This window comes from Neovison vison, chromosome 11, assembly GCF_020171115.1.
Source record: "Neovison vison isolate M4711 chromosome 11, ASM_NN_V1, whole genome shotgun sequence".
Taxonomy (NCBI): Eukaryota; Metazoa; Chordata; class Mammalia; order Carnivora; family Mustelidae; genus Neogale; species Neogale vison.
The window spans coordinates 1830321-1973305 of NC_058101.1; the positions used below are offsets into that span (position 1 = coordinate 1830321).

The 142985-nt window shown below is 48.8% G+C and overlaps 2 protein-coding genes across 2 annotated transcripts; both read left to right on the plus strand.

Moving 5' to 3' along the window:
- The first annotated feature begins 23330 nt into the window (after window positions 1-23330).
- LOC122889717 (basic proline-rich protein-like) lies at window positions 23331-75203 on the plus strand. The gene is made up of 7 exons (XM_044225084.1): window positions 23331-24339; window positions 24462-24685; window positions 24767-24951; window positions 52236-52350; window positions 73802-73943; window positions 74092-74281; window positions 74594-75203. The coding sequence occupies exons 1-7, from the start codon at window positions 23331-23333 to the stop codon at window positions 75201-75203; spliced, it is 2475 nt and encodes an 824-aa protein (XP_044081019.1).
- On the plus strand, window positions 74501-111308 carry RASGEF1B (RasGEF domain family member 1B). The gene is made up of 14 exons (XM_044224121.1): window positions 74501-74574; window positions 86276-86458; window positions 88157-88279; window positions 88840-88977; window positions 94573-94785; window positions 95413-95487; window positions 96826-96921; window positions 97041-97143; window positions 98775-98854; window positions 100143-100238; window positions 105088-105183; window positions 105541-105664; window positions 107014-107086; window positions 110002-111308. Exons 2-14 carry the CDS (start codon window positions 86282-86284, stop codon window positions 110024-110026), a joined length of 1419 nt encoding a protein of 472 aa, XP_044080056.1. The 5' UTR covers window positions 74501-74574; window positions 86276-86281; the 3' UTR covers window positions 110027-111308.
- Window positions 111309-142985: the final 31677 nt, after the last annotated feature.

The following is a 142985-nucleotide window of genomic DNA, read 5'->3' on the forward strand; positions in this document are numbered from 1 at the left end:
CGGCAGTAGACCCGAGGTATATCAGCACCGAGCTTGCCAGTTTGGGTTCCTGAACTATTAAGAGAAATGGGTCCTTTTGAGTTCACAGTATCAAATTTTAACTTCCACTATGGCCAATAAGTACTTTTTGTCCTGCTTCCTATCTTTCTGCAAATATTTAATTTTCATTAATGTTAAGCAATTCTACTGGCAGTACTTATTTTTGTTAAAGCGGAATGGCAAAACTTTTCTGGCAAGAAAAACCTTTTCTTCTCGCCAGGTTTGGTTTATCAGAAGAGGGAAAGCAAGACACACAGAACATGAAGGACAGAAAAGATAGGGGTCGGGAGCAGAAATGACTAACAGGAACAATGGAGAGAATTAGGATGAGGAAGGGAATGGGTGACCACGGGGGCAGGAAGGAGGCAAGGGGAAGTGGACCAGGGCAAAGACTAAAGGACAGTAGGGAAAGAGCCCAGGAGGGGAGAAGGCAGGACTGGTGTGTGGTCAGAGAGCGAGCAGGTCGGATTGGGGGGATGGCAGAGAAATACACAGAAATTAGGACCAAGGGAAGCCGCGTTGAAAACAAGAAATAGTCTGTTGGAGAGAAAGAGCAGCCTTAGCAAGCGACTGAGGCCCCGCTGAGCTTGGCTCAAGAGACATGGGCGTGGAAATCGCCAGACCTAAGTCCCGGGGAAACTGAGTGGATGCCACGCTGGGACGCACGGGGCAGACTTTCTTTTTTCGATGTAAGTTCTGAGTAGTTTCCAGGCACAAACGACAAGTCCCCAACTTTCTGTGTTCCGTCTGGACAACCGAAAGCACAGGGAAGGCAACGTTGAGCTGTGATGGGTGCGTAAAAGGCAGAGGCGGAGAAAGAAACTTCTGTGAGCCCCATCCTGCGAGGAGGGAGAGGGTCCTTTGCCCACTGCACGGCCGCACAGCTGGAGCCGAGCGCGTCTCGGCAGCGGAGCCTCGGCCCCGTCACCCTGACCCAGACGGTCCCTGACACACAGCGCTCCACCCGCCCGGCCCTGGGCTGGGGCCAGGGCTGTGGGAGGCGGGGGTGAGCACAGCCACCGCTAGACTACAATATTAGGGAAATGGAAATTTTGAGGAAAGGGGAAAAGGGGATTGCCATCAGCAAAAGTGAAACTTTCACAGCAGAAGAACTTGGGTACTTGCATTGGGGAACGAAGTGAGGAAGGGGAACCCCCAGTCCAGCCGCCCACCGCGCAGCGAATGCCCCCAGCGGAGCGACTCCTTTTAAGGCATATTTGCTCCGGGGAAGTAGGAGTTTGGGCTTCGGACTCAGCGGTCTGTCGTGTTGGTACCGTCTGGAGTCTAGGGCCCCCAGTGTTATCTTCTAAGGCTGAGCTCTGGCGCCCACCATGACCTGCTTTGTGCAAACAGCTGTTTGTACCCAAGCGAGTCACACAGCGAGTCACCAAACGTAGCTGCACGAGAGGAACTTACTGATTTGTTAGTGGAAGGCATTTGTTGGCTCACAAGGGCTGTGGGGTTGAACACCCACAAAATGCAAGCACGGCACAACTTAGCCACATTCTTTCTCTTTACATTATTTTTATTAACATCTAATGTATTATTTGCCCCAGGGGCACAGGTCTGTGACTCATCAGTCTGACACACTTCACGGCGCTCCCCGTAGCCCGTGCCCTCCCCAGTGTCCGTCACCAGCCGCCCTCTCCCTCGCGGCCCCCTCCCCCCAGCAACCCTCAGTTTGTTTCCTCAGATTAAGAGTCTCTCGGGTTTGTCTCCCTCCCGATCCCATCTTGTTTCATTTTTTCCTTCATTTCCCCCACCCCAACCCTCCAATCCTGACTCTCAAATTCCTCATGTCAGAGAGATCATATGATCATCGTCTTTCTCTGATTGACTTATTTCCCTCAGCACAATACCCTCTAGTTCCATCCACATCGTCAAAAATTTAGCCACATTCTTCTTTCCACCTCCGTCTGTACGGTGTCGGTCCACAGAGGTCTGGTAACGTCATGGTCCTTGCGTCGGGCTAACACTGACCAAGAGGCAAGTGTTCTCTAGTGATGAGAAAAGTGAGCAAAAGGTTAAAGGATTACAGCACAATTATCCTGAAACATCTGGGAATGAGTCATTCAATAGAGTTGGCGATTTATTCCCTGAAATACAAGAATATTTTTGTTGTAATGGTTTTCCATGGAAATCATATTAAACAGACAAAATTTATTCTTCTCTTTAAGAGTGTATTCTGGTTATAATTTTGCCTTTCCTTCATTACTCAGTGTTCATTAAGTTACTTTTCTCTGCAACTATATAAGGATGATCTGGGTCCTTTCTGTGTCACTTTGCTGTCAGCCGCGTCTGCACACCCCAGCCTCCTCCAGGCTCGCCTCTAATCCGCTAGGCTTGGAGTCCTCTAGCTCTGTGCGCAGAAGTCACGGATCCAGTGCCAGGAAGTCGGCTCGGAGTCGCACAGGCACAAAACGCCTGGACAGGGTGCCAGGCCCGTCAGTCTGTTGGGAACTCCGCGAACTCTGACCTGGTTGGGACGCCCACAGTTGTTTTTGTTTTGTTTTATATTCCCAGCCATGATCTTGTTTACAGAGAGTGCCAGCTGAATTCAGGAAAAATGAAGTGCTTTAATCTTAACTTGAGGAAATCCTAGGCAGTGGTGAAGGCTTTACTGAATATAAATTCAGTATTTGACCATGAAAATGATATTCGGGAGTGAGGGGACCGAGCCTCCCCGCCACAGCAAAACGCATTTATTTATGACTCTCAAAGCTCAAGTTCATGCTTATTTTATGAAATTTTAAAAAAAGAAAAGAAAAAGGAAACAAGTATCTCAAAAATATTACCAAAGATCCCTGCTATTAATATCAAAATCTTTCAGGGACACCTGGGGGCTCAGTCTTGTCTGCCTTCAGCTCAGCTCATGATCCCAGGGTCCTGGGATCGAGTCCCGCATCAGGCTCCTTGCTCGGCGGGGAGCTGCTTCTTCCTCTGCCGCTGCCTCTCCTCCTGCTTGCGATCTCTCTCTCTCTCTCTCTCTCTCTCTCTCTGGCAAATAAGTAAAATTAAAAAAAAAATTTTAATTAAAATCTTTCAGGAACGACATTTCAGTAACTGTTGTGTGTGTGTGTGTTTGCGTCCATAGAGTCCTGCGGTAGAGGAGATACATGAGTCCGGTCACTTTGCGTGTGCGAGTTTGTAGCCTCCCCTTCATAGATCACGAGCATGTTTTGCCGTACTATGTAATCTCCACCAGCAGTTCAATGACTACCTAACACGCCGAATGCACGTCCCTCAGTATCTATGGATCATTGTACATACTGGCATAGTCACAGTTTTCCACTTACTTTATGAATTTATCTGTTTTCAGGTGTGGGGTGTTTTTGGACACTTTGAACATAATTACTCATTTATCAGAGGGTTGTAAAAGTCTTCTTTAATATTTTGTCAGTTTTAACCATACTACTTATGTTCATTTTTCTAGCAAAAATGTATTTTACAAAAATAGGAACTAAAAGACAGAATTCATTTAGGTGGAAATTTTCCCAGCAGCGCACTCTGTGAAAACACACTAATCACAGACACGCGAGGCCGTTGGCTTACTCGGGTGCCGGAACGTTCTTCCTCTCATACTCATCATGATTGTTTTACACTCTGTCTTCTTTTTGTCATTCCAAATACAGTTGGCTCCTGACCAGCTCAGGAGTTAAGGGCGCTGACCCCCCACCCCCGGCGCTGACCCCCCTGCACAGTCAACCATTTGTATATAACTCGTGACTTCCCCAAAACTGCTGGCCTTTTTTTTGCTACCATTTGCTTCCTCCTGACCAGAAACCTTACTGATAATATAAATAGTCTAAGAACACACATTTGCATGTTGTATGTATTACAGATTATATTCTGACAATAAAGAAAAGCAAATATTATTAAGAAAATCATAAGGAAGAGGAAATACATTGACAGCTCTGTACTCTATCAGAAAAATCTGCATGTAAGTGGATCCCGCAGTTCAAACCTGTGTGGTTCAAGAGTCAGCGGTAGGAATCTATAAAAGGCGCCCGTTTTCTGGATCTTCTGTATTCTCATTTATAAATAAAATACTTTGGCTCCTTTGGAAGCAGTGGTGACTCAGTCCTTATATTTAAACCATGTTATCACTTTTGTATTCATTGGAAATCGGAGATGATATTGCTTCACAGCCTCCCAGTGGACAAAGAAAATCGCTCTGATAGGATGTACATGCGGCAGCAAGATCTGCTCACCATTGATCTTCCTCACACGTATCTTGAGAACGAAAACACGGCTTTTATTTTTCTGCTTCTGAAGTACATGAAAAAAATAGCAAAGGAATTTAAAATCAGATCATATGACTTACCAAATTGATTAGGATTATTAATTTTGACTGTCTAGCATGGATTTCTATAAGAGGAGAAACTTCCCTTGGGAGACTCGATAATAGATTTAAAATGCTCATGCCAAGTATTACGCTTCTCCCGGAGATTTAAGTTAACCTCGAGAAAGAGTCCGAACACAGTAAGTCAAAGCAACAGAACCGTCGCTGAGAGACAACTGGCCCATCTCAGATCGGCCAGGCACAGACTTCCTGACACGGGCCAGCCGCTGGCTTGTCTCAGCCTCAGTTTCCTTGTTTGCAAAATGAAGCGGTTGCAGGAGGGGATCTGAGATTCTCTCGGGGAGCCCTGGATGGACCGTTCAAGAGGCAGCGCTGGAACGTCCGTCCCTCTGCGAAGTTAAGCTCAGGGTATCCCTCGGGAAGATGCCGGTTCAGCTGCCGAGACAGACTGTAGGGGAAAAACCAGTCCTGTCCCACTGTCGTTCCCGCAGCTGCTGGTTTCACTTCCTGCCTCGTAGGCAGCCGCTGCTGTGACGTCCAGGAAGGAGGCCTGCGGGGGAAGCAAACACAGACACTCCTAGCACCGGAGGAAACACCGAGTCAATCCGCACGCCTGTAAGGGGGTCCTGGCTATTTATGGCTGCGAGTACTTTGGGAGGGAAGGTGGTCAACAGTATCCACTTCCTCAGATAACACCCTCCTCATGGGAAGGCGCAGCCTGAAGGATGGTAAACAGTAAGTCAATATTCCAAGGTAAAACCTCTTTCAGGTCATTTCTTTGCAAAAATTGTAACCAAATGTTAAATGTCAATTGGAGGGTTTTGTTCTGTTTTGTTTTTGTCATGAATGCCTATAATTTTACCAATCAGATAAGAAGCGGTTAGGGAGGCATCACGTGGAAAACCTCTGAACAAGGCTGGTCGTGGAGATGTGTGGTAAGGACGGTGCATTCATCAAGACTTACTCATGAGTGGCTGGTCCACGCCCACCCGAAGTGCTGCTGTATTTTGCCCAGTAGGTGACAGGCGGGGGTGCGGATGTGCTGCTCCCCAGGGCCAAGACCACTGCCCCCGCTTGGCGTCCCTCTGCGTGGCCACTCCCGCTGTTTGCCGTGGCCAGGACCCCCTCTGAGGCTGGGTTAGAACAGCCTTTTAGAGCTTCTCTAACCACAACCCACAGTAGAAATCCATTTTGAACTATGTACCAGGAGCCACATGTGTGAACTATGCCCGTATGAATACCAGTAGACACATCAGGAAACCATACGCTCCCCGTGTGGGGGGTGTGATGCGACTCTGGTTCAGTCTGTGCTGCTTTATTTACTACGATGCCATGGCAACCCACTGTGTGGACGGCATCATCCACAAGCCGGTCGTAGGCTACAGTTCGACAAACACCAGCCTAGACTGATAGTAAAGAAGATGATAAATATAATAATAACAATAATAATACAATAAAAATATCAACCAACAGAACCTTGAGCCCTATTTACAGTTATCAGAAGAGTGACCCAGGCCAGAAGATGTGGAGGAGCGGTCTTCAGTCCAGGAGGACTTTCCGAGATGAACTGACAGTCACTTTGCAGACTGTCTGTCCCCATTCCACCTGTGCTCCGGAGTCATCGAAATCATGTTGCAGTACATCTCTGAAAGATCTGTTTCTATATATATCCTGACCTTAACCGGATCTGAGAGTTAAAGGAAAATTCAGTTGTGTAACACACCACTGTTTTATAACTGCTAAGAGGGAGAATAGGCTGTCCGTTTTGATGGTATAATGCCACCGGTCATGCAACACATCTCTACATCAGAGATGTTAACGAATATGAAATAAAATGTAGATCAACACTGAACTAATCACTTGGAGAGTTCTCTTCAAGCCTCCTAGGTCCCCTGTTCGTCCCTCGGTAAAACCAGCCGGGGTTTTCTCATCGTGGGGAAAGTTACTGAAGATCGTGCTCCATTAATCTTCTGCAGTTTCATAGGATTCTAAATCTGAAAGGTATCCTCAGTGATGCTCTGGATTGTTGCCTGTTAACGGGTCAAGTATCCGAGAGCCAGGGAGATAATGTGGCTTGTCCCGGATAACATGAAAATGAAGATAACGAAAAGTTTAAAACAAACAAAGAGATCCAGGTTGTCAGATAGAGAGGAGAAACAAATAGTGCGTGGAAACGGAGACTGGAACCCCAGCCGTGGTCTCCTTAGTCTGTCTCCTCCGTTTGTAATAATGGAATCGGTCGCATGAGAACAACCTTCTGGAAAGGGACCCTCATTGCCTTGTGTGTTTTGGACCCGGAATCTCCATTCTGTGAAGACAGAGAGATTACTGCCCGACCTTGCTGCTCTCGATGTCTCCTTTGTCATAGTATCCCCCCCCTCAAGAATTCACAGCCGTCTTACCTGGGTTTCCCTCCCGGTCTTCATTTTCTGTCGGACCATCAGAATCTTGCACTATCAGCTCAATTTGGTTTTGTGTTCTTTACGTCCCGTCCATTGTCCCAAGGAGGAGCTGGGTCAGCCTTTCTGTCTAGCTAAGGTCATGTGCCACACCATCCTCTCCCTCTGACCCCTGAAGAAGTCCCCGTCCACCCGGCGTGGACGTCATGTGGTCGGAGCCTTCCCCCGTCCATTGCTTTACAGTTGACCCTCATACCGATTCCCGTTCATCCTTTCTTTCAGGTCTGATGCCCCCTTTTTAGTTATTCATAGAACATCCTTCTGTCGACGGCGTTTTGTGGCCCCTGTATACCTGGACCACGTCCTCCGTCCCTTTCCCTTGACTCAGCCGTGCACCTGAAAGATGCTTCCGAACTCATCCCGACTTGGTACTATTGAGTTCCTCTGAGGGTACGGCTTTTGCGCTGCCCATAACTTTGAGGATGATGCCGCGTCAGAAACTTTTTTGATTGCATATGGCCCCCGTCTTCAGAGCTGACCGCTTCATGGGAATGAACAGCCCAGGGCACGTGCACACGTCGCACACTGACACACAGGAAGGAGCACATGAACAGAGGAGCCAAGCTCTATCGATGTTTACTCAGGAGAGCCTAGTTCATCGCCCCGGGAGCAGCCAAGCAGAGAGTCCTTGACCAGCTAGGACGGGCCTACCAACCCAGCACTCACCCTCCGTACTGCACACGTAGCCCGTACTGTTTCTCGTTCCTCAGGTTTGCTGCGTCCTGCCTCTGCGCCTTTGTTTCTATACGTTCCCTGCCAGCAGCGTCCTGACCATTTCTCCACGGGGGCTGCACCGGTCCTATCTGAAATCTCTCAGAAGTGCTTTCTGACCGCTGCTGTGTCCACCTTCCCTCCCCGGTGCATGCGTGCAGCCCTGAGCAGGTGCGGCCCCGCGGAGCCCTTGTCGCAGTTGCTAACTGTCTGCTCGCAGGTCTCCGTCCTCAGCGTGCCGAGGGGTACCCGAGACGAGGTGCCGAAGAGCCTCTTGGAAATTGTGGCAATTACAGTGGTGCTGGCAACTATAATTTGTGGTCGATCCATATTTCCACCACCCCCCCCCCCAAAAAGGAAGAAAATAAATTTGAGAGAAATACTGTGTCCGTCACTGGACGGAATGACTCTTTCCGGAGGAGGTGAGCCAACAGAGCCCGTTAATCCTCCAGAGCTCAGAGGCTGTTCCCGGAGTCTGGACGCTCTTCAGGGTTCATCTCTGGTGTGGAATGAGTCACATAAGCTTGTGAGCAATATCTTAGAAAACACATCATCTAAAAGGTTAGAGCCGGTTGGACTTGTGCTGCGATGACTCACCCGACAGCTCTCAAAATGTTGCTTTTTCTTTAAGGCTAAAGGGGTTTTATCACTGCTGTGACGTTGTCTAGGTTGGATAATACATGTTCTATCAGTTTGCTCGTTTTCTCCTGAATTATGGTTTACTTTAAAAAAAATGAGTTTTATATACATATTTGCTTTAATACTGTTCTATTACTTCATTTTACTTCACTTGATATTTTACTATTGCTACTGCCCAATTGACCTTATTTTCAGAGCCAGAGAAGGGATCCTCCCTGAGGAAGGAGACGTCAGTGGGAGTCTAATTGCAAGTATCAGTGAGAGATCTGAATTTCAGTTAGTTTGCATCCTGGAACCCGTAATCTGGGAGGTATTTCTTTTACCTTAAAAAAGGACATCTCGGGACAGAGAAACTCACATGAGAGTTTCTGACTTTCCTGACTTGCTAGGGTCAGCAAGCTTAGCGTGGCAGCAACGGCAGGAAGCCCGTCGGCATGCTCCAGCACCTGCGGAATGCCGCGTGCATTTTAAGGATGATGCAGAGGGCATCTGAGTTGCTCAAAGCTTGATTGACTTCTGTCGTTTGCCACATCGGTGATGTAGGACAGTTTACTTTACCTCTGTCCCTGTTATCTGTAAAATGAGATTTGAAACATCCGCCTCATCGAGCTTTCTGAAACATGTACGTCGGAGAGTGAGTATATGTGAAGGTTCATGTGTTAATGACAGGTACATATCAAATCTTTAAAGTGTTTATTTTTAATAACATTATTGCTTCTTGGTGTGCCTGGGTGACTCAGTCAATTGAGCATCTGCCTTTGGCTGATTCTGGGATCATGACCTGAATCCTGGGATCGAGTCCCACGTCAGGCTCCCTGCTCCGTGGGGAGTCTACTTCTCTGCCCCTTCCCTGGCTGGTGTTTCTCTGTCTCCCTCTCTCTTACTCACTCACCCTCTCTCTCAAACATATAAATAAAATCCTTAAAAAATAATAATATTGTTACTTCTAGGCTATTTTATAAAATTATTACCTTACTAAATAGTTTTCATTTATATCTCACACTACTTAAATTTTAAAAAACACAATTGCCCTGGGGCTTTGGCACCACCACTGAAATTGCAGATTTAGAACAACTTTTTTTTTTTAACTTTTCATTTAAAAATTTTTTTATTATTATGTTCAATTAGCCAGCAAAGAGTACATCATTAGTTTTTGAAGTAGAGTTTAACAATTCATTAGTTACATAGAATTTCTTATGTGACTCGTTTTACTTTATTTCTTACTCGGGGTTTATTGCCGGCTTACCCTGTGCCAGGCACAAGCAGTATCCAAAGTCGAGTCACTGACAGACCCAGATACCATAATTGGTATTCGACAGAGTTCCTTGGTGTGAAGTCCTTCTTAAAGCTCTGTGGGGATTTCTTTTGGCTGAATCAATTACTTTGGAAAGTTTTATTGATCTAGTCCGAGTCTGAGTTTGGGAGACAGCATTAGAAAATGACTCATCAATTCAAAGAACAGCTTCAGAATTATTTTGTTCATGATATATAGGAAGACAGATCTTGATAATTCAGCAGGAAGCAAGAGAGACTTACTCCAGAAAAATATAGACACGCCTGCTTAGGCCATGAGGGGTTACCTCAGATTCTGCTTACGGAGTCCGGCTGGGGGAAGATCCTGTAGGCAGCAAATGCATGTAAATGAGCACTGCATTTTGGAAAGTTGTCCACAGTTTAAGTGGAAAGACAATTTTAAAATGCAGAAATCTAGATACATAAGCAATAAAATGTGGAGAGAGGGGTGAGATCGCAGGTGGATTTTTTTATTGCTGCGGCTCATTTTTAATGAATAAGCAAATACATCTTATGGAATAAGTCACATAGAAAGGAAAGTGAAGGCTGCTCAAAATTTGATCTGAATGAAGTTCAAGGACTTCTATAGCAGTTCGTACCGTCTGGTAACAGGTCGTTTTAGTTCTGACGTCACAGTGAAAGGAGGGGTGGGTTGTATTTAAAGCAGCCTACCCGAGAGACCCCTAGAACCCACGGGGCTTGCAGGAACACTCAGAAATACCAGGAACACATTTATTTCCTATTCATATGGGCAGAGCGTCTTCCACAAAATATTTCAAGTTACTTTTGCCAGGATCATTGAGACCAGTATGCACCCTACAACATTTCAGGAAAAAATGGTTGTTCTAGGGACCTGGGTGGCTCAGGTGGTTAAGCACCCAACTCTGGGTTTCGGCCCAGTTCATGATCTCAGGGTCCTGGGATCGAGTCCCGCACTGGGCTCCACGCAGAGCAAGGTGTCTCCTGGACACTCTCTCCCTCTCCCTCTGCTCCTTCCCCGCTCTCTCTCTCTCTCCCTAAAATAAATAAAGTCTTTAGAGACAGTTAAGATAAATACATGATTAGTGACTTAAAATGGTATTGCAGTCACTTAGAATAAGGAATGTTAAGAAAAATGAGAACTATCAATTAAATTTTGAAACTATTGAGAATAGTGGGGATGTACCCTAAAAGTTATGTCTTTAAAAAGAAGAGGTGGTGGTCTTCCAAGGAGAAAATTCTTGGAGAGACGACAGAGACTATAAAGAAATGGTGAAATAAATACAAGAAGAGCCATTGGGTCCTAGGCTTACTGTGAAATCTAGGTATTGTAATTAATTTCAATCTGATATATGTAACTGTCACAAGAGGTTTTTTTAAACTGTCCAGTAATTCCCTGAGTAAATCAGAATAGATTACATAATTACTTTAAAAAATTATTCGAATACAAATAATTTTTGTCATCTTTATATTCCATGTGAAAACTTGTGCGTTAGATTAGTTTTTCTTTTAATATAGAAATAGAATTATTCAAAAAAAGTTGTCATAAAGTGTGTTATTTGTTAAAATTACAATCCAGTCATAAAAAAAGAAGAGTGTGCAAGTCATTATAAGAGAGTGACACAGAAACTCTTGGTAAAGAACCAGTCTGTCCTACAGTAACCAGCTTGCAGAGCTTATTAAGAAGAACTAAACAAATAGAATTTTACCAAAAAACTGTTATGTTCATAAAAATGGCCATACGAAGCAGAAACTTTCTGGTTGTCTTGCCTTCCAAAGTTAAAATCTTAGTAATTAGAATTCAAAAACCAATACGGAGAATCACTGGGTAACTGCTTACCACAAAAGAGCAAAACACGCCAGTGTCAGACCACAAAATGTCACAGAACTCAACTTCTTCCTCAACCAGAAGCATAAAGGCAGTCAAACAATAAAGAATGCAGGTGGTGGGTGGGTATTATAGAGGGCACGGCTTGCATGGAGCACTGGGTGTGGTGAAAAAAATAATGAATACTGTTTTTTAAAAAATAAATAATTTGGGAAAAAAAAACAATAAAAAAAAAAGCTAAATAACTCAAAAAATGGTTACAGTCGTCATCATTAGCTCTCAGGGAGATTCAAATTAAAACCACATTGAGATATCACCTTACACCAGTTAGAATGGCCAAAATTAACAAAACAGGAAACAACATGTGTTGGAGAGGATGTGGAGAAAGGGGAACCCTCTTACATTGTTGGTGGGAATGCAAGTTGGTGCAGCCTCTTTGGAGAACAGTATGGAGATTCCTCAAGAAATTAAAAATAGAGCTTCCCTATGACCCTGCAATTGCACTCCTGGGTATTTACCCCAAAGATACAGATGTCGTGAAAAGAAGGGCCATCTGTACCCCAATGTTTATAGCAGCAATGGCCACAGTCGCCAAACTATGGAAAGAGCCAAGATGCCCTTCAACAGATGAATGGATAAGGAAGATGTGGTCCATATACACTATGGAGTATTATGCCTCCATCAGAAAGGATGAATACCCAACTTTTATAGCAACATGGACGGGACTGGAAGAGATTATGCTGAGTGAAATAAGTCAAGCAGAGAGAGTCAATTATCATATGGTTTCACTTATTGGTGGAGCATAACAAATAGCATGGAGGACAAGGGGCGTTAGAGAGGAGTAGGGAATTTGGATAAATTGGAAGGGGAGGTGAACCATGAGAGACTATGGACTCTGAAAAACAATCTGAGGGGTTTGAAGTGGCAGGGGGGTGAGAGGTTGGGGTACCAGGTGGTGGGTATTATAGAGGGCACGGCTTGCATGGAGCACTGGGTGTGGTGAAAAAATAATGAATAATGTTTTTCTGAAAATAAATAAATTGAAAAAAAAATAAAAAATAAAAAAAATAAAGAATGCTTTGTGTTGTAAATTTGGGTCTGGATTTGCAGAAGCCGGATTAAAAGAGTCTTTAGTAAAAGGAAGCCCAGCCATCTTGAAGGTGAACCCTCCTGGCAAGAAGCCATTAGACATTGAACTTTCAGTTAGACGCGGTTCAGGTAGAGCTCCACGTCAGAGAAGGAAAAGCCAGAGGCGGCCGCCTTGAAAGAGACCCCCCCACAACGCACACCTGCTAGTGAGTGAGCCTCACCCACCCTGCTGTCCATTACAAGCTGTCGTTGGTTGAGGGCAAGGGGATCGAAGGGGCAGGAAAGATGCTGGGTTGCCGGAGAAGTACGGTATGGGATTGGCTTGTTCATGTTTACATGGCTGTTCCCTTCAGATGTGACTCTCTCACCACTGAAGAAGTAGAGTGGAGGTTGATTACGTAACTCTTCGTTCTAATAATGCTGCTGATTAGCCTCTACCGTTTCCCCGCACTCTAAACACTGCTGTCTCAAATGGCAAATTGTATGTGCCGTGACTCATTGGTCTTTCTTAGTAATTAATTCTTATTTATCCAGAATTCCACGGATAAAGAGACTCTTCCAGTAGAGAGTTCAAGCAGAGGCAGGTAGTAATGTTTCTAGTCTTCCATTTGTGGACTTTTCAGGGGTGGGACATAGGAGAAATCTCAAATTGCTTAACACATAGTTAGTTAAACAACGAACGATTTCTATTATTGTAGCTTCCGCATTCTAAGACAGTTAGGGGAACAAAGTGAAACTGTCCATCAGGATTATCACATATCACATATTGCGATTGGTTTACTAGAGAAGGCCTGGTAGGGGCCGATGGTGGTACTCGGTGCAGACCTCTAGTCGATCTGTGCTTTTAATGTCAGGAGCTTTAAGTATAATGGAAAGTATCATTTCTCTCCACATATCTAATTTGTTTCTGCAATATCATAAACAGAACTTGTATTAGTAGAAATTATTTCCCAATAGTTTTAAACCAGTTCTATCCCATTTCCTGTCCAAAATATGGTAATTTGATGATAAAATCAAGGCTTTTAGAAAGAAAGGAATCTTAACATATATAAAACATTAAATTACATATATAAAAGAAATATTAACATGTGTTATCAATGTTGCTAAATATGTAGCTGTGTGATTTTTCTTTCAAGGATAGATTCTGGATTGTTCATTTGAAGAAATGTTTACTGAACATCTGTTATTTGCCAGGTAATAGGGAATTCTGATCTCCAGGCATTTCCAGTTTAGTGGATAGTAAATGCTATCGTAAATCTAGTAATTTATTGACTCATTTTTTTCTGAAATGTACTCGGCTCCACTAGACATAAGGCTAGCTAGATGGAGGGGCTCAAACAGTATTATCAGGACCAGGGTCTCGTTCTGTCCCTTCAGCTCTAGGCTTTGCCGTCCTGGTGACCGTGTCATCGCAGCCGACGGCTCCAACAGCCCCAGGCCTACTCCCACCACAGCGGAAACCTCATCCCACTAGTTCCTGCACAGTTTCCAGGGCTGATCGAGCCTTCCTGAGCCACACGCCCACTTCCGAGGCAAGTGATACACAGATCCAGTCTGGTCCTGTGATGCACGACTCTCATGAGCCCAAGGTCACAAGGACTGAGTTAGCTATGGGTGAATCCAAGGAAAAAGCCAGGTGCTGCTACCAGAAGAAACAAGAGATGTCCACCGTATGCGACCACTGGTCATATTAAATAGCACGAGATTTGATGACTCTACGCTGTATCGATTTCTCTGTTATAGCGAACGTATCTCTTCTCTCCGTGAATATGATCCGTAAGGAGAGTCTGGAACTACTCGAGAGGAACGTGAAGAATCACTTACTCCAGCTCAGGGAGCTGCGCGCCTTCCCGCGGACCACTGAGAAGCCGGAGGTGGGAGCCGGCAAAGTGCGAAACGAGAGATTGCTCTGGAGATGAGGTGGAATAGAGCAAAGGAAAGGAAAACACGGTAAAAATAGAGAAATGTTTCTATGGTGACTCAACAGACACCTACACCCTTCAATCCGCTGCCGCTTAGGAGCGACCTCTACGGACGGTTCTGGAAATGCCTCCCAGCCCGGAGAGACAGGAAGATCCAGTGAGTACAATGACTTCCCCGTAATTTTAAATTCCAAACTAAAAGAACTGTTTTTAAACGCTTTCATATTTTATCTCAGATAAACTGAACAAAAGCAAGAAACAAACAAACACAAAATTTAAACTTGAACTCAACCCCTTCTTTTTGGAGAAGGGTGTTTGTTTGATTTTCCAAAATATTGCTTCAGTGATGCTTTGACCTGTCAGGTCAGCCACATAAGCAGGAAGTTTATCAGTAATTTATCAGTAAACACATAACTGTGTTTTTCCACAGGACCAAGATGTTCCAATGGCTTCTCAGTAAATGTGTTTACTTCATTAAAGATCTATTTTCACAAGCCAGAGGTCATTACTAGTCATGGCTGCCATGAATGTGTCATAAATAAAACAAAAACTAAGCACGTTAAACCATTACCACGCAGAAATCCAGGCTTAGGAACAGTTGTGTACTAAACAATTAAGGTCCTTATCCTCGTTAATATGTTCTCAAATCTTTCTAACTTAGAGAATGCCTAATGGTATCTTAAAAATCATTTGCTCCCCACTCTCCACGCCACAGCACTTTGTGTCTGCTACTGTAGCATGTATCATGTTGCGTTTTTATAACATTTCTTGTGCCTGCCTTTTTGTGGAGGATTTAGGACAGTTGTCCTTTGCTTCTTTCCATGTCTGCCTTTACACCTAGACTGTGAGCTCCCAAAAGACAGGATTAAATCTGTCTTTTTATCCCCATCAACTGTGCTTGGTAAATACAGATATACCTCATAAATGCGGAGTAAAATAAAGGATAAATGTTTTAATGAACACTTCCATTTAAATGAATTCCTGAGCTCCTGTTTATTATCATCTTAATTAGTTTTCATGTTTTAATTGCTTCGGAACTCAAGTCTGCATACGTTAACCAGCTCCCAGGTACATACCTGCTTATAAAATTAGATTATGACGTATGCCGAGAGTCGGGAACGACAGATTAGTGCCGGGCCAGGTCCCCTGGTGGGGTGCAGGCGTGACTGGCCGTGTCTGGTTAACACACAGGACAGACCCCCAGTTGCCTTTTTGTGTTGAGTGAAGAAGAGATGCCCAGCGAAAAACCTCTTAACTATGTTTACTGCTGGGATTAGACGCGTGTGGGTATGTTTGGTGAATCCTTGAGTCTTCTCTGAAGCAGATTTTCAGGTTGGGGGACTGCGATTTCTTCTGGAAGAGAATGAGTTTTAAGAGAAAATAGCCAGGCATGATAGGCTAAGCCAATGGCACATCCTTCCTGACATTGGAAGGAAAGAGAATTCTGTGCCCAGCAGGTGTGTTGCTTGGATTCTCTCCTCTGCCCAACATTACACCCAGGGAAGGCAGCAAGGCAGAAAGCTATGTCAAAGCTGGAGAGATTCTCCCAAGAAGCTCTCTAACACTTGGGGTTCTGTTTTCCAGTACACTGGGGTCCTTCGAACGGAGTGTAACAGGAGGTGAGCGGCCGTTCTGTCTCTCCCCTTCCTCGCCAGCACTGCTTCACGTTCTGCATAAACTTCAGGGGAGACGTTTAATCTCCTACCTTCATGTTTTCACAGAGGAAGGAACCTTGTTCTCCCTCCTACCAGGACTGTGGTGTCTGAAGGAAACTTCTAGCTTCTTTCCCAGCCCTGCAAAGGAGGAGTGGGGGGCGGGGGGACGTCCCTGTATTGCAAGTGACTGTTCGTGCATAGATCTCTTGCTCTGCCGGACCCACATGGGAGCAGCGGACATTCAGACCGTCTGGCTCACTCCCACCCTTCCCTCTCCGTGCTCTGGTCTGCCAGTATAACAGGTTGACGAGGCAAGACTGTGACCTTCCGACCGTTGCCTGCGTGCCGAGCTCGCTCTAAAAGATCCATCTGGATCTGGGATCACCTTCCCAACCCACCCCGGGATCCAGACGCCCCCAGTGTCTGCATTTTGGTGGGAATAGGGTGAAACACTTCGGTTTTAGATCCAAATCACATTCTCCAGCCCAAAATTTACCAAAGTTTACGAGACACATTGGGCACTTGCCCAGTTCACTCATAATCCGGTTCATTAATAAATCCACCAGTGACCATCGATGAGCTATCAGTTCCTAGACTCTGCACTTTATCCTTTGGAATCTGGAAGGGAGTCAGGAGGGATCGTAACCTCCTCTAGCATCCACGTGAGGTACTGGTCTGCCACCGTCAAGGCCCAAGGAATCGGTGGGTTGTGCCCAACAGCGTCATGGCAGAGGATTGACACGTGCCCTCAGAGAGTCAGCACGGCAAAGCCTGACGGGCAGCGCTGGTGAATTACGCCGGGAGTGGCTGCCCCTGGTGGAGCTTCGGGAGAAGCTGGGCGCTGATGGAGGGCTGCGGTGCCCAGCAAGAGTCTGTCCATGAGGACCTGTGAGAAGTCAAGGCACCACCTGGTGGCTTCCAGAAACGTTCTGAGGATGGAGAAGGTTTCCGTGGAGACTGAGGACCTACACCACGTTGGTGAAGCCATCGACCTCGTTCGTACTCACAAACTGCTGGCTGCTGGGAAAGTCATGGTCACCTTTGTTCCACTCTCCAGCTGGGCACTCGGTCCTCAGGGCACCTTGTCTGAGACGCGTGAGCATCGCAGGGATAGGAACTGACTAACTCACTTGAAGTGTTGACCATTACGTTACTATTAGCAGGATGACCAGTTGAAACAAGGAAGCCACTGTGGTTCGGAGGTGTGAATGTGCTAGTTCAAGGACTCCAAGTAATTTTTCGGGCATTTCCGAGTGAGTTCGGAATATGAGTGAAAACGAAGCTCGCAAGCTAGAAATGAAGGCTCATTCTGTTAAACATGTTTTCAAAGCCGATGTCATTATCCAATGTATCTTGGGGATACAGAGGATTCTCTATATCCTCAAGAAATTCTCTTTCTTGGCACCTCAAAAACACACTGCAGATCAAAACTGTTTGTTCTCAAAGTGAATTTCTTTCAGCTAAGTTATTATTTCAAAGGATAATGCAAAATCTGTGCACCGTTTCCATCTGAAAGCTGATCCAACAATCAGATGCTGCTTAACGCATGTTTAAAATTTGACTTTTGACTTACCAACCAAATGTACACAAATACTCACATGCATACACAAAATTTTATTTTGCTATAAAATGCATCTTTTCAGTTATAAATATTATGGTTATAATTTTAGACATTTCCTTTTTGCTCAGAAGCAATTGCTTATTCTCTTCCAGATAGTGGTAATATTTGTTTCCTGTTTTCATTGAAATGAAAGCTCGGACAATTCTGAAATCTCGGAAACATTTTTATTTGCATATACTTTTATTTATTTATAATAAATCCTTCTATTTACTTATGATACTCATCTGGATTTTATTCTTTCTACTCCCAGGAATGTTTGTATCCGTTACTCTCTGTCTCCTGGATCCGTATCAGAATTTGAGGTTTTTTAAACAACAAATTCACATCTAAATTGAGTTTGATAAACTTTCATGTCATTAATCTATTCCGTGTATTTAAGGGTTTAGTTCCACAATTACATGTGTTCTCAATATTCTAAACAATTAGGCAGTCTTTAGAATATTTTTCCAGCTGTGTTGACAAGTTGGCAAATAGGTATTTTTTCTGCAATTCTGCCCCAGTAACTTTATCTCAAAATTAATAATCATATATTCCGGTCATGGAAGGGTGGTTTGGTGGGGCGGAGGACAGGAGTGCACTTTTGGAAAAGGAGACCTGGGGTCAAACTGCTTCCTAGCTGCGCGGTGTGGAGTAAGTGGCGCCCCCCCCCCCAAGCTCGGCGTCTGTGTGTGCGGACTAGGAATCGCGCGCACTGATGAGCAGATTAAAGAAGACCACGTTTGTGAGTACTTGTCACACAGGAGGCACCGAAAAACGCCAGTTTCATTATCTAATAGCATCTTTCTCCCCGGAAGCAGACTGTGTCCGGGGATGTGCTGTACCACTCATCTTAGGAATAGCTATGAAGCCACGGGACTGTGGGGCTCCACGTTCCCCCAGAGATCAGTTAATTATTGGAATTCCACAGATAAGAAGCCCGGGCGCCGGAAAGCAAAATGTCGCAGAGGGTCCTTTTCCCTATTTTGTATAATAAAGAAATTGGAGGCAGAATCACTACTGGCTCACGTTTCCATCTGAAAACTGCAGGCGAAACCAACCCTCAGAAAAGTGGCAACGGGCGTGAGCCAGACTTCCTGACAGCGTAAGGTTCATTCCTCGAGTAAGAAAAACACAGCCTCGTTTGAGATAGGGATTTCTTCACTTTGCTCTAATGATGCAACTGAATGCTTTGCAAAACCTGAAAATTATGAACTGAATGAGTATAATCTGTCGTCCAACTTGTAAAGACCCTCACTGTGACTGATAATCTACATGCTCAGCGGCGTTTCAGATGCACTCCAGGTATTTTCATCTGAGATTATCACTGTCACTGACAGCTGGAACCTGAACACTAACTCTGGGCCTAATCCCATGAACCTGCCACCTGCACAGGCCTTCCTACTCCTCAGCACGACAGAAGGCTTGGATTAGAGGCAGGTTTCTCGTGCCGCAGACCTTTACATTTCTGCATCGTAATTTTTATTGTATACGTATCTGTAATGTTACTCACTTGTCGAATGGCTTTCAGTTTAAACATAATCGCCTCCTAAATGATAGTACCTACCATATTTGCTATACTGACTTCAGTTTTCTAATATAAAGATCATTTCATGGCTATAAAAATGAAAGATGTGTAAATACCACGTAAAATCATCTCTGGCTTCCTCACAGCCTAGCAGAATCTCAGCCTTACTCCGGCTCATCCCCGAGGCTGGGCGGCATGAAGTGCAGTTTGCAACGACAAAGTCCTTTCTATTCCCAAGTGATTAGTCTCTGGGATTAAACAAGCCCCCGTTCTGGTTCGTGTGCTTTTTTGGGGTGTGGGGGGTGGGGGTTTGTAGTAGCATTCATTTACTTTTGGGTCAGCACTAAGTGAACACGGAGCCAACTCCGACAAAGTATCCTGTTTATAAAATTGTTTAAAGGATCTGATCACCACCATAGGAAAGCAGACTTTCAGATTACGTCCAGTAACATCAATTAAGTCCAAATCTTTCATATCAATTTGTACTTACCCAAGGAAAGTTCATCTGAAAACATTCTTTAACCACGTTCCTTAAAGACTATTAACAGCCCCCCAAATAGCATTCTTTCAAAAATAAAATATTTGAATAGTAATGAGAGGGACAAAGCATGTAAAAAATTAGCCCTCATTAGTGAAGAATGTATATTTTGGAAAAGATCTTGGAGAGTAAAAGAAAATCCCAGCCCCACATGAACGTTCCCCAGCAAACCTCTTGATTGAACTGGTTCATTTTCACAAAATTCCTTCTTTTCACCAAAAATTTAAAATTGCACTCCACCATTTCTCTCAAATCTAACAAGTCTATTTTCTTTTTGTTTTTACTAAATGCATAAATAATCATGACTTTTTTCTATTGATACATAAATGCATGGATGTAACTTAATATATGTGCCCACATGTACAGATACACGCATATGCATCTCTACACAATGAACACACACATAGGCTGCTTTACTTGGGGAGCTTTAGGATTCGTTGACGGTAGCATCACCCATACGGTGTTCTACAATCCCAAGCAATGTTAAATGGGTGTTCCCAGGATTTGACAAAAAGAAAACCATGATTAAATAAGCAAAACTTAACAACTTATAGCACTATATACATTTTGAATTTCCAAGAAAAGCATATAGCATATAAAAACTTTAATGCATAGAAAATTGCATGCTGAGTAGGTCTGGGATGGGATCTAAGATTCTGCATCTCTAGCAAGTTCCCAGCTGACGCTGCTGCTCTGGTCCGAGGACCAAACTCTGAGTAGCAAGGGAGGAAGGTTTCCTAAAGTCCCCTCACTAGTGAGACTAGTGAGCACTAGTGCCTTCCTCACACTAAATTGGGTGTTTGGATTTGGGGTTGGCTGACTGACGTCTTGGTTGGTGCTTGTTGGTTTTGAAAATAAACCTCAGTGTTTCATAACTTTTAAAACTGTTAATATTCTGAATCCTCTCACTTTATAGGCTGGTGAAGGTCATTTTTTAAAAATCACTGTAAATTTACCTAATTGACTTTTACCTTTCCATTGGCTTTGCCTTGTTTCACTTGAATTGTACTTGGGAAAACTTCAGGTCCTATACCATTGTGGGAAGGGATGAAGGGAAGAAAAGGGCCTGTCTTTTGAGTTCTCCTTCAGGCTGCAATGAAGAATGTGCACTTTATAAGTATAATAAAAATGTGCTTGACTCCTATAACCAGACTAAAATTTTACTAGCAAACAATTGTTTGAATTTATATTATCGACATTTCTCGGTCGGCTACGGAACACTGAATCATGGGACCACGCATTCCCAAGCGCTTCAGGTCGCCGGCGGGTCAGCCCCCCACCCCTTTCCACTCACTCGTCCAGCCCCCCATTCTCCTCTCCGTCCACCTGTGTCCGATCATAACTCCGCCACCGCACACCCAGGCTCCACCCACCCATGCAGCCATGCGACCCCCACTCGTCCCCCTGCCTGCACAACCACCCACCCATTCACCCAAAGACCGTCCCTTTACAGGAACGTGTTTGACAGTATTTATGTGACGTGGTTTCTTTGCAAACGTAGAGTTAAAGCAAAATGTATCTGTGCGTTTAGGGTACGTAAAAGAGTAAATTACATGGCATTTTACAGGCTCCTAATATCCTTCCCTATGCACTAAACTCTCTCTGTAAATAAGAGTCCTTTCGATGGTAGATGTTGAACAGCGGCTGGAGTGGGCTTGTGGGGGGGGCAGCAGCGTGTGGGAGCTGAGCTGTGAGCCGTCTAACATGCTTGCTTAACCTGACGCTCCTAATCCCTCATTCCATTAAGGATTCAGTCCATTAATGGTTCATTCAGTCTTTTCCTGCCGCATTTCCTGCCATTTCCCTTTATGCTACTCTCCGGCCAGCTAAACGAAGTTACTGGAAATTGCCCAAACAATGCCTGTGACTGAACCTTCCCTCCATCCGGTCGGCACTCCCTGTCCATCCGGTATGTCTGGTTCACGGTCTAGTACCTGTCTTTGCTCCCAAAAGTTTCCCCAAATGTGCCCTCTCTGGTTTGTCATCCCCATGTCTCCTGACCTTACGTGGGCCTTAATAATAATTTAAAAGTAACCCTATCCTGATTCTGAGTTAAAATCCAGATGAGGAAAAAAGGGGCCCCTGGGTGGCTCAGTCAGTTAAGCGTCTGCCTTCGTCTTGAATAAAATCTTTTAAAAGAAAAAATGATGTTATAGTCTTGATTGAATTAAATTATTGACCTTCTGGAGCATAAGCTATAAAAATTACATATCCTTACTTTCTGATGTATTAATTCTTACACTACTTTTTCCTCTAAAAGTTTCCTCTTATTAATAGTCCAGTCAATGTCAGACTTGTGAAGAATCCCAGAGCCATAGTTTGGGACTTACCAGTAGCCATTTCTGCTGCGACCTTTAGATTTTAGGACACGTTGGGGATGCAAAGCCTTTATACCGTCCGCAAAAATCTCCCCTACCCTTTTTCCATTTAAGAAAATGATTACAGCTTTTGTTGTTGTTAGTATTCACTCAAACACTATGTGAATTCTCCATGATTTTTATATGAAAGAGAAAGAAACAAAAAAACCCGACTCAGCTGGTAGCTCAAAATCGTATCTTACAGATTTGTCCTAAGGCTGGAGACAAGAGTGCATTGTGTTAAAATCCTTATTTTTAAATAAGGATTATTTAAAAATAATAACCCTTATTTTAAAATAAGGATTAAAATCCTTATTTTTAAAATCCTTATTTTTAAAAATGCGTTGCTCCAAGATAGAGCCCAGCAGCTCCAGGAGTTGGTTTTGGTATCTTTGCTAATTTGTGTTCATTGCATTCTGACAGACCTATATCATGTCTTTGGTATTTTCTCCCCTTTTAGCATCAAAATCTTCTAACCTTAAAACGACGGTGTGTGCCAGGGCTTGGGTCGTGGAGACGTGAGGTGAACCATCTGGCAGAGTGGACTTGCCCGGGTCCCTCTGCCTCGGGGCTGGAGGCCGCAGGGCTGGTCTGGGTGGGCGGTGGCCCCCCGAAGCCCCGTGACCCGTGCACAGGCCCCGCACATGCCTGCCGCCCCAGGGTCCACCTCCCCTGCGTGGGTCGAGGCCTGTCCTGGAGGCCACTTAACCATCCGCCTTGCCTGAGCGGCTGTGCCATGCGGCCGTTTGCCAGACTGGGGCAGCTCAGGGCAGGTGTCCGGGAGCAGCCGGGCTCCTAGGAGCCACTGCGCAACCGTGGTGGAGAGAAAACCATTGCTCTCAACCTGACGGGACCGGCACTGGGCTGGCTCTGGGGCGCACCACTCAGCACGTGGAGAAGCTTCTGGGTCTGTCTGGCTTTTCCCCGGTGCATCCCAGGATGATCCCAAACGCTGAGAGGCCATAAAGGAAACCGGAGCGTGAAGTCCTCTTAGCATCTCCGAACACAGGTCCAGCGGCTCCAGAGACAAGAACGAGCTTCAGGGGCGCGGGGGCAGAGGTCAAAGTCCGCAGAGCGCTCAGCTTCAGCCTTGGAGGTCAGTGAGGGGAGTTTTCTAAGGAAAAACAAACAAGTGAAATGCCAGTTCTTGAAAATTAGCTAACACACATATTTTTACTTTGGACAGGGAGAGGGTTTCAACGGCGTTGACACAGTCATTTATGCAAACCTGCCTGGGCCTTGGCGGACTCCAAGTGGACCTGGGGACAGGGGACTCTGGGGACAGAGCTGCTGCCGCAGCGGCGGGAGCCCCTGACCCTTCCTCGGTGACCAGACCCCGCGCGTGTCAAATGCTGCCGTGACCCGCAGGCCCGTCTCGCACGTCCCCGGCGGGATGACCGTCGCTCCTGCCGCTGCCGGAGTCCGCTCGGCCTCGCGCTGGCGGCGGCCCCGGGCTCTCGGACTCCGGGAACGGGCCGGGGTGGTTCCGGCGCCCGCCGCCGCCCTCGCGCGGAAGAGAAACAAGAGCGAGAAGCGCGAGAGGAGCGCGTCAGCCCCGCGGTTCCCCTCTGCGAGCCGGCCGTGTTCGGACGCGGACCCGGACCCGGACCCGGAGCCAGACCCGGACTCAGACCCGGACCCGGAGCCGGACCCGGAGCCGGACCCGGAGCCAGACCCGGAGCCAGACCCGGACTCGGACCCGGAGCCGGAGCCAGACCCGGACCCGGACTCGGACCCGGACCCGGACCCGGAGCCGGAGCCAGACCCGGAGCCAGACCCGGACTCGGACCCGGAGCCGGACCCAGAGCCAGACCCGGAGCCAGACCCGGACTCGGACCCGGACCCGGAGCCGGAGCCAGACCCGGACTCGGACCCGGACCCGGACCCGGACCCGGAGCCAGACCCGGACTCGGACCCGGAGGAGCCGGAGCCAGACCCGGACCCGGACTCGGACCCGGACTCGGACCCGGAGCCGGAGCCAGACCCGGACTCTGACCTGGACCCGGACCCGGACCCGGAGCCGGAGCCAGACCCAGACCCGGACTCGGACCCGGACTCGGACTCGGACCCGGACTCGGACCCGGACTCGGACCCGGACCCGGAGCCAGACCCGGACTCGGACCCGGAGCCGGAGCCGGAGCCAGACCCGGACTCGGACTCGGACCCGGACCCGGAGCCAGACCCGGACTCGGACCCGGAGCCGGAGCCAGACCCGGACCCGGACTCGGACCCGGACTCGGACCCGGAGCCAGACCCGGACTCTGACCTGGACCCGGACCCGGAGCCGGAGCCAGACCCAGACCTGGACTCGGACTCGGACCCGGACCCGGACGCGGACCCGGACCCGGACTGGGACTTGGACCCGGACTCGGGCCCGGACCCAGACGCGCTTCTGCGTCCGGGTCCCGGAGCCGCGTCTGTCCGGCGCGCAGAGCCCCGACGCGCACGGGGGTCCCGCGGGCCAGGGAGAGCTCCGCCCGGCCTCGGCCTCCTCCACGCAGAAGCCGCCCCCGCCTCCCCCCAGCCCCGCCGCCCGCTTCGGCCCGGCCCGCCCCGCCGTCCTCCCCGCGGGCCTTGGCCTTCCGGGGCCGTGGCGGCAGGAGCGACCCGCGGGCACTGACCGCGCTTTCCCCCCCAGAGACGCGGCCCGGGTCCCCTCATGTCTTCCGGAGGGACGGACGGCGCCAGCGGCTCTCGGTGACCGCGGACCGGAGGCGGGTCGGGGACGGCGCCCCGGGGGCTGAGCCAGTGCGCGCGCCGGACCACCGTCCGCTGGGCCGGCTCCGGCTCCGGTGACTGACCTCCGCGAAGGCCGGACCCCGCGGGCAGCGGCTCCGGCAGCCGCCCCTGCCCTTCGCCGCCGCAGAGCGGGGCCCGGGGGTCGGTGTCCGGCCGCTTCGAGAACCGTCTCGGGCGCGGCGGGCGCGGCGCGATCGGGAAAACCGCTTCGGGCGCCCGGGCGGCGGCTGCGAGGACCAGAGCGGACGGGACGGTGCAGTGACCGCGCTGGTTTCGTGCAGCGGGAGAAACTGAGGCGCGGACGGAGGAGCGTCACGCAGGCCGCGGGGCTGCACGTCGGGGCAGATGGGCTCGTCCCTCCGCCGTCGCGGCCGCTTCCAGGCGGGTCTTGTTCTCCGACGAGCGGAGCCGGCGGGGCGTCACCGGCCGCCCCATCCAGGGAGGGCTGCGTGTTTTCGGGTTCGGGGGAGTTACCTGACCTCTGCCAAATGCAGTGTTGGTAAAAAATATATTAAGTCGTGGAACGTAGCAGAACCGCCCCCCCAAGAGCGAAGATGCTGGCACCGTGGGAACGTCCTTCCGGCTCTCCCCCAGGACCCCACTGCGCCCCACCCCCCTCCGCCCAGAGGTCCGCAGGCTTCTGGAGTTTAGGCTTCTCCGTTCTGGGGCTTTATTTAACACTTTTATCACATAAGCATGTGTCATTAGCTAATACAAAATTAAGTTTGTTCTTGAGTTTTATAGAAATAGTGCATTGTATGTAGTTCTCTGCAACGTACTTAATCATTTCAATTTCACGTTTCTAAGGTTAGTCTATATTGTTGCTTAAGCTGTTCTTTACTCCTAGTCACCGCTGTATAATATTCATTATGAGACTTTATCAAAATTTAGTCACTCTGGATTTTTGGGTTTATGAGTGAAGGATTAACTCCACACTGGGCTGAGGTAGTTGTTCAACAATCTCTCCAAGTCAGTGGTTTCCACAACTTTTTTTGTACCCTTATCAAAAACAAATATTTTATATTGCACCCCAGTATAAATACACACATAAATAACCGACGCAAAGATTAATGGAATAATGTTATTTTTACCATGTTTGGTGTACTCTAATATGCCTAATCCCATCCATCTATTTCATTCTTATTTTGCAACACTTAACGCCTAACTTTTTTATTTTCACCAAATTGTTTTCATTACCCTCCCTGCGCAGAGCACAATTTGAAAAACTCTGCTCTAGGTCTTTCAGTGCAGAATGACTTAGGAGGTCGAGAAGTATAGCGGCTTCTTTTTAATAGTATGAAATTGATCGGGTTCCAGAAAAACAATGTAGCAAAATCCCTGTAAGGCCCAGTGTTCTTTATTGTGATCACTGTGATTATGAGAACTCGTCCGTCATATCCGTAAAGCTCCCCTAATGAGATAAAAAAATCTTCCACAAACTTAAATGTCTTTTTAATCTAAACTAGATTTTGAAAAATTCAGCACAATATGTATCAGAGGTTTTAATAGGATAATTTTTCATATCACTTTAGGAAATTTAACTTGTCATGAGACAAGACAAAGCACTCTTTCTTTTGCGTCGGAGATAGTAGGTGGCTTTCCAGATGAGGCATCAAAAAGCTAAGTCTTACACTTCAGCATCTCTGCTGTGGCTTCCATCGTTAGGCTGTAACAAGAGAAATGGGTGCCATGAGGTCTACACCTGACTCTCTCTACTGCATAAAGACACTAAGAAAAATTCTGTATTTTAGCCTTCTGAGGAGAACATCGGAAAAGAGTCTGTTGCACTCAGCCCCAAATGCAAAGAGCCCTAAAAGTTCCTTCATGTACTTTATCAGAGCTGATGGGGATTTATTATTTTCCATCCCAATCACAAACAGCTTCAAAGTTCAAGGGACAAAGTTCCTTTCTTGTTACAAGAGAATTCTGGAATGCGGAGTAGATCTGTGTGCCAGGTGTCCTCACCCCAAAGAAGACAGAGTTAGAAGAACAGATTCCTTTGCCACTTTCCCCTTTACGCCTCTCACACCCAATGTGGAGAAGGGGTTAAGGAGCCCGGGGCCCTCAGTGAGGTTCCCATGGTGTTAGAAAGTTCTGTTTGTCTCTAGACTCTCTCTCTTGCTTGGGAATGGAATTATTCTGTATTAGAACTACTGATGTCCTCTCCAAGTAAAGCAGGAAATATTTTTAGGAAGAACTAAACATGTATTTTTATAATTATGATAACATTGGGTTATTCTTGGATCTTAAATTAGTCTCTTCCTTCTTAACCTTCCTTTCTCTTTCTTTAGAGATAGCCAAAAAGTTAGAAATATTTCAATTTCTAATTCTTTAGGCAGATTTTTTATTTTTTGTGTTTGTTCTTCCTTTCTGTATTATTTTGAGGACTCCTGGTTCACATTCACCATACTAACCTTTTTCCCTTTATGTTTCGTTTGTAAATCGTTGGCCGTTTTACAATTTTTATTTAAGAAACTGTTTCTATAAGAGATAATTTACATTTTGGAGGAGTCCTTAGTGATTAAGAGGGAGTGCTCTGGAACCAGACTTCTTGAGTTCAAGGTCCAGCTCTTCTGCCTTCTAGTTTTGTGAACTTGACAAGTGACTTAAACACTTGTGCCTCAGTTTCTTCATCTGTAATACAGAAATAATGTCTTTTTCAAGGTTTTTTGTAGGATTAAACAAATTAATACATACAAATGAGTAGACCAGTATCCTACACAGAGCAAAGGCTCAATCATGTTATTCTTACAATAATCATCATTACTATATCATTAGACAATTGTTACAATTGTTATAACTATCAACATTACTCTATCATTAGACAATTGTTTTACTGTATGGCAGCCATGACCTCCCTCTTAATGACTGAGAAGCTAATACTGATTTTTTAATTTCTAAATTGGTTAAAACCACACATTTTTTTCCTCTCCAGAAAACAATTTGTCCAACATAACTTTCTGACAATACTTTAGCTTTGTTTAGTTATCATATAAGATAAAGTATATAAAGTGATCTACAAATCATAAGGTTCTATACAAATGCCAGTTATTAAAATGCTTCCTACTAGGAAAATTTCAATTTTCCAAATGCCATTATTTAAGAGAGGTCTTATCTTTTCTTCTGGAAAGAAATTTGAGGTGATTTTCCCATAAAGAGTAATCTTTACAGAGCCTCAAAGATCTCAGAGTCAGATTTGCTGATGACATTTTTCATTATTGGGATAAGGATTTAGATTGTATCAGATTTAAGCACATTCGCAATTTCAGCTTTCCTTCAACAAAGATATGAACAGATTGCTGTCCCCTGTCTCTAAAAAAACCCAACAAAACAAAACAAAAGCCTTCCGCTTGCAGGAATTACAACAACCAATGTTAAAAAAAATAGGTTTCCAGAAACTTCAACTCTCAGTCCATTTGATCCACACTTCACTTAGCTAACTATGATCAATTGTGTGTCTTATGAAATTTCCCGGGGAGTTAGCTGGCCTGCAGACCAGCACTCGGCTGCCAAAATATCTGAGACCATCGCCACACAGTATCTGCCCTTCAATTTCCTTTTGTGCACACGGTGCAAGTCTCCCCTGAATAAGACTTTAGCATGGTATATGGGCTCCTTTTCTCTGGCTGTGGGCCCCACGCAATTGGGCAGCTAATCAGCATCTAATATTACCATATGTCAAATTATTTCCGGAGGGTCTTTGCCTCCTTGACTAAATTTTAAGCCCTGGAAATCAAGGGTCGTACTTTATAGTATTCGTAATCTTTCTGTAATGGCCAGCCAAGTCCTAAGCCTATAATGATTGCCCAGGGAGTGCTGATTGATTGATGAATGGAAACTCATGGAAGCCTCCTCTAGAATCTAACGAGACAAAACCCACATTTTCCCCAATGAAACAGTTTTTTCACTTCTGCTCAGCCTGTTGTACAGCCTTCTCCGATGCCTGGGTGACCGGCAGTAAAGCAGGAGAGACGAGAAAAGCCCCAGCTGGGGTTTAAAGGGCCTGGATTCCAAGTGCTGAATGAGAGCGGAATATTGAACCCAGAGCCTCAGTCTTCTCATCAGTAAAATGGGAAAAATGATGTCCGCCTCCACATTTGAGGATTGGAGAAAACACTTTATATAAAAGGCCTTGCAGAATGTCTTGCGGGGGCACAGCAAGAGTCGGCCGGGAACCGTGCCAGAGAGGGGGCGCTGACTGACGTTGGCGGTGGTCGCCTCACAGACTCCGCAGGCCAGAACCCCGCGCGCGATCTTCCCCAAACCTGGTCGTCCGTTACAGAAGGGCGCCATTCCCCACCCACTTCTGCAAAGCCACGTCTGGAATTCCTCCCTAGCACCTGTCCTACCTCCCACGCCCAAGTCAAATACGTCTTGGGTCTTCCTGCGCCTCCGCACCGTGTACAACCGCCGACGGTAAAACTGCCCCGTCCCTGCCCGAGTCCGCCAGACCCTCCGCACGGGCTTCTGTGCTCCACGAGCGGCTCCGGTCTCCGCACAGCACATGAATGAGCTCCTCTATAAAGGCCCGGCAGAGCCCCGCTGTCCCTCGCCGTCTACCACTTGCAGAAAAGTAAAGACTCGGCCCGTAAGATCCCGGGTGATCCGGCCACGCTCTCCGGGTCGTTTTCGGCTCTCCCCGCCCCGTCTGCTCTGTCCTTCCCCACCCGTTCTGTGCCCAGGAGCTGACTTCTATATTTTGCATCAAGGGGCTCCCTCGCTGCCTGATTTACAGCTCACTTGACTCCAGAAAGACGGAGACGGGAGAGCAGCGCGGCTCGGCGTGCACGGCCCCGGGCCCCTCCGTGCCCGTAGCCTCGGACGGGCCGCTTCTCCTCGCAGCCAGGGCCGCAGGGACTCAGCCCTTCCCCGCAGCTCCTGTGCTCGGTGAACGCTCCCGCCGTCCGCCCTGCTGCCCAGGCCTCGTGGCGGCTTCTCATTCTTCTCGGCTTTGTGTTCATCGCGGGGGCCGCCCGGGCCTCATGGATTCCCCTTACCCCGTCAGACGCCACAGTAAAGGGTCCTTTGCTCAGCTGTCCTCAGCGGTCCGGTCTGAGTGTGCCCGGCCTTCCTTACACCCTCACTGAATCCCTCTCCCTCTCGGGCCCCTGGTCTCCGAGGGCGTCACACATGCCATGCTTCCTGCCACCGCTGTCTCGAGTCTCTTTCCTTCGTGAACCTTCATGCACTCCAGGTCTCAGCTCAAACCCTGCTTCCCGGTCGAAGCTTCTCCTGACTCCCAAAGCTGGTCAAGTAACTCACCACATACTTGCCTAGCTCTGTGGGATTTTCCACAGACTGATGAGGAGATAGCAAGCGCCTCATTTAAATAAACACGTCTTTGCCATGAATACGAGAACTGCGTCTGCTTCGGTCATCCCTGTGACCCCGTTCCTAACACAGCGTCGGGTGCGTGTGGTGCCCAGAGCGTGAATGATCCGACAGTGACTGTGTCCAGCTTGGTGGCTGCTGCCTAGAAAACGCGTTCATAGGTGTGTGTCAGCGGATTCCGTTTACATATTTATTTTGTAGATCCGCGTCCCATATGCTAATCAGGGACAATGATTATTTTTTATTATCTCTTCCAATCATTTCAAGGCCAAGCATTTCAAAGTTATGTTAGGAATCCCCCGACTGGGGCGCCTGAGTGGCTCAGTGGGTTAAGCCTCTGCTCTGGCTCAGACCATGATCTCAGGGTCCTGGGATCGAGGCCCACATCGGGTTCTCTGCTCAGCTCGAGGCTGCTTCCTCCTCTCTCTCTGCCTGCCTCTCTGCCTACTTGTGATCTCTCTCTGTCAAATAAATAAATAAAATCTTAAAAAAAAAAACAAAAGCGTCCCCGACGGCCTGTCCGCCTCAGACGACTGTAGCTCTTCTTCCCATGCTCCTCCCGCTCCGCATGGAAGTCCCCCTCCCGTTTTCCCATTTCGTCTTATTTGTAGCCTGGACACCCGCTCCTCTCCACCTGCCCATATCCATGCGACTAATTTCTTCACCTCCTTCAGGGCTGTACGAGAGTCTCGTCGTGGCGCCTACGCTCTCACAGTACTCACATCTCGGAAGCAGCCCCTCGGAATCTCCCGCTCTGCTCTGCTCTTTGATAACCTTTAGCATCATCTGGCACCAGGGATGTTTTTATGGCACTTATCATTTCTTGTCTTCTCTACTAACATTTTGTATCTCAAGGGCCTCCAACAGCACCTGGAGCGTAGTAGGTCTTCAAAAATGTTTGTTGATGAATTTAACTCGTGTCCTTCTCTCAGCCTTTTACTGGCCTGTGCCTTTGTTCACATCTGTTCTTTTCCCTACAATCCAAAGTGCAATTATAGATTTCAAGATTGTCTCTTTCCCTTTGCTCTACCTACACAAAACCCTACCTAGACAAAAGCAGGTGAGGGGAGCGGACGGCACCGGCTTCCAGCTAGAGGACGAGCGAGGCAGAGGAGTACTAAGGCAGCACAGGGGTCGTCACCGGTGGTACTGAAGTGACATTGCGTGGTGACAAATGCTAACTGCCCTCGTGGTGAGCACAGCGTAGCAGAGTGGGGCCGTGTGTTGTACTCCTGAAACCACCGTGACAGTGTGTGTCGAGGACGCTCACAAATTTTTAATTGAAAACTAAGGACGAAAAAAACCAACTTTACCTACACCAAACTTTTTTGGTGAAAAAATTTTAAAAGGAATCTCATGGGATTTAAAGGAAATGCCGTTACCGTAAATGCTTCTTAGATTATTAATTAAGCAATGTGAACACAGGAGTCCTGCTTCCTGGATTAAAGTGAATATTTTGTTCCGAGAGCCATAAAAATGAAAACAAGTGTTAACGGAAGCCCATGAAAGCATAGATAAAATGCCTAATTGCTACGTGCTGAGCAGTTGGTCCGTATCTCCGTTTTACCTTCAAGTCACTTTAGAAAGAAATTTGCCTAAGAAACAAATTTGTCGTATAATCCAGCCATAGGAACTTCTTACAAATTTGTGCTTCGCAGGTCTGAGTTGCAGTCATCACGTGGTTCAGAGTGATGAGTCGAGGCTCTGCAGCCTCCCGAGCGCCTTCTGGAGCGTCAGACATTGCATTTTCCATGGCATCTGAGGCCCCGTCTTATTTACCGAAGGTTGGTTATCTGTGCCCCGTGCACACGGTGACCTTCCCGTAACCGGCCCTTCAGCCCATCAGTCCAACAAGAAGTAGCTATTTAATGACTACTACGAGCTACTATTGTTTCACTAACCGGAGCAGTGTGCCTCCGAGGATGCTAAATGATGGGCATTTCCTGTACCACTAACAACGACAAATATCTGTTAGTCTGAAACGACGTTCATCCAGATGCCGCCTAATGGCTGAGGACATGGAGAGGTGACGTCTGGTTAACACGAGTCCCCGTGCCGTCACGATGTGGCCTCTTCTCTGAGGCATTTACCTCCTTTCCCCTCGTGATTAATCATGCTGAGACTCCGATTGGTTTTTTCCTCCTTTGACGGAAGCATGGTAGCACATTTTATCAGAAATGTTTTATGTGTCTTTTTTTCCCTCCCTTTTACATCACCTGTTAATAAATGAGTAATTAGGAGGTACAGAGGTGGAAACAAAGAAAAATTAATTCCCAGTTCTTCCACATATTTCTTCACTGAAGGTAACTGCTGTTCATGTTGGAATGCATTTGTTTTCGTGGTTTACACACACACACAGACACACACACGTGTGCGCACACGCATACAGCAGTCGTCTGAAACGTGTCGCTGGTGGTAAGCAGGAAAAAGAACAGCCCAACCTTATAAAAGTGACATCTATAAAAAACATACCTAAAAGAAAGAGAGAAAGAGACAAAGGATGAAAACCTCGCCTCTAGGGCAAAGGTTAACAACCGAACTGTCATTCGGACTTGGTGATTTGCTTTCCCCTAAGCTTAGGACTTTCAGGGAATGAGTTTATGATCCCAGGCAGCTTTCTTGGCAGGGGGAGGGTGCCCAGACTTAGCCCTAATTATTACATTTTGTTTCACATTCCCACTTAAACAGCTAACCTTTTTGCTAATGGGTCTGGACTCTGGCAGCTTGAACTGACGGGGCTGTTCTTTCTCTAAATGGCCTTTTGTGAGCGGATAATGACCCCACTCTCTTGAATAGGGTTTTTCTCTACTTGCTATAGCTAAATGCATCATTGCAAAAAACAAAGCAAAGAGAAATTGCAGTAAAATGGTACATAATGGCCCCCTGGGATGGTGAGTAGGCCCGGCTCTCACCGACTTCACACTCTCCTTTTTCCGAAGTTTCATCCAGAACAGTATTTTACCTGGGCTGGGTATGGGGTGGGGAGGGAGGGAGGGAGGTAGACTCTCACCCTGTGCTCTTTGGGCCTTGATCTGGGCTGTGCTTTGAGAGGACAAGCTGCCGCTGAGTTAAGGGTCTTGGCAGTAGAAACGGTGCTTCTCGACCCAGAGCATGGGTCAGAATAAGGGCTCAGAAATATGAATTTCTTCCTGGTCAACCTCGGGCCTCTGAGGGACATTGGTCATTTTTGTCTTCGTACTACAATTCTGGTGTGATACTGAATTTACCACATCTGCCGCACGGGGGTGGGGGCGGGGGGCTTGGGCCACAGATGAATGAAAACTCTCGGAAACCCACTTTTATGTGTTAAAAATCTAGGACAATATAAAAAAACTCCATACGAAGGAGTAATGGTACCAAAGTTCACAAAACTTTGCGGCAGATCCCGATGCACATATTTTCCGCTTAGAGTGAAGCAGGGGTGTGTGTCTCGACTCCTCTGCGGCCTCAGTACGGTCCATTACCTCGGTGTAACTTACAGTCACAACAGGACAATTTCAAGGTCTGGAGACTCCGTAGGTTCGTGAAGACTCCCCACCTGTACCAATCCACTGTCCTCTTCGGTTCATTCTCCCCCTGCGTGCAGAAGCACTTTGTACTGCTCTAGACATTGTCTAGGTACCAGCCGGCCTGATCTAAGCACTGCCCCGTCTCCTGCAGTGAGCTCCCTGCGCTGCTCCTTACTCACCGCGCTCCTGCCGATTACGGCCAATCCGCGCCGCCCACCTCATCTCCTGGGTATTTTAATAGTTTCATTTAATAAAGTAATGACCCATAATGGGTTAATGAAGGGCATTAAGGGTGCTGGGGTACAGCCCTTGGTAGCCCTGCAGGTGCTCCCGAGATGAGTCATTCTCCCCTACTTTCTGGGAGCCTTAGGAGCCCCCGCTCCGGGGGGTAATGACAGTCGTGTCTTTTCTCGAACACGATGCAGGTTCGATGCAGGTGGTACCCGTCCGTGTGTTTACTAGTTTTTACTTCTGGCCTCTGCTAAGGCAGGAGAGTGGGAACGAGGACCGAAACACCGACAGACAGGAGCTTCCGAGGACACCGCTTCCCCCCGACAACTAACTTAGCGGTGAGAGACAAATGCTAGAAATTACAGTACATATGAGTTGAACGTGATCATTTTTATGTCATCACAAGAGACTCTGAATAGGTCTTAAGCAAGTCACACCTTTGTCAAATAATATTAGTTTTAAAAATCCAGGGAGGCTTGGAGAAAAGCAATCAGACTCGTTCTCTGGAGAGGTGTGGCTCAGCCATTCCCGTTTGGAACATTCTAGGGCAAGTGCAGCTTTGCCCCGTCGTCCTGGGCCGCAGCAGCAGACGGGAAGCATGGCACTAACGAGACACACAGATTGGTTCAAAAACCCTGACTTTGCACATGGACTTCGGTGCCCTTTGACTCTCAAAGTTACACTTTCAATGTGACCTCGTCTTTATGACCCACGTGGGAGTCTGAAATGAAACGTCTTTAACACTAGGGAGGCTGGTATATCTTAAAGTAATTCTGTTTTTTTAAAGACTTTATTTATTTTATAGGGAGAGAGAGCAGGGGCAGGGGAAGAGGGAGGCTTAAGCAGACTCCGCGCTGAGCTCGGAGCCGGACCCGGGGCTCCATCTCACGACCCTGAGGTCAGGACCTGAGCCGGATCCAAGAGGATGACCTTTGACCGGCCTCACCACCCAAGAGCCCCGAGAGGAAGAGTCCTCTGAAGTGCTCCTCGTTGGGCGATACGTGCGTCCTCATGAATTAAACCTCTCACTAGTGACCCGGATCAGGGCGGCCAGGCCTGGAACACTTCCGGGGCGGATGTTAAACAGCGACGGCTAAAATGAAGACTGCAGACGGGGGATAAGACCATGACAACGAGGTCGTCACCGCGGAAGCAGCGACATTCTGTGTCACTTGACGCCACGATGGAATCACTCGTTCCTGGGTCGCCGGTCTTCACGGAGGGTGTCTCCTTCGCTAGTCGTCGTAGGCGGGTCCAACAGCATAAAAGACAAGTAAACGGGATTATCACTTCTCTCAGGAGGTCACTTCTGCGGGAGAAGACTGACCCTGAATAACGGAATGACGCCCCCCGGTGACCCCCGCTGCAGGTGTAAGCGATGCGCACACTCGCGCACGTAGTCTCCCAGCCGGGCGGGTAAGTATTACTGTCGCCCCTTCTGTTTGATGACGGAGCTGAGTCCTGGAGGTGCTCCCACTGGTACGAGGCCACACAGCAGTGAGCAGCGCGGCCGTTCCCCAAACCCAGACCTGATGCCCTTCACCGCTGCCACGTTATTCCAGAAGAAAGCTGGGAAACCGGGGTCAGGAATCCCTAGGAATGGATTAACACCGTTTTTACCACTTTGTTTTATTCCTGCGTCCCACGTGAAACTACTGTTAAGAGTCTGGTGCATTCCCTTCCACCTTTTTATGCAACTGGTTTTGGCACATTTTTTTTAGATACGGGTGTGATTGTGTGGTAGATGCAGTGTTTGAGAAGTTGCTCTGAGGTCTGGAGGCCCTGAATGTTATTAAGCAATGACAGGGGAAGTCCTTGAGAATCATTGTTTAAGGGCTTTCATGGCCCAAGAGATACTATTTTTAAGACTATATTTTAAAAACATAATTCACCGGGAGAATAGTCATTACTCAGAGGAGCTGTATCTTATGATAATCAGCAGTTTATGCTTAAGAATCATCATGAAGAGGGTGCCTGGGTGGCTCAGTGGTTAAGCGTCTGCCTTTGGCTCAGGTCATGCCCCAGGGTCCTGGGATCGAGCCCCATGTCAGGCTCTCTGCTCAGCAGGGAGCCTGCTTCCCCCCTCTCTCTGCCTGCCTCTCTGCCTACTTGTGATCTCTGTCTGTCAAATAAATAAATAAAATCTTAAAAAAAAAAATCATCATGAAGGCCCACCTACATGTTGACATAACTAGTGGTCTCAGGCGTCAAACTGATATTTAAATACTTTTCCATCCTCTTGTTATTTAACCTAAGCAAGTGGAATTGGTCCATCAGGCATAGAAGTTACAAACGCATTTGTGATTTTGGAAATTTCCAGAAATATTTGTCAAGAACTCAGTGAGAGTAATGTTTCTTTTATAGTGCTAAAAACTGGAGGTAGGGAAGGGATTTAAAAATCGTAATTATGGCCAGTCTTTCCATAAAGTACATGTCTGCTTAAATTTTAATGACGGCATAAACAGGAGTACACGGCTTGCCATAAATCCATGTCGATCAAGAAGGCACATGAAACTCTCGTTAGAAAAATGAGGAAGTGGTGGGGGAGGGGAAGAAAATTTGCTGCAGACTTTTAAACTGTAGCTACTGACTTTCACTTCCGAAGCCGATTCTCACCTTTGAAACCCCAACTGATCTAAGCAGATTTCTAGTTTGCCGGCGAATGAGTTTGAAGACGAAGCCGTCCCATCGTGCTTGGTTTTCTTTCCGCTTCAGTTGGTCGTTCGAACAAAATGCTGAAATGCCAAGGAAGCAACTTTCAGAAATGTGCTCGTCGCTGTACATGGAGATCACGTGTAGGGGGGCTTCCCTGGGTTACCTCAAGGCCCTGGAATGTTCTGGTACTATCTAAAGGCCGAAAAGTCAATGCTTGAGGAAGGAAACATCTTAGCTGGGGTGGACAAGAGCAGAATAAAATTGATGGTCATGAAGTCATGAAAAAGACTCGCATCTTTCACTTACGATTGCCAGATTCATTGCAGCCTCACCCTAACGTCCATCTGAGAGCACATTTCTCAATATAAGACAAATTTGCTTAAATCTGATCCAAGATAAGCTATGAAACAGCAATCACATCGGAACCGAGCGTTTACTTAGATGGTTTCATTGGGTCCTCGTGACCACCTCATGAGATGCTACATAATTTCTTTCCTTGTGCAGATAAGGAAATTGAGATTTTAAGCAACACAGAGGTTTACGTGACTCGCCCACGTTTACAGTTAAGGAGTGGCGGGGGCTGGAATGTGAACACAGATAAGGCTTCCCAAAGCCTTTGGCCACTTCCTTGTTCAAAATCTCCAACGGCAGCTAATAGCCAATCAATGCAATCGATAAGAGATGCGTGGGCCAGGGCAGATCTTTGGAGAGCAGAGAATGAACGAAGGCACAGGGAAGCAAAGGCAGGAAATTTTTTAAAACCAGCTCACAACAGTTGCTAAGAGAGTGAATTTTACAAGTTGTCCCTAGAAGAGAAGGAGCCGTAGCTTAGGCACGGGCACGGCACGCACTGGGCACACGTGCGTCAGGCCTCATGCTGCGCTTCTGAAACGGACACAGCGCTGAGTGTCGTCCGTGGGTCGGTGTGAAAAACCAGCTTTGCCGCTTCGGTTCACCCCATGGACGATGGGTTTGCCCCCATTCCTGGATCTGTTCTACAACCCTCTCTGCCCCGTTTTCACAGCCTCTGGCTTCCGGTGGGGTTTGGCCCGTGGGAGGCACTGGCGGGAACAGGGAGGACCGGAGGGGAGAGGTCAAGGTCGGGCTTCCTCGCGTCCTCCCTGCTGCAGTGCCGGTCTCTGGCGGTCCCTGCGTCTCTTCTGTCAAACGCCGCCGCCCTGCGGGGTGCTCTCGGCGGAACACGTGCCCTGCGCCTCCGCTTAGTACTTTCCAGTGCCTGGAAAGTACTTAACCGTACTATTTTTGTTGTTGTTTTTTTTTTAGGATTTCATTTATTTTTTTATTTGTGAGAGAGGGCAAGCTGGGGCCAAGGGGAGGGGCCGAGGGAGGCTCCCCGCCGAGTAGGGAGCCCAACGCGGGGCTCGACCCCTGGACCCCGGGATCATGACCTGAGCTGAAGGCAGACGCTTAACGACTGAGCCACCGAGGCGCCCCAGACTTTGTCTTTCTGGTCTTCTTCCTCCCTCTATAAATCCATTTACTCAATCATTCGCGCGACAAATATCCCTGAGCGAGATGCCCCTCCAAGGGCTGCTGGTGAGGGGCAAGTGACAAGCTCCTGCTTTCCTGCAGCTTAAAACAGCTCGAGCCTTTGGTTCCCTGTGCTTTTGTCCATTATCAGCCCCTCACTCATCTCCTGAGCATTGTAATTTTTAGCCCCAGTTCCAATATTTCTTTAAAATGTCAACATCTAGATTCCTGTTGAGCACAGTGAAGGGCTGGGTTCTATGCTAACAACAATTTGAAAAAGAATTCTGGAAGTTTCACTGGTCACATCAGCATTCCAGATCTTCTTTCCAAGAATTCCTAAATCTGAAAAATCCACAGGAGCGGATGGAATTCTCCCTAGTGGACTTGGTTCCCCCGGAAGATAACGAAATGCTTTAGGAGTCAAGGGTCATTTGTAGGACTATTGAAGTATTTTTCCCGAACCATGTCTAAAGAGTTGGCAAGGGTTTCGTGCTCCTTTTGCCTTCGGATAGGGGTGTGTTGGGGAAAGAAGTTTTCCACAGATAACCCGCCTCTTTCTGGAGGCCTGGACTCCGTGAGGAAATGGTGGTGAGGGAGAGAGAGAGGGAGAGATGACGGCGGATGGAGGCGGGGGACGGAGCAGGAGCTGTGGAAGCCTCAAGGAGCAGCAGAGGCCCCGGTGCCACCTTCCAGAGCACTGTCCCCGCCAAGTCTGACTTCTAAAGTCTCTCGGCCAGGCCGATGACCCAGGGGGGCTAGACGGGGGCCTTTCTGGGCTCCCTGCATCTCCTGGCCAAATAGCTTCTGCCTTTAAGGTGCATGAGTAGAAGATGCAAGAAAGCCAGTAATCGTCTCCGAAGTTTGGTTCAAATGAAGCAATGACACAGCGTCGGGTGCCAACGTTGCTTCCTTTCCCAGCAGCGAGACGTGCTGTCTGCCGCCGTGTTTTCCAGCATCGAGGTCCCGATGCTTCGTTGATTTCAACTCAAACCTGTCCCTACACTTGTATACAAATCCTAAATTGTATTTACAAAGCCCCAAGCTGCTTATGAGAAATAAGATTGTGGCTCTGTGGGTAAGGAGTATTTCTTGCAAAAGGGCCTTTTGTTTTCTTGTCTGCTTGTTTATGAAAGTGGGGCCGTGGGAGAAAAAGATGAAGAGGGAGAGACATGGAGAGAGAATTGGCCAGATTCAAGAGGTGTTTTATCAAATCTTTGTAATTTAGGGTAGAAGTTGGTAAACTATGCCAACTTTGGCATGACCCAGGAGCTAAGGGTTTTACATGTTTTGATGGCTGAAAAAAAGCAAAAGAAGAGAAATACATTCAAACGCATGTAAATTGAAATTAAACATTAGTATCTGTTAATGTTAAATATAAATTCAAATGTCAGCGTCCGTAATAAAGTCAGATTGGAGCGTAGCTACACTTGCTTCTGTGGCTGCTTTTGCGCTACATTGCGATATCAAATAGTTGTGACAAAGCCCCAAAAAAGTAAAAAATATGAATTATCTGGTCCTTTACAGAAATTTGCTGACCCTTGATGCACAGTGAATGTGGTCATTCTTGTTCCCAGGCTTTAAGCTTGGCTGTCCAAGGAAAGGGTCTAGTGATGCAGAATCTAGATTTATTTGTATTTTTGTAAGGAGTAGACAAAGGTTATTACTCACTCAGGAGTACATTTGACATCCAAATAGACGGAAGCCAAAAATGGGACCATCTGTATGAGTCAAACAGAAATCAAAACACTTTGAGTGAACTTAGGCCGACGCAAGAAGTTTTCTTGGAGACGCTGTAGTAGCTGCTGTTTGTAGAACTGTCCGTGTGCCACACGCTGCGTCAACAGCTCCGTGTAATCCTGAAAACCACCCCGAAAGATCGTCTTTAAAGGGTGTTATTTAGGTGGAGCAATGAGTTGAAGTATAAAAACCAAGAGGGGTGTACAATCCACATGGAACTCTAGAGGTCGAAGAGGGGAGAGCATGTACTCGTAGGGACGCCTCAGAGGGTCAGGGGTCAAGCGTCTGCCTCCGCTCAGGTCCCGACCCCCGTGGGCTGGAGCCCTGGGTCGGGCTACCTGCTTAGGCGGGCGCCGGCTTCTCCTTCTGCCTGGGCCTTGGCGTGCGCACGCTCCTGCTCTCTCTCGCTCACTCTCTCAAATAAATAAAGTACTAAAAAAAAAAAGGAAAGCACTTCTAAAGTACAATGCAAAGGGCTGGGGCTCCTGCCCATCTGGCGAGAGGTCTGGTCCTGTGGCAGATGGAAAGACCCACGTTCCAGAGCTGTTTTAAGGAACCAGTGACCCAACTCCGGAAGAACGCCTGATGGCGTCTGGCAGGTAGAGGCTGCCCAGCGAAGGTTGGTTTATGTCCTTCCTCTTTTCTTTTCTAATGACATTTCATACTAGTAGCACGTGTGTGGGCTGCGCGTAAAGGACGACTGGACGCATGCAGCGTAGCTCATAAGGACGGCTGCCGCGGGACTCCGCAGAGGGTCTGGGCTGGACGGGGACCGCAGTGGGAATGTAGCTTCTCTCCTTATTACTTTTGATTGTTTAGATTCTGAAACATGTAACTATATCAGCTGCCAAAACATTAAGTCAAAAATCTGTAATGAGGCTTACTTTGGGACCTATCCACTTCAGAGCCTCTCTGGTAGAGACCCAGCCAATTTTATCACAGTGGTTTCCCCTTCATTGGTTTTACCGCGTTCTCCCCCTCCTCCTCCCCCTCTCCCTCCTTCTTCTCTTAGATTTTGTAATTTTTTTTAAAGTAATCTCTACACCCAACATGGGGCTTACCCAACCTCACAATCCTGAGACGCAGAGTCATATGCTCTACTGACCGAGGAGCCAGGCATGCTTCATTCTCTCTCTCTCTCTCTTTTTAAGATGTATTTATTTGAGAGAGAGAGAGAGCGCGCGCGCACAAGCAGGAGGGGCAGAGGGAGAGGGACAGAGACGTGGAAGCAGACCACCGAGTGAGGAGCCTGACACGGGGCTCGATCTCACGACCCTGAGACCATGACCTGAGCGGAAACCAAGAGTTGGACACGTAACCGATGCGCCCGCCAGCACCCTCCTGTCCCAATTGTGTTCTTTCTTAAAATGTACTTTGAACTTAACTTATTCCTCGATATGCACACATAATACGTAGGCAATTTCTTTGTTTCACAAACAACTCCCGTGGAAAACAGTGAGTCTTCAGCCGGCGGTTCGGTCCATTTTCACACCGGAAAGTCAGCTTCTGAGAGCTCGTTCTGTCTGGTTCTCGTACCCCGTTCGTGTCCCCAGCTACCTCCGTTCCAGTGCGGTGGCTTCTTTGGTACGGACACCCGTCCTCCGGAGGCGAGATACTATTTACTGATGCTGCACCGACATAAGTGACGGTCCACACCGCAGTTCAACGACTGCTTTCTAAACGTCCCAGAACGTTTCCGTGGCTTGTGGCCACAGAAGCGCGAGCGTCTGCTCCCGGACCCTGCCTTGCGGCCCGCCTGTGTCCCCTCCGACCTGCTGCCCCCTCCGACGTCCGACCCCACGTGTGGGTCTCAGTAGCCTTTATTTTTCTTAAAGATTTTATTTATTTATTTGACAGAGAGACGCAGTGAGAGAGGGCACACGGCAGGGGAAGAGGGAGAGAGAGAAGCGGGCTTCCCGCGGAGCAGGGGGCCCAACGGGGGCGCCATCCCAGGACCCTGGGGTCGTGACCCGAGCCGAAGGCCGACGCTTCAGGGCTACTGAGGTCTCAGGTCCTCCTGCTGCTTCTCTCACCCCCGGGCCGGTCACCCCGAGTACATTTGGTTAATTGATGTAGGAGCAACCCGTCAACTTTTGATACTGACTTAATTTTCCAGAATGCTCTTTCTCTTTGAGGGGAACTCGTTAGGCTCAACTATTTCTATAAACCCCGTTCTTCGTAATAATTCTCGGTCTCTTTCTACACGCTTTAATGTCTCTTCCTGGACCAGCTCCTGAGGTTAGTTCGTGCGGATCGAACCTCCGCATTGGTGAGGGGGAAGCCAGTCTGCGGCTTGCAGCAGGCCCCGGAGGAAGCATCGGGGACGCGCAGACACCCCGGTGGCCCCACACACATGAACACGAGCACACGCCGCACACCCCACGCTGCTCTAGCAGTTTCTGGGCACGAAGCCGGTGCTCGGTCCACCTATCCAGGTGGAGCAGCAGCCACGGCAGAGGCCGCTGTCGTGACCCGAAGACCTCAGGGCTCAGACTCAGCTGGTTAGGATGAGACGCAAGTGTCGTCACCATTTGATCCCAATTTCCTCTTTTTGAGCTCTTCCCCCAGTGAAGCTCTCCGTGCCGGGTAGGTCTGTTTCCTGAAGACGTCTGCTCTGCTCATTCCTACCCTCTTAAATCTTGTAAATTTTTATTATTTCTTAAATTGTATTCTCTCCGCCCCCCAAAAAAAGTTTCCTAGGTTCTTTTTTGTTTTTAAAGTAGTTTGTTTTGCCTGTGCCAATTAAAATTCCCTGTGCCACAAAAGCCTAAATAAAACCCATCCCTTTCCCAGAACCAATCTTGGCACCTGCTGTTTACAAGCTCGAATACTTGTCCGTATGCGCCCTGATGGCTTCCCGGTTGTGTTTCTTCCACACATCTTGTTTCCTCAAGCAGAGGGAATGTTCCTCTGAGACATAATTTGGGTTTTCTACTTTCTCATTTCTCAGTAACGCCTACCCCAGAGCTCGCTGGACTGCTGGGTGTTCTAACAGTACCATTAAGTTAGACCTTCTAGAAAGCATTTTCTAATTGGGAGGAAGAGACTGAACAGAGTACTTCGTAGTGTCCACCACGATGGGTATTCGTGCTTGGTTATCTGATGAAATTTCAACGAAACAACGCCAAGTGTGTGTTTATTCGCCTTATCTCTTCGAGGCGAAGAACGGGTGTTCACAAACACTTAGTGACGGACACAGTGTCGCACAGAGTATGTGCAGAGCTGGATTTGAAAACACACGTGCTTGATGTCCTAGTTGCCCCCTCCACTCGATATGGTAACGGTGGTCACGATCTGAAGAACATACAATTTTACAGCTCATTCCTAGTGGGTAATTTGACGAAAAAAAATAGTTTTGCTTCTTAAATGGTATTTTCATCTTTTTTGAAAAATTAGATTAAAATTGCATAGGGAACAGCTTCTCTTTATCAAAATATGGAAACGAGGGGGAATTGCTAGGGAAATAAAGTCAGTAGTTAAAGAAATAAAGTTTTACTCATCTTAGTTAACTATCAAAAAATTCACAAGGTTAGACAGACTTTAGGCTTCTCAGTTTCTGGGAGAGCAACCAGGTCCTCAAGGTATATTTTTTACTGCCTGTAAAAGGGTCTTTCAAAGACAGATTTTTTTCTTCCCTTCTCTCTTTTTAACTTTAAAAGACAAACTAATATAGTAGTACAAGTGTAATTTTGAACACTTCCCAAAATAAAATCTAGGCCCAAAATGCCAAGAAGGCAAAATGGCAAAAAAGGTCTCATAAAATTTTCTTGAAATCCAGTTCCTCCTTCTACCTCCGGACCACATGTGTCGCTCTCCACCTCCTCAGCCTCCCTCCTGCCCTGGAAACAGAGTGTGTGTTTATTTTACCGTCTCTTCTCTATGGGGCTTTTTCTTTTTCACTGAATTTTTCTTTTTTTTTCACAACTGAGTCCTGCGGTGGCCATGCCGGGTGTAGACGGACTGCTCTCCGGAAGCTGCTTGACGCAGGCAGGACGGCTCGTGCAGACAGAAGGAAGGATCCCGTCCTTCTTACAGCAGGGCTCCGCCCCCTGAGAACCTTCTGAGCTCCCACAGAAAAATACATTTCATTGACATCTTCCTTCCCCATAATCCCCTCCCCCTGCCCCCCAGTGAGCTCTGGAAACTCTCATCCCCGTATGTCCTCTGGAGGACAGATATCATTCTAGGCTGGATAAAAAGAGGAAGAGGGAAAGGATGAGGGGGAGGGAAGGGGCTTTTTGGAAGAGGTTGAAGCTTTCCTTACCAAAAAAACCCATTTCTCTTTATTCTAACCCCAGGCTTGTTTTCATTTTAAGCTATTAATTTGAAATAGCTAATCAGTTGCCACAGGCATACACACATTGCCAAGATGGCGAAATACCTGCCTCGTCTAATCAACCCCGAAGTGATGATGATTTATATGTATCTTGTGCACTTAGCCTGAAAAGCCCTGGCACTCTCCACCAGATGATTTGCCGAGATTATCCAGGAGGACTTTCTTTTTTTTTTTTTTTTTTTCAAAGATTTCATTCATTTATTTGACAGAGAGAGATTACATGTAGGCAGAGAGGCAGGCAGAGAGAGAGAGGACGAAGCAGGCTCCCCGCTGAGCAGAGAGCCCGATGTGGGACTCGATCCCAGAACTCTGCGATCATGACCTGAGCTGAAGGCAGCGGCCCAACCCACCGAGCCACCCAGGCGCCCCCCAGGAGGACTTTCTAATTCACACTGACGACCCAGAGGCCCAGGGAGGATCACAACAGTTTCACGATTGAACAACAGCGTGAACACACACTTCTTAAGAAACGAGAAACAAACCCCACTAAATCTAGGAGGAGACGCCACGAAGCTTAGTTTCCCCATTTATTCGGACAAGTGTCATTTTGCTTTGAATGTTTCTCATTCTCAATGGGGCACAAGTGGAAATGTTCCAGGAGCCCCCAGAGAGAAGTCAGGGTTACATGGCATGAGCTTCCGTTGCTGCTCTGCTACCAAATATTTACTGGGAAGCAGGATGCGTTTCTTCATTTAAATGAGAATTATTTGGTTTGGCTTAATGAAGCGAGAATTAACTGTTCACTGGAACACTTAACCCACCGCTGTGATGTATTTGTCTTTATTAAGGAAACCTAATACATTCCTGGCAGGTCACAGCAACACTTCCCATCTGAGGGAACTGGTAGGACGGAAGACCATTGGCTCTAATTGCAGTGACAGCGGGAATTTGAGCAACACGCACTGAGAGTACTAAATGCTACCGCCGTCCCCATCAAAGCTTGCGTTCCATCTTCTGCCCAAATGCCAACCTGCTCTTCCCTAACCTCGACCACCCCCTTGAGTCCCACTCTGGGAATTCCGTCCCCACAGTGGCGCACTCTCTCAAAGGAAAGCACAACCGGGCATCATTAAGGGCCAAACCTGGCATAGCAACTTCTCCTGGCGTTCTGCCATTCAAGTCAACAGCAGTGTTGACCCAAGTGAGATGATGAAATTATCTTGGGAACATCATAATCCTAGGGAACAGGGTTGCAAAAAGATTGGCTTCCACTTGCTTGAATTTGGCTTATCTTTTCCAAAAAGCCTTTCTCAAACTAAGGTGCATTTAATATTGTGATTAAAATATACTGGACATTCTAATAAGATTTCCGAAGCAAAATATTTTAATTACTGGGTCATTGTAGTAGTAGAGATAAGGAATCACGAGAAAAAGAGAGAAAAGAGGAGGAACTGAGGGTTAGTTTTTCAAATAGAAATTCTATTCAATGTGCTGTTTTACAACAGGGCTGTTTCAGTGCCTGCCTCTCCAAGATCTCAGTATCTTTTACCAAAAGAATCCTTTCATTATTGTTATCTTAGGTTCTAAATTTTGTAACTTCAAAAATATGTGTTTTTTTCCCCAGTAATGAGAGAATCCTTTAATTTTTATAGCAGACCCGTGAAACATCATTTTGGTTGAGTGAGTATGTTTGTCCCTTTCTGTGGATCCTTGTTGCTGTTTCTAAACCTAATATTTCGAGAATATTACGCCGCCTGGAGTGGATAAGGAACGGGACCATCATCAGGCCTCGTTCTCTTTATGGCATTTGTTTTCCATTCAGTGTCGGAAACATGGAAAAATAGGCAGAAGAACACGGAACTCACTTCTTGTTTTGCATTAGCACCGCAGCTGCCAGTGTGTAAAGAGAATCGGTCGGACCCCAGAGGCCGTCCTTGCCCAGGACTACTTGGATGGTTACGGACCGAGCGATTGTTGGGTGCAGAACACATAGATGTCCTGAGAAGACATCGGGGTAATTCGGCTTCTCGCAAATGCCCGGTTGTGTCGTTAGAGGGACTCCACAGTTAGATCCGTGAAGATGCCCTCCAGCTCCTCTGGTCCAAGGTGTCTCTCTTCTCGTGGTCACAGTCCCATACGACCTGAGGCTGCTCCATCCTAATGTGCCTGTTACCTACCAAAAGGGATGTCATGGTGCATTCCCACCCCCACTCCCCCCACCCCTCCACCCCCCACCCCCGCACGCGCCCCCCACCCCCCTTCTGTGGGTAAGCTCCACCCACGTATCTGGATTGCCGCATAGTCCAGAACCCTGCTGGGGTTCCCTGTAAATGATTGTTTTAGGGTGTGGGGGGGGGTACGGTCAATCAAACATGGACTTAACTTCTACTGTGCCTCTTGGTGCTGAAATACAGTTTCTTTTTTCTGTGCTCTAAGCTCAGAAGTGGAGAGGAGCAAGTCAGTAACACACTTCTCAGCCGCCGCTATGCAAACAACCAGCACTTCTTGGCCCGTCAGGACCTCCCCTGGACACTTGCTTTTGTGAGGCTCCTCTGGGGCCAACAGAGAGACTCTTTAAAAAAAATAATAATTTCTTCTAACCTCTTTCTGCCTTCTCTTTTAAGATGTGAAGGCAACAATTTCTTGGACTATTCATTAATAATTTAACCCCCCTATGATACCGGGGAAAGTATCAGGGAACATCACGTTTTGTAACCTATCTAGAAAACAGCTTTATCAGCAGGCGTCAGCCGTGTCCTGCCTGTACCCCGCGACTGGACACGCCCGCCAGCAATCTCTGAATCCTGAGGAATAAATAACAACAAAATCCTTCCTAGGTTTTTTAGGTTATTTTGGGCCCTTAGTGTCCCAGATATAGAAATATGCAGGAAGAGATTTATTTGTACATTGAACTCCTTGCTCTGCGTGGAATTATTCAAAGAATTATTTTAAAACGAAAATATTTTACTATACAAGGAGTGAGATGCAATCATGGAATGTTCCTCTTCCAGAAGCTGTCGGGCAATCCCTGCTAAATGCAGGCCACGTCTGGTCTGAAAACATGCTTTTTGTGGTCTCTGTGTTGTGTTTTGTTTTGCTTTTTTAACTAATTGATGTAGGAGCCATTTTATGTGAACCGGAAATTTCACATAGTAATGGATTTACGGATTAAAAAAATCTGTCAGTAGCAGGTCTGTGCTACCCTTAGGTAGGAGCTAGGTAGCAACTGCCCCGTCCCTTTAAATGGGGCTCAGGCCCTCAGGAGCTGAGGGGTGCACCCCCTCATAGCAGGCACACATCTTTTAGTCGGCCCTTTGGGGCAGCACAGGCTGCTTTTTGGCCACAGTTCTCCTCTGAATGACAGACCAAATCCCACTGTAGATCTGCCAAAGACATTGGCTTTTGTGATCACTCTCTTGACAAAGACCTGTTTGATGTCATAATCTTTATTAGAAAGCATAAAGAGAAAGTGTGGTGATGCTTTCTGAGCTCCTTCCTTTCCAGAAAGATGAACCCTCATTCCTTAAACACCCATCACGTACCAGGCACCTTTCCTCCCCTATCTCACGGGATCATTGCAACTCTCTCAAGTGGGTATTTTACAGACAAGGAAAGTGGAGCTCAGAGAGACTGAGTAATTTGCCCAAGATCACACAGCTCCCGGCTGGCAGATCAAAGTTGCGTTTCTAGGCCTGCCCGGTTCCAAAGCCCAGACTCGTCTACTAAACCTCCCTTCAGAGGACTCCAGGAAAATCTCGTACCTCTTACCACATCCTTGTCGAGGATACGGAATCGAATCAGAGAGGCGGAAGAGGGAAAGGGAAATTTTAAAGCTTTTTAAATTTCTCAATGACTATGCCATCATTTCCTTATTAGGATGGCAATAAAATCACCTATTTGGGTTTCTGTAATTCCTCAGGAGCTGTGAAACTTAAACTTACGTGTGGCTCCTGCAGGCAGCTGGAAGGCTGACATCCACACTTCTGCTTTTGCCCGGGCTGTGCAGACCCACTGCTCAGTTGCTGCCCAGCTGTATGGAGCTCAAATTGTAATAAAAGTGGTTTAGTGCAAACCAGACAGACATAATGGTCTTTGATTTCCCCCTAGGCTTTGAAAATCTCTCTTAATTATCTGCCCTTACGCTTGGAATTTCTTTGCCAAGTTCATCTTCATTTACTGAAGTGTCTCCAGAGCGCCACTTTTAGAGGAATTTCTTCAGAACTGGAAACTGGCCCAGAGCCCTCATGTCGGGAAGGTCAATGCAAGCGATAAAGTTGACTCGAAAACTTGCTCCAGTGAGACGGTCACTCAGGGAGAGGGAGTCCGGCCCTCTCGGTAAGAAACGCCGTAGAGAGAGGAGTCAGGGCGGAAGAGAAGAACGGCCAGAACTGGGGGAAAAACACTTTAGTTGTTGATTCTCTGGGTAGCGGAGAAGGCCTTCCTTCTGCTTTGGGGAACTCCAAATGCCCGCTCGCCCAACCACTTCCACCACCTTCCCAATAACCCATCCAGAGCCTTCCCTCCGTCAACGGCCCGTTCGGCCATCTCTGAGCACCTCTCCATTCCTCTCGGTCCACCTGCCCGCTCACTCTCCCCTTTCCCGCTGATGACGGCATGTTATGATATATATTCAATTGCTTCATCTATTATTTGTCTCTCTCACCTTCATGTAAGCTGTTTGCACTCAAGAACCTGGTCTGTTTGGCTGACTGCTATACCCTTATCATTTTGTCTGTGCAGGACACATAGTAGGAATTAGGGTTAGGGTTAACTTGACAGGCTCATAGTGTATACAGATTTTGGTCAAACATTACTCTGGGTGTGCCTATGAGGGTATTTCTGGGTGAGATTAACATCTGAATCTGTAGACAGTGCAAACTGTCTTCACTAATGTGGGTGGGCCTTGTCCAATCAGTTGAAGGCATGAATAGAACAGAAAGACTGATATTGCGGCCATCACACTTACCCTCATCCCATAAAAGTAAGAGGGGACCCCTCCTGCCTGGCTGCTTTGATGCTGGTCTGTTCGGTTCTTCACACTCAGACTGAAACATCAGCTCTTCTTGGGTCCCAAGCCTGCCAGCTTTCAGACTAGAACTTATACCATTAGCTCTCAGGCCTTCAGATTCTGACTAGGACCACGCATCAGCTCTCCCGTGTCTCCAGCTTGCCCACTGTAGATCTTGGGACTTCTCAGACTCTGTAATCACCTGAGCTAATTCCTTATAATATAGGTAGATCCGTGACAGACGATACACAGACGGATGGAAGACAGACAGATGATAAATTTCTAGTGGTTCTGTTCTCTGGAGAGCCCTGATACAATGGGCCAGACGTGCTAACTTTGAAAGCATCATGTCCTGCTTCTCTTAGAAGCAGGTACCAAAAGGAAGGCATTGTGCGGGAGGTTTAGTGAGGAAAGTGTCTGGGAAGGATAAGGGTTAAAGTGGGGGAGGGAAGGAGCAGGCAGGGGGAGCCTTTGGCGTATAGTGCAGGTCTGAGATCTAGGAAAGGGAAGAGGGAAGGAAGGGTTGAGTAGGAAGAGTTTCAGACCACGGCAGAATTCTGAGAAAGTTTTGACCATCCTGCTGGAAAGTCCCCAAGCCAAAAGTGCCCATAGGAGGAATCCCCCCTTGAGCCAGGAATGGCCCAGTTCTAATTCCCCAGTGGGCTCAGTGTTCGTCTGGAGCAGCCCTAGGGGAAGTGTGGCCTCTCAGTGAATGCTCAGGAGATCCCAAATATGGCGGCTGAAGGCAACACTCCACCACAGGTTCTCTCCGAGGGGGCATCTCAGCAGGGCGCCCTCATGCCCTCTCTTCCAGAATGGCTTTCTGAGGCTGAGGGAGGACTCGTTCATGTTTCAGTAAATACAGAATCTCTGGGAGGAGGACAGCATATTTTCAAGGGGGAGCTTTCAGGGACTTCTCGTGGAGCGTATGATCTTAGACTGTATAATTACCACATCCAGTCTCAGCGCTGTCTCTGCCCACAGCCAAGAATAGGGTATGGTGGCGGGGATCTAAGGAGAGCGGGGTGTGGAAAGCAGACTGCAGGTCCTGCCAAGGCCAGGGGCACGGGGAGAGCAAGCACCTGCCATCCAAGTGATGGGAACAGGACCTGGTGTTGGAAACCAGTCAGGGCCTGGACAGCTTTGGTGCCCACACCCGACTTGACAGACCTCTGGCTGAGACTTTGAGGATCTGGATACCTTTCAACAGCGCTAGGAGGAATATGGCGGCCCTCGGCTTCCCTAAGTTGGAGCAGAAAATCTCCTGCGAGTGGGCAGGAAAAGATTCTAGGCCACCTGTTCTTCTGGCAAACAAACTAGTGCTTGTTTGTGTTAAATGGTTATAAATCAAGTTCTTTCTTTTAGTTCTCCTTTAAGATCAAAATTTATTAGCAACTCAGAAAATTTGTGTGGGCTGGGCTTTCCCTGTAAACATTTCCCTCCATTAATGTATTTCCCCAATTCTACAAATTAAGAGAACTGCCACCTGAAACTTGCAAGAAAAAGAAAAAAAAAGAAAGAAGAAGAAACATTTGTCAATTAATTTTGATGGAATTATAGTGACAAAACATTAGCAGTGGGCAGGGATTTGGAGATCCTTTACTGTTACACGTAGGGAAGTCGGAGCCCAGAGTAATGAGTGGTGTCCCAAGATCACCGGGCCAAGAATGCGGGAAGAAGGCTGGAACCCAAAGTTTTCATTTTGGGGCCAGACCTTTGCCCACCTTGGCAGCCTCGTTTTCTTCTCTGATCGTACCTTGCTCTTTGAGTCCTTCAAGTTAAGCACAACCTTGGTGAGCCAAAGAGTTTTTGTTTTCTGGGAAATCACTTTTTTCTCTGGCTGAGAGTTTAGTGACTTCATATCAGCAGGAAAACAAAACACAGTGCCGTGCTCCAGGAGCCCACGCAAACTCCATCACCTTGACAGCTGACCACGGCCAAAGCTAAGGTCAGTCCTGGGGGAAGGACGGAGAGGCTGAGGGCCTGGGCTCCCGCGCGGTAGCGGTAGAGCCGACCTCGGTCACGCAGTGGATGTAGGACGCGGCCGCGGCCTGGCCGCAGCCTCGAAATTTCTTCTGACGCAACCTTGACAGTTATCTAGGAGGACACGGAGCCCCAGAAGAAGCAAGTCAGGACCGGGATGCACACCCCTTCCGGCTCTCAGCCCCATGACTGTCCACAGCAAACTACTTTGGAGAGGCCAAGGAAGAGGCTTTAAATGGAAGGTGTGCGAGCGCGAGTTAGGAAGTCGCGTCCGTGGGAGGGCTTCGGCCACGCCGTCACCGCGGAGCCCTCCCGGGTTCTGGCCGCTCCAAGCGCTTTCCTTGGCCGGGTCGTCCTTGCACAGGGGATGCCTCGGCCTCGCCACGGTAGTCCCAGCGACGGGTCCCAGACCCCGGGGGCCTGCACCAGCGGAGGCTTATTTCGCACATGTGGGTCCGGGCTGGGGCGGCCGAGGTCCTGCCCCACATGCCACTTGCGCGCAGGGTCCGGCAGGAAGGACACGACCCCACTGAGATGGGTCGGCCTCGGGGCAGAGGCAAAAGGGCACAGTGGCCCCGAAGGCTCTGTTCGGTCACGGCACATGTCACTTCTACTTAAAGTCCGCAGGTCCGAGCAGGTCACATGACCAAGCCCAATGCCAATGACGGGACCACAGCCAAGTCCCGAGGCAGTGAGCAGCGATGTGGGGCGGCCCCGGAGACGTTTCAGACACAGACGCACAGTAACACAGACGTATCCTAGCTAACGTGCAGTGTCCGAGGAACAGTTTCAGACACAGACACATTGTAACACAGACGTATCCTAGCTAACGTGCAGTGTCCGTGCAACAGTTTCAGACACAGACACATTGTAACACAGACATATCCTAGCTAACGTGCAGTGTTCGCGCAATAGTTTCAGACACACAGTAACACAGATGTATCAGACACAGACGCACAGTAACACAGACGTATCCTAGCTTACGTGCAGTGTCCGTGCAATGTCCCACGAACAGTTTCAGACACAGACGCACAGTAACACAGACGTATCCTAGCTAACGTGCAGTGTCCGTGCAACAGTTTCACCACGGAAGACAGGAACACGTCGGAAACGGGCCTGCAACCCCCACAGGGAACCACCGCCGCCCCGTGTTAGCTTTTGTCGTCGTCAGCCACAAAACGTAGGAACAGGGGACACCGCTCGGTGCCCCCCGTTCATGCAGACGCGACAGAGCTGGTGTCTGAGGGCAGCCGGCGTGGCGGCCCCACGGAAGTCACGGCCCCGTCACTGCTCACACGGGCCCTGTCACTGCTCACACGCGCTGCCGTCTGTCTGCAGCCCTGGGACGCGGCCGCCCCTGCCCCACGTCCTCTGCCCGCGGGTGCGGCCTGCCCCGGCCTCGCACCGCGCCTCAGACCCCGGCTCCTCCGACCCGCGGCCGCTCCCTCGGCCCGTGAGCACGCGCTGAGCACCGGCGAGCGCGGCACAACAGGGGACAGTCGGCAGAGCGCGGTTAGAGGAAGCGGGGACGGGCCTTTCTCACAAGCCTGGTCGGGACAGCCACCGCTCGAGCCGTCGGACTGAAGTCAGAATCGTGACGTGTCTGACCCCACGAGAAGCTGCCGCAGGGAAGTGATAAGAGATTTCGTCCTGGGGGAGGCCTAGAGAAGGGAGAGGGAAGGGCGTTTAGTTGAGCCTCTGAAGGGGAAGGTGGGCGTGAACCTGTGCGGGGCAGGGGAGGGACGGACGCGGGAGGAAGGCGTGAAGGAAGGTAGCACACGCGTTGTGAGCTCAAGGCCCCCACTCGGCGGGAGCATCAGAGCCCTTATGTCTCGTCTCGGCAACTCATATGGTAGCAAAAGCAGAGATGAGCTTTGTCACTTGATTTTAAACTGCTGTTCCCGTACCAGGTCACATCACCTGTCGTGACTAATAATGACTATTTCTAGAACTCCCGTAATTATCCTTGCATAACACAATTACATTGCATTGTGTTTAATAAGCACCAAAGCGTGACTTTGGTAAACATTATTTTCTACAATATACCAAATATTTACAAATCCTGTGTTGGCTTTTCTTCATCCTTAAAAACGATGGCAGCTGCCTTCAAGAAGGAAAGCAGACTTCCTGTCTTTAAATGACCAGTAGCTCTGCGGTAAAGCACGGTGGAAAGTGTCATCATTTTAGAGGGGAAAATTGTTTTCATTCACTTATTCATTCATTCACTCAACCAGCAAATATTTAGTGAGCACGTAGTGTAAACAAGGAATTACTCTAGGTATCAGGGAGGCAGCAACAGACAAGAAGCACAGATTTCTGGCCCCGTGCATTGTGCCTTTTGCTGAGTATGTAAAGCGATATAATGAGAACCAAAAAGCTAAACTGCACATTTATGGAGGAGGCAGACCTCAATTGTCCGGCTGATTAGTATCATTTTCTTCTGCAGAATGTGGGTCATCACTGAGTACCTTCTGCCCGGTAGCTGACGTGAGAGCCAGGCTCTGGGGGGTTGAGCAGGTGGCACTATGTGTTGTATGTTGGCGGAGTGAGTTAGAAAGGGACTTGAAATGGAGAAGGGACATCCAGAAAACATCTGACATCCAGGAAACAGGAATGCGGTCCTGAACGGGGGTGTTCAGAGTGAACGCAAAGCCCAGACAGGACCTGAAACATTGCTGGGAGGTGCAGGAGCAGGACAGGAACCCCCAGCGGTGTCCACGGGACACCAAGGTGGACAAAAGAATCCAGGTTCCCTGGTTTGCAGCTTCGTCTCGGGAGGGGTGAGGTGGTTCAGCTGTAGAGCGGGCACTGGCACCAGAACCCCCAGCAGCGAAGTTTGGCCCGAGACCTAACAGCTGTGAAGCTCTGGGTAGGTTACTTAACCTCTCTGAGCTCCATCTGCCCAACCTATAAAAGAGAAATGTAGCCCCTAACCTGCAGGACTGAGCAGGTCAGTAATGTCCCGAGCACAGACTGCGCTCTCAATGACCACCCTATCATGGAGACAGGCAGGTGCCCTGGCTTGGGGCGTGCATCTAAAGTAAGCGGGAGCCGTCCAGAAACAAGAGTGAGGTGGACACGCACAAAGGCGGGAGCCTTGGGGGAGCCCCATTATCAGCTGTAACAGCACTTTCATGGCAGGACGTCCACAGGGGGATGGCAAGTCGGGAATCAGAGACATAGGAGGCGCCCATGAGTCCCCATATTAATTAATAATAACAACATATTAACATTTATTTTTGGGCGTTACTGTACTCAACATCTGACCGGCTTAGCTCCGTTAGCCCTCACAGCAAGCCTAGAAGGAAGATAGTGTTGTCTTCAGTGTCTTATAAATGAAAAAACTGAGATTCAGTTGGCCAAACTGAGCCAGCTAATGGGGGGCAGAACTCGACTTCAGGTCCCGCTGACTCCCAAGCCCATACCCTTCACATCCAAGGTCTGGAGTGGGAAACGGGGGGTGGCCCGGGATTTGGTTTGAGAACTCGAACTTCCCTGCCCAAGCAGACACACCCAAGCCACCAGGGTGGCTCTCCCCGCTGTGCTCCTGGAGAAATGAGGTCAGTCTGAAGGGAACCACCTTCCCACGTGAGCAACCCCCTTGTGGATTGGAGTTGATTCTTTTGGTTCCTTTCAGATCCCAGTCAATCAGCTTCTCGTGACCACAGACGGCTCTTCGGGTTCTAGAAAGGCAATCACAGTCCTTCCAGGCGGACTCCCCTTTCTCTGGGAATTTTGACCAGGCCCCCAGGGCGGGGAGCCAATGCGTCAGAAGTACCCCAGCCCAGGAGACAGGACCCAGGGTCAGTCTGGGCCTCCACCATTTACTACCTGCGATTTGGGGCAAGGCCCTATCCTTCTGGGGCCTCTTTTCGTTCCTCTCTTGCAAAGCAGAGATAATGACCCAGGCTCGGGTCAAACAACTAGGAAATGAAGGCGTCTGCAGAAGGAGTCAGTATGTAACCGTCTGCTGTTCCCTGTGGCATCGCCGGGTCCTGACAGGGGCCAGCTGGGGGGAGTGAGGAAAATCTGGGCTCTTTGCCCCCAGAAGATGTCAAGGTCTTGAGCCCCAAAATGCTTGAACTGACCCCATCATCATACTACCTTGAACTTCGGTAAAACCTATTTTAACTCCTCTTTTGTTTCCCCAGTGCAGCCACAGTGAGTCATTTTCCCCTCGGGAACAAGTGTCACCTTCGCAGTTCTGCCCCTTCTATTTTGATGTTAATTTTAGCGTTACCTGTGTGGGTTGCTGGGTTTTGATCCAAAACAAGCCCTGCCCAGAATAGAACAGAGACAGCTCTCTGACTCACTTCACAGCTTAAGACTTCAGCATGTTAATAGCTTTGCCATTTCTCAGGGAGCAGATTCCGGCAACAAAGCCTACTGTGGTGTTCTGGCCTCATAATTTTCGGCACGAGGATCTGACAAAGGTCCACGGCACAAAGATGGCACCTGCTACCTAGTGTTTGGGAAGAATTCGAAATTATCAGAAGAAAGCTCCGTGCAGACTGTCCTGTGTGTTAGTTCGGGGAGCTTGACTTTGGTTTTTCTGTTAAGCCAATCCCCTTAAAATATTAACTCATCCCAGTGAGCAAAGACCTGCCTTTTTCCTGAACCTTCCGCTTCTCCCTTACAGGGTCTCACAAGCAGGCATTTTCTTGTTTTTCTTCTTCTTTTCTTTTAATGTACGATCTGGCCTGTCGAAGGAGCCACCAAAATGCCAGGGCAGCCGAGCGAATAATCGGCATTTACGCGGGGCCCCGCCGCGTTTTCGAACCAGAAGGACGACGGAGCCGAGTGAGTGTGGCTTTGTGCAGCGGGCCTGCCAAGCATTACTATTCCAGCCCTCAAACCCGTGCCAGACTGTTAATATCTTCATGCTTATTCACGTGTCAGGGAGTGCTGGCAGATGTCAGGGAGAACGGGAGGCTGTCAACAAGGAAATTACTTACATTCACAGGGTGACGGCGGCAGTCTGTCAGGTAGCGTTTGAAAAGAAGGGAGCAGAGGGGAAAAAACGAAGGTGGCAGCAAACAGCGCTGGGGGAGGGTCCTCTTTCGATGGATCAATTGTTTAAAGACATCTCATTTTCCCTCCGTTCCGAGAGCTCAACCCCAGATACAGCAGTCACAGGTCAATCAGGAAACCAGACGTCGTTGTCTGGTCCTGGGGGCTTCGGCGAGAGCCGGGAGACTGGGGCCTTTTGTGTGTGACCCACGACCAATAACTCAGGTTCCTTCCCGAGCGGCGGGAGTGCGTCCTCCGGGCCTCGGGAGACACACATGGTTTTCCAGACTTGACCGATTTCACTCAACAGCTACTGACCACCGGCTCTGCGCTCGCTGTGGTGATGACCCAACGGCTGAACGTACAGGGACGTTTATTTTGAAACACATTCTTTACACTGGAGAGAGGAAAGGGCGTCCTCTTTGCTGCGCCGTTTTCAGATCGCGAATCGGAGCTCGGTAGAATTCCGCCTGTGCAGGCCTGACGGAGCCCGCCGGGGGCTTGCCGGTGCGACAGAGGGGGCTGCGGACTGGAGCTTCGGGGGAAAGACTTGTGGACGATCCTGCCTTGGAAAGCTTCTCTTAGTTCTGGATTTGCTGCGGTGATTCTATTTATTGCCTCCTTATGCCTGTACAGCTCTTTTCCTGTCTGTTTCTTCACTGGTCTTTACACCCCCCGGCCCTGCATGTACGTGTGCGCTGCGGGGGACGCAGGCATCCGTCGCTTCTCAGATACTCGGGGAAAAGCCCACATGTAGCTACAAAACATGCCTTTGAAAGGAAAGGTCAGGACCCCCAGAATCACCCTGGAAACACGAGATACGTCCAGTGCTTGTCCCTGATGATGAGAAAAACACCGCTGCGTGGCAATGCCGTTCGGAGTCGCGGCGGCTCCCGGGGCTGCCCTGCCCAGTGGCCCACGTCTCCTATTTCACAGCCCCTCCACTGTTTTAGAAGCTCTCCCAGAAGCAGGAGGAGAGAGGAAGTCAGCACCATGTGTGAGCTGCTTCTCGACTCCCTAAGGAAAAGCAAATATTGTACTGATGGAAAGTCCAGGCCTAAAGGTGCCCAGGAGTGCAGGAATTGAGGCCGGGGACTTTCCCCCGAGCGCCTGAGTCACCTGAACTCCTGAAATACACCTGCCATGGGGACTAGCCTCAGGGGAACCAAACCAGTGGCTTGAACGGCGAGGCAGTGACAGTCTAGACGTCCCTTGGCCAGGGAGGTGGCCCTGGTCGATCCCCCTGGGCCCCACTCCCCACCCCCCTCCCTGGCCACCCTTCCTGGCCAGCTCCCGACCCTGCCCCAGATGAAGTGGTGCGGGGTTGGGATTCGGGGTAAGATACGCTCCTGCCGCGTCGGCACAGCCCCCCACGAGCACGCGGCCTCCCTGCTGGTCTGGCCGTGGACTCCCGGGCTGCCCAGGACACACCTCCAGCCGTCATGCACGAGGCTCCCGGCCCTTTCCCGTGTCTCTGACCGTTTGACGTGCTCTCCTCAAGGGGGCAGAGGCAGATTCCCGTCTGAAAAATGTGGGATCCCTGAATCATCCCCCGGGGGGCTTCCAGGGACACCTCGCATGGCAGGAAGGAGTCCGTGACGGTTTCCGTCAACTTACCTCACAGTGTCCCTGCTTTTCCTTGCGAAGCTGAAGCAGAGTCATGGGGCCAGAGGCTCTCTGTGACCCTCATAACGGCTTTACAACATCTCTCCTCGGGAGAGTGGAGCTTCTCCACCCCACCCTCACCTGCCTTGTCCAAACCCACCCCGGCGAGGTCAGTCCAGCCCTTCCTCCCGCATGCTGCAGCAGTAAGGTCTGGGGGAAGAGCGTGCAGGTCAGTCCGTCCATCCAGTGACTCGGGCTGAAGAAATACTTAAAGCCACATAGAATGTGCTACCAGCCGGACAGAAGCAACGTCATGACAGAATCCTGAGGCATCAGAAAAAACATGAGCGAAGCATCGGGTTTCCTGTATGCGTCTAGTTTCCCATTTGGTTCCTTCCCAGGTACTGCTCATTTTACTGAAGCGCTCTACTTGTCAACAATTAAAATCCATAGCATTTTCAAATCATTTTCTTTTTCTTCCCACTCCTTTCCATGTTCGTGATTGCTAAATATATTATTCTAAATCTTCATGTTTCCTATATCCTAATCTCTAAGTGGATACGGGTCAGAGAGTAATGGGAAAATTAAAAATAACAAGGCTATCACTATCACTAATTGAGTAGTTACTAAGTGCTGGGATAATGTCCTGAACCATTGCCCCCGTGTTATATGTGAGGATTAGGGTTTAGAAATGTTAAACAATTCAAGGTCTCTTGTTTGTAATCCCAGCTCAAAGGCCAAAGTCCCTCAGGACCTGTCTGGGACTAAGATGCCAATTTAAATGTTCATAGAACCCTAGACCATCTCCTATATTTCCTTCATGCTGCTTATGAAATTTTGTAATTTTACATTTTTTGTGTCATTATTTGATAAGTATTTCTCCCCCCAGATGCTCAGCTGGCGGATAGCAGAAACCACATCTATTATTGCGACCGCTGAGCCTGATATACAGTAAGATTATAAGACACATTGAATGAATATTGGAATGACTTACTTAATGAATAAATGAGTTCTTATCTGTCCAACCCCAGAAATCCAAGGTTTTAGTGTAGGCAGCAAGATTGCTATTTTAATGACGTTCTAGGAGACAGAGAATGTGAAGCACCATGTAATAGGCTACATTAAGTCCTGCGAGCCGGACGGCCTGGGTTTAAGTCCCAGCTCAATGTTGGCTTTTCTGGCTGTTTGATCTTGGACACGTTACCTGACCTCCCTGTGTCTCAGTTTCCTCATTTGGAAAATGGAGATAGTAACAGAACTCCCCTCACACGGTTATGAGCATTAAATGAATGCATAACCTCTCAGAAGACTGCACAGGACTTAGAAAGCTTTGTGTATGCGTTAGATATTATCACCACTTGGGAATTTACTTAGCACGGAAAAAAAAAAAATACCCCAGACTAATTTCATTCAAAGAGTCCTATGTGATAGTATTTATTCACTGATTCAAAGCCCCTTTTCTGGTCCTTCTTTTTTTTTTTTTTTTTTTGTTTGTTTGTTTGTTTTACTTAAGATTTTATTTGTTTACTTGACAGAGATCACAAGTAGGCAGAGAGGCAGGCAGAGAGAGAGGAGGAAGCAGGCTCCCTACTGAGCAGAGAGCCCGATGCAGGGCTTGATCCCAGGACCCTGAGATCATGACCTGAGCTGAAGGCAGAGGCTTAACCCAGTGAACCACCCAGGCGCCCTGCTCTGGTCCTTCTTAAGGAGGATCCTAACGGTGTTCCTCTCAAAGAAGTGGCCCCAGGTTTTTCACTCTCAAGCAGAAAATACCCAACATGAGTCCATCTGGAGATTTCTACTTATCTTTTACCCCAAAGGTTCAGAAAGGAAATATTTAGCAAAGATCAGTTATTTTAAAATTTTGAGCACACGTTATAAATATATATTTTTAAATATCTACCACCCTGTTGGGCCCACACCCTCCATGGTCCTCACCAGTAACTGTGGAATGAGGCAGATGGTCAAGGGCCTGACCTAGAGGCCCTCCATCCCAGATCTCATCTCCGTTCTGCACCTTATTGGCCCGTAGTCCTTAACTGCGTCTTGTCTGCTGTCCTTCTGTGCCTTTTCTGATCGTTTTTTCCATTGTTCCTCCGGCCTTCCTGTGACCAGGGTCATCAAGTGGCCCTTCGCCGCTTCCTATTCTCCACGTATTCTCAAGGCTCCAGGTGAAATCATAGCAGAGACTTGGAAGAGCGACACAGTCAGTCAAAATACCCGTGTGGGAATTTGTCTCTACTTCTGCTCCCAACGGGCTACTTGCCTTGGAGCAAGTTATTCAACCTTTCTGGCTTTCTTCGCGCCCATCTGTAACAGTGAGGCGGATTCTCCACGATGCGTGTTCTGGAATCAGGTTCACCTTCCTCTGCCCTGTCTGTCCGTATCTGTGTCGGAACCGCGGTCACAATAGCACTATTTTCAACAGACCCTTTCCCAAGCCTTTCCTCTCCACCCTATTCCTCGGTCCCCGTATCAGAATGGCGAGGTCTTCCTGTTAGCTCTCACTCTGTTTCCAGATAAGGACACTGAGCTAAGACAGAGCAGGATGTGGGACTTGGCAGCATCACAGAGACCCAGGAGCCCAGGCGTATTTTACTGGGGCCTGTCAGGCTTTTCTGCTCCACACGCTGTATGCACGGCATGGGGCAAAACGCTAGCAACACAGCAACAGTCCCACAGGTTTTTGTAATAGAACACACAGACACAGACACACACACACAGATACACACACAGACACAGACACACACACAGATACACACACACACACAGACACACAGATACACACACACAGATACACACACACACACAGATACACACACACAAACACGCACAGACAACTGAGAACTGAAAGTCACAGATGGAAGGACCTATTGAATAAACCCCAATTTCCTTTCATCTTGTTGTCTGTGAACACAGAATCGCCTTGCCCTGGATGGAATCCCCCACCGTGGTAGGAGGGAGCCCCACCTCTCGCGCATTCCACGAAGGGCCCCGTGAGAGAAGAGATTTGTTTTACGTTGACATCATTACTTCATCCTCATGCAAGCACCAGCCTTGGGACGGATGTCCCTCAGCCCCGGTCTGTCTGGACTTCAAGCAGTGCGTGTTTTAATGTATCCCGAAGCGCTGACCTTCTGTAGAGCAACGCAAATCAAAATTGGAAATTATCAGTTTTCTTATAAATCCATGGTGTAGGTCTGGGTGTACGAGAAGTTAACGGACTTTCAGTTTTGTTTTCAGTGAAGTGACACATAGCAGGGTTTACTCTGAAACTGCACAATTTGAATAAGAACTTTAAGATTATCTGGGTTGTTTTCTCTTGTTTTTAAACTACATTTTCTAGGACTTTCAAAGGAATAGTCGGGTCCGTGAATATGTCCTGCGCTCACACTGTTAAACACAATAGAGTGTGACACGGTGCCTGTCATGTGAGGAGTTTCCTTCCTGCCTGTCCCTCTTGCTGTGCCCATCGACCAGTGCCCATCTCCTCCCTGAATCGCTGACCACCGACCAATTCCTTGTTTATCTGCCCACGGATTCTTCTCACGTGAGAAATACTACAATACAGATATATGTGCTTTCTTGTTTTATCCTTTTATATACATTATAACCCACACTATACAACAATCGTACCTCCTCTCTCTGCGTAGCACGTGTGCATTACGTATCTGTGCACAGTTTCCTGATTATTCTCTGTTATGCTTGCAAACTGACTCTGACTGTGTCAGAACTCACTTACCCAGATCTCTAATGAAGGACGCTTGGTTACTTCTGATCTTTTACTTGACGAAACGAATAGCTTTGTTCATGTGTTACTTCGTGTAGCGAGTGGACTGTATCTTGAGGATGATCTTTCTTGAGGATGATTATCCACTATTGATGGGTTCCAAGATCCGTGCATTTGTAACCTTCCACAACAGTGGATTTTTATTAACCTGATGAGCTAAAGAAAAAGATATCTTGGCACAGCTTTAATTTACGTTTTTGTTAATATGAGTCAGACTGATCATTTGTCCTCGGGGTAAAAGCCTTTTCAGAAACAAACCTGTGTGTTCAGTCCTTTGCTGGGATTCTCTCGGTGGGTGCTGATGTTCAGTTAGTGCCAGGACAATAAATACGCGTATATTTACCGTCGCCTTGTTTGCCATGGGATAGGCTTTTCTTCTAGGAGAAAGTGACCGTTCTTATCTCCTTCGCATTGGACGTTACAGGTGGTTAATTTTGGCAAACCTAACAAGTCGTGCATCTTTGTCTTCCGTGTCTAAGATCTGGCCAAAGTTGAATTCGAATGAAGAGACGCACAATGACGCCGGACGTCCTCCTCTTTCCCCCGCATCCCTGCACGTGCTTGAAATTTGCTCGTTTCCACCAGGACAAACTCCCGATCTCTCCTCCTCCATAAATCTCAGAATCGCTCCGCCACTCCCTCCAAGGAAAACTGGAAGAACTGATAAGGTAAAAAGAAAAAAAAGCGGAATTGTCTGCCACAGAATCAGTCTAACAGTAGAGCTAGATCACTGTCCCTTTTTCCTCTCTTGGATGGGTGAAAATGATTCTTCACCTGTTGATATATTGTTTTCAGAAACTTGAAAAGTAGTGGCTAGTTCTGATGTGGCTGCCCAGGCTATAAAGTTGACCTTTTGACTTCCTAACGCACTAGTCAGAAGAAAAGGAGAAGCTGGAGTAGGAGAGGAGGATGAATACTAACGAGCTGACGGACGTCCCCTGTTACTGCGCAGCTGGGACGGCTGACATTCCAGTGGACACTGAGCGCGGGGTTAGGAGGCAAGAAGGGCCTGCCCCCTGCTTTCTCGGAGCTGGAATTCTAAACCAGCCCCTCCACCCTGGTTCCAGTGAGACTCATGCGGGGAAGCTTCGCAGTCATTCAGCGCAGGGGCCCGCGACAAGAAACTCGAAGGATGCAAGTTGGGAACAAATATTTTTAAAAATTCCCCAGATGACTCTAAAGGAAGCTAGAGTGGAAAACCACTGTGTAGCCATACCCCGGAGATGCCTACAAAACCACGAGGTATTTTGAAGAGGAAGTGGTCATGGAAACTTTGATATGATGTAATATGGACTACCTAGCTTCGACTTGGAGGCATTTTTGGCATCATGTTTAGCTTCAAAAGCAATAAAGCCCTAAGCCAGCATCCAGTGTAAAGATAAGTTGGAAGATGGAAGAGCAGGTGAGATGGCACCTCCAGGAAAAACACTGGACATCTCCAGACTCTGGCACTTTCTCTGAGATGGACCTGGTGTCTTCCAAAAAGCCAACGTCAAGAAAAGCAGAGTGGGCTGGGAGTGAGGGATATAGATTAATAGAAAACAAAGAAACAACAACCCAGTAGAACACCTTGATTATATCCTTGTTCAAAAAGAAATCTCTGGGAATAATTTTTTTGGACAATTTAGGAAACTTAATATTTAAATATATACTAGAAATCAGATGATATTAATTAACACGGTTGACTTTTCCTAGGTGTTAGATATATCATTATCTCGGTACAAGAATGTAAGGAGACGCGTGCTGAAGCGTGACGTGCTATCAGCAACTTTCAAGTGGTTTTTCAACAACAGAAAATGAAAGCCACACGCAGAGATAAGCAAATCCGGTCCCAGTTTTCTGAGGAGTCTGAAAGAGGCTGAGGTATTAAAGATGAGAGAGGCCGCTGCATAGTAATGATAATTATATTTAATTAACAACCATTTATTGAGTTTTATGTGCCAGGTACCGTACTAATGACTTTATATGCCAGATATTAGTTCCTTTTTAAAACGAGCATTATTAGTATTTTAATCTTACAAATGAGAAAACTGAAGCTTGTAGTAAGTAAACAGCTTCGGCTCACACGGAGCCAGAATCCGAACCAAGTCCTTCCTGTTTCCACTGCGGGAGACCTCGATGGCCAGGCGGCCTCGCCCCGCCTCGGACGGTGCTGCAGCCACACGGTGGTCATGGAAAGCACGCGCTGTGGACTTCCTGCATCGCAAGTCATCACAGGGCAAAGCCGTCCGATGTCCCTGTGTCCGCTTCACGGACTGGGTCCTCCTTGCCATACAGAGACCAGAGCTGGGCCGACCTCGGTCTAAATCTTGGATCTGTCATTTATTGGATGTTTGTTCTCAGGCAGCTTTTTAAAAAACCTTCCGTCAGTTTCGGTTCCTCTTCTAGAAACGGACCCCTCTCTATGGGATTGTTAGGCTGCTTCAATAGATGTATAGAGAAAGCACTTAGCACATCCGTGATGGATAGTAAATGTTGAGTAAACGTCAGTCACCCATCCCCAGCTTTTTAAAAATTAGATTTGAATGGCTACATATGACGGAAAATCACCTGATACTCAAAGTGATTGCCAGTGCTGGACCCTACAGTCACTAAGTACGGAGTTGGCGTCAGGGATCATGGCTTTGCATACCTACACCCACGGCAGGAAAACTCAGCTAGTGTGCACAGACTTGTGTTTGTGGTCAGTATGATCGTCATTAGGATGCGTGTATTAAGGTTGTGCGTTTGTTAGACCTCTGCCTTCTTGTAATTAATAACACCGCAACCCACTGATAGAGACAGGTCGACCTGAAGCGGACGACTTAAAATTAAGATTCATAGCTGTCCTCGACTCAGGTGGCTGAGTACCTGACACCTCCTGAGCTAAAACATGGGCACGGAGCAAAGGGAAGGACTTCAAAACTCTCTCCTGGAGCAGGCGCACACTGGCTCAGAAGAGTCCTAGCCTGAGACTGACCGGTGTGCCACAGCCCATAGGATCGGGAACTCCGTCAGCTGTAAGGACAGGCTGGTTGAGCAAAGGGGAATATTTTAGTGTGAGTTTGGGGAACTACACAGTAGATCAAGAGGTAGCAATATTCTCATTTATTCTCATTATTCAATCGATATCATACACCCACTGTACACCAAGTATCGCTGTGGCCTTTGACGTGATAGATAAGGTCTTGTTCACGTGTACTTTTTATTCTAATTACTCTATTAAAACGTTTATCCCAAATTTAAAGGAGGAACTACATAAATGGATAAAAAAGGTGATTTTAGGGAGTGCTAATATGATCTGAATGGTTCCTCGAAGGACCTCTTCATTCTAGGAAACGACCGAGAACTAAGCCACACCAGCGATGTTCATGACTGACTCCTTGTCGTATAGGCTGCTTCCCGAGAAGCCTTTCTCCACGCCCTCCGAGAAGGGCGCCCCAGCTGTTCTCCGCCCCAGCAGTGGCCACCGTCTGTGATGACTGCTTGTTTGTCTATTTCCTTGTGTTAAGTCCATCTTGCCCACCTGGAGGGACGTCCCGTGACTGTGGGAACCTTGTCTGTTTCGTTCTCATTGGGTTCCCAAGGCCTTTTCCAGGGTCTGGCCCATGGAAGGTTCTCTCTCCGGTAAATCCCTGTGGAGCTAGGGCAGTCGACCCTCCCAGTGTGCCTGGAGCAGAAGATTTGCCCACGACATGTGGCTTTTGGTGCTAAAACCAGCACAGTCCCAAGTGAATTGTCCCAGACCTTCCATGACTGAAGCTGAATCTCAGATCTCATTACCCCAGACCCAGAGCAGAAGTGTCACTATGCCATGATATACTTACTGGGAGTCACGGCCTCTAGCGGAGCCCAAGCCTCAGGGACCAGGGAAAGCAGGTGCCCAGGGACTCTTCCAAACATCACAATCACTCTAACAATGCAGACATTGAACTCCGGGAAAGGATATGCCCACAGTCATAAGGTGAGTGGGGTGAGGTCAAGGCTGTCACTTCTGGGACTCCTCAAGCCTCTTGCCTGGCTGCTGAGTTATCCAGATGGAACGAGTCTAAAAACTAACAAAAACCGAATATGAGTAGCATCTGACAGTGAAAAACACCTCTGAAATCATGCCATCCAATCTCCTCATTTTACAGTTGGGGAAACTCAGAATCTGAGTGTTAATTTCCTTAGTGGAGAGCCTAGTTTTATAGGCTCCTCTTGATTTGTTCCCACACAGACCGGGGTCCCTTTGAAATAGTGGTCACTCTCTTGATCTCTAGGTGAGACAACGTGTCCCTTCCATAGTTCGCTCTCAACCAGCTGTCCTGTTTTGCATTTCTTTCCTCATTTGCTTTGCAACAAGTTCTGCTAGCCTTTTTTGCAAATGACTTATTTCAATAATGCTGGTTGTTTCTCCTCAAAAGAATTCCTGTTTAACAGGTTCAAATATTCCCTCAGGCCGTAAAAACTTCTGTAAAAATTTCTAGGGCCTAATGGACATCTTACTTGTCAGGTGAGAGTTTCCTGGAGTTTATGCCGTTGAGATGCACTTTCAAGGACTGGTCTCAGGGTTGTATGTGGGGTTTTTCCTTACAAGAGGAAAGACACAGATCACAATTCACATTCATTTTTATTTTGTTTGTGTTGTGAATCAAAAAACGAGACTACGTCTGTCATGAGCCTTCATGGGCCAGCGGGGGCAGGGCTAACCCAAATCACATCTATTTAGAGATATTTTCAAAACAGTATGTCCTAGTTCAACTATTTTGGGAAAAAAATTACAACTTCCTATTAGTATTTTGGAAGTTAGAAAGTTTGGATTCACAACGGCCTTTTGTAATATCTGGTGTTTAACTTTCAATTTAGGAAGAGGATTTTAAAAAGAGTTTATGGGTTCTGAAGAAAACACCGTAAAACAGAACGACTCAAGACCAGGGTTTGATTTGTCTGGGGAGACCTATGCGGACGAGGCGTCGTCTTTGAGCCTCGGTTGCAAACTTCTTGCTGTAAGAGGTATGAAGTTCATTCCTCCATAAAGAAGGCCTTAGTCTTTCTCAGGCTTATTTCCTAACAAGCCCTTGAGCAATAGTCTGGGCCGGAGAATTCCTCTTTTCTTCCAATCTCCCCAAGCTCCCCCTCTCCAAGCAACAGCTCTGTTCTTCCCCCCACACTGATGCCTCGAACACGTCTCCGAACAGGTACCGTGGCTCTCTCAACAGACCGGACGTGAACAGAGCATTCCGTGAAGAGGGAGACCTGTCCATATGTCCAACCTCCATTTTCCTTTAGTTCTTGACCACTCTTCAGAGACAGCTAATTGGAGACAATTATGTGAATAATTGTAGATTCTAAAATTATCACTCGTGAATTCCAGGTCCTGGAAACGTTAGTCATATGCTAGTGGTGTTAGTCTGAGGGAGAGTTGACTCGAAAGCGAGTCTCAGTCAAGAATCAAAGCTCTTTTGGGTTATACGCATAATTTGCCTCCCTGTCTGAGAGGGGATATATGCAACCATATCAAGAAGCAAGAGGAAGCTAATTTTGATAAACTTTGGGACATTTATAACATTCTTTAACAAACTTTTCACACATTATACTTTTGTATGGCAAGACCAGACAAAACTCTGCACTTCTGGTTGACAGTCATACATTATAAATGTGACTAATTAGGGAGCAGAGCAAGGTAAAATAGTAACATCGCCAGTACAGATTGCCTTAAAATGTAAGCTTTAAATGCAGAACTTTAAGGTTATGCAGTATAGCTATATGAAAATATCCAGCCATAATTATAAAAATTTAGGGAATTTTGGGGGAGAAATTTATAAAATTTAAAAAAAGTATAAACAGTTGGGCACCTACTGGTGTCTCAGACTAATAATAAACATTGCTTTCCAATGAAAACACCCACAAATGATGATAATGGATATGTTGTCATATCTGCTTTATGTCTTTCTTTATGAAAGAAATCAAACACAACACAAAAATTTGGAGCCCCTTTTGCCTTCATCCTATCCCCCCCTTCCCCCCTTCCCAGAGACAACTGTTCTTTCTAATTAGCCAGGGAAATACAGTTAAACTATATGATCTGCTCCATTTGTTTTTGTGCAGAAAATTTATTTAGCATTATGTTTTCCATAGCAATATCTAAACATATGTACAGAAATGCTGGTTTTCCAATGGAAATAATATTTAAGTGTCAATATAAATATTTGGATATTTTAGCAAATTAAACTTGACAAAATCATCTGGAAATCACAACAATGCTGTATATTTTTAAAAAATGATAGTCTTATTTAAGTCAATTCTTTTAGTAGAGGAAAGAGAAAATATATTAGGCATATGTTTTCATGATGATAACAGTAAATTCTTACTAGAGAAACTTTTAGATCAACATAATTTCTTGAATATACTTTATGACATCTGATAAATAGCTTACATTATGGTTACTTTAATGATCAAGCAACTAAGAGTTTACTATTTTACTATCTTGAATATTAAATAAGTCAGGTGGTATCGGCAATATTCAGAGAATTCTAATGAAAAGTGTTAGCCACATCTAGAATTCTTTATCATTTCATCAAGAAATATTAGATATCTTGAGAATATTTGAAAACAAATTGTACCTTCTACTGTGTCAAAGTAGCTCCATAAATGTCACCCCTGCAGAAATAATTAGGAAATAAAATCATGTAGTTTTTGAAGTTTTGGGCTCATCACCTCGGCTCTTTGACTTGCATAACTTGGCTGTTATCTTCTTGGAGGGCCTTGGAAAGATCATTTAATCTCTCTAGAATTCAATTTCCTTTCAAAAATGCCTTGGTTGGTGGCATGGGGGTGGAGAAAGATTAAAAGAGATGGTCATTAATATTTCTACCAGTTCTAAAATTTTATTATTCTATTATTCATTTTCTCCTTTCTCCCTTCCCACCCAATGTTCTAGGACATAGATTGGTAATTAGTCAAAACTAAGGAGATCTTCTAGCAAAGTAATCAGACTTAACATTAAAGGCTGTAAGATTTGAAACAGAAAACCTTACCTTAATTCATTGTAAGATCAATTTACTCACAAGAAAGCTGACAAAAATGGCTAGAAAGAGAAAATAGAAATAGAGAAATATATTTATATTTACTATTCGCTATAAAGAGTTTATAGGATGAATACTTATCTAAACAAGTAGTAAACATGGTAAACAAATTTGAACTTACACTCAGAACAGCATTACATCTTGTCAAAATGATGCTTGTTTAAGATTATGAAATATTTCTTTGTGCAGAAAAAAATAAGTCACTGTGCATTATATAACCAATGAAGACGATGAGATAACCTCATACCTCATACCTCATAACCTCATGATCAGGCCAAGTTATATTATTTCTCAACAACAATATCCCTCCTGAGGATATTACAAATAATTACTTTGTATTAGTAAGTAAGAGTGGGCGAATGAGTGAAACAGTAATGCGGATAAAGGAAAAATAATAACTTTGCCTTTTAGCAGATCTCATCTAGCATAAATGAAGATCCATTAATTTTTTACATCTCCCTAGGGGATTTTGAAAACCCACTATATCTCCTGTGGAATTTCCCATGGGTCATTACATTCTTTTGTGCAACTTCAGGTCTGAGAGATAAAAAGTGACAGTGACAGAAATCATGTGGGTCTGTGGAAGAGACTTTCCCCGAGTTCTCTTTTTTAGTCAGTTCCTTTGTCTTCGGGAGTATCTTCTCAGCAAGTCTGATGAATAACAATCTGTAATATTTTTAGTGATCCCAGGAAAGGGAAATATATGCCTCTGTAATGACCACTGTCAGAATTAAACGGCCCTCACCAACCCAATCTTCTCCCTAAAGGAGACAGCGGATGTGAAAAAACATTGTAAACAGTAGCAAATGTTGTGAATTAGTATTGAGATGATCATTCCAAGACTGATCCAAGCACATGTTTCATCACAAAAATTCCTTCTAAGTGGCGGGGCTATGAAGGCGTTCACGCAGTTGGGCAGGGACTCGGGACCTTCAATATCTAAATCTTAATGTCCTACCCTCATCCTTCTTCTCTCAGGTTCTGAGAAACGCAGGCACACAGGTCAATGCCAAACACATACATGGTTTCCATTACTGTGAAATTCCAGTGTGGTCCACCAGTGAGCTAGGCTGGCCCACAGAGAGAATTCTTTCATTCAGGATAGAAGCAGGAAGACGGCAGGGCACCAAATCCTGCCAGGAAGCCTAAAGCCTTTCACTCTGGGCGCACTGGTGATGAGGAAAGGAAAGCCCAGGAGAAGCCCACTGAACCACCAGGAGAAGATGAGGGGTTTTCTCTAAGGTCTGGAGCTGGGCTGATCTAATTGGCCGGTCCAACATCTTGCACAGTATCTCCCCTTAACCATTGCTGCCCTGTAGGAGAGAGTCCAAAGAGAGGGGATCCCCAAAAAGGAGTCGTATGGCCCCAAACTATTTCTGTCTTGACTTAGCCGTGCCACAATAGCATTTCCACTTCCTGGTGAAAGCAGTGGGTCTGGGAGTAGAATAACTCTGCTTCATATGAACAGAACTTGCTTAGGTCATATTAACATACCTTGCTTAGGAACTGTTAAGTGATTTTCTCAAAATTGCATTTGATCATTCTTTGTGTTCTTGCTTTATAAAATTCTCATGAATCTTTGGTTAAAAGACAAGACAGGCAATGCACATCATACTTAGTTGGTTTGTCCTCCTTGGCTTTGAAAGTGAGAAGGCCATGATTGTGGTCTAGATTGATTGTTGATAAAAGTAGGGTGATCAGTGCCTTTGTTTCTTCCCCGTATAAGCTCGGACTAAAATGCCTTATGCTTAAACTGTTCTTCTCCGTATTCCAGAGTGACATGGAGAAAATAAATGAAAGAGAAAACGTCAAAGTGTTTTGGAGAGTGACTTGGCCATTTCACAAGGCCTTCTAAGACCCAGAGAGAAGGAATTCAATGCTGAGAAAGGCTGCTGTTCCACCCTGGATATCTTTAAAGTTCTTACACTGAAGCTGTGACCTGTTCCCTTGTTCTTTTCTCTCTTTAGTCCTATTTTGTGCTCTGGAGCCTCATTCGTCTTTCACGGAGCAAGTTTTACATATTGGAAGGTAGTTACATTTTGTGAAATTTTCATTGAATGTTCAAGTGTTTTAAGAAAATCATAAACCAGGGCACCTGGAAGGCTCATTCAACCAAGCTGCCAACTCTTGCTGTGGCTCAGGTCATGAACTCAGGGTCCTGGGATCGAGCCCCCATTGGGGTCCATGTTCAGTGCAGAGTCTGCTTGAGTTTATCACCCTCTCCTCCTCCCCCTGCTCTCTCTCTCAAATAAATAAATAAATCCTTAAAAAAAAGAAAATCATAAACCACGACTAATATTGAACTTGTGTCTCAGACGAATAATAAACATTGCTTTCCAATGAAAACTCCTCTAGCTTAAATGCATATATCTACTAGTTTTAACAGCAATATCTTAGACATGTAAAATGAGTCAAATTGATGTCATTTTTTAGACATTATTTCACAAATCTTACAGTCAGTAATTAAATCCGTTTTATAGAGTAGGAAGACCAGAGCACTGGCACCAGAGAGAGACACCAGTTTAACTTACGGCCTCTCCAGCTTTATAGCCATGGCAAGTTACTTACTTTCCTAGGCATCATTCCTTCATCTCCGAAGTGGAGAAAATAGTACGTATCTCTCTGAGTTTTGCCAAGGATCAGAGATAATATGAGTAAAAAATGCAACGCAAATACGGTGAAACGCTCAACAGAAGGTGAAAGGGGTAAACAACGTCAACGTCTGTCAACATGGAGAGATGAGCGAACAGAGAGATGAGCGAAATTGAAAGTCGGAAGGAACACAGTGAAAACCAGAACCAGACAATTGTACAGTAACATTTAGATACATTGACTCATGTGGAACTCACGTAAAGCAACACCATCATTGGGCATGAAAGGCGGACTGAAACACGCGGAAGAGTTACGTGCCTTTGGATTGGTGGAAACTAGGACTTCACATGGGAAATGAAAGACACTACTAATATAAACTAAATATATTAAAATAATTAAATTTATTTTTATTTTTTTAATTTAAGCTTTTTCAGTGTTCCAAGATTCATTGTTTATGCACCACACCCAGTGCTCCATGTAATCCATGTCCTCCTTAATACCCACCACCAGGCTCTTCCAACCCGCACCCCAAAACCCTCCGTTCATTTCTCAGAGTCACAGTCTCTTAATACCTCCTTAATACCCACAGTCCTCCTTAATGCCCACCACAAGCCTCCCCCAACCCCTCCCCTCCAAAACCCTTCTTTTGTTTCTCAGAGTTCACAGTCCTCATGGTTTGTATCCCCCCCCCGCCGCCGATTTAAGAGTGTTAGACATGGATTAGTCATGCTGATTGCTCTAATTTTGTGCACTTGAGGTCCAAGAGGAAAAGAAGAGAAAAATACTGTTTAGCACAGGGCCTGCCATGTACCCAAAGCTCCGTACAAGCGGTTATTTTATTATCTGAGTATCCTGTTCCGCGGGGCTTTATTTGCATCAGTGTGACCAGTACTACTGAGCTCACCAATGTTACCCGGATAAGAATTGAGCTAATGGAGTCAAAAGACCAGAAAGAAACTATGGGAAGTAGAAAATGGAAAAAATATATATCTTTTCATGATAGAGAATGATTGATACATAATCATCACAGCTATTATTTATGTAGCTACCATTTACTAGGCATTAAGGAAGTCAAGTAATATATATTTATTGAGTGCTTATTGTGTTAGACACTGTTCTAGACATTCAAAATACAGCAAGAAATCAACAACTACAATGACAACAACAAACCTGATGTTTTGGAGTTTATATTCTAACTAGGGGGAAAATATACAATATGTTAAATGGCGGTAAGTCCTACAGAAGGAACAACGAATGGAGGGAAGGACCCTGTGGAGAGGGGGTCAGGGAAGGATTCGCTCAGGGACATTGTTCCAAACCCACTTCATGTATTAACTCTTTTCATGAATCTTCTTCTTTTTTTTTTTTTTTAAGATTTTATTTATTTATTTGCAAGACAGGGACAGGGAGAGAGAGCACAAACAAGGGGGTGGGAGAGGGAGAAACAGGTTCCCCACTGAACAGGCGGCTGATGTGGGGCTCGATCCCAACCCCAGGATCATGACCTGAGCGGAAGGTAGGCGCTTCGCCGACTGAGCCAAGCATGTGTCCCTTTAAAGAATCTTAACATGCCGCAAAGAAGTTACTTTTGTAAACTATGACCGCTGTTTTCATATGATCAAACTGGAGCCCAGGGTCCCTCAGTATGGGATTTTGTAAGGTTTGATCACTGGCAAAGCCATAGGATAGGATCCGATTGTAGGCTACCCAGCTCTGGAGCTGTCCCCGTCTGTGTGTATCGGCTTTCACACAGGGGGCTAGAAGGGGCCATAGGGGGTCCATCAGAATGGGGAGCGGGAATGTGGTTTAGTAAAACATTAAATCAATACTATCAGTGTCCAATTTATACTTTGAGAATCTAAAATAAGCATTTTTGCTTTGGTGAGAAACACTTAAGAAAGGGAAACAGGACAAAATCTTTCAGGGTGGTGGGAGGGTATATCCAGAGGTTAAAAAGGTTCTGTCAGATATTTCCACGAAGAAATCCTGGTTTACTGTCACCCTTTTAATTAATTGCTACCGACCCAGGAACCTCAGTATTGCACATGGCTTGCACAACCTCAGTGGCTTGTTTGTTACAGAGCCAGGATGGAGAACTGAGCTTGAAAGACAAAACAACCAGTACAACCTCAGTGACTAGGCTGGGCAAGCAGAGCCCCTGTGCCTCCCTGCGGGGCCCACTCCCACCAAGCCTGCTGGGCCGAACGGCTTCTCCTTTCCACTGAAGAGAGGCTCAGAGTGAATTACTGAGTCGGGGAGACCCATTTGCAGGAGTAAAGGAGAGAGTGTAAGTAGAGGAAGAGAAGTCAAAGGAGGGGCGGATGAAGAAAATGAGGGGAGGAATCAGCCAAGAATAGGCAAGGTGAACTTGAGAAGGACCGTTTCCAGGCCAGGAAGGAGGAGGAACAGGAAGAGGATGGAGGAGGGACAAAAAGGGCTCCTCTAGCTCAGCAATCCTAGTTATAGTCCTGTAGCGCAGGTATGAATCGTGTTGATGTTTATATGTGGGAAAACTGAAGCCCAGAAAAGACACTTGACTTCCTCAAGGTCATGGAGCTGCAGCAGTCTCCGGTGCTTCAATTTTTGCCTTTCTTCCCTTGTTTCCATCGTTCCTTCCCTTCAGTCTCTTTTATTTGTACAAGGTGAACTATTGAGGTTTTTACCCTTTTTCTAAAATAGTTATCAAGTATCCAATGATAGAGTATGTGGTTACCATGACAACACAGCCTTCACCGAGGACGGGCCTCCCCCTCGCCTCCAGAATCCTATTTCACAGCAGATTCCCTTCCCTCGTGGAACCTGTAAGAGCCGCAGTTTTAGACTTGGTTTGTGACCATCTGCTTCCCGTGTGTCGCCACGAGGCCGCCGTGAGCTTCAGCACCGCGGGGCCCGCCTGCTCTTGCCGCGAGCCTGCCCCGCGCGCTGCTCGACGGCTCGCACTCGGGCCCTGCGGAAAGACGGGCCGGGCAGACGAGCCGCGGGCCGACCCGGCGTCCTGCGCAGGTGCGCGGGCCGCGACCTGGGCTCCCGACCGCGCGAGCGGATACAGTGTAGCGAGGCGGGCCGGTGTCTCCGGGGAGCACGCGCGCAGACGAACACACACACACACACATGACCTCACAAACAGCCCCGGGCGGGCGGACTCGGACAGGGACGCGCGCCGCCCGAGCGGCCGACCCCACGCGGGGAAACACCGCCGAGCCGGGCCCCGCCGGTCTACGCAGCGGGGGCGGGAACCCGGCGGCCGCGGTGGGCGGGAGTCCCGGGCGCCCCGCGGCGCGTGGGCGGGTCCCGGGCTCCGGAGGCGGTGGCGGCGTGGGCGGCGAGCCGCGCCGCGATTGGTCCGGGGCGGGGTGGGGCGGGGCCGGAGGCGGGAGGAGGGGGCGGGGAGGGGCGATGAACCGCGCCGTGATTGGTCCGAGGCTGCGCGGGGCGGGGCCGCGGCGGGAGGCGGGCCCTCGGCGCGAGGGGGTGTGCGCGGCGGCCGAGGCCGCGGTTTCAGTATAAACAAGGCGCCCGGCGGGTCGGGCGGGTTTTTCTCTCGGTCTTCGCGCGCCGCGGTCGCCTGTCCTCGGGTCGCGCTGGTGGCGCGCGGCAAAGCGCCGGGGAGCCGAAGACCCGGGTCCGTCTGCAGGTGGGTTGCTCCCGGCCAGGCATCTCCCCGCGGGGCCCCGAGCCCGGCCCGGGAGTGTGCGGCGGCGCTGCGCTCTCGCTCGGGGACCGCGCTCCGGGGACCGCGCCCGGCTGCCGGCGGCGCTGGCGGGGCGGGAGCGTCGCGGCCAGCAGGTGCTCCCCGCACAAAGCGCCTGGTCGAAGCTGGACGCGGGGGCTCCCCTGCGCGGCCGCCGAGGGCGCCGGGGGCTGCCGGGGAGCCGACCGGGGCCAACAGGTGCGGGGCCGGGCCGCCGGCAGGGACGGGCTCGGGCTCGGGCTCGGCTCTGCTTCTCTCGCCGCGATCGCGCCCCCGGCCGCGGGTTGGAGGTCGTGGTAGGTCGAGGGTCGGCCCGAGTCCTGGCCGCGCGCGTCCGACCCTGTCTCCGGCCCGCGGCGCCGCGGGCCGTTCCCTCCTGCTGCTCGGCTCGTTTCCGCGTGTGGGGGCGGGGGCGCTGCGCGCGGTCGGCGGGGCGCCCTGTGACACCCGGTTTGGGAAAGGACGGGAAGCAGCAGTCGTGCGCTTGTCACGACCGGGTGGTGTCCAGCCCCCCGTTCACCTGGCGAATTTGGGGCGCACCGGTGTCCTGGCTGTTCCCCGAGCTCAGGTGAGCCTCTGGAGACACCTGGCTGGGCTGCGGTGACGTGAGCCGGAGGGCCTGGGAGCCCCGCGGCCGCCGGCGCGAGGGCTCAGCTGTCTGGGGCCGCCACTGCAGCGCCGGCCGGGAGCGAGGGAGGAGGGCGCGGGGCGGGGGCTGCGGTGTCCGCGCCCGTGCGCGCGTGTGGACGGCCGCTTCCCGTGAGCACTGCCCGAGCGCTGCTGTTTTGCACCGGACCCGGATCGAACCCACGCAGCTCCGGCTAAAGCAAGGGAGTCCGGCCTGCGACGGCGCACAGGGTGGTCCAGGTGATGCGAAGAGCCGAGGAGATCCCCAGGCAGAGACTTCTCCTCCAGATGTGGAGGTGCCCACTTCGCCGATGAACCCGGTGTGGGTAGGAGAACATGCACGCACATCCGTGTATGTGTGTTTGGGAGCAGCGTGTCTCCAAGGAGCCCGCGGTCGGCAGCCCCGTGTGACCGCGGTGGGAGCCGCTGGTGCGCCGGGATCTCTGTTTAGCCCTGGGTGAGCTCCAGAGGCCGAGGGAGGGTCTCCGAACTGGGTGCATAAAGCGGAAGAGCCTAGGGAGCAGGGTGTTGCGCTCTTGAATACTGTCTGGTACAGTCAGACTCAGACGGGGTGAATAATTACTCTTTCCTCCTGAGAACAGCAGCCGGAGCGTGGCCTGTGATAGCCGGTCTCAGTCGGAAACAGAGTTGCACCACCGCGATTAAACCTGTGCTAACACACCAGGAGGCTCCAGTTCAGCACCGGGATGCCGTTAGGGAGGGATGGAACTGATCAGATGAGGTTTGGGGAAAATACAGAACTGATTTTCAGACAGCCATACAAATAAAAATTTTTGGCGGTTGCGGTTTTCCTAACAGAATAAAAGAATGGCAGCTTGTTAGAGCCTGTCATTAGTGCTTATTTTAATTTGGGGGGGCGGTGTTGGGCCACTTTTGACAGAAATCAGGGTTCGCAAGCATTGCTTTATTATTCCTTTCAAGCAGATTTTCTGGCCAAGATGAAAAGATCAGCTACTGATTAGCAAATTTCTTGTTGGCATCATTCCACTACATGTCGGTCAATCCTTTGTTTTGCTGGAGGTGGCAACATTTCTGGCTCCTAAGCATACTGGCCTTGTACTTTCCAGCTGTCTAACGGAGTGCTATGTTAAATTCTTAGAATTTATTTCTCCCATGGCTCATTTTCTCTGACCCTGCCACACCTGATACCTGAGATAACACTGTCTTTTGGAATACAAAATCACCAGAAAGCATCTACAATTATTGTCTTTTTTACCCCACCTTAGCATCTAATCTGATATATTCTTAGGTATATATTACTTAATGTTTCTAAAAATGTATTATTTGTCATAATACACATTTCTTGTATTATTGGTAACATTACATTCTGATAATCTAAAATTAACAACCAGCTAATAAAGTACAATAGACCTTTTCAAAAAAATGACAACTGAATTACTCCTATCTAAGAAAAAGAAATGAAGGGGAGAAGCTGGGTGAGAATCTAGACGGGGTATAAGATACCTAATAATGGCACAGGAAGTGAGGGAACCAATCTCCAAAGGCTACTTGGAAGAAGTGGACTTTAGAGAAGCAGTTTGGATGGCTCTAGCAGGTCTCCCCGTGAGACAAGAGACGGGGAAAAGATGGTATTCTGCTTTACCTAGAAAAGAACTTGGAATTCCCGAAGAGGGATTGAGAATCTTGATTCTGATGCTACAAATAACAAGTGGAAAAGACGTGATAACATTATCGTGAAGCCTGAAAGAGACAAATTATGCTGTTGGAAATACCGCTCAAGATTTATGGCATTTTTGTTGTTGGTGGTTCAATTTAGGTGTTACCTCCCCACCCCCTTCACTTTTCTAGAACTACAGTTGTCCTATTTTGGTTCTCCAATTAAACCTACTAAAAAAAAAAATAGATCTATACCAATCCCGATTATCTTCAAATAACAGATATTACAGCCTCGTGCTATGGACAGATTTCTGCCCTGGGATTAGGGAGATGGGTTCAGAGCCCTAACAAGTCATTTGTTCTCTCCCTCTATCTGCAATGTTTATAAAGTTGATGGGGTGTTGAACTAGGTGATGTATGAATCTCTTTTTGTACTGTGACAACTGATTTATTTTGGTGTACTGTCCCTTCGTGCATTTGTGCCCTAAATGGGATGAACATGAAGGATGGAGTATGTGCAGCTACTTTCTGGGTGTAGGGAAATGAAGAGAATAAAGTTTCTCTGTATTGATAAAAACTATGTAGAGATTCAATATTTTCTTGATCTCCTTTTTGCTTTTATTTTTCTTCTGTAAGTGTGTTAAAAATTACTATCAAGAAGGTTGAGTTGGAATTTTTTTTTTACTTAAGTCAGTGCTACTATTTATGAAATTTTAAAAAAGGTTTTATTTATTTGTTTGAGAGCAAGAGCCCAAGCACAAGGGGCAGAGGGAGAGGGACAGAGTCTCAAGCAGACTCCCCACTGAGCATGGAGTCTGACGTGGGGCTCGATCTCCTGACCTGAGCAGAAACCAAGAGTCAGATGCTTAACTGACTGAGCCACTCAGTGTCCCACCATTTATGAAATTTTTAACCAGTCTTTGACCTATCATTTTTTCTGAGGTTTATATATTTACTATTCCATTTCAAGGTATGTCTTTATCTAGAAGTCATTCATTTGATTCAGATTTTATTAGGAAGCCCTGGTATAAAAATCAGTTTCATGCAGAGAAAATACAAAATAGCCATGTAGGGAAGGAAAACCCTTTGCAGACCACCAGGATCATTCTATTTATCAAAAAGGGAAGGACAGAGAGGGAGGGATAAGCTCAGTTTTTCAAGAACATGCAGCCAAAAAATAAAATTATCCCAGGAACCATGTTATATAATAAATGTAAATAGAAAATTCTGATTGTTTACTACATGTCCTCACTAAGTATCAGGTCATTTTCCTGCTGAAATGAATTGGGTTTAGAAACATAAACCCTTTTCGAGATGATATGATGTTCTGTAATTTGGCCCGAGAGCTTTCGTACAGATAATCCTACACCTTCTATCTGTGTCGCCCGGTGTGGTCGCCACTAGCCACGTGGAGACATGTGAACTTAAGTTTGATTAAATTAGACAAAATTAAGAATTGAGTTTCTTGGTTGTGCCTGCCACATTTTAAGCGCTTAATAGCTACTAGGCAGCTAATGGCGACTGTCCTGGACAGTGTAGAAGGGGACCATTTCCAATATCCCAGAAGGTTCCTTTTGGCAGCATGTAAGTAGATCAGGATGATTCTGATTAGCCAGAAGATCACTTTTGTCCCCCTGGGAAAAGAAGTAATTAATTCTCCCTGTATTTGGGCACCTAAGTCCTACAAAATAAGACTGACTGACTTTTTCAGCCAGTGTTTGTTTTCAGCTGTACAGCATGAACAGTGCCACTCTCCAAAGCTCAATAATATGCCAGGATCGCAAACACCAGTTTCTGAGGTTTTTTCCACCCAGAACTCCAGTTGTCCTTTCACTTCTCCAAACCAGCACCCACGGTTTTTAGCTGGAAAGCGCCAGTGTTTGCTCAGGCCAGGAAGGTGGAGCCATCTGCTGTTCAGCTCAGGAACTACGTGGACGCTGTACTTGGAAAACAAGGCATAAAGAATATGGACGCATTCTGTTCCCTCGCAGTAAAGATTAATCTTGTAGGAAAGTTCCAAATGACTCTCCAGGCCCATGCAGAGTTGTCATGTAGTGAAATTTTGTTTTGTGCTTTAATGAATAAACTGCTAACAAGATATCTCCAAGACAAAAGATGACAAATTTTTTAGCTTTAATTTTCTTCCAGGGAAACCAAAGATAGTAATTATTTGAGTCACAATTAGTAAATTAGTGAAGATTTAGTAAAGGTTTTCTTAAGTAGCATCCAGGGTAAATCAAGAAAAATGCAAATTCTTTTTTTTTTAATGAAATCTTGTAACATTGGTAAGTAATACCATCAAGGTCATCATTATGAAGAGAAGTAAGTCCTCTTTAATAAGAAATACTCATTTTTCCCTCCTTGATTATGAAACTTACTAAGCATTTGGGGCTCAGTTCCAAAGAATGTACCCATCTAGGAGTGAGTTACTTTTTGTTCACGTGCCAAAGAAGTGAGCTGTTTCAGAGTTGTCTACTCTGATTGTTTGTGCGCTCAGGAACTGTACCTCTCTCCTCAAGGAGGTCACCAGAAGTGTAGCATTTCTGCAGTTTCCAGAGCTGTTGCTACAAATCTCTGCCTTTAGGACTGCCCCTGGCTTGGGAAAGACATGAGAAGATAATCTTCTAGACCTTTCCAAGCTCCAAAGAAGCCATGTTTTAGGTATTGCCAGAAACGTGACTCCTACTTGCACCCCGAGTCAGTCCATGGTTCTCCACACACAGTCGGTCCTCGTGTTCTAAGATCCAGTGGTGCCAAAAGCCAGCTAGAAGTACGTGAGAAAACCAGGGAGAGTAAAGCTGAAACATGTGAACTCTTTCTCATTCAGCTTTCTGGAACCTCAAATGAGAAAAGGAAGAAGGTGCATCCCACCAAAGTGCAAAGTCCCTTTGGAATCGAGACGGGAATTGGGAAACCGGTAATTCCAGGATATTAAATTAAGCCTCTCCTCACTAAACAAATACAGTTTCAAAGTTCAGCTGTGATAGGGAGGCCTTCCTCTACTTCAGTGGGTTTGTTTTTTTTTAATTGGGCCACATGCCCAGCACTTGAACAGAAACAGAAAGGTAGCGATCCATATAAAGACATTGGATTTGTTAAATATTTCACCGGAGTGTTCTGTGATGAGATATGGATCGAAAGCTCCTTGTCCCTTGTTTCTTTTTGTTTTTGTTTTTTTGTTTTGTTTTGTTTTGTTTTCCAATCCTACTTTTTCTAGCTCATTCTCTCAAGTGTAAAGGACGTGCTGACTTGATGTTCTGGCAGAGTTTTACAAAGCACCTGCCGCAGATGTCGAAGGACAGCTTCTGACTTAGTTCCCACACCCATCTCTTCCTCAGCCTCTTTTTCCGTTTGATTGTCACCTGAAACCACCTTATCCCGGTGCACCTGCCTCTTCATAAATAACGTGGTGCTGAAGCAGCCACTAATTCAAACACAGTCTGCTGTGTAGAAAAAGGCAGCTTTTCATCTGGTGCTTTCGCGGCTTTGAAACCATTAGGCCTGCCTTTCGAGTCCATTCATCCCTTAAATCACCCAGAGCTTGCTTCCTCGCTTCTGGATCAATGTCAGGCTGAACTTTTCAGAGTCCTTGGAAGAGCATGATAGATCTTCGTGACTGAATTAGCTGCCCATGCAACATATCTAGTCTGTCAACCAACTTTTCAGCTTACCAAGTCAATTTTAAGAAAGAACATTCATCTTGTACACCTGAGTTGGGTAGATCTTTTGCTTCTCGGTGGGAAGTTTCCAATAGAACCTGTGATCTCTGTGCTAATTTCATGGCTCTAAGCTTTCTTTTAGCCTAGTTCATGGTTTTAAAAACCAAAATCTGCTTCCCATCATCTCATCACATCTTTCCCCACCCCAAAGTGCCATCTCAGTTTAGGGGGAAAAATACCCGTTTAAATATCTCTACCCAAACCAGAAGAGGTATCATGTTAAAATTCTCTAACTCCATTTGATTGGCAGTACCTGAAAATACTAGGATTCTTTGATTTCTAAGGAGCCAGGCTTGAATGTGTTAGACCAACCTTCCCTTCAGAACTGCCATGTTCTTCTTTGATTCGGTAAGTCTCATCTAGGCTCTGTCCAGGTCTGCACCTGTTCCTAAACTGGGGTCTGAACTCCCCGAGGGTATTAGCAGTCTTGTTGGTACCTTTCCCTCAGGGCAGTGTGGGGAGAGGTTTGTGAATGCCCCAGAAAGTTAAGAGCCACCGGCCACACTGAATATATTGTTTCCAGGAGAGGATTTACAAATGAAACTTTTTGTAAGGTGAGAATTGTTTGCGAGGCGAACCTGTCCTCTGCCTTATCTCATTGATAGTGATTTGAATAAAGTCAGCAGTTTTTTTCAAGTATCTCATATGATTTTTTTTTTCTAAAGGAATTAACTACTTTGAAGTTTGACTTAATGGTAAATTAATGCCGGCGTTTACCCTAATGCTGTCACATATTCTAATTTTGGAAAAGTCGGGTTCTCCTGAACCTCTCTGGTTCACAGAGAGGTCTGTTGGATTGGGCAGCATCTGTGCTGAGAGAGTGTGCTAGATAGCGGAGAAGTTGGTTTTGAGGTTGTACTGGAAAAGGCAGAGGGGAAAATTGAGAGTTTAAAGGACCGTAGAGATAGATAATATTAATTGTGAGAGCTGTAAGGAGAAGGTTTGCTCCAGGTAAGAAATCAGAACTACACTGAGACGAAAACAAATGAATAAATGGGGTCTCTGGGTTAGGGGCAGCGCCCCCCGTTCCCCGTCTTCCACTACGGAAACCGTTAGCAAATGATTCCGGGCATTAACAGTGTCTGGAAGTCAGCGCCGTTCTGCATTCTCGTGGCCAGTACTCGGGTATTTTCTCTCTGTGTTTTTTTTTTTTTTTTTTTTTTAAACAAGAACCAAGTTAACATTTAATCTTCTGAGCCTCGTTTTTCAACTCCAGAACCGGAGCAAGTAGAATTCACATCTTGGATGAGAAATCTGAGTATTACTGAACAAGCAATAGTTCTTGATGTGAGTGAAACCAGGGAAGATACTTGAAAGAAAGAAACCGCTATGTTTGTCTTCTTAGGTATGTAAGGTCCACTTCACGGTCAGTGCTTCCTGGACGGTCCTGCTGGCCTCCCCTCGTTCGTCAGATGCGTTTCCTCACAAGGCAGTTTCTCTTTCTAGAAAATGGCTAGACTGGCCACTTGTTAGAGATTGTCCAGAAACGGGTGATGAATACTATGATCCATGATCTTTATTTTTATCATTTGTCTCAATAAGATTATTTTTTAACTGGAGGTCTATGAAGTAAACACAAGCATTACTCTCTTTAATTGAATCTGACATGCCATCCATTGTAAGACACTCTTTAATTTCATATTGCTAAAAAAATTCTGTTACACATGCCTTATTATCACTATGTGCATAACTAAGTGTTAACATAGTGTATGTTAAAATCCAAAATCTCTGCCTTGATTGCAAACATCAGTAATGTAAATAATTCTGCTGTCATGATAGTAGTGCTTCTTTTTTTTTTTTTTTTAAGATTTTATTTATTTATTTGACAGAGATCGCAAGTAGGCAGAGAGGCAGGCAGAGAGAGAGGAGGAAGCAGGTTCCCTGCCAAGCAGGTAACCCGATGAGGGGCTCGATCCCAGGACCCTGAGACCATGACCTGAGCTGAAGGCAGAAGCTAAACCTACTGAGCCACCCAGGCGCACAATAGTATTGCTTCTTAATAAGAATAAAAAGTGGCATTAATACATCTTGACAGCAATGACTTACATGGACCATGTGAAGCACAGGAATTGTTCTTACAGCCTACAATTTGGGATAGACTGGCAGATTTTTCATTTTATGGTTAAATATTATAGGTTCAAGGACGTCCAGTTGTAGCACAACATGATGTAGTAAAATAAATTTGGAACCTGAGGGTCTAGATTTGAAAAACGGTCCTATCTGTCCCTTATCTGCTATGTAACCCCAGTCAGCGAGGACGGGTTTTCTGAACCGTAGCTGCTTACGCAGTCAAAACAACGGGAGGATGTCTGCCAAAAAGGGTAGGTCTAAGAATTCCAAAAGGCATTTGTAGGCAGTAAACCTTACGCAGACCAGAGTTGCTAACCTTCTCAGTGCCTTCTGCGCCATGCGTCAAGGCATTTCCAGGTGAGCGGCTTTGAAGGGGAATCAGAGCAGTTAGGGAAGGTGGAACGTGGAGAACTTTCCCTTGCTCCAAGGATCCCGTAGTAGCAGAATGGGAGGGAAGGAGAGGGCCTAAGGCTTGGGAAAGAAGCCGTCTCGAGTATAAGGCAACGTAGAAAAATAGGACCAACGTGCATGAATGAGGGCCTGGCGTCTCTCGGAGCGACTCGGATCTGAGCGGTCGGTCGTGGCTATGTGCAAGTTCAACTATCACGATGCTTCGTGGGAGAATGAGCTCAGCTGATTAGCAGTAGAACTTGGGGGTGACTAGAAGGCAGAAAGTGACTTGTGACATACCCTCTTCTTGAAACTGATTCGTAGTTGTCCTAAGCTGTACCCCCAATTCATCCACCCCAGGTAGGTTTCCATCATTTGCAGTATTTTCCTTGTGCTTGGTTGGGGGGGGCTTTCTAAGTGTGGATATTTTCTGCCTCATCAAAGAAATCCCATGAGTGACCTATTCCCAAGGAACGATGCAGAGGCCTCGTGACGTCACTCTAGTAATGCTCTAAGAAGAACTTGGCTATAAGAGAATTTAATAGCTTTGTTACGATTTAGGATTTGGGAAGGAGTGAACAAAATTGAGACCCATTTTCTAAATAAAAAACACACATCGGGGGAGGCAGTGGTGGCGTTACCTTCTGCAGTTCTCGCAGCTGTGAAGCACCGATCAGGGCTTTGTTAAATCGGAGGCCGTGGTCAGATCTAAGTCCTTGTCTGCTTCGTGGAGGAAGAAACTGAGAAGTACAAATACTTGTGGCTTTGGTGCTGATTTCTTGAAAGGGAGCTGGGTGACCCTTGACTATCAAGGGCTAGTGGTTACGGTTAATAGCGGGAGGCAGCGAGGGCACACGAGTCACGGGGCGGGGGGTCCGCTGCGGCCACAGCGCTGTGACATCTCAGCCTGGTCACTGCGTTCCACCTTCCAGGGTTTGCACTGGAATAAACATAGGCGATCGGAGCAGACTGTGGTGGCACCGGGGCTCTGGCCTCTTCCGTGACCCGTTTTGCGGTCAGTGCTAACCGCCTAGGACACATTCTCCCACCTCGTTCAGCCTGTGTTCTCCTCACTCGCTCTCAGGCCGCCAGGCGCCCGCTTCTAACTGACGGCAGCCGGACAGTGAGGCGAAGTCTATTTTTCATCCCGGACGAGACGCTCTCTATGATCCTTTTGAACTTTCAGCATTTTCTGATTTTCCTGAAATTCCATGTCTTTGGCCAACCATCTACCCGAATCACTTTATTAGGATGGTTTCAGCAGTGATGAATAAATGGAGAAATTGAAGAAAATTCATGGTTCTTGGCAGAAAAAGTAAGAAAAGCCCCACTCCCAGGGCACGGTGGAATCCCACCTGTGATCCTGCTCAGGCCGGACGCCGTATGGTTTTTGACCATCTACAGCTTTTGTAAGCCGGAAGTGGTGACCAAATCCGGATGGACGGTTCCCTGCAGGCTCTCAGACTGAACTTTGAGACGCTTCTCATCTTGGGTCCCAGAGTCTCTGTTTATGGACATTTTGAGTTTCTCAGGGAAAAGGTAGATGAAAAAAAGGCTCTTTTTAAAAAAATCATCCCACCAAGGACAAGTTGTTTGTAAGGATTATATTGCACATGAATCGTACTCAGAAAACTGGTGATCTGAAGCGGACAGAAACACACTTTGTCCACTGTCTTATAAAATGTTGACATTGGGTTCTTTATTTAACGATGACGTTAACTAGGCTTGGAGCATTTGAGTTAATGCTCATGTCCTGTAGTTCCTGATCCTTTGGCTGTTACGACCACGTCCCGCCTCAGCGAGGGATGTGGCAGTGATGACGCCCGTAGTGACAGATCCCCCGAGTGATTCTCAGTAATCCATGTCTTCCCATTGGTGGCTGTTTTTTTCCCTCCAGCATTCTCCTTGGCATTGGTCTGTGGTTGGGATAGAGTACAAAAGGCTGAAGCTTTTCTTCTGTTTCTTTTTCTTGATGCTTCCTTCCCTAAATGCTGTTTTCATCTGCCAAGTTGTCCTAATAGTAGATTTTTGCCCCAACACTCCACCCCTTGGCCACCCTTGCCAAGGCACGCGCACATGTTATGACGCCATGGTCCCTGTTGGCTGGAGCGGGAGCAGATGCCCTCGGAGTGAAGGATGTGCCTTCCCAGACAGGGCTAACACCCCTCTCCCATTCAGATGTAAATAGCCTTGGCATCTTGAAAAGAAGGATTAGCCCAGGTTGTGTCCTCCTGGGCCTTCACACACCCTGTCCCCCTGGGTCCAAAGCTAGGGGTTGGCTTCCCGCATTGTTTGCCTTCTGAGACCCTCAGTCTGTCGCTCCTGGATGCCTCCATTGTCCAGACATGCTGCCCGAAAACGACAGTCTATTCTCGGTCCCGAGCTCTGTCCCTAGGAATCCGAGTCACAACTTAATAGCCTCTGGCCTCTACTGAGCCCCCCGAACAAGGGCTTTGTGAGCTGCAAAGCATATGAATGGAGAGGACTGGCACCCGGCTTCCTGTCCCCCAAATCAGGAGCCTCTCGGCCCACGTGTTTGCTGAGAACGGAGGCTTTATAAAGCCCCCACCCCAAAGGAATTTGACACAAATGGGTGAAAATCGGCTGTGTTAGACCCCCCGGGGGAAGCTGGAGGGTCAGCATTGACTGGATTTACGTACACGCATCTGTAACACACATGCACCTGCGCGCACACATACGCTCACACACACACACACACACAGAGTACTTGAAGTCTGGGCCTCTCTTGTGATTTTACTTTTGCAGCCTCTGTCCTGCTAATCTCCTGCTACACCCCGGGTCAGTCCGGTGTCACCTCCACGGGATGCTCAGTCTTCCCAGCAGCTTCGAAGGCTCGCACGGCCTCCCCTGGGTGCTCGGCTCTGTGGGACCAGGCGGTGCGAAGCCCAGTTCCATCCTCCACGGGAAGGACTGATGTCTGCATGCGGCGGCCGGAGACTCGAACTCAGATCCAAGCTGGATCCTCCGACCTAAGCATGTCCCGGCATCGGACTGAATGAGATTGTGCTCAGCCGGACAGTGCGCGTGTTCCTCCAGGAGCGAGTCGCGTTCTCCATGGCGCTGCTGTTCCCTCCCAAGCTGTGTTCAAAGTTACTTGCTCCCTCCTCGCTGGGAAAGCGACTTTCCTTCCAGACAGCACATCACTGACGCTGCGTTTTCTCCCTTTAAATCCCTTGTAGGGAAGCATGCCTCAGACGCCGCCGTTCTCGGCCATGTTCGACAGCAGCGGTTACAACCGGAACCTGTACCAGGCGGCGGAGGCGGGCTGCGCGGGCCTGTGCTACCACGACAACAACCTCCTGTCCGGGTCTCTGGAAGCGCTCATCCAGCACTTGGTGCCCAACGTGGATTACTATCCGGACGTAGGTACCCCCGTCCCTCGGAAGCGCGTCCCTGCTGGTCTTTACAGGAAATTACAACGTGGGGGCAGGGACCCCAGATACTACTGAATTGTATCTGGGCTGCTAAGAATTTTTCAAGGCAGAGAATGCCTATTGATTATTGAGTGTTTTGAGATCCAGTGGAGCCTGCGTGTGATTCACATTTTGATTATTGTCTGCATATCAGTTTCTTCTCGGGGCTGGAACCACATTGTAGATGGCCGGATTCCATCCAAGTGAGATATCTGTAGGTTTAATTCATGCATATACCTTGTCCTTGCATAGAAACGCCAGAAGACAGTGCATACTCCTAGGATACTTAAATGCTTGTTTTCTTTCCAAGACCATCTCCATACTGAGGAAAGTGAAGTCGGACAGGAAGACTTCCTAGAAAGGGGAACAACAGACATATTCAAGATGCGGTTCATATGTTTTACTTTGGTAGCCCGCCTTTACGTGGGTAATACGTTCTAGTCAAGAGAAGTCACTTCCATTTTCTCCCTCTCCATGGCAATTCCAAGAGGCCAGAGCAGAGAGCACTGAAGTTCAGAATGCGGAGCGAGCCACACATGGTCTCAGCCCAGCATCAGCATCAAACCTAGGTTTCTCTGTTTCTGGGCAAGTGGTGTTTTTCTCCCCCTTTTCGCTGGTGCCAGAGCTGCCCCTTGTTACTGAACAGCAGCTGGTTGTTGATAAGGAGTTCATGAAACCATCTAGACACAGAGTCACATGTTTTTATAAATATAATGATGACCTTGGTGCGCGGAGGAGAGAGTGTGCTTGCCGCCGGAGTTCCCCACAGTGTTTCTCCCTGAGTTATCTCTCTGTGCGATTTGCTGCATAGCGTTGTGAAATATGTTGCCACACAGGGAACACTTGTGGTCAGAAGTAAAAGGAATCCCTTGTTCAGCTCTGTAAGTGTTTATGAGCTAGTAAAGGCGCCTAAGTGAGGAGGCGGGGGTAAAAAAAAAATAACCCAAACAAAATGAAAAACAACCCTGGATTTTTCTTTTCACTGGGAGTCTGAAACTGTTATAGCAAATAAGCCCTACTTCATTACTGGCTTCTTGGGAGACAATGTAGTTAAGAAAAAGTATACAGGGTGATATTGTGTTTTATCAAGTTGCTTAGCCTCCGAGCGAGTAAGCAGATTACTTGAAAGCCTGCCTTTGAATGTTCTAGCACCAGCGGACAGACTCTGCTGGGTGCCCACCAGACACACTGGAGAATCCTTGAGCTGTTGTGGGCTGGGTGTTTTTTTGGTTTCCATTGAGTTACCATGACATCTGAACCCAGAACAAGATTCTATAGGGGTGATCTGTTTAAGTCAATGTCTTTAAGTGTCTCTGGGCTGAATTTCATTCTCCTTAGCGAGAGTGAGTTATGTGTCCTGGTGTCCTGGCGTCCAGAGGGAGGGACGTGAAAGTGTGCTTTGAATAATTTCAGTAGATAAACTTATCTTGTACTTCTGTTATTTTTAGTGTGGTTGAAGGGAAGAGGTACATCAGAAGGCAAAGGAAAAATCCATCTTGAGGTGTTTTACTACGAAGCATTATTTTATGACACTGCAGTGTGTTAGCTTTGATCGAGAGAACTTAATGAAATAAGATGTGGAAACTATGGGGACATACTAGTCTCAGAGAGAATGTAACCACGGTGATGTTTTTCCTCTCACTGCAGAGAACGTACATATTTACCTTCCTCCTCAGTTCTCGGTTGTTCGTGCATCCGTATGAGTTAATGGCCAAAGTTTGCCACTTATGTGTTGAGCACCAGAGACCAAGTGATCCCAGCAGTGACAAGGTAATGATATGCCTTGAACTTTACTATTCTCTGTTGGGCTTGGTAACTCTGTCACTTAGATGTTGTGAAGCTGGCTCCCTTCCCCCGGGCTGAAGGGCATAAATGGTGTCACGGCTGTGCCAAGGCAACGGGGAATGGCATAAAGAACACGGTGGAGGCTTGGACACCGGAATTCGTGTTCCTTTTCATCTAAGATCTTTATTTCTCTAACGTTCTTGGTCCTGTTGAATCACTTCAGTATATAAAAATACTGCAGTGTATGTGCCGGTCAGTGTATGTGCCGGTCACTATGGTCAGTATGGTAGAATTTTTAAAAATTAAACCATCATGTCCTTCATGCGAAACAAGCCAGCCCCCACAGTTTAAGTTCATGGCCATGGAAGAGCCCTAGATCCTGCCTGAAGTTGGTGCCACTTGGCATTGACTTGGAGGAGGGGTACTAGACTTCTATAAGCCCAAAGACTTTACAGGAGACATTTACCAGTGACTTTGTTCAGTTAGAGATGGGACGCCGTCCATGGTGATAGAGATCACTGAACGAGATGTGCTCTTTCTTCCAGAACCAGATAAGAAAAATTGCACCCAAAATCCTTCAGCTCCTGACGGAATGGACGGAAACATTTCCTTATGATTTTCGGGATGAAAGAATGATGAGAAACTTGAAGGATCTGGCTCACCGGATAGCCAGCGGCGAGGAGGTTGGTGTCCTGAGTTTTAGTGAAAGCACTTGAATTTCCAGGCCAAGCCTTGGTGGGAACTGGTGCTGAATCATGTCTCACGATCTCCACGTCTTCCTTTCTGTGTTGCCTTTGGGCAAATCTTTGACATAGCATCGTGGCCCATTTGGTGTGCGGAATGGGGAGGATTACATAATCCCACTTCGAAGGGTTATCATCTGGAATTTCATGTGATTAATCTGGGGGTACGTTCATGTCCATTCACACGTAGGGTTCATGCTGCAGGGGTGTTTTAATTTTACTTGTACTTTTCTTCCTTCTGAAAGATTTGACACAGAAAGTTACATAGCATGTATGATAATACACATCATATTAATAGATCTAAACACAAATAGATACAACGTAAATAGCCTGGTAATGTATTAACAGATGATAAGTTATGTGTTGATACATCAGAAATAGACACTTTGTAACCATGGAAGGGAGAAAACACAGGGTCTGGAAGCAACTAGCAGGACGGGATGGCTGCGGTTTCGGCGTCAACTTCGGGTAAAAGAGAAATACAGTTGGTTATGGGATTTTCACCATCAGGAAAGAGAGCTTACTAGTTCTTCAGGGCATTAAATGAAATGAAATTTTAAGAACTTTCTTATGGAGAGCTTTATCCAGGGGGCACAGAATGAGATCAAGGAGACTGCTCTGTGTAGGTTTTATAACAAATGCTCCTTGATAAAAAACCAAGGCTGTATGATTCCTGTGTCATTAGCAAAGGTCATTCTTCTGGAGAGGAGAAGACAAAGAGGAAAAGATCCAAGTCTCCTGGTGGCCGAAAGTTGGTTCAAGGCTAGTACCTAGGGTAGGTGGAGAAAAGTGAGTCTCTTGGATACTCTGTCATAAATACCACTTCCCTGCACCAGGCCTTTGACAAGAGCTAACTAGCTATTAAATCAAGCAGGGTGATCCTCCCTGAAGGAGGCCTGGAGGCCTGGTATTTTGTGCTGAAGCTTGTTGGGCAAGGGTGTGTTTGTAGCTTCTGTGCAGCCAGTGAGCTCCTGGGGGCAGAGCCCTTGGGTGCAGATACAGCCCTTCCACACAGGGAAAGACGGACAGAGCGTTTGGCCACTGGAGAGATGTCGTGTTTTGTTCGTCTTGAAATGCATGTTCCCTTCGGAGTGACCTTCCTTGAGAACGCGCTCCCTCGGTGCTGCGCTGTAAAGATCAGTGACAAGACAGCGTCTGTTGTGTCCGCTTCTGGTGAATCTATTTGAAGACCCTTCCCCCCGCCTTAAAAAATTATTTCAGATTTGCAGTGGACAAACATGACTCGCCTGCAGTTATGTCCTCATGAGAGTGTATTTAACCCTTCTGCTGCTCCTGTGTGACGTTGTACTGAACCGTGGTGATCCAGACAGCCGTGGTTTATCTGTGAGGCTGAGTGAGTGGGTTCCTGAGCCGTTTTGCAAGTTAGGACTGTTGAGATTATTTTGCCGGTTTGCCTGTGATGGGGTCCAGCCAGGTATGAATTGGTGGGTCGGCCACGCACAAAGGCAGAAGTTCAGTGCCGCAGGGTGCTGTTCTAGCCGCTCTTCCATCAGCCTGTGTCTGTTGGGCAGCATCAGTCCTGGTTCAGTGAACTCGGGGTAGGACAAGGTGCTCAAAAGATCAGTGGCACCGTAAGGACTTCTTCTTGTATGAAGTCCGAGTCTGGAGTCAGTCGGCACCACGTTTAGTTAAATTGTACTTTAGGTACCTAACTTGATAGGTCAGTCAACTGACCTTCCCCCATTGCCTTTTTTAAAAGGTAGGAATGGTCACTTGATCTTTTCCAAAGAACACCTGAAGAATCTTTTACAGATAGAAAGTTACCGTTCTGAAAGTGTCTGATGGGTGGCCTTTTGCTTGTCGTGGGGTGGTGGTCAAGGAGGGAGATCACTTACATCTGTGTCAGTCCGATTGGATCCTGTCTGGTTTTTTGGGTCAGGCTCAAGCCCCTCAAGTGTTGGGAGGAAGTCAGAGGGCCCCAGGGCCTTTGAACCGGCTTCTTGTGAGCACTCCTCTGTTAATACAAATCCTTGATAAACCTTGAGATTGTCAGATGGTTTTGAGTGAAAAGAGGAAACGAGAAGGTAAGCCAAGTCGAACCAAGGAATGGATCAACCCAGGGCTTTTGTCCCCTGCCTTGATCCGGTTGGGTTTTACAGGGAGAGGCCGTTCCTTTGGCCCCTTTAGTCCTGTTTTCAGAATTGGCCACTGTTGGCATCTGGTCGATCTGTGCGGGCTTCGGCAGGTTCCCCAGATTCCTTGTCTTCTCTATTCCTGCAAATCGAAGAGGCAACTGTGCTGCGTTAACACCCGGGGCGGCTCTAAGATCGTGTGATGCATGGTGTCCTCAGAGAGACACCTTCCCTCACCACCCAAACACAGTCCCCTGCAACACCCTCATTGTTGGCTTTCAGCCCTGCTTTCTTCAGAGCACCCTGTGGCTGGGAATTACTTGCTTTTTTTTTTTTACTATTTGTTCTCCCCCCCCGACCCCCCGCTGACTCGTGGTGCCCACTCTGTTCATCGTAGTGTCCCTAACTCCGAGCTCAGTGCCCGGCATTGCATCGGGACTCAGTAGCCTGCGCGTGAATGAAGGAGCGAACTGTGCAGTTACTGGAAGAGGAAAACACCTACTTCCCTCCACAGGAAGGAGCGTGGGCTTGACTGGAGACTTGTTGCTTCTCGCCCGAGACTTTAGGGGTTTTTTTGGCAGTCAGTGAGTCCAGGTGTGCCCTGTGTATGATTTTGTCAGGTTCTGCTGAATCTGCTGGGACAGTTCTGCATAATTTGGCTTACTATGTTTCCCCCTGGGGATGTGCCCCAAATGAAGGCACTTGCTCACAAGAAACATGAAATGGAGCTAATGACTGAATTCCGTGACAAGTGACTGTAGTGGGGAGAATGCAGTTTTCTCTTCCTTAAGGGGCTGGTCTTTCTTCTATCTTTATTTGCCAGGTAATTACTGTCACTGGCATTGGAAGTTATAAAAAAGAGTAAGTGCATATTTAGCAATTCATGACTCAGTAAGGAAGCACGCCTAACAACACAAAGCTTGGAATGGACTCAAATGGCAGCAGGAAACTTTAAAGAGGTCATACATGCATACACTCTTTCTCTGTGTGTCTCTTTGTCTGTCTGTCTCTCTCTCTCTCTCACACACACACACACACACACGTTCTTCATTATTCAAATAGCTTTACCCTACACCCTCTTGTATACATTTTCCCCTTATAGCTTGTTGCTTTTCGCTCACTAGCTGAATCCCTGACCATACATCCCTCAACTACTTCCCTTAAAAAAGTACACTTTAAGGTGTGGAATAAGAGACTGTGGACTCTGAGAAACAAACTGAGGGTTTTGGAGGGGAGGGGGGACAGGGGTTGGGAGGGCCTGGTGGTCGGCATTAAGGAGGGCTCGTATTGCATGGAGCACTGGGTATGGTGCTAAACAATGAATTTTGGAACACTGAAAAGAAATTAAGTTAAATAAATAAATAAAAATAAAGCTAGTTAATAATCCAAAAAAAAAAAAAAAATCTTTCACCAGATATGCCAGTAGAGCATAGATCCTGATGCTTTGCTACATACCAGCATCCCCCGGGAATGTTGGGTATGACATTTGGGACAGGGTGAAGAGACCATTTTAAGTTCACAGATTTTTAATGTAACTGAAAATAATGAAAGCAGAAGAGCAAGGGAGATGGGGATAAGGGATTTATTTTATTTTTATTTATTGTTGTTACTGAGGTCTAATTAGCATCTAACGGTGTATTAGTTTCAGGTGTACAACTTAATGACTTGATATTTGCATAGATGGTGAAGTGATCGCAGTAAGTCTTACTAACATCCATCACTACACAGTTACAGAACTTTTTCCCTTGTGATGAGAACTTTAAGACCCATTCTCTTAGCAAGTGTCAAAGATGCAATACGGTATTATTAACTATAGTCCCTGTAATCACGTGCCCAGGACTTACTTATTTTGTAAGTAGAAGTTTGTACCTTTTGAGCAGCTTCACCCGTTTTGCCCCTCCCCTGTCCCCGGCTTCACCCCACCATGAGGAATTTAATTAGCCCTTAATTCAGTCTCGAGCTCCTTCAAATTCCAAAGAAAAAGACATTTTTCTTTGGGGGACAAGCATATTACCAAATAGATCACATTTTCTAAATTGGTAACGTTCATGCTGGGTGGAACATAGATTTTTTGAAGGTTCAACTTTTTAAACACTGAGGTATTTCATTAATGATTTAGGGTGGTCTGTGAATAACAGAGGGAAAAAAAGAGGTGATCTAACGGGCCAGTTTAAAGAACTAAGTAGAATATGCCCCAGACTGGTGGAGACAAAGAAAAGGAAAAGAAGGCTGGGTGAGCTGCTTTTGCCTTGACTAAGTAAGAATCGGTCATTTCCAGATGCGTTTGGGATTTTCCTTAAGTGTGCAGGTATCTGTCCGTCTGAGTTTCTGTGATTTGCTCCGGTACACCGGGTTGCCTCTGTGACACGATAAGGCTCTTGTCCTTGTGGGTAAGATGCCATTCAGTTTTCAAACAATTCATCTCAGAAAGTGATAGTGGGTAACACCTTGTGAAAGGTGTGACTAAGCAGAGGAGCATCACCATAGGCCTTTCCCCGTCTCAGTGCAGCGGGACGGCCCTCCTCGGAGGCGCTGACCCAAGGACCGGGTCCGTGTGGGGGCCTTTCTCAGGTCGCTGACCTACGGGGCGGTCGTTTGCGCGGCAGTCTGGGGCGAGACAAGGCAGAAGAAGAGAAGCCGTAGCTTCCGTCGTGGCGATGGATTGATTGTGAAGTTATTTCTTTGACTTCACAAGTGCTCTAAAAACTCAAGAGACTGACATTGTCTCGAATACGGGAGTCGCCGTGGGAACCGAGTGGCGTTAAGGCTGTGGCCGTGGCGCGCGGCCGCGGATGGTGCGGCGCCGTGGGAGCGTCTCGGGGAAGACCGCCACGCGCGGGACCGGCTGGCCGCGGGCGTTCGCGCGGACTCGGGAGCGCAGACGAACGGACGTGAGTCACGTGCAGGCCGGGTGCCAGCAATGAACCTCCTCTGCCTCCTGGCGCCAGCCGCGTCCTCTGTGCAAGGCCAGAGCGGGGAAGGGCTGAGAGCGGTATTTTCTGTCCGGCTGGCGTCGCTTATAGATGACCAAGACCGGGCACGAGAGGCGCAGGGAGGTCGAGAAGGTGACCCGGCGGAGAAGCCTTGGGACGAGGCTGCTCCGAGCGGGGACCAGCGTGCTTTGGCCCGCGCGGGGTGAAGGGGGCGACCCTGGGCCGGCCCAGGGCACACTCCGTTCCCGGCAGCAGCTCATCAAAGTGCCGCTGTGCGGCTTTCCTGGCTCAGCCTGACTCGTCCTCTCAGAGCAGCCTGAGCAAAGAGCTCTCCGTCCAGGTCCGAAAAGGCTCCTATGGGCGACGTGTCCCTCTCGGACTCTAGGAGCTGGGCTCGGTCGTCCCGTAACTGCCCGCGGCTTCTCCGGCGCCCGGGAGCACGGGCCCGAGTTTGCCTCGGGGGACGGTCCACACGCAGAGTGAGCGTAACCCTGCGCTTCTGCCCGCAGACGTACAGGAAGAACGTCCAGCAGATGATTCAGGGTCTGGTCCGCAAACTGGCCACGCTCAGCCAGTACGAGGAAGTCCTGGCCAAAATCAGCTCCACGTCCACGGATCGGCTCACGGTTCTCAAGACCAAGCCCCAGTCCATTCAGAGGGACATCATTACCGTCTGCAGTGACCCTTACACTCTGGCTCAGCAGCTGACTCACATCGAGCTGGTAAGGTCCTTGTCACCGTTTGCTGTGGCAACGCACACGTTGTCGGCCGTCACGTCCCGGGAGACTGTGTTAGTGTGACCCAATGGGAAGTGCTATGGGCGGTAGCTATGTTTTGCTTAGACCTTGAACATGAATGTTTTTGACATTCAGGGAATTCACTTCTTTTTTTTTTTTAAGATACATTTGTTATTTGAGAGTGAGAGCACAGGGGGAGAGGGAGACGTAGATTCCCCGCAGAGCAGGGAGCCTGACGTGGGGCTCCCTCCCAGCACGCTGGGATCACGCCCCGAGCTGAAGGCAGATGCTTAACCGACCGAGCCACCCAGACGCCCTGGGAAATTCACTTAAGCACTAGCAAGCAAGACGGAAGGGCAGATTGACCGACCTCCCATCTTCGCTCTCCGTCTCCATGGCTTGCCCAGCCTCTCACTATGCCGCGTGGCACTGACGTCGGCAGAAAGTTGCCTCTGCTTAGATCGCAAAGGCGATGACAGTACTTAGGGCTCAAGGCTCATTTTAGAAGCTGCATAAAAACTGGAGGCCGTGCCAGAAGTCAACAGAAGGAGTTAACAGTTTATTTTTTTTCCTTTTCTTTACTAACGTTGATCTGCTGGTTTGGTGTTTCAGGAAAGGCTCAATTATATTGGGCCAGAAGAATTTGTTCAGGCGTTTGTGCAGAAGGACCCTTTGGACAATGACAAGGTAATCGGTCTACCTAGAGGTCAGCTCTGCAACTGGAAATGGGAGTCCTTAGTCTGTGATAGTGGATGCAAGAGACAGAGACTGGAATTATTTTGTCTTAGGCTTTACAGTCAGAAGGTGTTTTTTTCATTAGCCACATCTGATTCATTGCGTGTTTCTTAAGCCTGGTCTTCAAGCACCGTCCCCGTGTTCTTACCCTATCACAAACCCTAGCCTCTTCTTCCTCCTTATTGGGAAATTTAATAAGCGAGTAGACACAGGATCTGCGGTGAGGAAGGTCAGAGATAAAGGCGTAATGGTTTTAGCAGATTAAGTCAGAAAAAGTACCAGAGAATGCTCCGCTGGTGACTCAGCAATCACAGGGGCGGGAAGACAGGACCCACAGGCCGTGAGCCGAGTAACGGTCGCTTTGCTGCTGGCTTCAAGGTCAATCCCTCATGACAGGCTCTTGCCCAAGTGAGCCACATGTGAACATGCATGGATGGAAGATCGATGAACACACATGGGAAATGGTTCCCCAGTGGCCCCCAGAAGCATCTCGAGTTGTTAGACAAAGACTGGATCATCCACTAGTGAAAACCCCCTTTGGAACTTAGGGGTAACAGCTGTTTTCCGGCCTTAGAATAGCTTCCCTCAGTACAGGAAGCAAGGATTAGGCTTTGCAGTAGGAGGCTAGTGGGCTTTTTTTTGTTTGTTAGATTTTTTTTGGAAGGAAGGAAAGAGGAGTGTAATCACCCTGTTCAGGCTTGGCCCTGAGCGCCAAGATGAGCTGAACTCCTTTTGCTTTTGAATAATGAGCCGTTCGCCCTGCGATGGACCGGGACAGCCCAGACTCTCATTCACCTCGCTTGGAAGATGTTTCGCTTCTTGCTACATGATGCTGAAATTTTGTCCTAGACTGCATTTTAAGAGAAACTATCCCAGTCCCGGCTCTCAGCCTCTCCTCGCCATGTTGCTCACTGCATTCCCAGGGCACCTGTCAGTCCAGGTTGCTCTGGAGCGCAGCCAAAACCCCTTTGAATTGTGCTTCGGACGACAGTTCCCACCGAGAGTGCCTTAGTTTCTGGGAGGAAAGGGCCCCATTTTGAACACTTCAGAGTATGTCTCTGACTAGATCTTATGGGTTTCACTGGACCGTAGAACGAGACTATGATATTTCTGTGAAGGGAGTCCAGAATGTGAGTGATTTTCTCTCCCTCCTTCCCCATCCCCTTGTCTCAGAAGGCCGTCTCACTCCACAAACTGGGCCAAAGGCCCCTGTGTGACAGAAACGGGAGCCCAGTCCGCTCTTTTTTCTTGGTCTCCAACTCATCTGCTCGCTTTGCTCGCTCTCCGCAGAGCTGCTACAGTGAACGGAAGAAAACCCGAAACCTGGAGGCGTATGTGGAGTGGTTCAACCGACTCAGCTACCTGGTTGCCACCGAGATCTGCATGGTGAGAAGGCGAGCTTCCCTTCCTCCTCGCGCTCCTACTGTTCTTCTCCTATCTATCTCACATCTGCTGGGTCCACGTGTGGCATCACTGCCCTCCTCTTCTCCCCCGTCTCTGTACAGCCTGTGAAGAAGAAGCATCGGGCAAGGATGATCGAGTATTTCATCGACGTAGCTCGGGAGTGTTTCAACATCGGCAACTTCAATTCCCTGATGGCCATCATCTGTGAGTGTTTTCTGGAAGGCACGGGTCCTTCACTTGTGAGGTCCTGGGAAGTGTGTCCACTAAAAATGCACACCTAGTACAGTTTCATTAATGAAAACTCTACTTTTGAATCCTGAGTTGTTCTAGAATGTTCCGAACGCTTTAAATATCAGCATCGTACAAGAGCGCGCACTCTGACGTGTGTGTCTTCACCGAGTACAGCCAGGCAGCTTGTCCTCCTCTAAACATTTACCGATAGCAGCTCATGAGGGAGAGATTCGTCTAAAAGGAGGATTTAGAAAGTGTTCGGGCAGCTTGTGGTCAAGCGTGATAAAAATGTATGATCTGAGACTGCGCAGAATGATGTTAGCAGCACGCGCCGGAGGTGGCCCGAGGAACGGGATCTTGTGACTGTCCACGCTCCTAGGACTCCCCACCTGCAAGCCCGTATTACCCTGGTGGGCGAACTTTGCTCCTTCTTTGTAACGTGGGGATCTTAACACCAGTGACCGTGTTTCTTCTCATCCATCCCATAAACATAGTGCCCGAGTCATGCTACAATTATTGACAGTGACTCTCATTTGAAAATACTCTATTTATAGGATAAATCATATGTTTATCCTATACATTTTAGGTAATCAATAAATAGTTGAATATTTACTGGACCCTCTAGAGTCAGAGTCAGTTTGAAGTTGGAGAACCTACCAGATGTGATTCGGTGCTTTGATGCCGATAACTTCCCCCTCACCAGTTTTGAATTCCGTTTTCTTTTCAACATGATTTTCCTTGTTTTCTCGCTAAAAATACCACATTTTGGCTTTTTATCTGGTTTACTTCGTGAAAATAGTGAGCAGAAAGACCATGAAATCAGAGACCCAAAAGTCCACAGTCCTAGGCGGTAGAAGTTCACTTAATTTTTTCCCTCATACCACTAAGAAAATGTCATGGGAGAAAGTATCTGTCATATATGACAGCTGAAAAAGAACTTGCATCCAACCTCTATAAAGGACCCTGTGAATCAATAGGGACACAAAAAACCCAGTGAAAAACAGGGCTGATACTTAGATATGTCACAAAAGTTTGCTTTTATATACTTATTGTTATATTATAGATAATAGTATATAAAAATGTGCTCTGTATCATTAGTCATCAGAGAAATACAAATTAAAATCAGATGTAAAACCATTTCACACATTGAAATGACTGAAATTAAAAGGACTGGGTGAGGGCGCCTGGGTGGCTCAGTGGGTTAAGCCTCTGCCTTCGGCTCAGGTCATGATCTCAGGGTCTTGGGATCGAGCCCCGCATCGGGCTCTCTGCTCAGCAGGGAGCCTGCTTCCTCCTCTCTCTCTGCCTGCCTCTCTGCCTACTTGTGATCTCTCTCTGTCAAATAAATAAATAAAATCTTTAAGAAACAAAAAAAGGACTGTGTGACCCAGATATTGGTGAAGATGAGGAGAAGGAGGACGTCCGTGTGTTACTGGTGGGGTATGAGATGGTATTTCTACTGTGGAAAACTGGCAGGTGTTTTTTTTTATCAAGTTAACTTGCACTTAGTGATGAACACTTTTTTGGAGCATAATTTCGAATGACTTCTCTTACTTGTCTGTTTCAACTTTTTCTCCCCTCTCCACCCCATTCCGAACGGGAAGCCGGCATGAACATGAGCCCCGTGTCTCGACTGAAAAAAACATGGGCTAAAGTGAAGACTGCAAAGTTTGATGTCCTTGAGGTACGTGGAGTTGGGGCCTTGCTGTTAACATTTTACAGCCAGAAAGTGAGATTCTTCTGTGTGAGCTTTGCCCTTGATCAGGGCGTCCCTATAGGGAAGAAAGCCCGTCTCTCCTTACAGACGCAGGGAAGGGAAGGGGGTCAGAACTGGCAGAGGGGAGGAGAGATCGGGTTGTAGCCCGGCCCTTTCGTAGACAGACGGTCCACCTTGGGGCGAACCGACTGAAGAAATACGGCCTGTGAGCTATACCCTATTGTTTGCCAGGATGGAGTCTGGATCCTGAGCCACTGGGAGTTCTGCCTCGGGCCGGCTGATGTCCTGTATTTGCAGTGTCCCGGGGGGAGAGTTCCCATCCCTATAGAAATACTCATGCGCCATCTTTCAGCACATTTAGCTAACCTGCGCAAAGGCTCTGGAGGGTAATTCGGAGGATAGTAAGAGTTGTCCAGAAAGGCATTTGTGTTTGGATCATACTAATGTCATTATCACCTTGGCATGTTGGTCCTTTGAATCCGTGGTCTTTGGAGATAATAAAAAAATGCCCTTTCCTAAGTTTTCTCCAAATTGGGAAGCAGCACTGATGTATTGCATTATTATGGCTTTATTCATATTGTCTAATGTCTTCTCCTTCTGGTAAGACAGTACGCTTTGGTTACCTGTGAGTGATTTGTTACCGCATGCAAAGAATATGTTCACAACAAAGGGTCACTACACACGGCCAACCGGCAACTGGTCCGTTAACATTTGAGTGAAACCTCGAAGTGGTTTCCTAGGCTAGTTTCTGATTCTCTGTTATCAGTTTTAAGTCAAATCTCCAAGGTGAACCTGGAAAGAATTTGGTCTAGGTTTGACCTTGTTGAAGCCAACTTCAGCTTACGTAAATGTATCAAACCTCAGCAAAGAAAACACGTGTGTTCTGATGGGTTTTATGCCTGCGTGTGTATGAGGGGGTCATTCCTATCCTTAATGAGTTGTCTCACCTACTGCAATTTTTTAAAAAGATCTATTATTTATTTTAGAGAGAAAGAGATGGTAGGGGTAGGGAGGAGGGAAAGGGAGAGAGAAATGCAAGCAGATTCCACGCGGAGCTTGGAGCCCTGAGCAGGCTCGATCTCGTGACTCTGCGGTCAGGGCCTGAGCTGGAACCAAGAGTTGGCACTTAACCCACGACGCTCCCTGGGCCCCCCTCACGTATCGCAACGGGTTATGTAGGGTTCAAAGTATGGTCGTGCCGAGTTTGTGCTGGTGGGAAGTAAAGGGTTAATACTCTTCTCTGTTTTGTGGACAGCATCAGATGGACCCTTCCAGTAATTTCTACAACTACCGAACAGCTCTTCGTGGGGCAGCGCAAAGGTCTTTAACGGCTCACAGCAGCCGAGAGAAGGTACGTGCCTACAGGAGTTGTATTCATGTTAGTTACCACGTGTGGTGTTAAAATGCACCGTGAACTCCTGCCCCGAGCTTCAGATCCAGAAGAGAAGTCGAGAGACTGCGGAAGGGCTTGTGCCGTGCCCGTGGAGAAGGGGAATGCTAGAGGAAGGCACCGTGTTGGTATCTGTTATAAACGGACAGTATGTGTTGCTACTGCATTATTTCAATGATCATCTTGTTCTATGTTTGAGTTGTTTTTCAAGCAATAAATGAGGTCATGTGTTAAGATGACGGCTAGCATTAGAGTAATTTGATTTAATGGAAAACAGACATTTCAGCTCGGCACAGGGTAGCTGATGGAGTATAACCGTTCTTCTTACGGGAATCAACTTACCTCCCGTGGCTACGTCATTTACCTGCAGGAAGGACTTTGGTCACTGTAGTGTGAGGCTGGTTCTGGCCGCAGGGGCGGCGGGAAGTGCAGGGGTGATGTCTGAGAGACGAGTGGTCCGCGCTCTGTCTGCTCGCCCCTTGAACGGTTCCTTACAGTCCTGGCTCTGTCATACGCTCGACTCTGCGGGTCCTTTCTCGGCCCATGTTAGTGTCCTGTCTCGCAGGTGAGGAGGAGCCGTCCTTCTGGCGTTTAGGGATGGTGTCGTCTGGGACGTCAATACCTGCTTACGGTAAACGGGCTGACGAGGCTGTTTGAGGAAAGTCTATTTCGCTTAGATTCTGTCCATCTTCTAAGTCAAACAAATTTTAGGAATGAGGGTGAAAAACACTGCAGGACACCCCAGTCCCTTCTGCAAGAAAGCTCTGGCCTCGGTGATCTGGAACAAAAACAAATCACAGGAGGAAATGCCTTTTGGAAAGGTTGACCTGCTTCTCCTCGAAGTCCAGAGTGTCAGTCCTGAGAACATTGGACAGATGCTGGGAACCCAATAGTTAAATTTTTTGAAGAGACAAGGTCAGAGAGGAGATGAAGCAGGGAAAACGGTCTCAACTGAGCCGGACGGAGGGGACCAGCTGTTAGGTTTTACTTGCTCAAGTCTCAGCAGTCCTGCGGCAAGACTGAGAAAAAGTCTGATCAGAAGTTGCTTCGGCTTCAGGAAATCAGCACCTGAGGGGGCCGCATCCTCTCATCGCACGCCCCAGCGGGGTGCGAGGCCGCCTCTGTGGGACCCTCCAGGAGAGCCAGGAGGCTAACGACCCCTGCCTCCAGCAGGGCGCCCCGGCCAGAGTCACTCTGAAGTCCCGCCCCCCAGAAAGACTAGACTTCTGGGACTCCAGCAGCTTCTTCCAGAGAACAGTCCAAAGTATTTACCCTTTAATCATTTCATAAGCTCTGCCTGCTGTAGTTTTGCCGTCCTTATCAACCCGTTCTGTGTGGGAGTCTGAACTGCACTCTCTCGTTCGTAAAACAAACGAAATCACCACCGTAAAAAAAATGCCATTTTTCACAATTGGTCTCAAAGGCTGTGAATGAGAACATTTCTGGGCAAAACACATCTTTTATTCAGGAGGGTTGGGGTTTATTTTTCCTCTTTTGAAGTAAGGAGAAACTCTCTTTATTCCCAAGTAATTTATAAATCTTCCTAGCAACACGGTTCGGGTAATAGCATCTTTAATATTCTTTCAGATTGTAAGTTTATGTGACCAAGGTGGCACATCTCTAGGGACCATATCCTAGAACACATCAATTCTGTCTTCTGCATGGAGGCCCTTAAATGATCTTTAAACAGCTACTTTTCCTATGGGTACTCCTGCCTCCAGGTTTTTAGCCATTTCCCATATGATTATATGGTTTTAAATCCTTTTACCATTCCATTCATGTTTGTGGGAACTGGTTCCCACTCAACAGCATGCATTTCTAAGGCATGAAACCGACTGTGTCTGTAAAGCATATTTGCCAAGTTTCTGAATTAAGAATATTTTGATAGAGGATGCCTGGCTGGTTCAGTTGCTGAAGCGTCCATAGAGCTCTTGATCTCGGGATTGTGGCTTTGCGCCCCACATTGCGGGCAGAGATTACTTAAACAAATAAAATTTTTTAAAAAAGAATGTTTTGAAAGTGAATTGGAAAACATTATTACTTGAGAAGTTCTCCCACTGAAGGCACCATTGTCAGGACCTCCAAAAACCTCCCAGAAACCGGAGCCTTTGTTTCCTCCTGTTGGCAACCCGTATGACTACCTTAGTGCCTGGGAAGCCAAAGCCCTTATAATCTCCTGATTTTTATTATGTTAGGCTTGTTGTAGGGGCTGCAGATACGAAGAGAACTGTCTGTGAGTAATGTAGAAGCTGAAGGCGTATGAGTGTAAGGAACAGAGCAGTGAAGGGAGATAACTTACATTTCTGTGTTCTTGGAAGAGTGATGTAAGCCGTTAGTTAGGGCTCAACCCAGCAGTTCCACTTTGACTTTTATCCAAAGAAAACAAGAAGATCTCCGTACCCGTGTGTCTATTGCAGCATGATTTACAATAGCCAAGATAGGAAAACAACCTGAGGATCCATCGGTGGGTGAATGGGTAAAGAGGTTGTGATCGCCACACACAATGGAGTAGTACTCAGCCACGAAAAAGAATGAAATCTTGCCATTTCTGACAACATAGATGAGCCTCAAGGACGTTATGCTGAGTTAAATAAGTCAGACAGATACCGGATGCTCTCTCTTCTACGTGAAGTCTGTCTCTCTCTGTATATATAGGATCATCTTGGGGGCACCATGAGTGTGCATATTCCGTAAGGTGTAGCCCTGAGCCTCTGCTGGAGGCACATGACATGGGGCACGAGACGTTTACGATATCCGTGTGAGACAGAACGCTCAACAGCACGTGACTTTCACAGCCCAGCGCTGAGAATCAAGAAAATTCTTGCTTAAAACCCTTACACTGTGCAGTGCCACATCTTGGTTATGACTGAGTCTCCATTTCCCTGTGTTGATCCGTCCGTGTTAACGTAAAGGTGCATCAGTTGTAGTTTCCCCTTTCTGCCCACTGGCTTTTGGGGAGAGCTGACCTGAGGTCAGACCTGTGCTATTTAATCCTCACCACAAGTCAGTGTGGTGGTTACTGTTGTTCCATTTTAAGGTGAGGAAACTGGTTTCTTAGTATGTTAAGCTTGCATCAGGGGTCAGCAGAGTTTTCGCATCCAGGTCACAAGTATTTTGGGCCCTGTGGGCGACGCGGCTACTCCGCTGTGACGCGCAGGCGTAGAAACGGACACAGACGACACGTGGGTGCGTGAGCAAGTGTGGCTCTTTTCCAGGGAGGCTGTCGGGCCCTGCAAGTTGAATTTCCTGTCATTTTCATGCTCTTGAAATATTGTTTTGATATTTTTCCAGTCATTTGAAAATGTTAAATGCGTGGCCCCTGGCAACATGTGGAGGGCCTGGGCCGGGCTGCAGGCCGCCGTGTAGACTCCCGGCTCGCACTGCTGGTAAACCGTGGAGCTGCAGGAAGCCGAGGCCCGGCGGGGTCCGAAACCCAGGCTTGCCCGTCAGAGGTGCCCTTTCAATGAAGCGAGGTCCTGGGCAGGCCTTTTCATTGTTACGACGGCCGTTTAGTCCTCAAATAATAGAGGATTAACTGGTGATCTTGGAAGGGGAAGGGGGTGAGGGCATCTTGACCGAGAGGCTTCTACAGACCATCGCAATGATTGCAAGTGACTCAAAGACACTCAAAACCACAGATTCACTTGGGCTGTTCCAGCGACCAATGCAATAAAAAAATAACCCAGGCTTATTTTTTTTAAATGACTTTGGGGGACATCTGAATTTACCTCTAGAAGTGAAAAGTGATACCTCATATTTTTGTGTGTGAGCCCAAATGCCTGTTTTTCCAGGGATCCCAATCCTCTGGGGTGGATGTGCCCCGTGAGTCACAGGCTTAGGGAAACTTCAAACACGTGCTCTTCGGTGAACAGCAGGGCCCACGGCTCGTGTGGGGAGCATTGCACGCTATAGCACACTTAGAATCTGCAAAAACTTGTTGGCACTTGAGAAAAGGTGGAAGTTACAGTATCTGAGCTTTGTTCTTTGTTCGTTATGGACTTCACAGGATTTAAGATAGTTTCTTAGAGATGATTATTTTAGGTTAATTAAATACCGCCTCATCAAATCAAAGACCTGAGGCAGGAGCGTCTTACTGGAGGTTTACTGCTTTTCAAACAGCCATTAATTCTAACAGACACATGCGCTTGGACACATCTCCCAACACGTTGTGCAAGGTTCTGCCCAGGTGATTTCCCACGAGAACAGGTGCCTGCTTGTTCTCTGCCAAAGGCCAGGTTTACCCAATAGCGAGTTTGTAGCAACCGTGACCTCCAACCCTGAGCTCTCACAATATCTTGAGCGATGTCTTCAAGTGTAAAATGTTCATCTCAAAAGCGATTGGTCTAAGACGTGTAAGTCTAAAGGATACAGCAGGACCGATTTCTAGTGGGGCAGTGGGTCCCACGTCTTAAAATCTGAAGATACCTGCGGTGACAGATTCCTTTAGTGTTCTGCTTGGCCTCAGGGATTGCTAAATGAAAGGCCAGAGTTCTTGTAGCTCTTCCCTTGACTGTAACTAGGATTTGTACATTTATGATACGGCAGTCCGGAAGACTGCAAAAGCTCCATAAGCCTCCACCTCCTAATGCCCGTTGTCTCTGTTGGGGTTTGGTTATTATTAGCATTTGCAGCTTCAGCAAAATTATGCAAGGGAGGAAAGCGCTGTCACGGGCGGCGAGTGAAAGACTGTGTCTTCCTTCATTGTTGCCTGTTACGTGGTCGCTGATGGCCGTCAGGGACCCTTGTACTGTTCCATGAGGGACTGAATATCTATTTGCCCGGGCAAACCCAAATCTTTTCTTTTCTCTAGATCGTGATACCATTCTTCAGTCTTTTAATCAAAGATATTTACTTCCTCAACGAGGGCTGTGCCAACCGCCTTCCGAACGGCCACGTCAACTTCGAGGTAAGGGGAGGCCGCGGGATCCGAGTGCAGGGAGGGCCGGCCCGGGCACACTCCCTCCCGGCCAGGCCGCCTGCGCCGCTTCTGAAGTGCTAGAAGCAAGTTTTCTCTCTGTCTGTTGTTTTGTAAGGAAATGCCGCTCCCGAGGACCGAGTAGAGCAAATTAGCTGCAGGGTTGTTATTAATAATTATCTGGAGGGATGTGCGTAGATGCTTACCTGTTCTGCACAGATACCTAGAGCTAGTTTGTATGAGATTAAGAAAGTCACGTAGTTCGGTTGGCTCGAAGCCAGAGGGGGAAGAAACACCGTGGAATACCCGTGATTTTCATGACCGCATTTCAACTCTTCTTTCTCTTAGAAATTTTGGGAACTGGCCAAACAAGTGAGTGAGTTCATGACGTGGAAACAGGTAGAATGTCCGTTTGAGAGGGACCGGAAGATCCTGCAGTATCTGCTCACGGTGCCGGTCTTCAGCGAGGACGGTGAGTGGCCTTGGGGCCGAGCTGCCCATCCCCACATCCCGCAGCCTGCCGTCGGGGCGCGCGCGGGTACAGCAGGCCTCGGTCTGGTCCGTCGCCAACACGAGGCCTGTCTTCTGAGCTCATCCTCCTGAAGAGTTTTCTGTTGCGCAGGGAGCCACGCGGTGCGCCCCTAAAGTACTGGCCAGGCCCTCACTCTTCGCCCACAAACAGACTGTTTCTGTGTTTAAACATTCTCTGTAATCCTAGTGCTGCCGAGCTTTGGGGACACATGGGAACAGTCCTTTGAAGGACGTTTTTCCCCACCTTGTTTGAAACTTGCTTCACTGGAGAAAAAAGGTGTTCTGTTTGTGGCATGATGGTATTAAAAGTTATTTGAAAAACAAACAAAAATAGTCGCTACCTACTGCTATTTGGAGAAGTAGTGGGAAATCTTGACCTGTTAAGATGTTAATGAATTTTAGGCAGAAACAGTGATTGTCTATACTGAAAAAAAAATGATGAGAAGAGAGATAAACTTTATAAAAGACGTAGGGATTCATTCTTTCGATCTTTTATATTCTAGTATCTTGGGACTCAGTGGTGTTCGTAATTTCTCGTAGCAGATCAGTGCTGTTAGTGATCCTGACTGACGTGTGCTTTGCACTGACGTTACCCATCCCAGAGGGGACTTGATTGTTCGTAACCCCTGCACGTGGGGTTAATACTGAGCTTTTAAGTCTTTGAGTGAGATTCTTTTTGATTTAAAACTAAAGAAAAAAATATTAGAAGAATGAAAAAGTGGCCTGGAAAATCTGGCTTTAGAGCTAAGAAAGGCTTTTTTAAAATCAAGGCTAGCAGGAGAGAACCTCCTCCCCCCATAAAGAACGTGAATGTGAGCCTGTGATAGCATCGTGTGGCTCGCGTTTGGAAGCTGTTTCCCCTCATAAACATCAGTTAATTAAATACCTTTTTGGCCCAGAGGCCCCTTGAGTTGGTTTTTTGTTTTTTGGGTTTTTTTTTTTTAAAGATTTTATTTATTTATTTGAGAGAAAGAGAGAGCATGAGCGGGGAGAGGTCAGAGGGAGAAGCAGACTCCCTGCTTCGATCCCAGGACCCTGGGATCATGACCCGAGCCGAAGGCAGACGCTTAACCGACTGAGCCACCCAGGCGCCCTGGCCCCTTGGATTTTGTTGAGACGGTCAGTCAGGCCAAGTGATGTTCTGTGTTCTCACGGCAACCGGGTGCTTCCCAGGGGTAGGTGACATGCTAGAGTCTTGCTTCGGGTTCAGCCATGAGCGGGGTGGTTGGCGGGGGTGGTGCGCAGGAGAAGGCCTCCGTGTTCACGCGCTCCTACTTTGGTTGATTGTAGCGCTCTACCTGGCATCCTACGAGAGTGAAGGACCTGAAAATCACATAGAGAAGGACCGATGGAAGTCCTTACGGTGAGTCTGTGCTTCTCACTGCCGTGCAGCTCGACGGGCCGTCTGGGACTTACTGGAGGACGTCCCTCCTGTGTTCCGGTCCTCTCTGCGCCTTTTCTCTTGTCTCCTGAATCTTCGCGGCTGAAAGTCCTCCTTGCCCTCCTTCAGTTTTATGGCCTTTCACTTGTTTATGCCGTGGCGCGTGCGGTGACTCTGCCGTCCTTCTCTCTCGTTATTTACCCGCAGTGTGAATGGTAGGAAGAGAACCGACTCATGCCCGTCATCTAAGCGATAACAAGCTCAGACTCTGTTTCTGAAGAGTCCTAACACTAAAATTGTATTTGACTGCGATGAGACCCAAGTACCGGTTGGTTCAGTCAGTCTGAGTGTGTCACTCTCTTGGTGACTGCATTTTGGTCCCCATTTTGGTTTGAGAGAAGGAGGAAGTTAGGACTTTGTCTTTTGAAGATGTGCTTGTTGGAGCGGGTGGGGAGGGGTAGAGGGAGAAGGAGAGAGAGAGAAGCCTGAGCAGAGCGCGGAGCCGGATGCAGGGCTTGACCTCAGGACGCTGACATCGTGACCTGATCGGAAACCCGGTCGGACGCTCAACCGACTGAGCCTGCCAGGGACTGGGACTTTAAACACGATCCAGTATCTATTCAAATTAAAGAATTGTGTTAATCTATTGGCATTTTCAAGTCAATGCATTTTCCAAAAAACCAGGATAGGTAATAGGTAAATGTATCTTTTAACCATTTGAGATATTTTAATAAGTAAAGTAGCCCAGGCTACAGTAATCCCATAGTCAGAATTGCTCTATTTGTATTTCTGCTAAGAGACAATGGGAACATGTACCTTGTTGTACCAGGCGGACAAGCATGTTTCTCTTCTTCCCGGAGTCGTTTGGGAGTCTTCATCTCACTTGATACTGGGCCACATTTCATGAACCAGCGTGTCTCGGTTAGATTTGGTTTTGTGTGATTTCATTTGGACGCAAGTGAGGAGGGATGAGGTCCAGAGACAGTGGAACCGTTATGCTTAGAGCACGTCAAGGTGATGGGTGAGCGACTGGTTTCTTTGTTGTTTTTTTTTTAAAGATTTTATTTATTTATTTGACAGGCAGAGATCACAAGTAGGCAGAGAGGCAGGCAGAGAGAGAGAGGAGGAAGCAGGCTCCCCGCTGAGCAGAGAGCCCGATGCGGGACTCGATCCCAGGACCCTGAGATCATGACCTGAGCCGAAGGCAGCGGCTTAACCCATTGAGCCACCCAGGCGCCCCGGAAATGGTTTCTTTTATTCCAGACAGAAACTAGAAGAAGGTGCGGCCGACACCCGGCATCAGGGGAACGTTAGCAGGCTTGCGGGCCAGTGCGCAGGTGGACGGTCATAAGCTGTGGGCCTGCCAGTGACTTATTTATATTAAAATTTCATATTACTCTGTTGGGTTCACGGATATTTGGGGCACTCCTCAGTGCTGGGTGAGAGCTTTAGGAAGGACTGACTCCTTGTTCCCTGCCTTCCATGTTTCTTCTTCTTTTTACTTCCCTTTCCAGTTTTTAAGAGCTTGAAGTTGACATGGCCCCCGAGTAGAGCTTACTGTCGTGACTCGTATCGATCTGTAGGCACTGGTAAGCCGGGAAAGCGGCCGCACTTACAGGATACCTGGCGTCAGCCTTCCCTGCGCGATCCGGACACGTCAATAGTCCGAGCCTCCACATGCGTCTTGTGCAGGCTGTCCTGCTTGTGATTCTTTACGCCGCGTTCCTCGCGGCCGGAGCGTAGTTGGAAGGGCTTGTAAAGTCAGAGCGCTGACAGTACAAACTAAAGACCGAGTTACACAGCCTCTTCCCATATCTCCGTGTACCGGACACACAACATACAGTAACGGTCAACGTTCGATTGGTTGAAACGTGAACCGAGACGTTAGTGGATAGTTTAGAAATAGGGAGTGGAAAAGAGGGTGCCCTGTGCAGGCTTAGACTCGGGGACGAATCCATGCGTCTGCCCGCGGCTCTGCTCCGCTCTAACGTGCTCGGTAGCGACACTTCTGGTGAGTGTCTCCGAGGGGCCACCGCAGCCCAAAGAGAGAGAACGGTGTGTGGGGAGATACGCAGACAGACGCAGGGAAGATGTTCTTCGTACAACACACTAGCTTCTCCATGGGAGTGGTTTTTACGGAGCCTTGAAGAACAGACGCTCACTGCGTCCTTTCCACATCCTGGGTCATCTCAGGCCCCACGGCACTGCCTGCCCTCTCTGATCCGTATCTCCTCCGATGGAGAACAAGGCAAACGTCTTTCCCCAAGCCGACGGGCGATTTTTAGTGCCCTGCTTCTTACCCCGATGACAACGTAAGCCCCTCGAGGGCAAGCACAGGGTCTTCCATGCCCACTGTGGCGCTGGGCCTGCGCTCCTGCCACGCTGGGGAAGGATGTCGGGCTGCGGCAGGTGTTGGCCAAATCGGAGCAGCCACCAAGAGGACAAGGAAAATAGGGCATGATCGTTTGCAAAGCTGCATGTTAAGTGGATACAAAGGCTAATTGTTCTAGGCTGATAGTACCTACCTGAAACCTGTATCACTCTGACGTAGAAGGCAGTCAGGTGACTCCCCAGAGACGCTTTTCCTGCTGGCGCCGGCACCATTCACCTGGGCTCAGCAGTGGCAATGACAAACATCCGCCTGGGGGTAGACACCGGTCTTGTCCCTGGCTGTTTAAATGCCTTCCGTGGGCACTGGAATGTGCAGATGCTTCTCTACTGAGTAAGCCCACCTGTGACCAGACCAGTGCAGACGTGAACGTTTCTTCCTCTTTCTAACTCTGCGTAATCGAACTCGGGGCCTAGGAGAGGTGGAGCCGGTACCGGGCGGGACACTGTAACCCGGACCCAAGTCCGCCGTCGCGTCCCGTCTCTCACTGTCATCTGTTGCTCTCTAGGTCCAGCCTCTTAGGCAGAGTTTGAGGAGCAGGCGCTGACCGTGGCCGCCCTGAGCCGCGCGGACCGCCGAGGGCTGCGTCTCTGCACCAGTTCTGCAGTGTCCTGTAGTCCCCGCAAGCAGGCCGGCTCCGGGCAGACGGGGACACACGTCCTGTGGCCGGTGGGAGACTTGGACTCTGGGAGACGGAGATGTTCACGGAAGACGCCTGAGGAAGAATCCTCTGCCGGCGCGGCCCGTGATTCATCTTCTGGAATTTCCATGTGACTCACAGCTCTGCACCTGGACGGAGCTTTCTTCTGTGTGTGTTTGTGATTTTTTTTTTTTTTTATTTGCTTGAACATTTGCTGCTAATGGGACTTGCCCGGCTGAGGGCTGGCTCTTAGGAAGCCTGTGTTTCTTTAACAAAGTGAAGAAGGGAGAGGAGGGAGGGAGAAAACCTTCGCTGTGGATCCGGACTTGAGCTCCAGGGCCTTGCCCGGAGGGGGAAGACGGGCTCAGCGCGGACTCGGACTCGGGTTCCCCTCAGTGTGTGCTGCGTTCCCAGTTCCTCGGCTCCCTCTTCCCGCAAGATTTCGAGTTGGCTGCTGGTTAGCAAACTCCTTTTTACCCGTATAAGTTATTTAATATAATGAAGCTCAACACTATGGTAGGAAAATAGCCACTAGGGAAAAAAGCAGCGGACTGTCGTGGGACTGCCTGCGTTCTAGAAGGTCTGTTTGTTTCTCTGCCCTTCTGAGCTGTTTACAACTGACCACTGTGTTCTACAGATGTATTTTTCAGTAGTTGTTTTGTTACTTAGTTTTCCATCATGCCTATTTTTTCCCTCTTGTAAATCTAAATTATCTGACTTTAAGAGCCTTGGAAAAAACCCAGGGCCTAATTACAACTTAATTTTTTGAGCAGACTGTTATCTTTCATTATGTTTGGGAGTCTGTTGGTGACTAAACATGTAAACCCGCGCCTCCCCTCCACTGCGGCATCGAAGGAAAACAAAGGACAAACATCTTGCTGTTAACTCAAAGGTCGATCTAATTGTGAAGTAGTTCACCTTGTTAAACATCTCAATAAGCCTGTCCTTGCTCTGCAAACAGCCGTCCTGTGTGTTTACTCGAGGAGAAACTGTAGAGTAGTAAACCGCTGATGAAGAAAACAAAACATCATGTTCAAAACCAGAGACGTATCTGAGAGCTTAATGACGCGGTTTCCCAAAACAGAGCCTGTGTGTGCCGCACGCCTTCCCCGCAGACCGAGCTGTCGCCAAGTTGTCCCTTCACAACCGTCAATATATCTTACACTCCCGCCGGAGCTGTGGCGTCTCTCTTCTTTTATGGATGGGGTCCTGGGGGGCCGGGGGAGGGGCTCTCGGAGCAGTTCAGCTCAGGGACCGGCGGGAGTGTGTCTGTCCTGGAGGAAGAGGCCCGCCGGGGTCCCTGGGTGGACATTTATCTTCTAGAAAGGGGCCGGAGCAGGCGTAGAATAACAAGCACTGGCCAGGCACCGCGCGCGCTTCGTGGATCACCAGCCCCCCTTTTCAGGTGTGGGAACGGGCGCATTAATAATAATAATAATAATAACAATAATCTGTCCAAGGCCACATGGCTATTAATAGGCCCGGAGCTTGGAAGGAGGCCTAGGATTCCAGAAGCCGGGCTTTAACCCACGCGGCCAGGCCTTCTCCAGCTTCAGTAGGACCTTTCGGACTTGTCAGCCCCGGGATCTTGCTGGGGAGCAGCTTTGGGTTCTGTAGGTCTGGGTAGGGCACGGAGGATGCTAACGCACCTGCTGGAACCGCTGAGAGCGGCAAGGCGCCCGCCGTACGGGGCTCTCCCTGGGGAACGCCTCTCCCCGGCTCTGTGCCCCCTTCCTTGTGCGGGGCAGCGGCGACCGCCCCCACCCAGGGCAGCCCACGGCCAGCTGCCGGCCCAATCTGCCACGAGCTAACCACGGCTGGAAAAAATCTACAGAATAAAATTTTCCAGTTTGTGAAAATCCTATGAAATTTACATTTCGGTGTCCTTAACGGCAAAGGCAGCCACGCTCCTCCGGTCACGCACCGTCTTGGGGCCGCGCTCGGCCCTGGAGTCTCCCGGCTGCGGCAGCGGCGTGGCCCCCGCAGCCTCCCACGGCCGCCTCCCTGGCCGGCCCTGCCCCGAGCGTTTGCCCACCGGCCCCCGGTCCCCCGCGGTCCTCCTGCGCGTCCCATCGTGGGTTTGCAGAGACGGCGTGCGGTCGTGAGGTCTCTCGTGGGGCATGAGGTGCACACGTGTGGCTGCTGGGAATATTTCACTGCAGGGGAATCGGCTTCAAACACGGGATGCTGAGTTTTCGCGGAAAGTCGCCAGGGTCCCACGCAGGCTCTTGTCTTAACATCCAGATAAACCAGGCTTCAAGCCATCACCCGCTCTTCTCTCCGGGCCCTGGGCTCAGACCCCCGCAGGCTCCGGTCCCACGGGTGTGGCTGGACCGCGGCCCCCAGACTCTGGAAACTCAGCTTGGGCGGCCCCGGCCCTGTCACGGGTAGGTTCAGTCTCAGGAGGTCGCCTGTCCAGACGCGCCACACATTCCGCAGTAGACTCTGCCCTGAGGCCTGGGGGAGCCTCGAGAAACCTGGGGTGGGGAGGGAGGGAGGAATGAACCTTTCTCCAAGGACTGTCCCTGGTGGTTGCCCACGGGCTTGAGCTCCCCAGGAGCAGCCTTTCATCTCGCAAACCCCGTCCTCTTACCTCACCGTGGGAGGTTTTCGGCTTCACCTGTCCCCCGACTGGCTCCTGGCTCCGACACCCCCGCCCAGTGCCTCCGCTGCCTTGTGCTTTCCTGCTAGCTGCTTCTTTCTGTGCTTCCCTTTCTCTCACTGCCGCCCCCAGGCCTCCTGCCCTTAGGGTCTCCAGAAACCGCAGCCTAACGAGGGGCCCCCCCGTAGCTAAACCCTACAGGAATGTTGACTTGTGGATTATTAACATCTTCTACCTGCTGCTGGGGGACATTCTGTTTACCCTGTGATGGGTCTCAACAAAAGACAGTGCCTGCCTCTTTCCCAAAGCTGTCTTACCATCCTCATGGAGGGTGCACAAGGCGGGTAATTTTCCTTTGCAGCTTAGGGTTCAAAGGAATTCCTAGATTCGTTGCCTGGGGGGAAACGTGAGTTACCTGGAAGCTAGTAACTAAACATAGAAAACTCAAAGATGTTCTGATAGCAGCTCGGTGAGCTTCTCCCTTGAGACATTTTTTCTTTGAAGATTTTATTTCTAAGTCATGTCTACACCCACAGTGCGGCTCGACTTTCAACCCCGAGATCAAGAGCTGCGCACTCGACCCTGAAGACATTTGAAAAGGAAAGATGTTTGCCAGATTTGGACTTGGAGAGTTTCAGTGGAAAAGTAAAACTTCCTGGAGAAGTCAAGCCACAGTGTTTTTCTGGATTTGAATGATCGGATCTTCCCCTCAATTGTCTGTTTCATGTAATCAAGACCACTGGCTCCCCTAAAAGCTGACAAAAGACATGTTGGGGTTTGAGGTTTATGCATCCGAACCCAGTGGGTCAGGGGCCTAATGTCCAAAACTAGCAAATAAGGTTTGCTTCGTGCAAAAAAGACCACTACCCTAATTCTATATGAAAACTCAACTCCTCCTAAAGGATGTATATATACTTTTTTTTTTTAACTGAATGCATTGGCCAATGTTTTTGGATTTCTAGGCACCAGTTTTGTAGGTCTTAATTTAGGGAATTAAAGAGGGGGAAGGGAAATGATATTTCTTAGAATCAAGAAGAAAACGATGTACTTCTTGAAGGGACCGAACCATGAAACACTGTTTGCATTCTTTCCCTCTCTCCGCCTGTGCTCCTTGGAGAAAATGAGAGTCAGCCTGAAATCATCCTTCTCTAGATGGACCGCCGTGGGAAAGGAAGGTCAGCACAGTGTACTGTCAACTTGGCTAAAACACGGAGTTAAAGGACTGCGGGCATTGTTAAATTTTTTGCAAAGCAATTACGAAATTTCACATGGGCAGGTGAGTGGTGTGACTTAAGGTGTGCCCAGAAGCGTGCTGAATGCAGGAGCAGCCGGTTACCGGCCTGGTTATTGCAGACTCACAGGTTTTTGCTTTGTTTGGGTTGATTGAACAATCTGAACCGTACCTCTAAGACATTTGGATTTCGGAAATAAGTAGAAATTTAAGTAATTCCATTCCACTCATTGGTGCCCAGAGACCAACAAGGGAGATCCAAGGCACTGAGGTTGGTTTTCATTACGATGACGCTTAGTTGGTCTGCTAACATCCCCCTTTGTTTATTAGTACCAATAATCATAACAAGAAACCCATCTTTTAAAAATTTTTTTTATTTTTTTATTTTTTTAAAGACTGTATTTATTTATTTGACCAAGAGAGATCACAAGCAGGCAGAGAGAGAGAGGGAGAAGCAGGCTCCCCGCTGAGCAGAGAGCCCTATGTGGCGCTCGATCCCAGGACCCTGAGATCATGACCCGAGCCGAAGGCAGAGGCTTTAACTCATTGAGCCACCCGGGTGCCCCAAGAAACCCATCTTTAAAAATAATATTACAATCCATCATTTAAAACAACCCCAAAACCTGGGACCAAGATTGCTCAAGGTTTTGGGATAAGTCAGAAATCTACTCCGTGAGACTATTAGATGCACATTTCATGAGGTCAAGTGCTAAACCTGACTGTGCGGAGATCTGTGGGACTTTGGGGACGTCTCCCTCTCTGAACCTCAGCGTCCTCCTCTGTGAGTGATGGGTCCGGACGAACTGCTATGGAATGACCATTCCTGAGCTAAGGGTCTGTGGTTTGGGAAAGCCCTCCTCGGCTTGCCGGGCTCAAAGGCGAATTCGCAAGTAAACACGGCGTCTCGCATCCGGCCGCAGCCTTCTCTTCCTCCCCCGGCCTCTTCTGTGTGTGTCCTTGTGTCTGAGGACGGGAGGATCAGAGGCTAATGGCTCCTCAGAGGAGACAAAGGGGTGATAGGGTCGTGTCCCACACTGGGACAGAGCTCTCTACAGGGAAGAGTGCCCGCTACAGCAGAAACCAGGAAACACCCTCGTGCAAGGCCAGTGGAATGATTTCAAAAGTGCCAGAATAAGAAACACAGTTTCTGAAGGCGACAGAATAACTCTGTGGGTGGGACTAGTCGTTGCCACAGCGGCTGTTGTCATCGTGCCCGATTATGTGGATAAAAACACACGGAAATTGCCTGTTCACACCTCGGCTCTCAAACACGAGTCACGCTTTGGCTCAGAAGACCCGGATTCGCACCAGGGATGATCAGAGCCCACTCCTGCATTTTGTCTTGGGCCCAAGAGGCCCTCCTTGGTGGGAAGTGGCAGAGTCTGACTTGCCTGTCAGGGGACGTCCCACGCTGAAGGACGCTGGAAGGGCCACACGCCAGTGCCCGGAGGACGGACACCCTCTTCCCTGGAGCTGTAGATGCTGCAGGAATCCAAATCCAGGGAGACCCCGGTCGTGGAGGGAAAAATCAGGGAAGATCGCAACAGGCATGACCTCAGAAGAGGGAGAAAAAAATATGGGGGGAGGATCTGTACATCACAAAGCTTTTGGCAAGTTTAGGAAGACGCGGGATGCGGCAACGTCAGAGCTTCTGAGACGCTTGGAGCGTGCAGACGCTAACGGAGCAGTGAGGCTGGGACTATGCGGGGAAGCGACAACCTGCTGGCTACCGAGGTAGATACTCGGTAAGTGATAGAACTGGGGAGCAGGAGGATTGCTTGCAAGTACAGTCCCTGCCGGAGCGGAGTCCAAACCATCTAGTGAGATTCTGGAAAATGGGCCTCCCCGGTCCCTCTCCTCCCTCTTATTCAAAAATGACCAAGCCCTGGGGCGCCTGGACGTCTCGGTCGGCCAGACATCTGTCTTCAGCTCGGGTTGTGATCTTGGGGTCCTGGGATCGAGTCCTGCATCAGGCTCCCTGCTCAGTGGGGAGCCTGCTTCCCCCTCTCTCTCTGCTGCTCTCTCTCTCTCTCTGTCAAATAAACAAAATCTTAAAAATAAATGACCAGGGGCGCCTGGGTGGCTCAGTGGGTTAAGCCTCTGCCTTCAGCTCAGGTCATGGTTCCAGGGTCCTGGGATCAAGACCCGCATCGGGCTCTCTGCTCCACAGGGATCCTGCTTCCCCCCCGCGGCCCGCCTTCCTCTCTGCCTACTTGTGGTCTCTCTCTGTCAAATAAATAAATAAAAATTTTAAAAAAAGAAAGAAATGACCAAGGCCTTTGTTGCAAGCCAAAGAGAAGCTGACTGGAGTGCTTGCCTCTCCACCAATTTGGACCTAGGAAGAAAGGATAACCCACGGGGTTCTTGGGTGCCCCCCAAAGGCTCAGCCATTGTGAAACGCTTTCTTTCCTTCAGACCACTCTCTCGGCTCACACAGCAGTCCAGCCCTGTGTGCCGTCAGGGGCAGTCGAATGAGTGGGATCCCTTAGCTCTCTGCCCTTACATCTTGCGAGGCAGTGAGGATACAGACTTATTACCAAAATATTCCTATACATGGAACTTCCGAGGTTCAGAGAGTTTAGGACATGGTACAAACAGGTCTTTGGTGTTTCTCCTCGAGTTATTTTCTCGGCCCGCAGCTGTCAATCCTGAACAAGCCCGAAGGGAGTTTTAGTCGGCCCCATCCAGCCTTGTCCGGCCTTCACTTCCCAGACTCTGTCCTCCGTGAATCTCTGGGCTCCAGCAGGGGTGGAAGGAACAAAGGAACAAAGGAACAAAGTTGTGTTACTGCTAAGACCAGCCGCCTCTTTTAGCCAAACTCCCAGGTGCGTCTGTCTGTACAGAGCCTCTCTTTCCTTCACCCTAACAGCGAGTCCCATCTTTGGTCTCTACTTGGGATGCACTTGGGCCCCAGAAGGTGACGGTCATGTGACTCATCGGACCGGGGTGGACGGAGCCAGCTCAGCCCTGCTGATGACGGCTCCCAGGAAGGCTGCAGATTCCCATCCTACTTGCTTCACCTGCTCTGTGTCCCGGCGCTTCCCTCACGCCTCGCTCCAGAGCAAGACATCACTTTCTTCAGCGTAACCGATCCAGGCGAGCGGCTGGAAGGTTTGAATCTGTTACTCTCATTCATTCTGTTAGGCGATCGACTAAGAATCATTGTACGCTAGCTTTCTAACTGGCAGAATTTTAAGGCGTCCAGTAGAGTGAAATTTAACAATTTATGCAACGAGGGGAGACATGAGGAAAAGGAGAACTTGTAAAGCCCTAAAATATAAGAGCTTTGAAAGTTTTCCCAAGCTGTTGATTAATGTAGCTCTCAGGCTGGCTGCCGAGTGGCCTGGGAGCGAACCACAGTCCAGGACTGTTCCCTGCAGTCGGCGGATTCCTTCGAAGGCGGCCAGCCTGCCTAGGGCTCTGCCCAGCTTCCCGTCCTTAGCAATTCCTGTTTGCAGCTATCCTGGCATTTGTTTTTTTTTTTTAAGGTTTTGTTTATTTGACAGAGAGAGTGAGCACAAGCAGGGGGAGCTGCAGGCAGAGGGAGAGGCAGACCCCCGGCCGAGCAGGAGCCCCACGCAGGACTCGATCCCAGCACCCTGGGATCATGACCTGAGCCCAAGGCAGACGCTTCACCGACGGAGCCACCTGGGCCCCCTATCCCAGCACTTTGGAAGTTACAGATTCCCTGTCAAGAAAACAAAGGGAAAATCTCCGAGATTTGCTGAGTTCCTATGCCCACTGCATGCAGTGCCAAGGCCAGGGACACGGAGGTGTGAGCGAGACCCAGCACCTAGGCTAGGGGCTCACCTCCCCGAGAAAATCATGCACCGTAGTGAACAGGTGTCGGGAGCTCTTCTCTTCTGGACGCTGCCCCAACGCTTTCTTCCTGTCTAAGGAGTCCGGGAGCTCAGAGCCCTTTCCAGGGCGGACGCGAACCCGAGGTTTTACCGACGTCTGCGCAGGGAGACCCCTCCTGCCTGCACGTCGGGAACTGCCCCCAGGCTGAGGAGGACGGTCCCTCCGGGAATCCCACGAGTCCCAGTCCCCCCCCCCCACGGCCTCCGGCTCTCCAAGCTGTGCGGAAGGGGGTGGGGGATGGGGGTGGAACTGCTCCAGGAGGAGGCCAGTGCCTTGCTGTCACCCAGCCTCCCCGCGGCGTCTCCCTCACTGCCCCGAGACTGGACCCGCTCCAGCAGCCGTCCCCGCAGAGGGGCACAGATGACGTGCCCTCGTCGAAGAGCCCGCCTTCTTCCTGCTGCCTCGGTTAAGCTGCGGCTGAGCGGGAGGTGGGAGCCGCTGGACCAAGGGTTTGGGCTCTGGCCTGAGACGCTGCTCTTTCCCTCCAAGTCTGTGCGGCGCCGCGGAAGGGTTTTCAGCTGAGGTGAGGAGGCCAGAGGTGCGACTCGGCCAGAGGACACTGGCTGCTCGGAGACGATGAGCCTGGGCAGGGGCGACCGGAGGGCGACTTAGGGGACGGGGCAGAAGATGCTTGTCTAGACCGGACAGCGATCCGGAGAGCCCGGGCCAGAAGAGCGAGGATGGGGAGGAGGGGAGGCTGGGAACACGTGAACAAGGCAGAGGAGGCCTGGGGGAGGGTGACCGAGGGCGTTGTCCCAGGTCTGTGTTGGGGCGAATGGTGTCCCCTGCAAAGATCAGTCCGAGTCCAAGTACCTGGGACAGGGACCAGCGTCCTAGTGAGAATGCCACCTTATTTGGAGGGAGGGTCTTCGCAGAGATTAGTGGGGGCCCCAAAGCAATACCGCTGGCGTCTTCCTAGAGGGCGGGGAGCTGAAACAGAGCCAGACCTGGGGAGACGGCCATGGGGGGACGCAGTCGCGCGGCTACACGTCAAGGAACTTCGCGAGGTTCGGAGCCGGGTCCTCCGCGGTGTCTTCGGCGGGAGCCCGGCCGGGCTGACCGCGTCTGTCTCTGCTGTTCCCGCCGCTCGCTTGCCCCGTTCGAGGCTCTTCGTCATCACAGCAGCCCCAGCGAACTCACGGCGTCTGCCGTGACTCAGTTACTCATTCTGAAGTCTGCCACGCATCAAACTTCCTCTGATGAAGACGAGGTTTATAAAGGGACGGGGTAATCCTTCCCACAGGTGCCTGAACGCCACAGCTGCCCTCATTCCTCTGTACTGCCACACATCCTTTTAAGGTGCCCTATTTCCTTTATTGATGACCTTCAACTGGATCATATCTTAATCAATGTGAAATGAAGGGGGAACTTGAAATGTTTACACAAAGCAATTAAATCCCTTGCTGATGGGATCCAGTCCCGGGGCCCAGCCCAGGGGCAGGCAGAGTATCTGGGCCGAGGGACAGTCAGGACAGACTCTGGAAACACTGTGCTCCCTCGTTGTGGAGGGTCACATGCTTGGGGCCCCGAGAACCTACGAGGCCCAGGGCTGGAGGTTAACGTTTAATCTCCGTACCTGCTGCCGGTTCTTTCTCCTGCTGCTGGGTCAGGGCTGAACCTCCCCTGAAACGGCGGGTCTGGAGCTGCTCCCGGCTTCTGCAGGCCGGGGTTCGAGTCTCCGCGGCGAGGCTCGCCGTCCTGCGGTGAGTAGGAGAAGGGCTGTAGTGCACGTCAGCAGCAGCCAGAGCAGAACGAGCGCAAAGTAAGCATCAGGAGGAAGGGGCTTCCTTCCTTCCGGAGCATCTCCAGCCGCTTGAGGACTCCCTTCATTGATCGCTTCTCAAAACACCTTGCGGCCCGGTTTCAGGAGCTCTTTTACATTCACTTCAAAGGCGACTTCGTTCGGTCCCGTTGGTTTAAAATCCTCTGCCATCTGGTGGCTTTTCTGTTTATGGGTCTAGGCCTTTTTTAGATGTGGATTCGCCTTGAAGCTTCAGGCCCGCTCACTTGTGCAAGCCCTTCGAAGACCCTGGCCCTCATTTTATATTGAGTCTCAAAGTCTTTGTCTTCAAGAAGCTTCTCCTAAAATCATATAAACTCTAGGTTCCTGCAAGCCTGGATCCACATCTTACTGTCCCCTGGACTTCGGACTTGTACGTTGTACCTCTACTGGGACGGCTGTGTCCAAAACACAAAAGCAAAACAACGGGGGATTTCTCACCGGTGGCCGTCACCGGGGCTAGTCACTGAGCCTCCCCAGCTCTGGTTTCCAGCAGGTGGTGGGACTGCACTTCCCGTATCCTCGGAAGTGAGGCAGAGCGCCGCGATGACTCTGTCTGATAAAATGCAAGTGGAAGTGACTTCATTTCCCAGCAGGAGCTTTCGAAGCCAGCGTTCAGCTCACGGGGCTCCCTTCCAACCGCGCCGGCGACAGAGGAAAGGGGTCAGGAGGAGGTCTCGGCCCTCCCGGGTCCCTGGGTGTGCTCCCCGCCACCAGGCAAAGACAGGTACCGAGAGTGGGAAGGAGATTCGCGTGGATTAAGCCAGTGAGACCTGGGAGAGTCACCCAGCCCGTCCTGACTGATGGGCTTCCCAGGCAGGCCCTTCTTCCCGTTTTTCCAACTCCAGAAACACCAGCTCAATCCTCTGGTTGCTCTGGCCGGATCACTGGGCCTCCCCCGTGTTTTCTCTTTCTCCCGGTGCGCGTCACTAGTCCCGTAGACAGCGTCCGTGTTGCAGAAACTGACGGCTCTCGCCGCCGCTACCCCTCGCACCAGGTTAAGACACCATCAGCTTTTCCCGGATCGTTACGCAGCCTTCCCAACTCTGCAGCCTCTGCGCGCCCTCTCAGTGAGGGTGGTGGTTTAGGACACAAGTCCATCTCTGTCACTCACCCCGTTGCCCATACCACCCTAATGGTCTCACATCTCACTCAGAGTCCAATCTGGGGGCGCCTGGGTGGCTCAGTGGGTTAAGCCGCTGCCTTCGGCTCAGGTCATGATCTCAGGGTCCTGGGATCGAGCCCCGCATCGGGCTCTCTGCTCAGCAGGGAGCCTGCTTCCTCCTCTCTCTCTCTGCCTGCCTCTCTGCCTACTTGTAATCTCTCTCTGTCAAATAAATAAATAAAATCTTTAAAAAAAAAAAAAGTCCAATCTGAGGTCCCCAAGGTCGAACCCTGCTGCCTTTCCAGCCTCACCTCCTACCACCCTCCCCCTCGCTCATTCAGATCCAGACATACGCTCCGTTCTAGTCCAGACACACACAGCCTCGTCCTAACCGTCCCCTTGGCATGGAGCCTGCTTCCCTGGTCAACGTCAAGACTTGTTTCTTCTTCACCAGCTCTGCTCAGACGTCTCCTTCTCAGTGAGGCCTTCTGCTTGATGCCCTCTTGTGACTGTGAATTATAACAAGAAATATATATTGGGTTTTCTCCCCTTCCTGGTTTGGAGCTCCTAAACCCTTGGAATTTCCTAAGTGAGGAGAGCCAAGAAAGTGTCCTTTGTTATGTTAATGCGGTGCTTTTTGGAAAGCCCCTGAGGAAGAGGGCTGGTTGCCAGGAAAACCAACCTTGTGGTTAGAGGGTTGGAACTTCTAGTCGTACCTCCTGGACCTTCCAAAAGTTGGAAGTTGAATCAATTGAATCAATCACCAATAGCCAAATGATCTGGTCAGTTATGCCTAAGTAATGAAGCCTCCATATAAGCTAAGGAAGGGCTCAGACACCATGCAGGTGGGTGAGCACGTGTGGAAGCAGAGAAAGTGGTTTTCTGAGCGACTGTGGAGGCTCTGTGACCCCCGCCCAGGCCTCCCCCCCGTGCTTCTCTTCTAGCTGGCTGTTCCTGAGTCATATTCTTTTAGAAACACCGGTGATCTACTAACTACAATGTTTCTCTGAACCAAGAAGGAGGTGGTGGAAACCTCAGATCTATAGCCAGTCGGTCAGAAGTTCAAATTACAACCTGGACTTGTGATTGGAAACTGAGCTGGGAGCAGGGGCAGTAGGGTAAGTCTTAGCCCTTAACCTATGGGGTCTGAGTCAGAATTCACTGAATCCTGGGACATCCAGCTGCTGTTGGAGAATGCCCCTCACGTGTTGGAATTGGTGATCGGAATTATTTTCCCTAAATCAGCAGCCCCCTCCCTACATGTTTCTTTTCTTTTTTTTTTTTTTAAAGATTTTATTTGACAGAGAGAGAGAAATCACAAGTAGGCAGAGAGAGAGGGGAGGAAGCAGGATCCCTGCGGAGCAGAGAGCCCGATGCGGGGTTCGATCCCAGGACCCGAGATCATGACCCGAGCCGAAGGCAGACGCTTTTACCCACTGAGCCACCCAGGCGCCCCTCCCTACATGTTTCTAAGTTGGTAATAACACGTCGAGCGGACCGCGACATGCTGGGTTCTCTGCTAAACGGATAGAGATAAACTAATTTACTTACAAATACCCTGCAACGCGGAGGCCATTCTTATTCTAGTTCAAGGGGTGGAGAAACCGCGGCACAGAAACGTTAGAGGGTTGTTCAGCCTCGCAAAATGGGTAAATGGCGCAGCTTCCAGTGTCCATGTCGACTAGAAGAGGCGAGCTCTTAACGGCCATGTCAGTTTGCTTCTGGGATTAGAAAAATCCCAAAGACATAAGAAAACGTGATTTTGGCGTCATCGGAGCACAGATGTGGGCCACGTCCCAGCACACAGCACCGGAATTCGAGCTCGCTGGGCCCCGAGCGCGGGGTGACATCAGCGTCCGCGCGCGCCCTGGGCTCGGGATGTGCAGCTCTGACGCGGGCCCGGTTTTGCTCTCGTTCCTATCACTGACCAGCAGGACGCCCGAAAAGGTCACGATACCGATGGAGCTTCCGATGACGAATTAAACCAAACCAGACGAAGCTTGGCAGACTGAAGTTAGAGGAAAACTCACTCTTGTAAATTCAGGTGGAAGAAGACGGGTCTTAACAGAAGTTCAGGTCAAGGCGCTCGTGATTTTAACTGACACGTATCTTCGTTGGACCCAAATGGGTATTTGCAGTAACCATTTCTTTTTTTTTCTTTTTTTCTTTTTTCTTTTCTTTTCTTTTTTAAAGAGATTTTATTTATTTATCTGACAGAGACAGAGATCACAAGCAGGCAGAGAGGCAGGCAGAGAGAGGAGGAAGCAGACTCCCCGCTGAGCAGAGAGCCCGATGCAGGACTCGATCCCAGGACCCTGAGATCATGACCTGAGCCGAAGGCAGAGACTTAACCCACTGAGCCACCCCGGTGCCCCTGTAGCAGCCATTTCTTACTAGGACAAATCGTACATCCTGATGGAGGAAGGCTAGAGGTCTGTAGTCAGGGTGCTGCTAACCGACATCTGTTTAGGTCATCCTGTTGTTTCGACTTCCTATCACCTTTCACTTTTTAAAAAAGATTTATTGAATTATAGATGCGGGGGGCAGAGGGAGAGGGAGAGACAGAATCTGCAGCAGACTGCGCTGAGTCCCACCCCGGGGCTTCCTGAGATCACGACCTGAGCCACAACCCCGAGTCGGACGCCTCACGGACTGGACCACCCAGGAGCCACTGTCATCCTCCTGGTTTCAGTTCTGGGCTTCACGGAGACGTTGACCAACTTGGGAGCACCATGATGGCTGTGATAAGGACCGTAAAGTTTCAGAATCAAAGGATGTGGCACCCACAGTTAAGCTGCGGTGGGAAGTAGCCCCGGTCAGAAGTCTTCCTCCTCGTGAAAGGGAGGAATGAGGGTCCGAAAGGGAAATGGCCAAGAGGCAGATTTCACGTCAATGCAAGGAATTTTCTCATCAACAACTATGTCCCGTGTGACCATACCCCGGCCTTCAAAGTGCCCACTGACCGGCTGGCTGTGCGATTTCAGGCGAGGTCCCCAGTTCAGCCGGAGTCCCATGCCCATAGCGAGCTCTGGAGCATAAAGGACACTCAGAGTTTGTCCTTCTGGAGGAGAAGTAGCGGAAACAGTGGGCCTCTCGTACTTCCACAGGCGTCGGCCACTGGTGCCCTGGCAGAGGAGCAGGGCGGGGGTATAAAGCCCCCAGCATATGGGGAAGAGGCGGGACATCTCCAGTACAATCGTCTGAGAGGCACAGGTGCTGGGTGTGGGCCGGCAGCAGCGGAAGGTGCTGCTGTTGAAGGAAGGGCACAAGTCACGGTCCAGCGAGCACACGTAGCCTGAGAACCGGATGCCAGACCCGCAGTGTCTTGTCAAAGATCTGGAAAGGAGGGTCTTCCAGCTGAAGAGCTCGGCTGTGTGCCCAGAGGGGCAGAGGCAGCGTCACTCAGCACAGAGGGTGAACAGAACGTGGGGAGGGAAAACGCTCAAGAAGAGACTTTTGCGGTATTAAGGGAGATATCCCGGCAAATTAGTTCAAGAGAGGCAGGAATCACAAGGAAATCTGGGAGGAAAACCCTGCAATATAGCGACCCTTGACGGAGGCTGATTCTGGAAGGCAATTCGGGATTCAGGATGCTCTGGGGACCTCGTATGCAGGAGTTCATATCCAGGGTCGAGAATCTTCGGGCCTAGATAACCATCACTGACCTGTTCTGAGCAGAACTTTTCCGAGCAGCTCACTCGTCATCTGCTGTGAGCTTTGGGCGGGTTCCAGCCCCTGCCCAGCGGCTGTCACTGGGAGTACGGGGCGACATATCATAGGGCACACTTTGAGGGGATGGAAACAGTGGTCCATGGTATCGATGTTGTGACCATCAATGACCAGAATAAAGACTCAGGAGCCGGGTCAAGGAGATCCTTGCGCCCGTCACCCATGGCCTTGGGACACCTTAAAGGGCCAGGACTGGGGCCAGGTGAGAGAGGCCAGTACGATGTGTGGGGTACAAGATGACGCTCCCGCTCGGTGTTGTGAGAATATAAGTGAGAGCCTCCTTACGGTCTGCACTATGAATGTCTCACTCACTTGGCCTAGTTCCCGTCTTCAGCCAGCGCTTCGTGTTCCGACTCATGAACCTCTGGGTCGGTAATTTGGAGTGAGCCGAGCCGGCAGCTGTGGTGGTCCAGGCTAGGCTTGTTCACGCGTCCGGGGTCAGCCCAACTGGACCGGCTCGTGGCGGCCCTGGCTGGAAAGTCTAGAACAACCGGACGCTCTCCCCAGGGAGTCTCTCGTCTGCCAGCCCCTCGGCTCGAGCTCACTCACGGGGACTTCCACGGTCCCCCAGAAGAGCAGACGACGGCACCCGGGCTTCTCACGTCTCTGCGTGTAGCCTCTTAGCTGTTCCATTGCTCAAAGCCGATCTCGTGCCCAAGCCCCGACTGACGGAGAGATGGAGTCCCTCCCTCGACAGAAGACCTGCAGTGTCACGCTGCAAAACTGCGTCTGTACAGGGAAAGGAACAATCTGTGGCTGTTTTTCAACTTACCACAGCCTCATGGCGAAGGAGAGGACCTTGGTTTCTAATCAGCTGTCAAGGGAGCCGCTGCAGACTTCCACACCACCACCTCCTGTGCTCAGACTGGGTGGTAAGAAATGTCACTCCTGGGGCGCCCGAGTGGCTCAGTGGGTCAAGTCACTGCCTTCAGCTCCGGTCATGATCCTGGAGTCCTGAGATGAGTCCCGCATCGGACTCCCAGCTCTGAGGGGGTCTGCTTCTCCCTCTGACCTTCTCTCTCATGCTCTCTCTCTCTCACATAAATAAATAAAATCTTTAAAGAAAAAAGAAAGAAAGAGCTATCACTCCAACAGTGGTGAGAAAGACGGAAAGCTGGCAGAGAGAGATGTGATGAGACCAGTCGGGTACCGGAGAGAAGTGACAGCCAGGTAGACAGCAGCGGTGAGGGGAGGGCAGGGTGAGCACATCTCACAGTCCGAATGATACAATCGGCTGGAAAAGAGAACTGTAGGGCTGCAGAGGAAAGCCATTCCCAGGTCAGGGCTTCAGCCCGGCTCTCCATGCCTCCTTCCTCCTGGGGTCCTTCCGGACTTTGCTTTGAACACTCCTTCCATCCCCCACCCCTGTTCGCACTCCACTGCCAGTCTTGCCCCCTGATTCATCAAGAAAATTGAGGTTGCTGGGAAAATCTACCCAATTTTCAGCTCCCTCCACTGACCACCCACCCTCCTGACCTACGCGTCTGTGTTTGTACCTAGCACAACTATCCGCTAGGGCCCTGTGGGCACAGTCTCTTTGCCCAAGCTTCAGGATCCTTCCTGGGGTCTCCTCCTGCCTTCTCCACTCGCCTGGGATCTTGCTGCATCTCCTTTTATGAAAGGTTATTGTCCCTGTTCTAAGGCTTTGGTATTTGGGGACAAAGAATTATGATGTATTATAGCGGCCTGCTTTCAAAATTTCCTTACGGGTCCAGCCAGCAAATAGTCAAGCCCTTCAAAACCAGTTTGGGGATTTCACCCAAATAAGGCGGCCAGTAATGAAGCTTCCAACTTCGAAACTGTACAAAAAGGGTTAACTCTCCCTCCGAGTCCACACAACCCTATTTTTCTTCTGGGTAGATCCGGTATTTCACCAGAGACAATAAACTGTCAGTGCGGAGTTCTGGGGCTCCACGGAGATGGAAATGCTGGACGGAGATCAGAGAACGTGGACAGACAAGACCGAGGGAGTGGGCAGGGCTCATTTATGCGGAGACATGGAAGCGGAGCTACCCAGGCAATGACTAACGGCACGGTAACTGTCGACAAACACCCAGTGTGTGTGATGTGGATGCCAAGAAACCATTGCCTCACTCGGCAAAAGATACGATCTGGGCAGCTACGTGGTAGACAGAAGAGATAGGGCGTCCTCAGTTAGAGTCCCAGAGAAATAAAAAATAGAGATCGGAAGATGTCCCGGAGACTGCTTCCTTCCCGCGAGCACATCCACTCTTCATTCATTTCCGTCTTCGCAAACTTCAGGGACTCGGGGAGGCACGAGAAGCTCCTCTTCAGCCTTCCTGATCGCCACATCCCGACTTCCAGCCTTTCCTTCATGTATGTCACAGCACGGCCTTCCTGAGTGATCCCCATCATTTCTTCCCAGCAGCGTTCAGCCAAGAAACTACGCTAAGAGGGCCAAAGCAATAGCATCTTGATGTATAACTTAACTCATCTCAGAAAAAAAATCGACACCCGGCTTGACATCTCCTGCCAGCCCTCTGCTGATCCCGGAGGCGCCCAGCCGAGAGGGAGGAAGGCGCAGAGCGGGCTCTCACGGCCCCTCAGGGCTGTGTCACCGACTCTGGGGTCGGCACACCGCGCGGTGTTCTCCCCTCACTCACGAATTCTGCTTTTCTCTCTTCTACATGACATGGACCCACCCTACCGTCAGCATCTTCACAGGCCACACGGCCAGTGGGAGGCTCATATCGGAGCAGAAACACTGAAAATTTAGCATCAGCATCACGGAAGCCAAGGAAACCGCAATTTCACAATGACGTGTCCTGCAGACAGGGCCCTAGGCTCTGTCCTGCAGCCTTAAAGCTGGCCTCATGACGAGTGCCCGGGACCTGGTCAGCTTCAGGGGCCGTCCGAGAGCCGCCGCCGTTAGGTACCTGAGTTAGGATCCGCATCGCACAGCGCGCCGTGTCTAAGGCCCTGGGCGCCACGGCATGTGGGGAGGGTCGTGGCAGTCGCACGTGGGGCCGGGCGGGCCGAGCAGGGAGGAGCCGGTTGTTTCCGGAGCTATTTGAAAGAGCAACCCAGACCATGGCGGGATGAAGCGTTGCGGTGGAGAATTATGAAATTATTTCACCCAGCACCGAGCAGACGTGGGTGTGTGAATCCGTCCAAACACCGGGGAGCTGAGGGAGGCCGTGGGTGGAATGAACCGTCGGGGTGTCCCACTCACGGCACCTTCCACACCCCACCCCTCCCCGTCCCACCGCGGGGTGACCAGTGAAGGCCGAGGCTGCTGACATTTCCAAAAGGGATTCCCAGCTTCCAAGAAAAAGCATGGGTTTGGGGGTTTGGGATATTCTCCGAGACGTGATTGCCACCAAGTGGTGGAAACCACGATCGCTCTAAAATAATTCCACAGGAGTCACTTTCCCAGGCTGCAGAGAGCCTGGGAGCTCTTAAATTTGAAAGTAACGATTGGGTTTAAAAGCTTTCACTTCGTTAGGTGCCATCACAGCTTGGGAACTTTTCCTCTCCTCCGTGTCCCGTGTTAGCTGTGTCCTGACTCCCACGGCGGGCTCCATCCCCGGATTCCTGCGGTTCCCCCCCCCCATGGGCAGCCGCATCGCTGGGGAAATGCTGCTGCCCTGTGGCAGATGGAAAGAAGCACCAAGGCTTCCCAGAAATGGTTGTGTTTGGGGAGAAGAAATCTGTACCTGTTGGAGTGGGAACTTGGCCCCGAGCAAAAGTGTGAAGCCAGCAGGATAGACGTTTGACATTCCCATCCTCCCTTTTGTACGGAAAGGACGTAGACTGTTTTTGAATGACAGATTTGTTACTTCTGTGTGGCCATAAATAAATGAATTCCTTAGCCTCAGTTTCCTTATCTGTAAAATGGACACCGTAACACTTACAGAACAGAATACGCATTATTTCCCTTGATTATTTGCCTCCGTTATCACAGGAGCTTCTTGTATTTTTCTATCCCCGCCTCCTCCAGTTAGAAAATAAATGTCCTGCTTACATCAATCCACGCTGAATTATCTGTGACCGCGTGCTGTTTGGGGTTGTAGCAGTCCATAAAATGTAGGATGGCAGAAATAAATTTTTATTTTTACAAGTGAACACAAATTTCTAGTTTCTCAAGGGCAACTTGGTAGAACGCCAGCTGAAATGAAGAGTCATTTAGCTGAGTTTCTGCTGAAAGCCTCTAGTGCCGCTTCCTTCGGGGGTCCCGCTGTGTGGGTCAGCACTTTCTCAGGTGCTTGTCCTATATAAAAGGCAGATCCCCATGCAGGGGCGCCCACAGGACCCACAAAACACAGGTTTCCCAGGAAAGAGTCCAAGGACATTGTTTACAATGTTACAATAAACAACCCCCCTTGTCGATTACATTTCTTCCTGTTTCTTTACAGCGGTAAGGGGAGAAATAGATGATAAAACTGGGGAAATGCTTCTTACGAAATCATGATTTTAACATTGAATGAGAAGGAAGTAAGAAATAGGGCTGCTGATTTTCATTTTCCAGAGTCAGCGACTTGAAAGACGGCCACCCCGTGCGCTGGAGAGCTGGGGAGTTCTGCTCTGCTTAGACTTCCCGGAAGGCTTTGCTCATTTCCTGCAGGTGCCACCTGCCTTTTTAATGGTCCCGAGTTAAGGAGAAACACAGATCCCCAAACCAGCCTTGCCTGGCGGACCACAAGGGCTCTGGATTTTCTGGGGACATGCTCCCCAGCTCACGCGGGCCGGCAGAGGGAGGCCTGGAGCTTTCTGGGTATCAATACTGCTTTGCCTCCATCCGGGATCTCCTTAGACCAAACTCCCTTTCCATGCCCCCCCCCCCCAGGCCCTATCTCCTCACATGATGCTCTTTACTTACCTTCAGTTCGCAGCACGTGGGAACTCTTCAGCTTCAGAGGGACCAATCGTATTTACAAATGCATCTCTTAGGGAACGCTTAGAGGACCCCCCCAACCTTGAGTTTTGGGTAAATGTAGTAGAAAGACCAGTTACATACTTGAGTTGTTTCTGTGTCAGGTGTGGTACTTCCCGAGAGGTGAGGGGTGGGAGTCTCTGAAAATGACCTTACAAAGTCTAGAGCAAGAGGTAAGGCAGGTGGAAATCATCGGAGTGTGTTGCTACCTGTTACCTGCTAGTGCTCTGCTGGCACGTGTAGGGCAAAGCCTTCAGGGAGGGGAGACCTGGTCTGCAGTATGGCCTTGGATTCCTTCTTGTTCACAAACGATGTGTCCAAACATCTCGGTGGGCCCCCTCCTAGGTGCGGTGTGACATTTTCTGGAGTTCTCAAAAGGATTCCTAATTCCTCAGTGACCCTACTAAACGGCGTTCCAGCACGTAAGAATTTGGTCCTTTAAACCAAGGAATTATCTTCTCGGGACCCAACTATCCCCTCTGCTGGTGGTGGGGGGGTGGGCAAGTGCACCAACATCCACGGAGCCCCGACTGTGAGCCAGGTGCGTCCAGACAGAGCAGCTCACCGCATCCTCTTGACAGCCAGGCAAGGTCGGTGTCGTTCTCCTGTTCGAGACCAGGGCGGTGGAAGCCCCTGAGGTCAAATGACTTGCCCAGTGACACCTGACATCAAACCGGGATTCCAGGCACCACGCTGCTCGCCTGAGCCACTCCCCAGGGCATCGCTGGTCCGGCATCCTGCTTGGCGGCCCGAGTCTCTCTCCTTGTTCTGGTCCTTTAGGCGAAAATCAACCCATTTGTGTTCGGAAGGTGTCTGGCCCTTTCCTCCTCCGTTCTTTGCTTACACGCTGGCCACACACGTGGCTCTTGCCTCCAGTCTGCCCTGCGAGAATTTTTGGGACGAACGGTCTTTTACCAAGACACAGAAACGGGAAGCACTCATGTGAAAGTTCGGGTTTCAAACTGCTTTGGAAAAGTCAGAGGGTCTGACCTTGCCAAGCCTGTGTAGTGGGAACTCGAGTTATCCCTTCCCTGTGGTCCCCACCGCTTCCCTCCGCGCTCCCCTCCCTGGCCTATGCCTCGCTCACCGGGTCACCTGCTGGGGGCTGCGTGTCCAACTCCTGGCCCCTCCGCCCTCCTCCTTCCCCTCTCCCCCTCCCTCCGCCTTGTGTGCTTGTCCAGCTCAGGGCGCTGTGTCCCCACAATACATGCCTTTCATTCCTCCCGCAGCTTGTCTTGCCTCTCAAAGACAAACGAAAGGGAGAAAAGGGTCAAGCTGGAGGTACTGGGGACAGAGCTGCGTGAGTGCTGAGGTCCCCTCGTGGACGCGGTGCGCCCCATGGACACGGCCAGCTTGTTCTGTGGCACTGTGCATGCGACTCTCTGATTTCCAGCATTCCACTCCCTGACATCAGCTTTCCAAGTATGATTGGATATTCCACTGTGGGGGCGCGTTTGGGGATGTTTTATGTAGTCTAAGGTGCACTCCAGTCCCAACACGCTGCCCTTTCTCCTTTGCAAGTCTGGGAGCAGGAGTTGACGGAAAATACGGTCCCAGACAGACGGAGATGAAGTGGTACCAGGGGTTCCCCTCCGCGATGGCAAGAGTGCATTGATCCAGGTCTCCAGGATCAAGGTTCCCACCCTGTGCAGTGGTGTTGAAGGAAAAGGTCAAGGTCAACAGGGTGTCACCTATCCGTAGGGAAGAAACCCACGAGGCCCTTCAGGGGCCACCTTCCCTGCATTGTCAACTTCACACACCCTGTGACCTTTGTCTACTCCCTCTGTTCAATGAACTTGTCCTAAACAGTGTTTCATTCGGTGGGTTTGGCGAATGGGAACACATTTTCCCACGGAGCACAAGCAGCCGGATTCACGGCTGCATCACTGATGCACGTCGCACATTTAAAGAGAACAGCTAGATGCGAAGTAAGTCCGAGGAAGACAATTGTCATACGATCTCTCTGATAGGAGGAACTTGAGAGGCCAGGCGGGGGTGGGGCGGGGGGTCCTGGGGGGTAGGAGGGGAAAAATGAGACAAGATGGGACTGGGGAGGGGGACAAACCATAAGAGATGCTTAATCTCAGGAAACCAACTGAGGGTTGCTGGGGGGTGAAGGGGAGGGATAGGGTGGCCGGTGAGGGACACTGGGGAGGGCATGTGCTGCGGTGAGTACTGTGAAGTGTGTAAGACTGAGGAATCACAGACCCGTACCCCTGAAACAAGTAATATATTAGATGTTAAAAGAAAAAAAAAAGACTGGAAAAAAAGGAGACCAGCTAGTCCGATGACTTCCACTTAGGACAGAGCACAGCTAAGCAAATGCAGGCGACCACGTAATGGGGAATATTTTAGATTTCAAAGTGCTTGAGAATCACTGGGTTAGATACAATGTGTCTTTTCACAAGCTCCAGCTCTTGGACGGGCTCGTGTGTGCAAGAACACACAGACCGGGGCGCCTCCCGCAGAGCCTGCGCCTGAGCCTGGAGGAGGCCTCTGGGGAGGTCCCCGGGCCGCAGTCCTCTAATGCGTCCGCCGCGATGGCAAGCTCTCGATCCCTCTCTGTCTCTTCCTGCCTGCTGTGAGGGAAGTCGGTGGGGTTGGGAGGTTACCCACCCCGTGGTTTCTTCTTCTCTATCTTACCTCCTTTCTCTGTGCTCGGAGACTACAGAATGGACATACCCTTCTAGTTAATAAGATGTGCCTTTGGGATTTTGTGGACTCTGTCTCCGTTGTCCTAATGTCTTTGACGGAGGCCACGCAGCTGTGGTGTGGGGCCTTCAAGAACGGCATTAGCTCTGGCAGGATTTGCGGCCCTGCCACCTCCCTGCTCTGTCCTGTTCCCTGGTGGACCACCGTGAAATCGTGCATCTGTGGAAGGCTTTCAGTGACCTTGAAGGGCTCCTCTGAGATCTAGGAATCTTTATTTTATCCAGGACCTGCCACCCATGATCTATAGGACTGTGGAAAGTTTATTGGGTTTCTCTGGTTCTATCTTTCAGTCATTCATATATAGGATTGTTAAAGAAAACATTTTCCCCTTTTGAAAATGTTAGCTGCTTATTGTAAGGGATTCGGCTCACATATTAAAGTCTCTGCTACAAGCACATATGTCATGCTGCATGCACGTATGTGACGGGGGACGGCAGTGGAAAGTCAAGAACTTAGGACGAGAGTGTTATCCCCATTTTACACACAAGGAGACTGATGCTCAGAGAAGTTAATTAAATCGCACAAGGCCACCAACCTAGGAAGATCTGTCATTCAAACACAAGCCAGTTCACTGCCAATGGCATGTCCATTTCACTGTCCTATTTTGCCACAAAGATGGTTGGAATACGGCTTCGGTCTCCAAGGGGCTTTCTGCATAGAATAGGTGATAATATACGCGGTAACAATTTAAGGAATAGTCTTTAAAATCTGCATCACAGCCAAAACACGGGGCTGTGGGAGAATGGTAAACGTAAAACAACTTGGGGTTATGTCTGGGTCTTTGTTACTGGTGATGTCACTGTAGTTACAGCCCGAGTCGCTTATAATTCTGAACTGAAAGCCGCATGGACATATAGGAGAATAGCCTGACATCAACGGTAAATTCCCGCCGCAGATGACAGCAGATGCTGGTGTCAAAGATACTCGGGGAGCTGTGAGCCTTCCCACAGCTGTGAGGACCGGCACGGTGCCGTTCGCAGACTGTACCCCAACCTCCCTACCCAGCGTTCGCACTGAGCCCTCTCCATGGCTCAGGGACAAGGCTGCCTCCTCTGGGAATTGGTGCTAATGTGGCTTGTCCTGCTCCCGTTACCTAGGGGCAAGTTCACCTCACTCCCCAAATGTGAGAAGGAAGGATTTCAGACGTCCCACTGCAACATTCTGGAAGGAACCAAACACTCGGGCTTACACTCCAGGCCGGATTCCAGATCTTTATCCCCCAAAGCTCTGTGAGAGAGAGATCCACATTCAGAGGATAAGAACCTGGCCCAACAGAAACAAACCCGTTTACAACGGTTACAGACACATTCCACTTGGGACTCTCCACTAGGACGCGTCACACGCTAGATACACGCGCAGCAAGGGGCATGTCGTGGCCGCGCGACCTGAGGCAGATTCATTGAGGTTTAGGTACAGGGTTCTTGGGATCAGCCCCGCTGAGGTCTGGGCAACCGAAAGGCTGCTCAGGCTGGGACACCTGTAGCCCCCACACTGGGGATTAAGAAGCACTTGCCCAGGTGTAAGCCTCGCCCAGTGACCCCACAGCACAGACGTGACACCAGGCCCGTGCGGAGGGCGGGGGGCCCGGCTTGCCTCCCTCTCCTCCAGGCTTCATCTGCTCAGCAACTCCCGCGGGAACAGCTTTCTGCCCACGCGTGGCCACCAGAGTGGGCGACGCCGTCCCGTGCTGGCGTCCAAGCCAGCGGCAGGCCCCGCGGTGACCGACTCTGTCCCACGTTCCTGCCGACAGTTACCGAGGACCTCACTGAGGGCACGATTTGGGGGACAACAGGAGGCGGAGCCCGGACAACAACTGCGCCTGGGAAAGGGGGAGCTTTGCACAGCCGTGGCCGTTTGGTTAGTATTTGTGTCAAAACTGCTTCCTTTACTCAGCCGGTGGGTCAGAAGTTGTGCGTGTGGCCCCGTGACACAGCCGCTGAGGTTCTGGAGCTTTGCTTTAAGACCGATCTCGTCCCTTCCAGGGGGGCCCATTTGACGGACAGACGCCGGCCTCTTCTGTGCCTCTCTCCGCGTCTTCACTCCCTGGAGCAGCAACAGGGAAAGGCAGCTCGGGCCGCCTTCGCCGAGCCTGACCCCGTGAGCGCTGGAAGGCGGGTCCGCGGGCGTGGGGCCCTGGTCGTGGTCCGCGACGCTCAGGCTTCCTGACTCCCTCAGCGGGCCCCGGAGGAGGTCTTTGCAGAGACGAGTGGCAAGTGTCGACTAGTGTTTGTTTAGGAGTTTTGACACTAAGTGATCTCAAAAACTATTCCTAACAGGGGCCCTTTCCATGTAACTGTAACTTCTTCCAACCCAGCTCTTCTCTCTTCGGAGGTAACATGAGGGGGTATCCTGGACGAGACTGCGGCTTCATTGTTTTCCTAAATTCTAAGGAGAAACCAAGCAAAATGCCATTTAACATTTTTAAAAAAGATTTTATTTATTCATTGGACACAGAGAGAGAGAAAGAAAGAGAGAGAGAAGAAACAGGGGGAGCAGCAGAGGGAGAGGGAGAAGCAGGCTCCCCGCTGAGCAGAGAGCCTGATGTGGGGCTTGATCCCAGGACCCTGAGATCATGACCTGAGCCGAAGGCAGAGGCTTAACCCAGTGAGTCACCCAGGCGCCCCTTAACATTTTTTTAATGATTTTTTAATAGATTTTTTAAATTTATTTATTTGATAGAGAGAGATCACAAGTAGGCAGAGAGGCAGGCAGAGAGAGAGGGAGAAGCAGGCTCCCCGCTGAGCAGAGAGCCCGATGTGGGGCTCGATCCCAGGACCCTGAGATCATGACCTGAGCCGAAGGCATAGGCTTAACCCACTGAGCCACCCAGGCGCCCCGCCCATTAACATTTTTAAAAAGTGTTCTCTGTCTTACTGGAAATGGCAGGTTGAATTTACCTTTGGAGGATACTATCCTTTTGTTCTGGACGAAACTGAAATAGTTTGTAGTAGACCAGTTTCATTATGCAAAAGTATCCGTCACTGTTTTGGATGAAAACTAAATGCAGGAACCAACCCAAAACTGAGAAATTAAATGTGCTGTCAGTAATGCAGCCAGTGACGTTGAGGTCAGCGGCCTTGTCTGATTGCCTGCTGTATCCAAACCGTGGAGAATTAGAAGCATCGGGCACAGACAAGACACTCAGCATACACTTGACCTGCGGGCTGACCTGTTGCTACTTTGGAAGTCATTTGCGTCCCTTTGCTCCAGCTCTGGGTAGTCTCTCATCCGGAACCACAGGAGGGTGGGCTTTCCTTGATTAAGCGGCATGTGTTCCTCAAGTCATGTGCAACTTTAATTCTTATGAGATAGTCATTTAGAATGCACCAAGGACAAAGGTTTAAGGGAATCCCACGGGGAAACTTTCGGGGTGATCATCTTAGAAAGATGAAGGTGGAATATACTTTGTTTCCTTTTTTTTTTCTTTCTTTTTTTAAAGCAGGCTGATTTTGCAGTTAGGATGGTTTATTACCACTGTTGCGACTGGTGGTCTCTTCCCTCTCCAAAGTCCCCGTTGTTCTTTTCTTACGTGGGTATTGTTAGAAATGACCGCGTCTCACCATACGGATGTCCCCGAGTATCCCTGCTGAGCTCTGCAGGAGGCCCGTGCTGCACGTGTGCGCCCCGCTCGCAGCAGGGAGCCGCCTCTCTGGATCGCTGAGAGGAGAGGGTCCTGCAACCAGACTGAGGTCGGGGCTGGTGTTCTCTATCAGCCTCTCCTCACAGTAGTGAGAGGCAGAGGGCAAGCAGGTAGAAGACAACTGTAAATTGGGAAAAAATCATTCAGACCCGTAAGGAAGAGAGACCGAGCAACGATAAAGCCTCAGAACGAACGAAGCCACCGCACAGGTTTAAATGATCATCGTGTTCACGGAGACCTTGCCATTAGCCGTGACACGGATGCAGCTGGAACATGGTGTTCGGCGAAAGAAGTCAGTCAGAGAAGGACAAATACCATAGGATTTCACACTTAATCCAAACACCAAACAAAACAAGCAAAAGGGAAAGGAGAGAGAAGAGACAAACCAAGAAACAGACTCTTAACTGTAGAGAACAAACTGGCGGTTCCTGGAAGGGAGCTGGGAGGGACGTAGGTTAGTCAGGTGATGGGGAAGAAGCGGGCACCTGCCGGAAGGAGCCCGGATGAAGCATGGACGTGCTGAGTGCACCTGACTGTACACCTGACTAGTATTACACTGGTGTCAACTAACAGGAATTAAAATTAAATTATATTTAAAAAATCAATGTAGGGGTGTGTGGGTGGCTCAGTAGGTTAAGCATCCGACTTTGGATTTCGGCTCAGGTCTCAATCTCAGGGTCACGAGTTCAAGCCCCATGCTGAGCTCCATGCTGGGCGAGGAGCAAACTAGTAGCATAATCATGCTTAAAAGATATAATGTATCCTCTAGGGAAGGTACCACAGCCAAACGTATGGCATCTCAATTAAGAAGAAGGAGGAGGGGCGCCTGGGTGGCTCAGTGGGTTAAGCCGCTGCCTTCAGCTCAGGTCATGATCTCGGGGTCCCGAGATCGAGTCCCGCATCGGGTTCTCTGCTCAGCAGGGAGCCTGCTTCCTCCTCTCTCTCTCTCCCTGCCTCTCTGCCTGCTTGTGATCTCTCTCTGTGTCAAATAAATAAATAAAATCTTTAAAAAAAAATAAGAAGAAGGAGGAGGAGGCAGAGAGGAAGAAGAAATCCCACAAGCCCAAATCAGTAACATTGTTCGGTTACACGGGGCTCATGGTTGCCTGAAACAGTGGGTTTTCAGCACTATTCTTTTCTTCAAGTACAAAAGAATCTTCTAACAGCTATTGATTACGTGGGTTCGATACCTTGTGGGTCTCATGTTTCTGGAATCAGGGCAGCTCTGGACGGTAATAGCGTAATGGGTCACAACTGTTGAACTCCTACGGTAAGTGTGAGCCCCGTTCCTTTGTCTGTGATACAAGGGGTTCCGACCACGTCTGCTGCTTACAAAAAGCAGCAGCCAGTGAAAGGCCAGACAAGATAGATAAAAAATGGATCTATTTAATTCTCTGAGCTCAAAATCAACATGCTTTGGGCCAACAGGTGGATATTGACTAGAGCAGACCTGAGAGCTAAGAGAAGTCAGACGGGCTGAAAAATCTTTGCCTTGTGCCTGGGGCGAAGGCCACAGTTTTTCTTTTTCTTTAGGAAAACAGGAGGATGCACTATTCTGAGTGTGTCCCATGCATTGCCTCACTGCACCCTCATTCGGTGCTAGAAGGGAGAGGGGCCACAGGGAACGTGTCCCCCGCGCTGCTGTCACTGTGTCCCACCGGCCCGGAGCTGGGGCATCCCCGCTGGCCTCGGCCTCGTTCTAGAACACTTGCGGAGCTGGGTACCGGCACGGGTCTTACTGGAGTCGAAGGGAAGCCTCGCTCAGAGCCGGTGAAGCACCCGAGCTCGTCCAGAAGCAGGACCCGCGCGGCAGGTACTGGGCTTCAGGCAGTGAGCGGGACTTAACACGGAAGATTCGGGAGCACAGCTGGGGGCCGGAGTCCGGCTCCTTTCTGCGGAGCGAAGACGGTGGCTTCGTAGGCAATTCAGGAGGACTGTGAGGACTCGATAAAAAAGCGCCTTTCTGCCCCGGGGGGATGAACGGGGGCGGGGGCGGCTCTGGAAGGGTTGCGGTCTCCCTGCGGAAGAGGCAGCCCGAGTGGGGAGAGAGGGAGGGCGCCGGGACCAACGGGCCCTCACGCCTTCCTGGTCCGTCTCTAACGTCTTGTCCTCGTGTTCACACATTTCGTCACGGCATTTTTTGGGACAAATGTGCCTCTCCCACCCCATCCCAAACCTTCAATTCCGATGCCCAGAACCGAGCCGGAGAAAGCAGCTTCTAGAGTGGTCTGAGGAGCCGCCCTGTCCTAGTGCCTGTGACCACAAGCCCCCTGGTCCCCACGGGAGCTGAGGAGACGAAACTAGAATCTGGGCCTGAAGGGACTGTGAGCTGAAAACCAGGAGGGTCTGCGAACTTTCCATTCCTCGGTTTGGGGCTGGCTTTCCTCCCCCCTTCCTTCCCTCCCTCCCTCCCTCCCTTCCTCCCTTTTTTTTTTTTCAGGTTTATTTAAATCTTTATTTTAAATAAATTTATTTAACGTATTTAAATTTAAATGAGAAAGAGAGAGGGATCAGGCGTGGGGCAGAGGGACAGGAGAGACAGAATCCTCCAGAAGACCCTGACACACGGCTCTATCTCACGGCCCTGAGATCGTGACCTGAGCCGACCCCAGGAGTCAGATGCTTAAGCGACTGAACCACCCACGTGCCCTGGGTTTTCCTTCCTTATCTCTGGTCGCTCTCCCACTGTTGTTTTGTAGGGAATTTATTTTATTTTTTGATGGTGTTACGTTGGTCTTACCTCGGTGCGCGGAGGCGCTGGGCGCTGGTAAAGGAGGCCGCAGGAAGGAGCCGCGTGTGTGGCCCCGGCCTGCTCCCAGGTAGAGGGCGCTTCTGTACAAACGGGGGCTCGATGTTTAGGGCCCCAGGGAGTCCCCTGCTGGAATATAAAGTCTCTCAGGAGCATTTTCGTAAACACTCGCGAGGTGTCGCAGCCTCACTTAGAAGAGGTGAGGCCAAGGGGAACTGAACTGGCTGACTCTTGCTTGACTACTTCCCGGGTCAGGGGTCGCAGGGGTCACCGCATCTGAGCTCAGATTTCAGATTCCTCAACCAGTTCACTAGACTCAAGCAGGAGAGGAGAGTGCGCCAAAGGAGGTAAGAGTCCAGGCTTAGAGTCGGACGGTGTCCCGGGAGCCCTGCCCTGCAGTCACTAGTGGCCCTGAATCCCCCTGAATCCCCCTGCCTCGGTTTCCTCAAGGGCAAGTGAGGACAGTGAGTCATTATAGGAACGTCGTAACGATTAAATGAGATAACATAGGTCAGATGCTTAGCACAGACTGTGGTCCACAATGAAAGATCAGAAATGGAAATATTCATTTATCTTGTACCTAATAGAGATATATTGGGGATATGATTACTTGTTGAATTTAACTGAATCCTGGATTTTTAGTGGACATATTTATCCAGCTTAGTGAAGTAGTGAAAATTTACTCCAAGTTTCTAGACATGTTTAGAATCACTCTGGAGTAATGAGAAGCCGTCACTTGCTCCATCCATAAGCTCAACTAACGGCCTGTGAGTCATCATCAGGGTTTAGTGCACCTCTGTTTCTCACAGATAAATGGAACTTCAGGCCCAAAGGCGGGAGCAAGCCGAGGGCTTGATGACCACAGTTGGTTTCCAGGTACTTTGTGTCACTAAGAATGTGCAGGCTCCCACCTTTGCTCTCCCTGCGTCCTTCTGGAGCGCCGGCTGCAAGCTCCAGGCTTTAGTGGCAGGAGGGAAAATCCACACAGCCAGGCTAGGGTCCTGCAGGCCTGGGCCCCCGCCCCCACCCCTACCCCCACACGGCTCTGCTTTTTCAGACACAGACCCTTCTTGCCTTCAAAGTCGTAACATAACCTGTTCAGAAATAATGAAATCACTTCTTCCTAGGTAAACTCCACAATCCAAAAGGACACAAATAAACTGTCAGTAAAAGAAAAAAAAATCATTTAAAAGGGGGTATTGTTTAAGAAAAAGAGGTAGTTCAATTACCCTATTAATAATATTATTGTCTTCTGTGCGCTAGGAGCTCTGAATATGCAAATCTAGTTAAATGAAAAAGGACTAAGTAGACAATACAGTCTACGGATTTAGAGGAGGGGGGATGGAGAGCAAGCAATGGCTTGAAAATGACCTACCTGCGCTCTGCTGTCCGGCCTCCCTGCTCCCGCAGCGCCGCAGTCAGTGCCCACTGCCGGCCGGAGGGGCCAGGCTGGTCCCAGCACACCCACGTGCCGCAGCAGGTGAGCAAAGACCGCTGCTGACCTCGGCCGGAACTCGCAGCCCTGGAGGCCTCCCCTGTCCCTTGGGTGGGCCGGGGTGATCTGCACAGGCCCCTTGAGCGAGAGAGGATGTGGGTTTTGAAGGACGGATGGACTTTGGGAAAGGAGGTAGATGAGGAAAGTTGTTCCAGCTGGAGGAAACGAACAAAGTAAACAAAGTCGGACAAGGGGAAACTAGGATATATTCTGGGAAAGCGGAATAAGTACTTTTTCTTTTTTTAAAAGATTTTATTTATTTCTTTGACAGAGACGCGAGAGAGGGACTAGAAGCAGGGGGAGTGGGAGATGCAGAAGCAGACTTCTGACTGAGCAGGGAGCCCCCGGGTGGGGCTCAGTCCCACAACTTTGAGATCATGACCTGAGCCGAAGGCAGACACTAAACCGACTGAGCCACCCAGGTGCCCCTGAATAAACCAGTTGCATCTGTGGTGGGTTCTGGTTAGGGGAGGAGTCTTGGTGTTTGTCCTCAAGATGCAACATCCAACAACCGCTGGACTACATACTCTAGGCTAATTTCTCATTCAGTGCTATGATTTCTGGGAAGACATCAGTGACAAAGCATTTGAGACATCTGCACCCCTGCTTCCCCCTGGGATCCACGCTTCTTGCCTTCTCAGTTTGGGGAACCCCTGACCATAAGGTGCCCTTAGTTTTGGTCTGGCCAGGCCATTCACATGGGAGCAACGAAAGCGGAGAGCGTACTCTGCAGAAGGAAAGGCAAAGGGGTTGTAGGAAGAAGAGCGTACTCACCTGTAGGTTCCTGTTGGTAATTCCCCTTTGCCCCTACTTACATACCCATCCTCTAGTTGGTGCCTTTGTGTTTTAATGAGATTCTGACTTTGGTATTGAGGAGTAGACTCAGGAAAGGCCTAATGTGTCCACTAAGACACACAATGATTTCATGAACTAAGAAATCAATTACCCCCCAAGTTATTTTATTATACCCTATTGGATCACCATAAAACTGTTGATGAGCTTCCTTCTATGTGGGTGAGAGCAGAATGTTTGAGACACAGGAGGCCACAGAACCCAGACATGCAAAATTATCTACAAGGGGATCTTATTTATTTTTTAAATGGTGTTTCTTTGTTTTAAAAGCAATGCATTTATAGGATTAAAAATTCGAAAGATATGAATGAGTATGAAAAATCTCCTTCCTTTCTCCATCCTATGCCACCCAGTGTTCCTCCTCAAAGACAACGATGCTTCCATGGCTCAGGCTTCCAGATCCATTTTATTTGTATGTGTGCAAGCAGGTATATACTTATGATGTTCATTTCACTTATGCAGAGCTACGTGGCACTAGAGATAGAGGCGACTTCTCGAAATAAGAACGGGTAACATTTCAGAGCCGGTTTCTGGGAAATCATTGCACCAAAATCTCACTCCGGTTTCTCCTGTCAGCTGTGCTTCTGTGCATTTCTGCCGGGCTGCCATTTAACATGAGTGTCAAAATAACATCGGCCCCCCGAGAACCAGGCTGATTCAAGGCAAGGATCTCCAAAAATAGGTTTGCTAAGATGTAGAAAATATTACTATTTCATATGTTTCATTGCCCTAATTTTTTTCTCAAAGCATTTCTAAGAAAAATTTAGGTTTCTAGTCATTTCACTCATATATACTTAAAAATACATCACAACACATATAGATACTTTCTTACATCACCCTAATGTCATTATCATGCCCAACACAGTTAATAATTTCTTAGTATCAGTCTGACACCAAAAATATTTCCAAATTTTCCTGAGTATCTAAAAATCTTTTTTTTAAAGATTTTATTTATTTATTTGAGAGAGAGAGAATGTGCTCAAGCAGGGGGAATAGCAGAAGGAGGGGAGAAGCAGGCTCCCCGTGGAGCAGTGAGCCTGATGCAGGGGTTCAGTCCCAGGACCCCAGGATCATGACCTGAGTGGAAGGCAGACAGTTAACGGACTGAGTCACCCAGGGGCCTTTCTTTCTTCTTTTATTGTCAATCTGATTCTGGTTTCAAACCCAAAGTCCACACACCGAGTTGAAGAAGAATCCCTTTGAATCTGGAGCAGGCCTTAGCCACCTTAAATGTCCTACATTCTGGATTTGTCTGTATATTCTCCCATTGTATCACTTAACTTCATTCTTTAGTTCTTGTATTTCTTGTAAACTGGAAGTTTGTTTTAATCAGATTAAGTTAAACTCTTCTAGGGAGGTGGTGCCCAACACTTTCTAGATGGTGCTTTGTACCTCCTGTGGCCTCACCTCAGGTGTGCCTGGTGTCTGGTTGCTCCACCTGGAAGGCAGTTTCATGCCGATCTCACCAGCTGGGGCCCTTGGGTCAAATCCAGCCTGCTGCCAGCTTGCATGAAGAAGGCACTGTTGGAAGAGAGCCACACCCACTCCTTCAGGTGCTGTCTAACCCTTGGGTAGCTAGGGCTGGGATGGTCAGACTCACTATGCCTAGAATATTTATGATCTGGTCCTTGCAAGCAAGCTTGCTGATCCCCGGTTTAGTGTGTTCGTATAATAACAGACTTATTCTCCATGTGAGGAATCTAGGCTCTAAATGCTAAACTGGGGGTGTCTGGGTGGCTCAGTGGGTTAAAGCCTCTGCCTTTGGCTCAAGTCACGATCTCAGTGTCCTGGGATTGAGCCCCGCATTGGGCTCTCTGCTCAGCAGGGAGCCTGCTTCCCTTCCTTTCTCTCTGCCTGCCTCTCTGCCTGCTTGAGATCTCTGTCAAATAAATAAATAATCTCTTTTAAAAAAAAAGCTAAGTTGACGGTTCTAAGCTGACACAGGGCTTTTCTTTCCAGACCTTGTTTCTGCTCCCTCCCCGACCACTTTGCCTTCTTTCTAAGCCATTCCAAATCCTACAAAAACAAGGAGTCCGATATCAAAGTTTCATTCTTTTTCTAGCCTTCCTAGCTCCAACAGAGCTAGAATCCAGATATTTGAAGTATGCACAGGGAAGAAAAATGTATAGTCTTGATCTTTCTAGCTGTAGCAGATATCTGACTCAAACTGACTTAAGTGGGAAATTTACTAATTCACAAGAT

Coding starts and splice junctions, on each gene's coding strand:
- LOC122889717 (XM_044225084.1), top strand. CDS start 23,331: ATGACCGTCGCTCCTGCCGCTGCCGGAGTCCGCTCGGCCTCGCGCTGG. Junction 24,340..24,461: donor AGACGCGCTTCTGCGTCCGG/GTCCCGGAGCCG, acceptor GCCTCCCCCCAG/CCCCGCCGCCCGCTTCGGCC. Junction 24,952..52,235: donor GCAGTGACCGCGCTGGTTTC/GTGCAGCGGGAG, acceptor GTCTGTCTGCAG/CCCTGGGACGCGGCCGCCCC.
- RASGEF1B (XM_044224121.1), top strand. CDS start 86,282: ATGCCTCAGACGCCGCCGTTCTCGGCCATGTTCGACAGCAGCGGTTAC. Junction 94,786..95,412: donor AGCTGACTCACATCGAGCTG/GTAAGGTCCTTG, acceptor TTGGTGTTTCAG/GAAAGGCTCAATTATATTGG. Junction 105,665..107,013: donor GCCGGTCTTCAGCGAGGACG/GTGAGTGGCCTT, acceptor GGTTGATTGTAG/CGCTCTACCTGGCATCCTAC.